Source organism: Periophthalmus magnuspinnatus, chromosome 21, assembly GCF_009829125.3.
Source record: "Periophthalmus magnuspinnatus isolate fPerMag1 chromosome 21, fPerMag1.2.pri, whole genome shotgun sequence".
In the NCBI taxonomy this organism is placed as follows: Eukaryota; Metazoa; Chordata; class Actinopteri; order Gobiiformes; family Gobiidae; genus Periophthalmus; species Periophthalmus magnuspinnatus.
In genome coordinates this window covers 19,941,611-20,085,789 of record NC_047146.1, presented here as the reverse complement: position 1 = coordinate 20,085,789, position 144,179 = coordinate 19,941,611, and the positions used below count along the sequence as shown (strand labels likewise).

Here is a 144,179-nt window from a genome sequence, read left to right as displayed (position 1 = left end):
AGAGGTCTCACTCTGCATTTATTATAGTGAACTGTAAAGATCCTTAAAAGCACAGAACTCTCACTCTGACTAGTTTTTGAAGCCAATATTAATTTCACAGCTTTTTGTTAATTAATCTCAAATAAGATACAAATTAATTCAGTTTTAACTTAAATTCCTAATGTTATTTCATCAATTAAAGAACTTTGAAGCATAGCCAGTGTAGTAAAGAGAATAAATTGTACATCTAAGTCAAAGTATCCATTAAGTTATTTATTTATCCCTTATTTTTGAAGCAGGTTAAGAGCAATATATTACTTTGGCTTAAACAGCCACTGGGTTTTGTTGCGCCCAACTCATATTCTGGTGCACTGAAATGAAAATCTTAGGCTCGCTCATGTCCTGCTTATGTACACGGACTCCACGCTGACTGCGATGCAAGCCTGTATGAATAAATGCATGATCGAGTGAGTGATAAATAAATGAACCTTCTTCTTTTGAAATTCTCTTTGAACAGAGATCTATTCATTTCATACATCTATTCCCTATTCTGTAAAAGAGAAATAAATACATGAATAAATAAAGTACCATCGCAGCACAAATAAATGCATTAATTAATTCTCTCTCTTTCTCTCACGCTCCTTCAACAACCATGTTCTTTCTCTCCCTCTATCTCCCCGCTCTCCATCTTCCCTCACTCTCCTCTCTCCTCTCCTTTCCTCTCCTCTTTCTTTGTCCTCTCTCTCCTTTTTTCTCTCCTCTGCTCTCTCTGTCTTCTCTCTTCCCCCTCTCTCCTCTTACCCTCTCTTCTTTCTCTCCTCCACTTCCTTTCTCTCTCTCTTCTTCCTCTACCTGTCTTGCTCTTCTCACCCCCTCCACTTCCTTTCTCCCTTCTCTCCCACCGCTCTCTATCTTCCGCTCCCTCCATCCCACACCTGTCACCTTCTCTCCTTTCTGTCCCTGTATTCCCCTCTCTCTGCCTCTTTCTTTTCCTCTCCCCTCTCTCCTTTTCTCTCTCCTCTCTCTTTCTCCAACTCTCTCCTCTCACCATTTCTCGCTTCTCTCTCTTCCACTCTCTCTCCTCTCACACTCTCCTTTCTCTCTCTCTGTCTCTTTGCTTTTCATTCTCCTCTCACCCCATCCACTTCCTCTCTCCCTTCTCTCCATCTTTCTCTCTCTCCAGCCTCTTCTCTCCACACCTGTCACCTTCCGTCCTCTTTTTCTCTCTCTTTCCTCCTCGCCTTTCTTTCGCCTCTCACCCATCCACTTCCTCTCTCCCTTTTCTCCTTCTCTCTCCATCTTCTTCTCGCTCCTTCTCTCTCCTTCTCTCCACACCTGCCACCTCTCTCCCCCCTCTCCTATCCCTCTTTCCTCTGACACATACATACATCTCCCCCCTGCTCGCTTGTCCATCTTCTTAAAGTGTCTTACACGTGCGCTGGGTTCTTAGCGCCGATTACTCTCTTTTTCTCTCTCCATTCATTCTGCACCCCTCCTCTCCTCTGCTTCTCACCCTCCGACACTCTCGTCCTGCTCTCCTCTTTCAATTATCTCCTCACTAAGGCCTGGGCTCGCTAAAATATTCATTGATGCCTTTAAACGTCTTCTTTTCATGGTCCTCTCCACCTATGGCACACGGAGCACATGGGTGGGGGTAGGGGTGTGTGTGGGGCGGCTGGGGGGAGCAAACATTAGCATAATTACTTCGTATTGAGCCCAATGCCTGTGTAAGTAATGTCATTGGTAATGTTACGCAGTGGACATATATAAGGCACTTAAGGTCCTATATTATGCAAAATTGTGTGAGCTTTAAATAGTGTTAGAATATAGTTACCTCCTCAAAAACGTACCTGGAGTTGTGTTTTATCTCATTCACACGTTTGAGTAACCCTTTATTACACTACCCGGCCAAAAAAAAAAGTCGCCACCTGGATTTAACTAAGCAAATAGGTTGGGGTTGCTGCAGTTGGTCAGGTCTAGGTTCAGCAACAGTCTGTGCTGAAAGAATGAGGTCAGCTGACACCTGAATATACTGAATGACCAGGTTATTCCATCAATGGATTTTTTCTTCCCTGATGGCACGGGCATATTCCAAGATGACAATGCCAGGATTCATCGGGCTCAAACGGTGAAAGAGTGGTTCAGGAGCATGAGACATCATTTTCAGACATGGATTGTCCACCACAGAGTCCAGACCTTAACCCCATTGAGAATCTTTGGTATGTGTTGGAGAAGGCTTTGTGCAGCGGTCACACTCTACCATCATTAATGGAACATCTTGGTGAAAAATCAATGCAACACTGGGTGAAAATAAATCTTGTGACATTGCAGAAGTGAAATCGAAGCAATGCCACAGTGAATGCATCTCGTAATCAAAGCTAAACGTGGTCCAACGAAGTATTAGATTGTGTAAACATTTCCCTTTTGTTCAGTAAAAATTGGCAATTCCAGGGCTGAAATTATCCAAATTATTCTAATGAAGGTGTATGAAATTTAAAACACAGTGTAGCACTTCCTGTATTGTCACATGACATCACAAGGTGGAACAGTGTTTTCTGTTTGAGAGAAAAACTATAATCTGCAGAATTTGTGTGTTAAACATGTGCGAATGAAACAAAGCATAACTCCAGATACAGGTGAAAAGTTTACATACACTATATAAAAAGACATACACTTTTTTTTGGTCACTGTCTGACATGAAATCAGACTAAACGTTTCCTGTTTTAGGTCAATTAGGATTACCCATATTATTTTTATTTGCTAAATGCCAGAATAATGAGTTAAGAATTTTTAAAGATAGAGTCAGTAGTTTACATACATTTTATTAGTATTTGGTACCATTTTCTTTAAACTGTATGACTTGGGTCAAAGGTTTTGAATATCCTTCCACAAGCTTCTCACAATAGTTGGCCAGAATTTTGGCCCATTCCTCCTGACAGAACTGGTGTAACTGGGCTGGGTTTGTAGGCAGCCTTGCTCGCACATGTCTTTCAGGTCTGTCCATAAATTTTCAATAGAACTGAGATCAGGGCTTTGTGACGGCCACTGAAAAAATATTGACTTTGTACTTTGACTTAAGCCACTTTGTAACCAGTTTGGCAGCATGCTTTGGGTCATTGTCCATTTCGAAAACCCATTTCTGCCCAAGCTTTAACTTCCTGGCTGATGTCTGGATATGTTGCTTCAGTATTCCCACATAATTTCACCACCAATTCACCACATAACTCCCATTCTGAAATCTCTACATTGGCTACCTGTTCAGTTTCGTATTGATTTTAAGATTCTTTTATTTGTTTTTAATTGTCTGCATGGCCTGGTCCCACAGTATCTGTCTGACCTGCTGGTGCCTTACACGCCCTCCTGCTCCCTCAGGTCTGCAGGTCGGGTTCTCCTTGTGGTCCCCAGGCCAAAAAGGAAACACAGGGGTGATCGGGCTTTTTCAGTGACTGCACCTAAACTCTGGAATGCACTTCCACTGAATGTTAGAATGGCCGATTCACTTCCTGTTTTTAAATCTCTTCTTAAAACTCATTTTTTTTAGCTTGGCTTTTAACTCAGTGTAAAGACTTGACATTTATCATGTTCTGTTTTTAATGTTATTCAATCTCATGTTTTGTGTTTTAACTTGTGTACAGCACTTTGGGCGACTGTATTGTTTTTAAAGTGCTTTATAAATAAAGTTGGATTGGATTGGATTGGATAATGATCTTTCCTCTTTCCTCATGATGCCATCTATTTTATAAAGTCCCCTCTTGCAGCAAAACAACCCTACAACATGATCTTGCTGTCCAGTTTAACAGTTTAACATCTCCAGTCAAGCTCTTCAATGGTTTACATCGTATCTGTCCTACAGGAAACAGTATGTGGTAGTTGATGGTGTAAAATCTCTGTGCTTAGATTGTGATGTTGGTGTCCCGCAGGGGTCAATCCATGGGCCAGTTTTATTCTCCCTCTTTTAACTTACCAAATGCTTGTCCAAATGTATTCTCACAGATGTATGCGCATAATGTAATCATCCACACTCAAGCCTAAAACTTTCAGCAAGCTGATAATGACCTCCCAGTTGCCGTATCATCTGTCCATAATTGACTTAAGGACACGTGCCTCTTGTTAAAAACCACAAAAATGGTCTGTATGTACTTCTCAAAACATCATACTGAACTAAAGCAATTAAATGTCCTTCTTAACGGAATATAACTTGATCTGGCCCCAGAATTTAAATACCTTGGAGTTATCCTTGACCCAACATTGTCCTTTAAAAGTCACATAAAAAGTGTCCCAGATAATTCAATTCAATAATCAGAATTTTTGTCACATTCGAAATAACTTAAACATGAGTGCTGCTAAAACCTATTTCTACTCAATGATTATCTCTCACATAGACTATTGTTTAACGACTTGGTCTCTTGCCCTACAACACTTAAAACCATTGAAAACCTCTATAAAAGAGGCATATAAATACTTGATAAATAACCCATTTCCCACCACCACTGTCACGTTCTGAAAAAGCATAGACTATTAGACTTTAACAACATGTTCAACCTTAAAAGAGCTTCCCTAATTTATAAGGTCCTACACTCCCTCGCACCACCACCGCTAAAGGAGTACATTAAATATAAAGACAATTTAGCAAGGACCACACGAATCACTGCCAGAGGTGACCTGCTGATCCCCCACAGACGGAGCACCTTTGGTCAGAATGTATTATCTGTCCAAGGTGGGAACCTGTGGAATAATCTCCTAGTAACCCTGAATGTCCCATGTACAGGTCTGGTTATGGTCAAACCAAACATGCACTAATCTACAGTGACAATGATTTTAGCTTTTCACATAGACATATTTTGCATGTATGGGCAAATATGAAGGGGGTGGGTATAAAATGTAATTGTCCTGAATGGACCAAACTGACTGAAATAATGAGGACTGTCCAATAAGTGCAATGTGCAATCAAGAGAATTTTGCAAAGAGTGGTATGTGCAATAAGTGGAATGTGCAATGAGTGTAGTGTGGAATTTTAATTTTGACCCTTTTGTGACCCCAACCCTTGGGACAATGGATGGAAATTAGTCTTTGCTTATAATTCGGTGTGTTTACGTTCATGTTGAATCACGCCTTTTTATTAAAATGCTTTGAATCCAAATCAAATAAATGAATATAAAAAATGATGCTGCCACCCCTGTACTTCACAGTCGGGATGGTGTTGTCAGACTTGCCGTTCAGCCCATGTCGGTACAGTACTCATTTCACTGTTCCTCTGTTTTTTCCCAAAATGTTTAAAGGCAAAGTACATTTATTGTGTGTAAACATCTGGCTTTGAAGAAAGTAATGAAAAATTGTTTTTAAAAAATCCTTCTCTCATTATTCTGACATTTAGTAAAAAGAAATAATTTTGGTAATCCTAACTGACCTAAAACAGGAAAAGTTTAGTCTGATTTCATGTCAGACAGTGAAGAAAAAAAAAGTGTATGTGTTTTTTATATAGTGTATATAAACTTCTGGTTACAACTGCATGTTTTTGATGAGGAAACAATTATAACATGGATCAGAAAATAGCATAATATAGGCCCTTTAAGACCAAGCGAACATGTATTTTGAGGGTGAATGTGAGTGAATGGGAGAGAAATTAGATATTCATTTGAGCAGGTATCGATACTGCAAAAATATTTGACCTTTCCTGAACAGTTTTAGTGTCATTTGAGCTTAATCAGAACAACTTGAAAATTGCATTATATTACTCAAAAAATAACATGTTTTATTTTCATTTTGATATTGTAAACAGTATTGAGTATTGAGTCAGTTCCTTAGTATTGAAATCGAGTTTGAAATATTTGTATGGTAACAACACTAAATCAGACTATAGACCACTGTGTCTGACTGTCCACACTATTCTCTACTTAGTGAAGTAAATAGAGGTCATGCCATTTTGAGTGCTGTCAAAATGTCCAGTGAGTGAAAAAGTAGTGCACTCAAAATTTCCCACAATGCACTCTGAAAGGTCAAAAGGCAAGGCAAGTTTATTTGTATAGCACAATTTGAACACAAAGTAATTCAAAGCTCTTCACAGAATAAGACAAATCATAATACAACCACATCAAAACATAAATAATCATCATAAAATTAACATTAAAAGAGGAGAGTCCAGAATAAAAAGCTTTCAGTCATATTCACAGCTAAACAGAACCGTTTTGAACCTGGATTTAAAATGATCAAAGTAGAAGTCTGTATCACACCTTCAGGAAGACTGTTCCACGTTTCAGCTGCATAAAACTGAAACGCTGATTCCCCATGTTTAGTCCTGACCCTCCTCAGAGTGTGAGATGGTTCATATGGCACTAACATTTCAGAGATGTACTTTGGTGTTAGGCCATGGAGAGACTTTTAAATCTATTCTCTGAGCCACAGGAGCCAGAGCAGAGACCTGAGCACAGGACTTATGTGCTCGTACTTCCTGGCTCTAGTCAGAACCCTCAGCAGCGTTCTGGATGTACTGCAGCTGTCTTAACGCTCGTTTTCAGAGGCCAGTGAGCAGGCCATTACAGTAGTCTAACCTACTGGAGACAAAAGCATGGATAAGTCTCTCTAAGTCTGGTTTTGACAGTATACGGTACCTTTGATTTGTGCAATGTTTTTAAATGGTAAATAGCTGCAGATGTTATTGATTGATGCCCACCCAGTCCTCTAGTCTCTGTAAGAAGATCCCATGATTGACAGTGTCAAAAGCAGCACTCAGATCTAACAAGATCAAGACTGAGATTTTTCCTGCATCAGTGTTCAGCCGGATGTCATTTATCACCTTGATAAGAGCAGTCTCAGTGCTGTGGTGGGGTCTAAAACCTGACTGGAAAATATCAAAGGAGTTGTTCATTTAGAGAAAGTTAATAAGCTGTTGGTGAACAAAACAGATCACAGTGCATTGTCAGAAAAACAGTGAATCATTAGGATGCTCAGATTACATAAAGTAAATGAGGAATAACTTTGGAGAACTGCAAACCATTTAAAATGAACTAGTTCTGTTTTTTTTCTTCACATTTTTAGATCTGGTTTAGCAATTTAAATAAACAGTTACAGTGTAAAGTTGCTCACGTGAGGCATCTATCTTAGCTTGAGCTGCTGAAGACCTTGTTCCAGATTTTTTCCCCATGTTTTTGTGCAAAATGTGTCTTGATCTGTATAGACAGGTATATTGTATGAACAATATAGTGGACTTATTTTGACCTCATTTTGATGAGGTCAAAATAAGTCCACTGTGTACTGTCTAATACATGTCTAGTATACCTAATTATGCACTGCTAGCATACTAATAACATCTGTGATAGAAGCAGAAAGCTAGCTTGCTCACTGTGTCTCACAGCTAATGCTAATTTTTATTAGTAGCATAAAATAATTTAAAGTAAAAACTACCCGATTGTATATGTATATTATTTCATTTATGGCATTGTTTCAGTATTTATTATACCTCAAGGTTAGCATTAGCATTAGCATTAAGACACAAAGTATTTACCTCATTTGTTTAGTCTTTAACATGTTGTCAGTAACATCTACCCAAAACTCCCTGTCCAATACATTACCAGCAACTAGCATGTTAACAGTGAACTTCCTGATACTCAGAAAATAAAACACTTTATAATTAGATGAGGACAGCACAAATCTGACTTATTTTGACCTCAGGAGCTACTTGCTCATATACATGGGAAAAATACGGAGCTTTTAAAACTACCCCGTAGAACACATTCAAACCCTTAAACAAGTAGATTTGGCATATTTTGTCTCTTTAAAACATGACTGTTTGCTGAGCTGTCGTCCCAGACGGCTCTCGTCAGAGCAGAATCAGCAGAAAGAGACTAGGAGCGCCACCTGTGGAAGACATGAAATATTCATCTGAGCTGGATTCTTCGCTCCTCGCCGTACACCTCCTCTCTTCTAAAAATGTGTTTGTTTATCGGGCGCATCGATAGCTGGCCCCCAGAGACTCTCTTGCGGCAAGAACTAAAGCAGCATTTTACACGTCTCGGGAACTGGTGGAGGTGGTTGGTTCACGCAACATAGCTTTGCAAAAAGACTGCTCCTGGTGATCTGGGGTATAGGTCCAGCTAAACGCTTCTGACCAAGACCAGACTTGAGGAACCTTCTAGCTATAAGACAACAGCTCTACCACCTGAGTCATGGTAGCAGATGGTTTAGGTAGGCTCTCTTGACCATAATCCTGGCTTAGAAGTGTACTATGGTCTATGAACTCCTGACCAAGATCTTGACTCAGATATGGAGAAGGGTTTAACCAGGTACTCCTGACCAAGGTCCTGTCTCAGATCTAGAGAACTTTCTACTTATAAGGTAACAGCTCTACCACCTGAGCCACTGTGGTAGAGGTTTGTGGCAGGTCCTCGTGATCATAATCTTGGCTCAGAACTGTTTTTTGGTCCATGTACTCCTGACCAACATCCTGCCTCAGATCTATAGAGCAGTCCCTGGGCATGAATTTATTTTTGGCAGTATACCAGGAGAAGGTCTCTGATTGGCTTATTCATGACTGACAGTGTCTTTGCTGATGGCCGGCTAACCCAACCCATTTCCCTAACCTTAACCATTTCCAGCCAACGCCTAACTTTAACCCGGCACAGGCCTACAGCAAGGCAGAAACATCGCAGCCAATCAGACGCCCTGTCAAAAATAAATTGGCTCCCTGGGCACAGCTGCCAAGACTCAATCTTTCTTATGTTATACGGTGTTAATCTTGTTTCAGATTGACTTCACACTGCACTGCTAATGCTACCGCTAAGACCTAGAGCAGCTTGAACATTGACAGTATAATCTCAGTTCAAACATGCATTTTTACTTTTAGAGAGCATTCAAAACTCAATCAAAACAGCAAAAGTGAGAGATAGTCATAAAAAATGATTATTATATCTTTCTATTCAGGTGATATTATGTTAATCCAGTATGTTTCTAAATGAATTAGAGATCGAAGTATTTGAATTCACTGTGTAATTACTCGCAAAAGTGCAGAAATATCTCTTTATACCACCCAGTTTCATTTTTAATCTTTTTTATTTCAATTTTTTTTCTATCCCCTGTCCACCTCTAGCCAGAAAGTTCCTGGTTGACGCTGTGTTCTTGGGCAAGACACTTCACCCACCTTGGCTAAGTTACATTGAGAGTGATTGGTTAATGCAACTTTCTCGGGTCTGAAAAAAAAAAAAAACGCTTTTCGAATTTGATGAATTAGTTTGTATTTGGTTTGAATTGAATTAGAACCAAAAAATACATTGGACCTATTCGACATTCTACTACAGACGTTCTTAAAAGTTATTCAGGACAGTGGAAGATAAATAAGAGGCTGTTAAAATGACCCGGGCTCACACTTGTCTGCTGCATCAGACTAATGAGAGGGTTCTGGTGAAAGCTGTTATTATCTTGTATATAAATGTCAGAGAAAAACTTCATCAGCAGCCCACAGGATAAACCAAGTCAAGAGGAGTCATATTCAGGTACCGGCTTGTATTCTGCTCCTGTGTCTGTGGGCAATGCACTTCACCCATATGCCTTCAGTGTCTATGGGACTATTAATGCAACTGATAAGACTAATGACAACGGCAGTGAATAGTTTATTGAAGACACATTGAAGCATAGATCTTGATTTGTTGGCGGTTCGAATCCTACTCCTGGCATGAACGTTTCTGGTAGATCACAGCTTGACAGTTTCATCCCAGCTGCCACAGATGTTTCCTTCAGCAAAACAATTAACCTGCAACGGCCCCCAGTGTCTGTGTAAACTGGTGTATGAAAGGGTTCCTTGATGCAATGTGCTTTGACAGATAGATAGAAAAGCGCTATAAAAGATGACCGTTTACCATTTAATTTCCCATTTAATGCAAATCTTAACTAAATACATTTGTAAACTAATGTCTGTGTAATCCCTCAGTCGTCCAGGTCTGATCCATAGCAAAAGACGAAGGACAAATCGTTCTAAGAGTGAAGACGTTTCGCTGTTCGTCCAAGCTGCTTATTCAGAACTCACTTTGTAAAGTAATCCACGACAGTATTGTGAAACTAAAGATACCGCAAGACTTTAGTTACATCCCTAATTGAACAGTGTTTTCATAATAATATTTCACTGGACCAATAAGAACGGACGTCTTTATGCCACGTACTGTAAAGAACCTGTCACATATGAATGATCCTTTTGCATGTGTCCTTGGATTTTTCTGTTTGGAGACCCGCCGTCCTGCAGAGCCACCCACATGAGTCGGGTCAGTACTCCCTCATTCATGCCTCAAGCTAGGCACAAACATGACCGTTCAATCAGATTTGTTTATTTCAGTGACGCATGTGAAAAAAGGTCCTCACTGGTCACCCATCATATTGAACAAAATATTTCTCTCACCTCAGATTAACAATACTTTTCAGTCTCCTGTGATGTTTTTTTCTTTTCTTTCTTTTTTCCTTGCAAGCAGCCATATTTGTTTTGGTACAGACAGACCATGCGTGACCCTGAACTCGGGGAGTGACTCACATCTTTAAGTATTGAAGAAGTGTGTATTCTGGATCTCAGTGCAGGTTAAGCCACGTTCACTCAATAAATATTTGAAAATTGTTCTCAATCAATTTAAAGATCCAATATTTGAACCATGTTTACGTTCAGCATCCCGACATACTGTTACATTAAAGATGCAGTATATAACTTTTCTGGTGGGGAATCTGCTACCTGCTCGTCTCCACGGATATGTTATTGCTATGGCTGGAACGTCCCACAGCATGGCATTAACCCTATCCATCTTGCGTGTATCTGACCTATAATTTAGCCTGGATAAGTCGCTTACTTTTGGAGAAAGACAGGCTTAATGCCATATTGGGGATTCCAAGCAAAGTGTTAACAACTCCATGGAGGCAAGAGGGTACAGACAATCCACCAAAGAAGTTATTGTCTCTTTCTTAGGCAATCAAAACGTTACACAGCATCATGTCATTTGGTGATATTCCGAGACTGAGACTGCTAACCACTCTGCCACTCTATTGTAACGTCACTTCACTTCATTCTACACTTTGACAACCTTCTCACAATGATTTCCCCCCCCCCCCCCCCCCTCATTTCAAATTTGCCATGAAATGAGTCTGTTGAGATTAGGTCAAGTTCACCGGCATTAATAATATGCCTCTACGCACCATTCAAACCAGACAAAACAAAACATCCAATCTGACCCTGGCTAATCCCCTGGGGACAGAGGCAGGGGTTAGAGGTCAAACATGAGAGTGATCAGAAGGAGCAGAAGGGTCGTTTTCTCATTACCACTGAACTGTAGCACCACTCCAGGAAACACAGGCTAATGACGGAGGGAGAGGGGGATAATGGAGGGGGGCTGGAGAGGGGGCAGGGGGCACTCCGGGAGGGTAAGAGCACTCCAGCATATTTCATTTGTTTCATTTAACTTTATTTATACACCGAGAGGCCCAATAAGAGCACCACTCTCTTTTTCATGAGCGCCCTTTTAAAAAATAGTGCCATGCAAATAAAAACAAACAAAACAAATAACTGAATAGGCCCATTTCAAACATTAAAAACAGGTGCAGGTGCGATTATAAATGTTTATTACCAGATTATTAAAGTGCATTAGCGGGCTTGAAATGTATTCCATTTTTAGGAAGCAAAACAACCAAAAGCTTTTTTTTTCTTCATTATTTCAGTTCTAGAGTGGCCAGTTTTAGATGTAGATAATGATGAGATCTTATATCAAAAGTTCCTGTATCAAACAAGTGAGATATTCAGACAGTTTATCAAATATTCCCTTATAAATACATTTTACACAGTGTTGTTCAGTGTTGATAATGATGTCTAACCTACTTTTTCATAGAGGGCGCAGTGATGGGTTTTAAATTCATCACCTGTTATAAAACAAAGAGCTCTCTGTGTCTCAAACTAAGATGTGATATTATGGCCTCTTCTATACAACAAACTGTCAGGGTTCTGTAAGTCACTGCCTTATGTCGATCTGGGTGGAGGCGCTAACTAGTGAAAGTAACACACTCTGGTTGTTTAGAGTAAGTTCTGAAACTAGATACTCATTTGTGCAGGTATCAATACTAAAAAAGTCACATTCATATGACAGAAAATGAATAGGTTTAGAATGAACAAGTATACGAGCACATAGACTAGTATACACCCATGAACCGCTGTGGAGTGTATCATGACGACAGATGTAAGACCACATGGGAATATAAAAGAAAATACTGTTATTTAATGTTAAAAATCATTCTTTTCTGTCTGAATGAAGGAGGTAACTACAGTGAAAGCAACACACCCTAGTTGTTTACAGTAAGAAGTATCTGTTATTACATATATCTGAACTGTCACCTTCACATTTTAAACTGGAGTGAGGTGGAGTCATATTTTTCATACTTGTCCCTGCCTTTATTAAGTCATATTGGTACTATTAGCATCCTCTGGTTAGTCTTGTTTTTCTTGGTTTCTGTTCTGTATTATCTTTCCTGACAAATACACCCTCTTTGACGCCTCTCTCAAACCACCTCTTCACATCACTTTAAGTTAAGGCTGAGGGTAGTTACTCCTCTGCATTTGACCCATCTTACTATGCCTCTGGAGCAACTTGTCAGGGGCAATGTGCACCCAGCGACCCATTTCCAGATCTTGAGCTCGTCTACTACCTTAGCTGGTGGATTTTACTTATGGTGCATGTTTTGGGTTGAAAGCGGAGTGCCCGGACTACATTTTATTGATACTGCTTTTTAAAATGTGAAAATTATGTATGAACTCTCCTCTGGTTGGAAAAACGGCTCTAGTAACTGGGCTACTGTTGCTCACAAAAAGAGACATTCTGGACTGAGTATATTTCCCCAGTGTACTGTTATTATACGCGGTTATCAATGAATTCCATATGGCTGCACACTGCACTGTTCATTTAGCTAAGTGCAGAGAGCCTCTTCTTTTAGCGCTAATGCTCATTTGTACAAAAACATAGCTTGCCTTGATATTACTCACCCCTCACAAAAAAACAAAAAAAAAAACACTCTTCCACTTGGATCATTGAAAAACTGTGAGCACTCAGAAACATGGATACCACTTATGTGCAAAAACACTCTCTGAGGTGCAGAAATGGTAAAGTGAGACGGAGGTGTGGAGGGAGGGTGTGCAGGGTTCACCCGGAGAGCACGGTGTCATCCGGGGATGCCAGGTTGTGAGGGATAATTAAAATCCAGCGCAATTGCCGTAACATTTAGCGACGCCAAGACAAAATATGATATCTTTTGAATGGTCCTCAAAATGCCAGCTGTATACGGAAGCTGAAACCTGTGAATATGTATGAAAGTAGGGTGTGAAATGTGTACATCCAGCCATGACTCCGTAAAGCTAATCGACTTTGAGATGACCCCACTCTCATCGGGTTGATTCCAGACAGCGATGAAGTTTGCTAAAGATGGAAGGTGGACCCGGCGCAGTGGCAACAACCTGGAGCTCAACGCCAAGAAGACAGTGGAGATGATAGTGGAGTTCAGGAACACCCAGATGACTATTTGAAGCTAACACCTCACTCAGACCGCACCTGATCTACCTGTGATTCCACCTGTAACTCCACCGCCTTTGGAGCTGCAAGAAACACACTCAACAAAATGAACCCGGACCACTGCGGGCCACACCTTTGCCAAACTGTACAGTGTGCGGTCTGAGTCCAAGATGAGTGTAACAACAGCGGAAGAAGCTGAGAAAACACGAATATCTTTCCCCGTTCACAACTGCACAAACTGGTGGCTTGGGCCCATTCACAACAACGAGAGCCTGGCCAGATGGATCACTCTTACACATTCTTACTGGCCAGGATAACACCTTGGACATGGACTATTTGAGCCAAAGCACTCATGCAGGAACAGTTTCTTCTTCTCTGCCCTTGTCATTAGACCTGTCATGGTAAATAACTCTGCTGATAGCTGGTTGTTCAGTCCATATTGTACATTTAGATGTATTTTACTGTGAATGTCTATTATTATGTATTTTTTTAATCATTACTCATTATTATGTTAGCTCCAAAGCTAGTCTGTGCAGGTTGTTAAGATAATTCTGATGCAGATATTGTGCCTTAGGGTTCAACCTACTGCAGTATCCGCTGGAGAGTCTGGTGTGTACTGGAGTGCGGGGTCATCCGGAAAGCCTAGTGTGTGACTGGAGTGCGGGGTTCACCTGGAGAGACTGGTGTGATGTCAGATGGAGATTGTGATGTCTGCCGTTGCTGCGAGATCAGAGGAATGGAAAGTAGTGAGCGGTGCTGCGGCAGGCTGTGCTGACGTGACAAGTGTGCCCAAACAGGCCTCTGCAGCCCTGCACATTAGCATTGGCTCACACACTCTCGCGGAGGGGGGGGGGGGGGGACGCATATCAATACCAATGAATGGAGCAAAAGCAGGCAGCGGCGGCCACTCGCACAACCACGGGGGGAGGTGAAAGCTTAGAAGGAGAAGGAGCTAGAGTTAAGAAAGATATATACATACTTTTGTCTGCTTTAGAGTCGTATGACACATGCAGGTATTTTTTATACTTTGGACATTTTAAATTGAAGTATTGATCTAGAATGACTTAATAGAAGGAATCAGAAGTCAAGAATTCTGATTGAAAACTGTAGCGTTTACTGCTCCTTTACTGTACGTCGCAGTAAATGTTATCACAACAGGCGACCTATGATTAAACATTTTGTCGCAACGTGCTGTTTTTATAATATTCTGTTTGGGGAAAAACACAACATTTAATCATTTGCAAGAAAAAAAAACTGGCTTAAATCTAATCTAGTCATAACTACTCAAATCCCAAATAGGTAGAAAGGCAGACTTTATTAATCTTAAAGTGTCGTAGTGGCCAGCTGCTTCCATAAATAAAAGTAATAATAATGGTATTCTGAATTCAGCTCATTTGAACTAAGACGAGATATTGATTTTGCAGTGTCCTGGGGGAGTGGATTACACAAGAGTACCTTGTTGTACCTCTTTGATCCAGAGAGCACCATGTTCTTCTCAGGTTGTGAACAGGACTTTGGAGCTGTCACGTCCGGATGTCTGCTCAGCTCAGCGGGACCAGAGGGACACTGTGGTTATTCTGGTCACAGGACGGGCAGGTGGGCAGCTGCCAGGACAAAGATACTTCTAGAGCGGGTTTAATACTCTTTAGGTCTGGCTCAGTGTGGGGCCGTTTCCGTAGAATTAATGCAAACTTCATGAGTCACACTGTCGCCGTGGATATATGTTGATTTGTTCTGGAGTATGTTAAAAAGGGGTTATTATGCAAAATAGAGGCTTCATTTGAGCTTCCTACCACGGTATTATAGTTATAGTATAAAGTGATTCTTCATAAAAATCTACTTAGAGTTGTGTTTTATTGCATTCATGAATGTGTGTGTGTCTTCAGTGTTTTTACCTTCTGTTCCTATCCCCTCCCATGCCATTTATTTAGTTAAAGACAGGGTATTTTACTTTTACTATGGGGTATTAACTGCTAAAACATAACATATTTAGATTACCATGTTACAGAAAACAATATATTAACATGTGAGAGCCGGGGTGGCATAGGTTTGTGAGCTGAGCATTGAACAGAATCTTACAGTTAACAGTAAGGAGGGTTCGAGTAAGCCTAGGAGAGATCACTAAATTACTCAAACTTGCATGGATGACATCTAAAACTTCTTCAGGCATGCTTTTGATGCTGAAATATCATCAAAACGTGGGAGAAAGATAAAAAAAAAAAGATTTTGCATAGTGCCCCTTTAAAAACAGCGTACTCCAACCTACTACACCCTCTTCAGGAATTTGACTTTTTTTTTTTTTTTTCCAGATGGTCAGATAATTCTTATAAGGTTGTTACTTTTCCAGTGGAGGGTCCATCACCTGCTGGTTTATATGGAAATGTTATAACTTTTTTTTAAAACATATTTTCAAAGATGCTGTAACCAATTTTTTTACTGTCTTGACATGAACGTGAGAAACAGAACTTGTTTATTTAAACGGTTTGCACAGGTCCAAAGTTATTCCTCACTTTCCTGACACATCCATAGAACCCTAAATATTCACCACAATGAGTTTATAAGCGCTTTTCACAACTTTCAGAGGCCAGAGTGGAGTTTTACCGTCGCGATATTGCTAACAACTAGCAACTAGCATGCTAACGATGCACTTCCTGCTTCTTGGTCGGCTTATAAAATGCAGAGAGCACACAGTGGTTTTATTTCTACCGTAAGACCTGCCTTTGCAATATATCTGTACTAATGCAACACACATTTTGTACTGCACAAATACTGTACTTCCACGTTAATTTGGTGAATGGAAACAACCTTAATCAATTATATGAAGATTTTTATGTGTTACGTTTTGCAGAATCATCCTAAAGAGCAAATGTAGCCGTGCACAAAGTGGGTGAGAATGGTGAGGTGCACACTGGGACCGCATACTGTATGTATCCTTACAGTGTGTACACTCTATCAGCCATCTGCTCAGATACATAATGCAGATCACACAGCCTACTTCATATGACCTCCCAGTACACGAGTGCATATAACGCAGTCCACATGGAGATGAGGGGACGCGTTCACATGCTCTTCAGTCAAAACCGTCCTCATCATTTATCTGTGCGAGTGCTACAGGAAGCTAAGGTCAGAGGCAGGTAGAGCGGTTAAAAGTGTACTCAAGTGAAGTAATAGTAGTAGTAAAGTACAAGTATTGGTCAAAAAAGTGACTAAAGTAAGAGTAAAAACATATTTGGGGAGCTACAAGGCTTACTCAAGTAAAAGTAACGGTAGGAGTGATGCTCAGGACGTAATATCTGATTTATAATTGAGTTAATGCAATGTAATGTAATGGGCAGGATTGTTACGTCATAGATAAAACTCATAGATAAAACAGACCTATTATGCAAAATCAACTTTTCAGGGTTTTTAACCATTCCCTTCTCATTTACCCTCTTGAAGGTTGGTGTTTTCGCCACCACTGGTACACGGCCACTGCTCAGTACTTTGTTCACCAACTATTTTCTTGATCGATGATGCATGTAGGATTCAGGTCACATAATGAGTTTTGGTCCTCATTTTTAAAAACCTGCTACTTGCTAGTGTGATGTGCAGCTATCCTTAGGAGGGTCTGACAGCTACACGGCTCTTTGTTGTGATGATGTTTACAGCTTTCATGGGGGATAGGGACTTAATTTGTTTACGTTCTCATTGTTCATTCCCTTTGCTGACAGCAGAGGGAGCTCCAGTGCATAAATGCCTCATTAGAAACAGAGGTGTAGTTTATAAAGCACATTTTCCATATGCAAACATTATTTTAAGTTAGAAAATCTGAATAACTTTTCCCAAGGTGACCAAAAGCATGTTTAAAAGAGAATTAAAGCCACAAGAATGCATCATGTGTGGTGTTTAAAGGTTTAGAAAGTTTAGACTCTGTTGTGTAGTGTTGTGCATTTGTTCAAACGCCTGCATTTGTGAAAATACCAACAGGTTAGCCAAACTGAAGCCTGGCATACTGACATTTAGCCAGCCCAATCAATCTTTTGTCTTTTTAACAAAGGCTAAACGCGGCGCCGTCACATGAATGCTCCATTAGCTGCGCTCACTTAATTCTCTGATGCAGTTTCACTTCACAAAATAAAAAATTGCTCCTTGTCAATCGCGTTAGTGATTGAGAACAAGTGACACTTTGAAGAACAGCCTTGACCAACATCCCTTCAGGTTTTATTGCATTGTGTCAAAGTTGCATTTTGTAACTTTTCTTTTGGACGGTACACTGCCTGCTTGTCTCCGTGGAGATGTTATTGCTTTGCCTAGAATGTTCCACAGTAGAGCATAAACGTATCTGTCTCCATAAAGGTCTGTTTGGGATTGTGTCAGGCAGTTGTTTCCATTAATTCATAACAACAATGCGTCTGATGAACAAAAAAAGTAGCGACGGGACTTTCGGCTCTTTTATGGGATCCGGTTCTTTTTGATCTAATCGTTTCAAAGAGCCGTTCAAAAGACTGTCTCTTTATATGTGACAGAAGCCAAGAACTCATTTTACCTACAAACTAATCACAGAGAAATGATAAAGGCTCATATCTGTTTAAAATGGTTCAAACTGAGAGTGAGAGTATGTTTGCCCTTCGAATTTATGCATCATCTAAATAAAATGTTACAACTTATTACTGTTATTATCACGCTAAATATGTTTTTTGTGCATAAAGCTCTCACTCATGTCGCTTGCTCTGCTTCTGTGCTGCTTGTTGTGTTGGTTCGGCGTTAATCAGGATAAAAATGCATAAAAATTAGAAAGAAAAAGATTCAGTTCTGTTAAAAAATCTGTTCAATAGAGCCGTCACATCGCTAAAAAGAAAGGTGACCCTGCAAGTATCTTCTGTTTGAGTTATTACCTGAGACAATGCCATATACAATGAATAGTTTATACTTTTTGTTACCTCATTTTTTTCTTTTACTGTACAAAACATGATGTAACGGGCATCAATCTTGGCAAAAATGCATTAAAAATCAGGTGCAGACCCTTTAAGTTTGAAGTACACTATATTGTCCTATGGGGAAATTTGAGCGATACGTTTGAGTCATCTTTCAATCTTTCTGTCTTGGGACCCGTTTCCAGATCTAAGCCAGGATACTGCTCCAAAGCACGGTCCAGATCATTAGCCTTCTGTGATTGATTAGGTCTATGTTTTGGAGGCGTCACCGTGCTGGAATCAAGGATCTTCTGGCTCTAAGGTGACAGCCAAATCTCCACTATGTCACTGTTAAAGGTCATATATTACCCAACGTTAACTCTTTTTGAGCTTTAAGCCGTGTTAAAATGTTGTTATGTCATCAAAAACATACTCGGAGTTGTGTTTTGTTTCATTCACATGTTTGAGTATCACTTTATTATTAGTCTGTCTTCATCTCCAAAGCTCAAAATGCTCTGTTCCGCCTTGCGTGTGAAGCCGCGGTGAGGGACAGAGTGGATCCTGGGTTTGTAGCTCTGTGGGAGATTATGACAAACAAATACGCTGAGATCCAACATGCGGTGATTTATTGCCAAAAGCACAGAGTTATCAGCAGCGCAGCAGAGAGAATGGACACAGCAGGGTATGGTAAGATGGGTAAATGGAGGTGAAACTGGCGGTCGACAAAAATTTACAGTAGTTTTCAAGTTAACAGTGAAGCTTTTCCTGTATTACCCCATGACGTCACAACATGAAACAAAACACAACTCCCGGTTTGTTTTTGATGAGAAAATAGTGTAATTTAGACCCTTTAAACGGAATGAGAATGCAACATTTCTGTCTATGGAAATATAATTGTTTCACCTGAAATGTTCCGCAGTATTGCATTAAACATATCTATATTTTATTCATTCAATTACTAACAAAAGACTGAACACATATGCTTAAAAAGTTACATGCTTAGTGTGAGTGGGGGTCACCTCTCCACAGATCTGACCTCTACCTTTGCCTGGTCTCGCCATCTGTTTGTCTACATGGAAATGCGTAAGTTTAAAGTCATATTGTGGGACATTCCAGGCAAAACTATAACATCTCAGCAGAGACAAGCAGGAAAAGTTACATAATGCACTTTTAAAACGCCTGTACACAATTTTCAACTATGAATGAAAAGCATGTTTCAGAATATTAGTATTAGCTCCGCCCACTTAGGCATTTGTCTGATGTCTGATGTTGAACCGCCGCCGAGAAACAACCGCCTGGTTTTGTCACAGGCAGCTCCTCATGGTTCTCATCCAACAGCGTCTTTGATTGGATAAAACTGTGTTCCTAGTAATTGCTTCCCTATGGTTCTCATCGAATAAAACCACTATAAACAATCATTCAATCTAAATCATGGCACAAAGAGCTGCTTTTACTAATAGACTAGTTTTGTCATTTTAACATCGCTGTAACGTAGCAGATTATTTTTCCATGCCCCAATACAGATATTTAGTATTGTATAAGCAGCTTATACTCCAAGAATTAGGAAGTGTGTGGTTAGCAGGCTAGTTGTTAGTATTAGTATTATTCTGGTGTCTGTGAAAAGCACTTATAAACTCATCATGGTGAATAATTAGGCTGCTCAGAATGCATGAGGTAAATGAGGAATAACTTTGGACCACTGCACACCGTCTAAAATGAACTAGTTCAGTCTGGCACTTTCTTGAATACTAGTAGTCAGGGAAGTAGCCTACTTATAGCAACAGCCTGTCGGACGCCACCACCAGAAAAGTTACATAATGCACCTTTTATCTGCATTTTACAAAGGAGTTTTTTTTATAAGCTTAAAGGATCCATATTAAACTATTATCTGATTGATGCTTTAATGCTGTTTCCTGATCACAAATATACCTGGAGTTGTGTTTTGTTTCTAAATTATGGCACAAAGAGCTGTTAGTATTAATAGACTAGTTTTGTCATGATACTAAAATTTCAAACTCAATACCGATGCTGATATCACTATGAAAATACAAAAAAACTCCAAAACAAAACATTCTTTATTTAGACAATTGAATGCCATTTTGAACATTACATCATAGTACTGGTTGGGCATTCGACCGTGTCCCTCGTGGTGTCCTTTGGGGGGTGCTCTGGGAGTATGGGGTCCGGGGCTCTTTGCTAAGGGCTGTCCGGTCCATGTATGACCGGAGCAGGAGCTGTGTTCATTGCCGGCAGTAAGTCAGACCTGTTCCCGGTGCATGTTGGACTCCGCCAGGGCTGCCCTTTGTCACCGGTTCTGTTCATTATATTTATGGACAGAATTTCTAGGTGCAGCCAGGGGCCGGAGGGGGTCTGGTTCGGGAACCACAGGATTTCATCTCTGCTGTTTGCAGATGATGTTGTCCTGATGGCTTCATCGAGCCAGGACCTGCAGCAGGCACTGGGGCGGTTTGCAGCCGAGTGTGAAGCGGCTGGGATGAGAATCAGCTCCTCCAAATCCGAGGCCATGGTTCTCGACCGGAAAAAGGTGGTTTGCTCTCTTCGGGTGGGTGGTGAGTCTCTGCCCCAAGTGGAGGAGTTCAAGTATCTCGGGGTCTTGTTCACGAGTGAGGAAAGGATGGAGCGTGAGATTGACAGGCGGATCGGTGCAGCGTCTGCAGTGATGGGGTCGCTGTATCGGTCCGTTGTGGTAAAGAAGGAGCTGAGCCGGAAGGCAAAGCTCTCGATTTACCGGTCAATCTACGTTCCTACCCTCACCTATGGTCATGAGCTCTGGGTAATGACCGAAAGGACAATGCCGCGGATACAAGCGGCTGAAATGGGCTTCCTCCGCAGGGTGGCCGGGCGCACCCTTTGGGATAGGGTGAGGAGCTCGGTCACACGGGAGGAGCTCAGAGTAGAGCTGCTGCTCCTACACGTTGAGAGGAACCAGCTGAGGTGGCTCGGGCATCTGCTCAGGATGCCTCCTGGACGCCTCCCTAGGGAGGTGTTCTGGGCATGTCCCACCGGGAGGAGGCCCCGGGGAAGACCCAGGACACGCTGGAGGGACTATGTCTCTCAGCTGGCCTGGGAACGCCTTGGGATCCCACCGGAGGAGCTGGAGGACGTGTCTGGGGTGAGGGAAGTTTGGGAGTCTCTGCTTAGACTGCTGCCCCCGCGACCCAGCCCCGGATAAGCGGAAGAAAATGGATGGATGGATGGACATCATAGTACTTTATCTTATATTACCATGTGGCCTTATATCTGTATAATCCCTCACGTTCCATAGTGGTCCATGGGCGTTTTCTAGTCTATGTGTCTTATACTTGTTCTGACACAGCTCAAAATCATCTAAATCTATTCAGGAAAGGTTCATTTTTTAGTATTGATACCAGTTCAAATGAATATCTAGTTCCAATACTAGTTTTCGCATCGATTAGTATCTGATTTCCGATAATCCTGACAACCCTACAATAGACTATATGGAGCGTGTCAAGTGTATTCCCTCTAATATAAGTTGTTTATTGTCACATGTTAGAGGAGGTCACACATAGAACGCCTTAATTAGAATAATGGACGAGTAATTAATACAAAGTTAATGAGGTGTTGAGCGCTGACTGACAGGTGTGTGATTGACAGCTCCTGCTCTGCCTGTTTTAATAAAGTGTATCATTTATACTGCCTGGATACAGACATAAACATGCAGAGGCGACATGTTCCATTTGACTATGTTTTATTATCTCTATATTCAAACCGCAATCCACTGATAATGCTTCCGGGACAACATGATATCTGGAGTCGGTTTGGCTGTCAGGGCTTGAAAAAGTTAGTGCAAAAGAATATATACTCTGTTTTTTTATAATCTTAAAGGGCCCATATTACATTGTTTCTTCTGATTGATGTTATAATGTTGTTTCCTCATGACAAACAGACCTGGAGTTGTGTTTTGTTTCATTCACAAGTTTAACACACAAACCCTGCATATTTAGGCTGAGTTCTTCTCTAGAAAGGAAAACACTCTACGTTGTGATGTCATTAAGTGGTAATACAGGAAGTGCTCCACTGTGTATTTAAACTCCATACACCTTCACTAGAATCATTTGGGTCATTTCATCCCTAGAACTGTCTCTCTGTACTGAACAAAGGGTAAAAAGTAGCTGTTAACATGAAAACGACCGCTTCATGACATCACAAGGTGGAACAGAGCATTTTGAGCTTTAGAGATGTAGACCGACTAATAATAAAGGATTACTGAAACATTAATGAAACAAAACACAACTCCAGGTATGTTTTTGAGGAGGTAACAACATTATAACATGGCTTAAAGCTCATAAGAGTCAATTTTGTGTAATATAGGACCTTTAATGTCTCTATACATTGTCCCTTCAAATAACGGCGAAACTAAACTGATACATCTTAGAGCAGTTATTATTATGTCTATTGTTTCACTAAAAAACTTACATACAGTGGCTTTAAAAGTGCAGTGTGTAACTTTTGTGCTAGAGGGTCCATCCTGTTGGTCTTCACGGGGATTATACTGTATTGCTTTGCTGTGAGTGTTCCACAGTATGGCATTAAACACATCTAATTTGCATTCATTCCATTACAAGTGTTATTATCGCTCAAAAGTACCACAGAAAGCATGCATTTTCAGTGTGAGCAGGTCCGCCTTTCCACTGATGCGACCTGTAACTTTACCTGACGGAATAGAAACATTTAACGCCATACTGTGGAACATGCCAGGCAAAGCAAGGTGCAGTGCGCAACTTTCTGATTCCACGTAAATACAAAAGTTTGAACCATATGTCAGAACATTCTCCATGGAGATAGATACATTGTATGCCATACTGTGGAATATTATGACCAAAGGGACAATTTTTCCATGGAAACAAGCAGGAGGAGGACCCTAGAGAAGGACACATGTTTTTTTTGTTTATATAAAGTTGCATTACATACTGTGGCTTTAACTTTTTTGGGGTAAGCTTTGTTTAAAAAGTGAACCTCAAATGCAAGTTTTAGGACTATGCTTGAATTTGAACTTATTTTTCTCCTGCTTTCTCTGTATTTCTCTTTATAAACTGAGTACTACTTTTCCACTGCAGGCTGGATCCACACCACCACTACAGCTCCAGTCCCACACAGTCAGAGAAACTTCCGTGTGTGTGGGAGTCTTACTTGCGCGCCTCACGTCCCTCTGAGCCCGGGTGTATTTTTATCCACGTCGTCCACTTCTTTCTACCTTTCTCTTCTACAGGTGAGTGTGTGTGTGAGTGTGTGTGTGTGTGTGTATGCGCGCTTTGCCTCCGCTTGTGTGTGTCCCTGCACCGGCCCTCCTCTCCTCTCTCCCCTCTCTCTTGCTCCATCACTCACTCCTCTCCTCCTCTCTCTTCTCCATCCTCCACTCGGCGCACGGGAGCTGTAGGTGCGTATCATTGGATCATAGCTGCTGCCTGCCACACTGTCCAATCGCATCTCGGGAGAAAACGGGAAGAGATAGCGAAAGGAAAGACGACAAGAGCAAACGAGAGAAAGAGAGAGAGAGAAAGAGAGAGCGGGAACGAGCGATGGGGGAGGGAGGAGCGGACAGCAAGAAGACGCGGACAAATTGATCATACACAAACGTCCTGGGCCTGCTTCGTTTGGTTCAAGATCGTAAAAAAAAAAAAAAAAAAAGGACAAAACAAGTCGTGCGTAATAGTCATTTTGACGCTGCGTTTTTTTATTTTTTATTTTTGGATAGGCTCTTTTTTTTGTTTTTTACAAAGGCATCTCTTGGCACGCGTTCAAGGGACTATAGCGTTTTCTGACAGCGGCGCGATTTGGAGGCAGCAGCAGCAGCAGCGGTGGAATACATCCATCTACCCGGTTATACCTCCATCCCCATCCCGCCCGGGGACGCACGTCGTATTCTCAGCTGCAGTAGCGACGAAAACACGGAAAGCTGCGGTTTTGGGGAATATGCTCGGAGGGATTTCACCAAAACGGTAAACTCCAGCTATACTTATCGCTTTTTTGCTGCAGAGAGGAGGTTGCAGGTTTTTGCCCCAGTCAGCTCGATCTATAAGATATTTTCACGTAAGCGTCCGTCTCTCTCAGGAGTTAGATGGAATAGGGCGATGGAATATATGGTGCATACATACGGGCAAATGTGTTCCGTTTCAGGGCATAGCAGGAGGGGGACGCTGGCAGCTTGCGTGATAAATGGCTCGTTCTTCATCAGTTGTGCGCGATCACCAGCGGAATGTTAACTAGCACCTTGGTCAGAGCACTCAGATCAGGGCCGGACTGGAGCTCTAGGACGCACGAGGTTTATAGCGGTTTTAGTCCTAGTCTAGACCCGGTTTCGACCTGGTTTGGACCTGATTTAGCCCTACTTATTTTATCCGGACTAAGTCCTTGGTTTGTGTGTGTTCAGGTGCATGTTAGTTCAGGTTTAGTCTCTGTGTAGATCTGGCTTAGACCTTGGTTGGACCTGGTTTAGACCTGGTTCAGACATGGTTTAGACCTGCTTTGGACCTGGTTTAGTCCTGGTTAAGACCTTGTTTACTTATTTTTCCCTGACTCAGTCCTAGTTTCATACAGGTATGTAGGATGTGTTTAGGTGATTGCTAGTCCTGGTTTATTCCTTGTGTAGATCTGGTTGTACGGACCTTGTTTAAATCTGGTTTGGATCTGGTTTGGATGTGTTTTTAGTCTGGGTTAAGACTTTGTTCACTAATTCTTTCCTGACTCATTCCCAGTGTAATCTTGGATTGTATGTGTGTTTGTGTACTTGTTAGTCCTGGTTTAGTCTTGGCTCAGTCTTGGTACAGACCTGATTTAGTCCTAGTAGACTTGGTTATGTCAGGCCAGGTTTTGGTTTAGACCTGATTTAGTCCTGCTATAGTCCTGCTCTAGTCCTAGACTAGACTTGGTTTAGACCTCGTTTAAAACAACTTTTGGGTGCGTGCACTTGCACACAATACAGATTTCAATTAAGCTGAGACTAATCCAGGACCAGACAAAGACCAAACCAACTGGACCAAACTAGTTTTGCTTTGAAAAGCATCTATAGTTCTGGTTTAGCCTTGATTTGGATCATCATTTAGCCCCCATGTAGTCCTGGTTAAGGCCTGGGGTAGTACTGGTTTCTTCCTGATTCGGTCCTGGTTTAGCCTTGATTTAGGACCTGGTTTAGTCCTCATGTATTCTCGATACAATCCAGGTTATCCCAGTCCTTGTTTAGTCCTGGTGAAATTCTAGGTTCATTCTTGAGTTTAGCCCTGGTTTAATCCCTGTAGCAGGTCCTGGTTTAGTCCTCACATAGTCTCTTGGTTTAGGTCTGGTGCCCTGATCTACACAGTCCTGATTTAACCCTGGTTTAGCCTGGGTTCACTTCTGGATTCAGGCCCAGATTTCATCCTGGTTTTGTCCTTATACTTCGAGCATAGACTCTCCAATACAAACTAAAATGAGAGAAGCAACTGAAAAATCCCCAGAAGTAGGACTGGGCGATATGTATAAAACAAAGAAAACAAAATAAAATAAAATAAAACATCAATGAGTGCCATTAATGAGCCCCACGGTAGCCTTGCCAGGAAGAGGAATTTTCATGATTTCCATAATCCGTCTTGATCAGCTCCCACATGTGCATGACAGGTCCGGTGCAGAAACTAACCAATCACAGGGCAGCACTGTGGTTTGTGTGGAAAACAGCACTGAACGAAACAAAACAAACATGGCAATGCTGACAGCCGCACTTCAGCACATTTTAGTAAACATATGTGCAGAGGGAAACACTTTGTGCATTTGTGGACAGGGAAGATGTGTGTGCTTTTCTCTCAACTGGATTTAACTAAAGTTTGATTTTCCGGGTTGCTCTGCTGTGACGGCGCGATTGTTTCAGTGAGAGATGTGTAGAACTCAGTTCAGAGGGCTACATGTATCTATCTGCCAAGAGCCAGGTTAATTTAAAGGTGCGCTATGTAACTGTTCTGATGGAGGGTGCACCACCTATTTGTCACCACGGAGATGTGCTTTGCTGCCTGGATTATCACACAGTGTGGCATTAAACTTTGTTATTTCCATGGAGTCAAGCAGGTGGTCAATAGTCCAAGTTACAGGTTAGATCTGTGACCTCACAGAATGCATGATTTTCAAGGTAATTCTGACAATAAAAACACTTGTGATCAAATGCTCAATACATAACACTACAGAACCTCACTCACTGAGCTGCAGAGGCTGCACTAGCACTGATTCATTATTATCTGATTGGATAGTTGTCTTGAGAACCAAAACACCAATTATAACATAAACAGCTTGGCCATCCTGCCCAATGTTCTCGTATTAATAAGAATAAATCAGCATTACAATTGTTACCAGTGAAAGCTGTATTTGATTTGAACACGTCATATCTGGGGACACAGATGTTTATGGAATTTCAAATCTAAATCTTAATCTAAATTTTACATACAGATTCTAAAATCAGATTTCATCCTGTAAAGTTTGAACTCTTCTCCAAATCACACAGTTTTACTGACAGAAGATTGTTACAGACGTCTCCATCAAAAATCTAAGTCTCCTTTCAAATTCGACTATTGTACAGCCCTATACCTAAAAATCTGTGTCTTTCTCCCTGCACCAGCACTCAGGAGCCCCTCTCCCTGAATGCTTGTACAGGGTAACGCTCTGCCCCCCCCCAGCCCCGCGAGACAGCAGCTTTGACATGGGAGCAGCTGTGTGCAGAGATATATATTAAAAAGCACGTTTGGGGACATGGAAAAAAGCCAGTGCGAATGTAAGAGCCTGCTTTAATGCATGTGCACTGCTCAGGGCATCTGGTACAGAAGGTATTTGTTGAAGGATATGAGAAATGCCCTGTCTAAAAGAAAAATATGAATTCATACATTCATGAATTACAATAAGTCTGCTTTTAGACTAGTGTTATCAAACTCAGACTCGATAGTCTGATTCCGATTAGAGACGTACCAATATGGGCGATATAGCAAAATGACTTCCATATGGTCGTGGTCTCTTTTCAGTATTAAATGGTATGTATTTCAGCGCAAAATAATAGTTTTGAGTCTGTGTCAGCAGGAAAAAACTAAGATGACTACGTATACCATGATCCTTTGCACTGCGTTATCCGTCAGATCCGCTATTTGAGCCAATAGGATCGCACGCTGCTCGCATTAACAACACAGCGACATGCGGATGGCGGCGTTTGCGAAGAAGGGACAATGGATAGATGCATTTTGCGGGGTGCGACTCTGAGCAGCTCGGTCATATCGTAACACAAAACATCACCACGGCAACAAAGCCAATAAAACTGAAGGAGTGACGGACACATTCACTCAGGAAATAGCGTAAATAATTTAAAAACAGCTTAATTACTCACCTCTCGTACAGCTGTAAACTTAAACTGCCGCATTCTCATCCATATTATCCACTAAAATGACACCTAGTCCACAAAACAGCGGTGTTAATCCAGTTTGAAGCGCTCTTTAAAAAGTAAAAAGCCGGGAGTAGATCCTCACATGTGTCTGTTTACATAAATCCACGCGGCGAGGATCAGGGTGAAGCTGCTGCTACAGGAAACACGACTCTACTTCCTGTGTAATTTATGACCAGACTTCTGTGCATTAAAAGCGTTTATCTGAACTATTGCACCACATTTCGCAAATAATAACAACACAGTGTGGACTTGCATTTAAAGTAGAAGTATGGGCTTAACTCACTCCCTAACTTCTCCTTTCTGCTGTTGTCCCGTGTAAATCCTTATCATCTAAATAAAATGCGGAGTCAACTGACATTTTGAGCGAAACTGACCGAATAATGTCATACCTTTACATTGTACAGTTTATATGTTTTTGAATAGCACCAGTTGGTCTCCACGGTGGTGGCGCAGATGTGGCAGAATCTAAACAATTGCGTGTTTCATTGATTACAAATTTACCACTCACTGAGCATCGGGCAAGTCACACAACCATGAACCGCTGATTGTTAATGCTGAGAAAATACACTATTTAACTGTCCTATATTGTGCAAAGATGACTCATGTGAGCGTTTAGCCGTGTTATAACGTTGCTAGCATGTCAGAAACATACCCGGAGTTGTGTTTTGTTTCATTCACATGTTTGAATAATCCTGGATTATTTGGCTGTCTGCATCCCCAAACCTCAAAATGCTCTGTTCCACCTTGTGATGTCATTTAGTGGTAGATTCATGGTTAATAGCTGTTTGTAGCCTCAACTGCTTTACTCTTCAATACTTTAAAATACGCTTAAATAGTTGAATATTTTTGTTTGACCTTTTGTACAGTTGAGATTGTCAATAGAAAGTCTTAAATATCTGCTGGTGCAATGAGGAGTGAAGCAGCAGTTTCAATTAGGCTAAAACAATAGCTTTCCAGGGCTGAAATGATCCAAATGATTCTATTGAAGGTGCATGGAGTTTAAAAACATAGTGGAGCACTTCCTGTATTACCACTTAATGACATCACAAGGAGTGTTTTCAGTTTGAGAAAAGAACACAGCCTTAATATGCACGTGTGAATGAAACTAAACACTAAACTTGTGCAATATAGGCCCTTAAAATACAGTTATTTTGATTGACATTGAGAAATATAAGTTAAATGGCCCATATTACACTATTTTCTGATCTATGTTATAATGTAGTTTCCTCATATGTTTAACACAGAAACGCTGCATGTTTAGGCTGATTTATTCTCTCAAGCAGAAAAAACACACTGCGATGTCATTAAGTGGTAATACAGGAAGTGCTCCACTGTGTTTTTAAATTCCCTACAACTTCACTAGAATCATCTGGATGATTTCAGCCTTGGAATTGTGAATCGCTACTGAACAAAGGTAAAAGGTATCAGTTAACTACCACCTCATGACATCACAAGGTGGAACGGAGCATGTTGAGCTTTGGAGATGTAGACAGACCGATGATAATTAATAATAATTGATCAAACATGTGTTAATAAAACAAAACACAACTCCAGGTTTGTTTTTGAGGAGATAACAACATTCTAACATGGCTTAAAGTTCAGAAGAGTAAATTTTGTGAAATATTGAACCTTTAAACTGCAGACATTACCAAGGGAGATAAAAGCTATGTATAATTCAGGTTTCTCGAATGCCTTTGTATGGAAGATAATTAATTTGATCACATATTGATTGCATTTTAAATGGTGATGAATTGTCAATTTGGAATTTTCTACCCTTGAAAAACATGTTTGAGTTATTTTTTCTTTTGAATTTCACTTTTAAGATTTTTCGGTAAACATTTCAATGTGTTTTTCTTCACCTCTTAAATATTTAACACATATTTTCAAAGGCAAAAAGTTTAAAAGTCAAAATTCTGTGTAAAATTTGCAGTGAAAACGTTGGAAGTAGAGATCCAAGATGTCATGAGATGAAGACGGTTGAATTTGAGGGCTTGGATATATGTTTAATATTTAAAAGTTGAGTTTTTCATTTAGACTTTTTAAACAGAGAAAAAAGACAAACTACAAAACTCAGCATTATTTAAAATTCCAAATCTGACGTAGCAAATGATCCGTGTAACGTTTGACCTGGTGACGCCTCCATGTCCTTGTCTCTACGGAGAAGTTATTGCTTTGCCAAGTATGTTCCACAGTATGGCATTAAACAGAGCAATAAAAACATCTAATTGAATAAATGAAAGAAAAATATGTTTAATGTAGTGATGTGACGTCTGTGGCTCTCGGAACTGGATCTCATTTTTAAAAAGGACCAAATCTTTTTCCTTCTAATTTTTGTGGATTTTTATTAAACTGATTAATGCTGAACCAACACAACAACCAGCACAGAAGCAGAGGAGGCGACACGAGTGAGAGCTTCGTGCGTGTATTTGTGAATACCAGTTTGTTAATACCAGTTAGTTATATTATTGTAGTGCAACATTTGACTTAGATTTTCATAATTCCCAAGAGCAAACACACTCCCACTGTCAGAATGAACCATTTTAAACAGATCTGAGCCTTGGTCGTTTCTCTCTGTGATTAGTTTGTTGAAATAAGTTCTCACATTGGCTTCTGTCATATAAATAAATAGTAAAAGAGTCAGCCTTTTGAATTACTTTTTGAACAGAACGGATCCAGAAGATTCCAGGTAAATCAATAGCATCTCCACAGAGGCAAGTTACATAGTGTAGCTTTAGTATTGCTGTGGTAACTATATTAAAAAAAATAAATAAAAAGCTAATATCTAGGGTAAAGCCTTGGCCTGTCACAATAATACATTTTGAAGTTTGATATATTGATAAAGAAAATATAGACGATAAACGATAATATTGAAAATAAATTATGCCACTGTCACCCATTGATTGCTGGGTTAAAAAAAACAAGCGGCAATCAATAAATACCACAACAAAACACTTTAGTATTAATGCGTATCTATAAAAAGTCATAGAAGCTATTTATTCAACACTCAGATCTAAATGTAAAACAGGAAAAATAACAAAAAGATTTCGCCCAATATGAAGAAAAAGTACCCATTATAAACACTGACCCCCTAAACGTTTTGTTCCATCTAACATATACTGAACGATAACTCCATATAGTATTTATCGTGACAGCCCTAGTACAGCCTCAGTAAAACATTAGGAAATATTATGTTGCATATTTCACATTCATCAGATCGGACATGCCGTGTAGGAAAAATTCCATTCGGCTGGGTTTTTCAGAACAAACTGTCAGTATCAAAGATATATTTAAAGACTGGACTGAGACGTGATCATTTGGATTCATTTAAGTCAATTTAGTGAGTGGATTTGATCAGTAACACGTCTGGGCGGAAGGAATTTTCATGGGAACGTTTCCTAGAATACAAGACTCATCACAAATGTACCACATTTTTTTCCGTGTATTTGAGGAATTTTGTTACAGTTGTATTGTATAAGCAGCTCTTGAGGTCAAAATAAGTCCACTGTGTACTGTCTGCATCTAATTGTAAAGCACTATATTGTTTGAGAATCAGGAAGTGTGCGTTAACATGCTAGTTGTTCTTAGCTTTTCTGTGACTGTGTTGGAAAAGCATAAGGTAAGTGAGGAATGACTTTGGACCACTGCAAACTGTTTAAAATGAACTAGTTCTGTTTTTCACGTTTTTAAGACAGAGGTACGTCAGTTTTAGGATAGAATTTGTAAAATATAAAAGTGCTGCGACTGTAGTGAAAAAATACAATAAAGTATTAATCAGAATAAACTTGATGTTTATAAAAAAAAATACAATAAATAAATAAATAAATAAAGGCTGTGTATCTAGTTCATTTTAAACAGTTTACAGTGGTCCAGTGTTATTCCTCATTAACCTCATGCATTCTGAGCATCCTCATGATTCACAGTGATGAGTTTCTAAGCACTTTTCATAAGTTTTCAGCCATGACAGTAATGCTAACAACAACTAACATGCTAACCTGACGTTCCTGATTATCGGACAATAAAACACAGATGTAAACTACATGACTTACTTTGCCCTCAAGAGTCACATTTTGCACAAATACATGAGACAAAATAGGGTACAGGGCATTTAAGGTTTCATATTCCAAGAAGACGTGCTCTGATTGGCTGAAGAATTATGGCTGACATGGATGTTATGAGAAAGAAGTCAATGGCATGATATCTCAATATGCTAAGACGCAAGATATGATGACAAATTTGAACATTATTCCGTAGAAACTTATTGTCCTCCGGGGTTGGATTCTCCATGTTTCAAGTAATTTTCAATTGAGATGTTTTTACAGATCTCAACATGTATAGCTTAATGTCATAATCTCAGATGGAGCGCAGGTTCTTATTAGGGCTCGGGATAAGGATTTATATGGGACAACAGCAGAAAGCAGCTGAGAATTTGGTATTTTTTCTTTTGTAAAAATAGACGTTAAACTCATGATTCACAAGTTTAATCTGTTTTTGTATAAATACGGTGTTTCTTTGTACGTTTTTCCCGCATAAATAGTTGTTTTAGCATGAACTCCCGTGCAGATGTGGTCTTGTGAGTGCAGTTTGGGTCAGATACACAGAGATATGTAATAGTTTTGAGAGCTTTTGCCACACCCCCTTTTTAATTGATTGGCAGGACATGTCTTTAGTCAATCAAGAATTTCTTTAGCCCTGGTTCAAATGATTCAAATAAAACATCCAAACAAACAAACTGCTGACGTTGATCTATATTATCCATGTTAATCTTATGGCTTAAATTCCTTTCAACTGACAACAATCGCGTCTTTGAGTTTGAGTAATGACACCACTTTCTGAAGCTACTCTGAAAGTATAATTCCTCTTTTGTTTTTTTTATACTGACAGAGAAGATGTTGAACTTTGTGCCAGTTTTTGTTTCATGTGGATAGCCTCAGTAATTACAGAGATATTAACCGTAATCTGCAATCTGACCTGTCTCCAACTCAGTTTAATCCATGGTGAGTTCAAGTCACGTGAACCTAACCCATTTTCCTACTGAGAACTTGACAGCTTTTCCGAACTCCTAGCTACAAAACCCAACATCGCTGTGAAGACGAAATGATTTGATTTCTATAATAAAGGTTTTAATAAGACTCATGCACACTGTCTCACTGTAGGTTCACTTTTATTAGTACAGCGTTTCCGTCCCTCTGACCTTCCTCGGGATTTCCATAATACTAATTAGTGCTGTGCCAAAAATCGAAAGATTGATAGATTAAGATCAAAACTTTGGTCGATCTCGATGATGAGGAAGAGTCACCGCTCACTTCTGCAGGTGGAAGCTCTGAGTCAGTCACAGCACGTCTCTTTCCGTCTGCTCAAGTCTCCTCGCGTCTTGACTTAAATCTGCACAATTTGACTAAAAGCGTAGTCTCTCTTCTTCTTCTTCTTCTTCTTCTTCTTCCCTGTTCTGTCTGACCCGCTCTCTCTCTTTCTCTTTCCGATCCAGCGGCATCTCCTCACCTTTGCTCCTCTCCGTCTCTCCTCTGGTGCTTCTTATCATTACAATCCGAGTTAGGGAAAGTAAACAACTATTTCCTCCCCGTTTATGAGTGAAACTTCTCAAAACCTAATTTAGCGCCCTGACATCGCATGTGTTTTTGTGCGATAGCGGTAATGCGCGTGTTTTAGGCTTGATATATTGTACAAACTCATTCCGAACTTTAAATGTGGATTTCCGTGGGATTATTCGTCATATCAACACAAAATAAAACATGTAGTGATCCTGACATCCTAATAAGTTTTTTGCTTATTTTCTTCACTTCAGAACGTGTTTGTAGAGGTCTAAACTACAGGGTTAGCTGCTTTTATGATAAGACCACAGGGACCAGCAGACAGAATATTGTATAGAAAGTAACTAATGTATTTTATTACATGGATAACTGCAGACTTTGCGATATGTGAACTGGTACCACTGTAATTTCAATCTGATTTAACAGGCAACATACATGTTTAATGATGAATTACATTTGATGATGGATGGTTGTAAAATGCAAGATGTTACTTATTATGTAAATCAAGAAATCATATGTGAAGGAATAGGAGACAGTACAAACACATATAATCCAATTCTACTATAGATTTGATTGTAAATGTGACCCTACATATAAAGTTTTCCTCTTAAAACGTGCGCTATGTAACTTTTCTGGTAATGCGTGCCTGTTTGTGTCCGTAGAACTTGAGTTTTCTTTGTGTATGTTCCGCAGTATGGCATTAAACATGTCTATCTGGCTTTTTATTCGATAACAGGTGGTTGTATGGTTTAAAAAGTACTTTGAAAAACATGTCTTCTTACTGTGCCTCTCCACAGATCTGACCTCAGACATTGACGGAACCAATTTGCGTGAGTTCCCGCATCGTAGTTGGAACACGCCGGCTAGCAGGCTAACTATGTCTGCTTATATAGGCTATACAGTTTATGGGTGGGGGCAGGGAGGAACCAGGAAGAAACACATGTAGTGATCCTTATTAAATGTAATCTACAGGTTTATATTGACGAAAATCATAGACGATGTAAAGAAATATACTAACGGAGTGTGACGTCACCCATAGCGTTCGGCTCCAGTCAAATGAAGCTCAGTGAGGCTAACAGTTATAGAGGCCAATTTGGAGCCGATTTCCATATTAGGAATTTCAACCGCGAGTATCATAGTACCAAAGAGCCAATTTAGAGCGAAGCTGTTGAAGCTAACGCCCCTTCCAGGCTAACGGTGCGCGCTTACCAATGCTGTCAATCAAACGTGTTGCTAACTGTAGCGAGATCATCCTTGGGGAAAGAAGGCAGCAGATTTGTCTCTTATTAATGTTCATATTTTGAGTTAACCCTATAGTGGTGAATGCTATTGTCGGTTGCGGACATTCCATTACCGTAACTCCTCATATAAATTCAAATGTCGTCTCAAAGCAGAGTCATGGGGCTCTTTAAATATTTTACTGTCATTACGGTAATCTGCTTACGTTGTCTCTCGAAGATGACGAATGAGAGCCCAGGCGCCGCGGGGATTTTCCCAGTCAGTTATTCAATGCGTCAAAGAAAAAATATGGATGGATATGTAAAATAGAGGTAGTTGTGTGAAAAAATGCAGTACAGTGCAGTATGATTTTTATGGCTAAGAATAAAAGTAGGCGAGCTGTACTGGTCTATATTGCGCTCAGTCGTTAAAGGGTTAAGGACACAGTAGCAAAAAAGATACAAGAATCAGGTAGGGTGTGTCAATACGAACATTTTAAGACCAAAATGACGAGCCTGGTCGCAGCAGTTACAGAGAGAGGGGCAACAGTTTTCTAACGTAAAATTAATTTGAGCCAGAGTCGATGGAGCCGGAAGCGCGCACATGATCACTTCCTTCCTTGCGCCTACTGGGACAATTTACGTTTGATTCTTGGCCAGAAATATGTATTAATTTCACAATGCAACTCAGTATTGGCTATTAGAAACCAGCTCTCCACCTTTTCAATTTAATCTCACATTCGGATGTGTTTGCCAACGCGATAAGCTAGTTTCATTACTCAAGACATTGCATCGAATTGAATGCTCGTCCATTTTGCGGCGAGCACACCAGTAATTACACCCACATTGTTTACAATAGGATGTGATTGGTTGATTGTAGGTTGGTGGGAAGACAAGACTTTACTAAGGGAAACTCAATTTTACCAGATCTATATCGCGGTCATTGAACGTGCCACACTGCTGCATTTGGCCTATTATTATAATCAGCTGTGAAACTATTGGATTTGATTATTATGTCGGTGATGGATGGGTTATGAAATGTTGAAATGTATTGAATGTATAGATTTACTCAGTGAGCCATGATATAGTTAGCCTTACGTGTTAGTAAAGAGCGCCTTGGTCCATTCACAACTCAATATAACAAAATAGATGGGTAAGCCAATGCTATTGACTGATGTTTAATGCCGTAACACTGAAATAAATCGTATTATTGTACAGTGAATGCAACAGGATCTATTTCACTGTGTTACCATTTGGGATAAAATGTACCTGATTTTTACTGCTTTAAAAACATAACTAGTTAATTTTAAATAGTTTGCAGTGATCCAAAGCTACTCCTCGCTTACTTTATGCATTCAGAACATCCTAATTACTCACCGTGATGAGTTTATAAGCTTTTTTTTTTCCCCATTTCAAGTGGCCAGAGCAAAGTTTTGACACATTTTGCTCAAATACATGGAAAAACATGGCCTTTAAGTGGCTGTATGTGCCATAGTGCCTCGAAAGAATGAAGGAGTGTGGTTTGGGAAGGACAAATGTAGTGTAGAAACAGTAAAATATCAATACATATTTATCCCTGTTTTTATTGTTCGTGTATCAGTTGTATATAAATATGATATAACTTGTCTAACACTGTCAAAGGTACTGAAAAATACAGAAAAAAGCACGTGCGGCTAAAAGTACTTGCAAATTGTAGGCCTGTCACGATCATTTTGAAACACGATATAAAGTTACAAAGATATACTGCGATAAACGATAATACTGAAACTACTTTACGCCACTGGCACAAGTAACAGTAGCAGTATATCTAAAAATACGTTCTCATTAAAAGGCCTGAGCAACAAATAAGTAGCAGAATGAGCTCAGTTGGTAGATCGTTCGTCCACTGATCCAAAGGTCTCAACCTAAAACATCATTGGTTGAGCTATTCCAGCACCCACAGATGAATACTGTCATTGTCATTGTGTCCTTGGGCAAGACACATAACCCACCTCATCCCCAGTGTCTGTGTACACTGGTGTATGAATGGGTGAGTGCTTTGAAGGTGGAAAAGCGCTATATAAAAATGTGACCACTCACCATAGTAGCTTTTTTGTATTGCCTACAGCTCAAATCTTACATTATTACATGAAAATGGCGAAAATGTCCACGTTATTGCAAAGAAATTGTACACATGAAAAATACTGAGCCCAAAATATGTTGCTTCAGCTTTCATATACTGAACAATAAGTTGATATAGTAGTGTAATTACTGTGACAGGCCAACGTTCTGAGGGTATAATGGAGATGTAAGAATGTAAGTTTTTCAATTCATTTTATTTTTTTTTTCAAATCTGTAATTGAATAATGTAACATAAATAAGTTATCTATTGTATATTTATTTCTTAAACCTGTAATATCTATGCCAAAACACAATGAATATGAGAGGTTGAAGTAACAGGTGGACAATATGGTGCAAAAAATCTAATTGTGATCTTTTTTCATGGTCTGATATTTTGATAAAATCGCCATATCGTGATTCGCTAATTATCTTTTGACTGCAGCACTATGCTCAAACAAAGATACTTTTTGACAGGTGGATTTAACCAATTGCAATGAAGTGTAAAGCCTTAGCAGAAGCAGTTTCATATGACTGTAAGTGAATCATGTGGCTCCAGTGATCGTGAGATTCATTTTTTGGCAAATCGCCCTCCCCTGCTGACCCCTCTTCTACACACACTAGACTATTATTACTTGAAAAGGCATTGGAGACAGTATTTTGCCCAGTTACACCGCGGCAGTACACAGTCAGGTGAGGCCTGAACCTTGGGGTACTGTTGTATTACAGTTTATTGTGAGTTAAGACTAATTAAACTGGGGTAAGTAGCATTGTCACGATTCAGACAATAGAATTTCATGTATTTTCTTTTATATTACCATTTGGTCTAATATCTGTGTAATCCCTCACTCGTCCAGGTAGTTTCCATAGTGGTCCATGTGTGTATACTAGTCTTATGTGGTCTTATACACACTACGCTCCTATAATTCTTAAGTTATACTCACCAAATTTTAGCAGCAGGTAAACTGAACCTTAAGAGATTTTTGGCAATATATATGGTTATAATTGTTCACTTACATTTGAACTTATCCCTACTTAAACTAGGGGAAGTAAAAATGATCAAATTTTTAAAAAATAATGTTTTTTAAGTGTCCATTATTTTCGATTTCACCCTGAATAGTCCGATCCAACAGACTTTGCAGAACATTTGAAAGCATTTCCGGGCTTATGTCTCTTATTTGATCCTCGAAATTACGTCATTGCCTGAGGTTTATTCACAAACACCTTTTCTTTAAGATCGCCCCACAGGAAGAAATCGGGACTAGTCAGGTCTGTGGAGATCACATACTGCCCCCTGTCTTTGAAAACGACTTATTATTCCTTTAATGCCGTTTACGCTCGGGGCATCTCTGGTATTAAAATGTCGACGTGACACCGCTGGGTTTGAGAATTTGACCCATGTGACTCAAAGTACCACTGTACAATGAGGGTTTGTTCCTCGTTGCTGTATTTACTCATATTAATGTCAGAAGGGAAGTTCTAAATGCTTTGAAAAAATAAAGGAAAAATATTTAGAAACAAAAGAGTTATGAATTTTTTTTCTGTACTTATTCTGATCCAGCGCAAGATTATTCTAAAGCTATTCACGAAAGGTTCATTTCTGTCCTGTGAATGTGACTTTTTTCCAGCCATTAGAATTACCAATGATGACATTTTATTTTAAACGACTGCAGTTCAATCCAAACTGTTTTTGTAATGAACCCAGTTACCTTGAAAGCATGACCTCCAGCACTGGGCATTTTCCCAATAATGAAACCGACGCCACGCACAATCACCTCACCGGGGTCTCATTGATCCAGGACAGCACAACTCTTCATTCATCCATTTGGCCATACTCCTTGATTGTTATAGTTTACCAATGTACGGTACACCCCAAACGCGCTCAGGGGGAACCATTATTATGCATGCACCCAATCTCCGTGATGTCCTTGCACTCCTTCTCCCTACCTTCCGCCGCGATGTGTGTTGGCGGTTTAATTAAGCGTGTGACTGCCAACCCACCCAACCTCCCCCACCCTCTACCCCCACCGTCCTCCTCTTTCCACTGGCCCCTCCCCCCTCCGCTCTGCACAGCTGTGGCAATAGACGACATATGCTCCCGCTAGCAAACGCGCGCGGATTCCATATTTACGCCAAAACAGCTAGCCGTGACGTGCTGACATCCGAGTTAAGTTGAGCGGACAACACTGCACATTGTATACTATTTATAATCCCACGTTTGTGCGTATGTGCGTCTGCGGGGAGGAGGCTTATTGAGCGAGCAGCAGGCATCCACTTGTCATGAGCAAGCTAGATATTGATTAGCGCACTAATTTTAAACACAGAGCGATCATTGCCTGGTTGTAGTTAAGATCAAGAGGCATGACTGGAGTCTAGACTTGGAAAGACGTGCACAGACATTATGTAATAACACATCACCATGTAATAATAATCCAATGTGTAATAACAGTGTCATTTCGTTATGTAATAAACTACATTTTGCGAGTGTGTAATAGAGAAAGTGGCTTTACTTTACTAACAGTGACAGTGGCTATGTTCACGTGCACACTCAAAATGATCTGATTTCTGGACTTTTAAGATGATTTAACTGACATGAAAACTGCAAAGTGATGTAAGAATTACTATTATCAGAAAGAAATGTGATGAATTTGTTGTTTACATGTCATTTTAATAATCTTATAATTCCAAAATCCCAATAATAATCTGATTTTGAGTATGCATGCAACCCTGGCCATTGACTAGTTAACAATGATAGCATAAGCTAAGGATGGGACAAAAAAAATAAAAATTGCCAAGATTGTGTAGACACAGGAAAAATTATTATTAGATTTTCTATAACACAGATTTCTAGAAAATACCAGCGTTTTGGGTTACTGGGATAGGGCTAGTTTTAGAATTCATCATAATGCCAGAAAATAAGCCTTGCTCTGTCTGTCTTCTGTGCATATAAACATTCGGACATTATAGTCTTGACTAGGATCAAACTCTAAACCTCTGGGTTATGGGGCACATGCAACAAAAACAAATGCTCACTTTTTTGTAATAACTTGTCTAACTTGTCTTGTTTATTACAAGTTGTTACAAGTACAAAATGTATTATTATTATGCTACACGATGAAGTGACATTTCGGAGGTGAAGACGGAGCGATGATGGGCAGAGGAGGAGGACATGTGGACAGACGTAGCCTGAGATGTTCCATGTAATGGCATTAATCAAAGCGTCACTAGGGGTGAGCGGTGACATATGTAGAAGGAGTGATGGAGTGGCTATCAGGGCACTGGAGAAAAATGTAATGAAGAGTTAATGGGACGTATTAAGCTGCACTGTGGTGTTAGCAAAACACTTATAGCACTGGTATTTCACCTTAGTGAACCTATGTAAAAACTGAGCTGTCATTTTCACAGAGAACACTTGGATTAGGGGGTCAGTTTCCCATAGTGGAAAGCGAAATAGAAGGAAGTAGCTGAATGGTTGTAGTCAACATGATGCTAACATATAGTGTACTGAAGCAAATGTGAATGCCAGATTTGAAACCATCAGACTGAGGTCAGTAAAGGTGCTTGGTCTAACTTTTCTGGTGGAGAGTCATGGAGACAAGCAGGTGGCACATTTATGCCAAGTCACATCTATGGGCAGGCAAGCCTGTTTTTACAGGCAGTTTCACAACCGGGATACTGCTTATCCATAGTAATGAAATCAGGATAGTGTATACACACACAATCAGGATACTTAAAAACCTGATCATAACTGGGATAATTGTGTGGATATAAACACACTCTGTGATTGGTTAATTCCATCTGTTACTCAGTTGGAGCAATAGAAGAAGGGGGCGGCGTAAAGTGTCTTTGTATGAGTTACATTAAAGCCACAGTGTGTAGTTTTTAGCAAAAAAGCTAACAAAAATAAAACACGTTAGTTCATTTTGTTTATTCATTCCACTGAAACACATATAAAAACATGCATTTTTACTGTGAGCTTATATTTTATTTTATAGTTTCCATGGAAATGTTGGTCCTTATTTTTCCACAGTATTGCATAAAGTGAATCTATCTTCATGAAAAATGTATCAAGATATAGTTTTAACTTTCTATCTCTGTGGAATCACGCAGGTGGACCAACACAAAACATGTACAATAGGTCAAATCCTCCTCCGCTGTACGGCAGTAGTTTACTGCTCCTGTCAGGGTGCCCCAGCAGCACTCGGTTAAAGTATACCTTAACCTTAACAATTCATTGTAGACTTAGTATCTTTATATTGCCATGAATAAAGTCATCTTCTTGTTGTGAGAGTTCATTCCACCTGTCACTCACTTGGAGCCGTAGGGAGGTTGATCAATAGGTAGAGTGGGTGGGGAAATGTCACTGTTTGTGCATAGATCTGTGTCCCCAAATACGAGATAAACAAATCAAATACAGCTTTTACTGATAATGACGATGATAGTCATGCTGATTTATTCTTAATCATACCATTATTCTTCACAGTAGCTAAGTTGTTGATGTTATAATTTGGTGTTTTGTTTCTCAAGACGACCTAAACCCCAGCAACTTGGTCAACCCAAACACAGTAGACCAGTCCTGACCAGTGCACCACCAGGGCCCGTGCAGACGTCAGTACACAGACTCCATTAGACCAGTTTATATAAACAGCCTCCAGCTCCAGCACTGCGAGGTTATGTGCTTTACATGATTAAGAGTGATTCAGACAGCTCCAAGAGGGATGGGCTTCATTAAAGGAGACATATTATGCTAATTGATTGGTTTCGTTTTTAGTTGAATTCATGCATGTTAAAGTAATATCATTTGGTGTCTATATCAAAGGGGACATATGTAAAATTGTCGTTTATGAGCTTTCCCTCAGTATTAACTTAAATTGCTGCTTTCCACAGTGAATATTACTTTGAAGAGGCGGGGCATATCAGTTCTGCAGCTTTGAACAGGAACTCAAGTAAATCGGTCGCTGTTATTAAGCTGCTTTAGATCAATATTACAATCTACAATGAATACAATGTAATATAATAAGAATATTATTAATATTACATGAAAAAAGAATTACATTTCATTGTAACAAGCAGCAAATTTTGATGTTTTTGAGCATTTTAAAACCCTACATATATGACCTGCAGTCTACATTTAAAAAAATAAAATAAATAAAAATGCAAGTAAGTACAGAGCAGTAGGCAGGGATAGGGGATAGGTGAAAACAGGAATTTTCAGAGCACTCTCCAGCCTGTCCTGACTGTCTTCTCAATCTGTAGAGCAGTTTAAAACCAGACTAAAACCCCACATCTAGACAGTATATCTTGGTGTTTTATTATTTTATTGCCTATGTGTTGTATTTTTTGTATATCTATTTTTATTTAATGTTTGTGTGAAGCACTTTGGGCAGCTCAAGTTTTTTTTTTTTAATTTGCTATATAAATAAAGTTGAATTAAACTGAAAAACGCTGGATAATATAGGATCAGTCAAACAGGCATGACTAAAACAAACCCCAGTAAGTTAATGATGAGAGAAAATCATTGTAAATTAAAGATCGACAGCTCCAGGGCAACAGCGTCTTCCGATGTAATTTACCACCAATAAATGAATAGTGAAAGAAACGACTTTCTTGTGAACGTAAAGAAACACCCTTTATAACACTTCAGACATCGCCATAACACAAGGCCATTGTGTTGGAAATAGCCATTCTACTAATTTGTTCTTTAGAAACGGCTTCATTCTCCACTTCGAGGACATTCTGAACAGAGTGTGCACTGAAAATTAAAGGTGCACAATGGAACTTTTCTGGTGCAGAGTATCACCAGCTTTTCTGCATGAATCATTTTGCCTGAAATGTTTCATAGTATCAAAATGAACTTATCGATTATATCAGAATCAGACGTTTATTGCCATTGTCAGTGAACACAACTCACAAACTAGGAACTTTCTTCGGTGATAAAGTGCAACGACCAAATCACCAGGGCGACCGTACGTGACGCCATCTTTGACCGATCAATGTCAATGTCAATATCTGGGGATTTACAATTTCAAAAGCTTGTAATTGAAAAAATATAATATAGTACAACGCCATGCAGCAGAACATTCTAGACAAAGCAATAACATCTCCATGGAGACAAGCAGGTGGCAAACCCCAACTAGAAAAGTTACATTGCGAACCTTTAAAGGAGACATATTGTGCTTTCGTTGGTGGTGAAAATGGAGGTAGATCGAAGCAATGACGTCTCGAATAGAAGAATAAAGATTACTCAAACATGCACAAGTCTAAAAACAACTTCAAGAAGGTAAGTGAGAAAGGGAAACTAGATAGAAATAGATCTTAAAATTATAACTATGAATGCAAAAGTAGTCAAAAATGTTTCAGTGCAGCATGAAAAGATGACTGTTATTGTTTCCAGTTAAAGTTATAATTGGACCATCCTTTAGCAGACAAACGTAAGGCAGACTGTGGCTAATCCAACAGGTACACAGCATATGGAGCCCAGATGGCAGCCGGTGCCTCCAGACTTAACACTAACTTTACTGTACTTTTCTGTTTTGGGTTTTTCGTATGTAAAAGACAATATCCCTTTCATATTTTCATCAAAGTGGACATCTGCTTCCAAAATCATATGCTGGAAATCGTTTCTCGTGAGTTGAGTTGAACATAATAACCAACGGGGCTGTCTAATATGGGAAAAATATCCGCATTGTATCCGACCAGCACTGCAACAGCGATTACATTTGTGATGTATGTTTTAATAATAGGATTCTGTTCAATGTTCATGTTTTAAACGCGTCCACACAAACTGACGCAAATTGACCAACTAATACAAGAATGACATTTCAGAACATGTTTACGCAGATCTAAACTACAGGGTTAGCAGTTTTTATGCAGAATAAGATGGGATATTTTGTTGTTCTTGGAGGAAATCATGGTACTTCACAAAATTGCAGCCTTTGCGATTTGCTAATTGTGTCCAGTCAAATTGGAAACTCAGAAGCTTGTTGGTATTTCACTTTTATTCAGCAGAGCGGGGTTACTCAAGTGAAGCTGGTAGTGGTAGTGGTGGTACTTGAACAGCTCTTCGGCTTGTGGGATTACCTAATTTAAAGTTCATTTTGTCCTACTTTGGAATATTTCTTGTTTAGAACTACAGCAACAATGATATAGTGCATGCTCATACCTGGTTTAGCCTTAGATTAGACCTGGAAAAGTCCGATTATAGACCTAGTTTAGATCTGGTGGAAGGCCAGTGCAATTTTTTTGGTGTGAAAAGTTTGGGCAGATAAAATGAATACTGTTAAAATGCAGGTTTTCCTTTTGTTTGTTGTATCCTGAGTTCCGGGGTTTAGAAAGGATCTGATTCAGTATTTGTGAATTTACCTTTTGGATATGTCTAGTAAAAATACCATGCAACCAAATGGGAAAATGTGTCTCTTGCCCCCATCTGGCAATATCATCACCGCCTATGATGGATATCACTGATTGCTGATAACGTTCTCTTATCATACTTATATTAGAATTATTATTATGATGTATGATGATGTATGTCTTGCTTTATTATTCTTTACAATACCCGTGGCTCATATATTTAGAGTGCTTGGTTACAGTCTGTTTCCACCCAATTGTTGTTGTGTCCCTGTGCAAGACACCACCTTTTCCATGTATGAACGTGGTGTGTGTGTGTGTGTGGGTGTGTGTGTGTGAATGGTTGTTGGAGGTTGGAAGGGCTGATGGCACAGACTAGGAGCCACATTTCCATCAGGCTGCCCCATAGCATCTGTGGCTACAAAAGTAACTATCCATCAATACAAGTGTAAAGCATTATTGCGTGGTAATACCATGTACCATAATATTTGAATATGACCATCCACGGGCTTCAGAATGATGAAAAATTAGGGCTGTTTCCTTAAAGATTGACAATTTAAATAAATATTATAAATTTTGAATGGGAAAAAGGCCTAAAAATGTTGCATATAACTGGATGGAAACCCAAGAACAGAGTTTTATAGCACCCAGTTAAATTTATTCAGTTACATTTAATTGACAATATGAAATTATTTGAATGTTTGTGTTTCTTGCATTGCTCTTTTTTGTGTCCATCATTTGAAAACAGCAGATTTGTTTTATGTATTATTCAATGATTTATCCTTCCAATTACATCAACGTAAAATTATACAAATGTTTCGTCCTGACAGGTACTCTTTTCCCAAATACTTTTTTACTCTTACTTGAATAATTTCTTAGACCACTCCTTTCTACTTTTACTTGAGTACATTTATTTTGAAGTAACATTACTCTTGTTTAAGTAAAATGTTTGAATTTTCTACCCACCTCTACCTCTAAATCCGAAATTTTCACAGACTGTAGCATAACGTCTTTGTCATGCCAACCCTTTCCTCCCTCGCTGTTCCTCCGTCTGTCTGTGTGCGTTGACATTTTGATCATTCACACTGCGCCTCCTTTAATAACAGTGTCTCTTTGGTGTTTGTGTGTTGCAGGAGCAGCGTGGGCCATTGGCTGGGGTGACCACAGAGCCAGTGATGCTCCGGTTTACATAAGCATGGCTACGCTCGCTCAGCCGTACATGCTCCACTGAAGGGACTGACTCACCAGCACACGCCCCCCTCCCAGGCACGCGCCACTGAGTCACCCACACCCCCGCGGAGACGGCGCAAAGGTTGTCCACAAGAGCTAAGACCAGACATTTTCTAATTTTTTTTTTTTGTCTGCACCGAGTCTAAGCTGAATCTGGGACACAACGAACTGATTCAACAGCTGCACGCTACTTGCTAACTAGCTAATGTGAGCTAAGTCTAGGCATTTTCTGTTAAAAAAAAAAAGTCTCTGAACCTCGGATACTACTAACGGATTCAACAGTTGCTCAACAAATAGTGATCTGTAACAAAAAATAAATGTTTAGCTTTGTGTAGCATTTTCTTGAAAACAGTGTCTTCAGTAGTTAGTTTTATTATAATGCTATTTCTGTTTTCTTCCAGCTCCTGAATGGGAACATTTTGCAACAAATGTCAACGGACTAGCAGTTACGGAATACAAATTAGCAACTCTTTGTTTTGCTTGTTTCAAAGAACCTGCACTGTTTGCACCATGCTTTGGACAACACTACTTCCCAACTTTTCTTGGAATTTTAGACTTCTACTTTTTTACTACTTTTTCTTTTTGCAAGTGCTTTTGTCAAACGCGCAACAGACCATACCGGTTATCTCCACAGCACAAGGCCGAATCCGTGGCATTCTGACCCCCCTGCCCTCTGACCTTTTGGGGCCGGTGGTGCAGTACCTGGGAGTACCTTACGCAAGACCCCCCATCGGAGAGCGACGTTTCCAACCCCCCGAGCCTGCTTTACCGTGGCCGGGGATACGTAACGCGACCCAGTTTGCTCCGGTGTGCCCGCAGTCGTTGGATGAGAGGAACATGCTAACGGACATGATGCCCTCGTGGCTAACGGCTAACCTGAACATAGCAGACACGTACCTGACGCAGCAGAGCGAGGACTGCCTCTACCTCAACATCTACGTGCCCACGGAGGAAGGTGAGTGCAGCCGGACACAGCAGCTGGGAGGGTTTGTGAGGAATTGGTAGATCTGAATATATTTACTACACTGGTTATCAAAGCTGAAGGCCCTGTGCACAATTTATTTTCATGTTATGGGGTAAAATCATATTCCCCCGGTAGCCAAAATTTTGATGACTTGAGACGTGACTTGAAAAAATTGACTCAGTTTTGGGACCTGATTTGTTCCACACCACCTCAATTTCTGACTGGGACCGGGACCGGGATTTTATGCTAAATTGACTTTTAGGAGCTTTATACCATGTTATAATGTTGTTTCCTTATCAAAAACATGCCTGAAACGGTTTTGTCACCCATACACATTTGAGTAATCTTGCGATCGATCTCTCCCAGACACTATTTGAACCCTACTTACGGTTAGCAGTACAATCCTGTCCATACCCCACATGGCCATTTTGCAAAAATATAAAAAAGCAGGATTCAAAACAATAAACTACAACTTCACAAACCTGATGCAATGTTCAGTAGTTTCCTTAGCGGAATGTGCACTGATTGTGTTGTGATGGCGCTCTGAAGGGGGAGCGACTTAGCGTGAAGAGCAACGGTAGGGGAAATTCAGAGTGTCAAAAATGTAACTGAAACTTTTTACCATTTTTATACATTGTTTTTGGTGAATACAGCATTTTTAAAACAATAAATGTAACATGGTGGTGTAAATATGTTATGTGTTAGCTAGTAAAATACCCCATAGAAGTGGGCTATTAATGGTGTTAATGGAAATGGTCCCTCTTTAACAAGGACCACTTCTTAAAAGGATGCTAACAGCTCGGGCTACACAATATATTGCAATTTACATTTGAGTTGGCACAATTATCAAATCGCAAAGACTGCAATTATTTAGAATGTTCTTTGCAAAGTGCGCAATATACTCTTAATACCGAAAAATGTTGTACCTGACGTTTAGACCTCTGTAAACATGTTCTGAAATGCATGTGATTTTTGTATTAGCTTATCAGTTCATATTTCAGTCTTCTCTCAAATCTTAATGCTCCTGCAGTTGTTTTCAATGTGCACTCTGAACAGATCCTACTTTTTAAATATGTATGGAAAATGACTGATAGGGCCGAAAGATATATCTGTATTGAATCTGACAGGCATTGCATTTGCGATTAGATTTAATCTTTTAATAATAGCATTCTGTTCAAAGTTCATATTTTAAAAACGTCCAGAAGAATTGACAAAGAGATTGAAATATGAAATGACAAACTAAAGTTGGAATTTCAATATGATTGCAAGATCCGTTCGATTGTATCTTGCAGCCCTATTGGACTTTGCACTGTCGGAGCCTTGATTCAAACTAGTAATAGTAAATTGGACTCAGACACAAACAGTGAAGATTTGAGCATGAGTTGAACTAAGAAAAATGAATTCAATATAACTGTTGTGTGGGTTTCTCTAGAAAAGTGTGTCCTAGATGTGGGCCAGGGGAAAAGCTTTTGTTGGAGGTGCTACTCCATGTGCCCAAACATGTCACTGTAATGCGCTAACAGCTCTCACACCTATTGTTTTTAACTAATAGACCTAATGACTCTTCTGAATTCAAAGCCCAGCACATACAAACTCCCATCCATTTTCTCACAACTGTATGAACATGTGATAAAACTGTTATTGTTTGCTAAAGGAACAGTATGTAGCCAGTATTCTTACTATTTTATACAATCTCAACTGAACCTGTGGTGCCAGAGCCTTAACCTGCAGATAGACGACACATGCAAGTTTGTCTCATTGTCAGTATTTAGACAGGCCGGGCCTCATGTGAAAGCTCAGAACCTCCAGAATTCAGTTCAGTCAGTACAACTACTGTTTAAAAAAAAACAAAATTGTGAATAAAACTTGATTTGTGAACTGGCTTTGACTGCAAGGGGCAGTGGTGAAAGACAAATGGAGCAAGTTCAAGACCAAGAAACTGGTTGAAATGGATACTAACGAAACTCAAGCTAGCGAAGATGACAGGCTAGCAATGGAGAAGAAGTGGACAGTGATGATAGCATTGATTTGAAAATGATTTTTAAGGAAATTAAAAAAGGACTTCAGAAAGGACAACACTCAGCAATTCAAAGAAGTGAAAGATCAGACAAAGAGGACCAACGTAAATATGGAACAACTTGAGGGCCATGTTTTGGACTCGAAGGAGCCGATCCAAACCATGGAAGAAATCTTTAGGGAACTGTTAAAACTACAGTCCAAACTTGAATCTCAGATCATTGAACAAGAATGCTGCTCATGGCGAAGCAACATGTGGATATATGGTATGATTGAAGAAGAGAAGAGTGCTCTGATTGTGATAGTCTTTGTTGAAAGATTTCTGAAAGAAAATCTAGAGCTTTTCCTGACACTGGGGGGCCCATCAAGCAACAACTGCGATTTTCTGAATTACAAACCAAAGAAGTGCACCATTCCCCCAACTACTTATCACTATGTTTTAATGAATTTCATAAATCGACAAATTGGAGACTAAGTTGTAATAGTCTGAATAACCCCAAAATCAAGGAGCAATTTAAGGAAGAAATTAATCTATATTTTCAGGAAAATGCCAATGGAGAAATATTGCCATGCATATTTTGGGATGCCATTATTCAGGGCAAATGTATTACCTGTACTTCAATATTTAAAGATCCTATATTGTACAAAATGGATTCTTGTGAGTTTTAAACATACCCAGAGTTGTGTATTGTTTCATTCACACGTGCTGAGCAATCCTGGATTATGACACTGTAGACTTTCAGTGTCTACACCGTCAGTGCTAAACTTGACCCCATCTTTCACTTCTGGAGTTTGAAGAAGGAGCATCTCGTATGGCCGCCATTTTTCTGCTCGCTTCGGTAAGGTCTGCTTTTTCACATTTTATATTTTAGATCGATATAACCCTAAAATGTCAGTATTAAATGAGCTAGCTACATGGTCTCTGCATTAAATGACAGGAAACGTTTGATTTGTTAACTATTTTTTAATGATTATCGTAATTATTGCTCACCATTTAGTATCATGTCTGCACCATAGACTGTACAGAAAAAAAAAAGGTCTTTTATACTGAGCACGGAGATAGACGACATTCCCGAGGTAAACACTACTAGCACATGTGGCATAGTCTAAAGCAGGGGTGACCAAACTATGGCCTGGGTGCCAAATGCGGCCCTCAGACTTGCGCCAGTTCAGTTGAAGACTGAACTGGCGCAATTGATCATAATCAGTACTTTTTACGTCAAATTTGAGTATTCCTACCAATATAACCTAAACAACATCACATTGCATTGTCATACAGACCTAATAATAATATTTCAAGCCTTATTTAAACTATGTTAAATGCACCGTCTGAATTATCCGCTGTATTGACCACTGGTCTGTGGCCGTCCGTGTCGAATATTTTCAAGATATAGCCCTCGGTGAAAAGAGTTTGGGCACCCCTGGTCTAAAGCCTGATTAGCTCAGTTAGGCTAAAGCTGGGGCTGTGTTGATCTCTGTGTGGCGCATGCTAATTAAAGCTAATGAACTGGGCGACTTCAACAGTGTTTTACATCAATCTTTGACCTCTGTTTTTCTGTTCTTGTCTGTAAGAGGTAAATTCTGAAATATGTTGAAGACGAAAGAAACCCACAATTGCACAGGATTTTCAGCAGCATTATTATTAGCATTGGTAAATATGTGTGCTTTTATGCTTCTTTATTAACCAGTTCCAGTTATTATAAAGTGCATGTGTTAACAGAGTTTTGGTGGTGTTCCAAAGTTCAGTTGCCATCTATATATAATGTATTGTGTACATTACTGCAGGTGTGGACACTGATGTAATGTTATTGCTGGTGCCTGTCAACACCATGAAAGTAAAGCATGGAAAAAAGAAATTTATTTTGACCTTTTTTCTTAATGGACTATAATGTATTGGTGAATGAATCACAGTTAATTAAAGTCATTATATGTTTATTCTTTATCATTTGCAAGGGCTTTTTCAGGCGTACCCTATAAGGCATTGATCTTTTGCCATTTTAATCCACCCAGACGATCTACATACAGCAAATGGAAGGGCAATTAGGGAGCATAATGACAAATGTAAGTGGTTTTATGTAATTGAAGTCTCCCCTTGCCTATTACTGCTTATTATAATTATGATGTTTTAAGTTGGACTCTTTGCATTTTAAAGCAGGTGGTGATTAAACCTAAGGGATATTCTGTAGTACAAGAGGAAAGTGAACACTTTGGAAGAGATTTGAGGGTAAGTGAAGAGGCACTTACAACGTGTGTGTGTGTGTGTGTGTGTGAAGTGTGAAAAACATTTTATTTTGATTATTTTTACAGGAGGTACCCCTCAAAACGACTCAGGTGAAGTACATAACTGTAGTCTTTGCTTTTCAAAATGTTTGTTACTCATGGAATCTTTACTTATTGTTGTTACAAAGGATGGAGAGCTTCTTCAAAGACGGTGGCCTTGTTCAACCCTACTCCACATCAATGCGAAAAAGGGCATTTCTACAACACCTGCAACAACATTTGCTGTTAAACCCAGAGCAGAGGTGCTGTCTTCAGTGAACTTGTCAAGATTGGACTGTGAGGAACTTGAAGAGGATCACTATGGCTCTTGGAAGAAATGTCAAGATTAGTGGGACACTCGTTTTGAGAACTTGGTTTCTGTTTCTTTTTTCTGTTTTGAGAGAAGAACTCATCCTAAATATGCTGGGTGTGTGTTAAACATGTGTGAATTAAGCAAAACAAAACTCCAAGGATGTTTTTGATGCGGAAATAACAGATCACACAATAATTTGCAAAAAATGAGAAACTTGTGAATCTCCAGATGGAGTTGAAAGAATTACAAAGATAACAGTACCTTTGGTAATGACAGAAAACTTTCAATAAAATTACAAAAGATTACAAAATGAAATAGCTGCAGTATACTTTGACAAAAGCGCTGAACAAATTTGTTTTTTACAACACTATTATCAAGACAGTACAATCAATTTACCACAGTCCAAGAGATAAAAATTAATGAAAGTCTGTCAAAGTCTTTTACACTGGAACGTTCATGTCGACAGGGCTGTTTCCTGTCGCCAAGTCTGTTTGCCTTGTTTATAGAACCTCTTAGCCAGTGCATAAGGCAAACTAATCTAATTAAAAAGATCAATACTCAGGGTGATATCAAAGAAATTATCCCTTTCTGCTGATGATATTTTGGTTTATTTAGGTGAACCAAATGAATCACTTCCAAGATGGATGACAACATTAGATGACTATGAATCATTGTCAGGTTACAATTTAAATGTTATAAAACTCAAATTATTACATTTAATTATGAACTTTCAAATATAAAGAGAAATAAATACTGTCTTAAATGGGATCAGGTGATTCTGTGTAGAAGCCAATCATCTCCAAAATTAAATCACACCTGTCAAGATGGTGTCATTCCAACTCTTGGGTTAATCAAAATAGATCTATATCTCACTGGCAGCAGGTGAATATGGACCAGTGGATTCACTCTGACACTGCATCCAACAGATCAGTGTGTGGATGCAAAACAACTTTCTCCAGCTAAACTCAGACAAGACTGAAGTCATCATCTTTGGCCCACGGAAACATAGAGAAAGTGTTAGCAGTCACCTCCAGTTTCTCTCTCTAAAACCTTCAAATCAGGCTAGAAATCTAGGGGTAACAATGGACTCAGACTTGAACTTTAACAGCCACATCAAATCAATAACATCTGCAGCTTTTTACCACCTAAAAACATTGCAAAAATCAAAGGTATACTGTCAAAGTCAGACTTAGAGAGACTTATCCATGCATTTGTCTCCAGTAGGTTAGACTACTGTAACGTCCTGCTCACTGGCCTCTCCAAACGAGCCTTAAGACAGCTGCAGTACATCCAGAACGCTGCTGCTCGGGTCCTGACTAGAACCAGGAAGTACGAGCACATAAGTCCTGTGCTCAGGTCTCTGCACTGGCTTCCTGTAGCTCAAAGAACAGACTTTAAAGCAGCTCTGCTTGTGTATAAGTCTCTTCATGGCCTAGGTCCAAAGTACATCTCCGACATGCTAGTGCCATATGAACCATCTCGCAATTTGAGGACTTCAGGGACCGGCCTCCTGCTGGTGCTCAGAGTCAGGACTAAACATGGAGAATCAGAGTTTCAGTTTTATGCAGCTAAAACTTGGAACAGTCTTCCTGAAGATGTGAGACAGGCCTCTACTTTGACAATGTTTAAATCCAGGCTCAAAACGCTTCTGTTTAGCTGTGCATATGACTGAAAGGTTTTTATTCTGCAGTCTTCTCCTTTAATGGTAATTTTATGATGACAAAAGAAACATGGACTGACGGACTTTTATTAGACATAGAAAAGTGACAGGAAAGTATTTGAAAAGTGACAGGAAAGTTTTGTAAAGTAATGGGAAAGTTCTTAAACTATGCAAGACACTGTTTAAAGAGTGCGAGAGAGAGTTTTTAAAGGGTGCAAACGAGTGGATGAGAGAGTTGCAGATTGGGTGATTATTTATGTTTTGATTTGTGTAATTTTAATGTCTTTCTTATTCTGTAAAGCACTGTGAATTACCTTGTGTACGAATTGTGCTATACAAATAAAGTTGCCTTGCCTTAATCTGTAAAAAATCTGCAGTCTCCCACGTTTGCTCTGTCTTTCTCAAACCCTTCCCATGCAGTCTCAAAACACCAATTTGCTGAGTGAAATAAACTGACTTTGCGCTATATGTGGTTGGGGAAAAAACAACATTACAGCTATCAAAAGACAAGGGTGGTCTATCCTTCGATATATATAGGAGTTTTGAGACCTGACTTTGTTTAAAGCATTGTTTTCCGGAGAGGAAGTAAGGAGAAGGAGACAAGGCGAGGCTTTTCAGATTTGTTTCCACTTGACCTTTTTTTTTGTTTCCTGTTTATTTGTTGTCTCTTGTATTATAGAGAGAAAAGTATAATTTAGTGCATCTGTGTATTGTACATTCTATGCGCCAGATCAAGAGTTTAATGATTGAATTTAATGAATGTCCGGATGGCAAACTGGAGTAATTTGTACATACGAATGTGCTCCCAATGTAAATAAATTGTGCAAGTGTTTTAATTAAAGAAAAAAAAAAGAAAGAAAACTGGCAACGCAAACTTATGTGAGAGTTTGGGTTGCCATTTGAGAACCACAAAGCCAATTGTAACTAAAAATAAATCATAATTGCTATCAGTAAATGCTATATTTGATTTGAACATATCCGGCTCATATCTGGGGACACAGTTAGGTCATGTTTAGACAATTTCCTTTTAAAAGCATTTCGACACACCCTTTTAAATCTAAATCATTGCTGCACGCTGCTATTTCAGGACATCTAAGATATTGCATTGCATTTCCACAATGCAATCTTCCCCAATAAACATGTGCGTGCCCACAGTGAAGGCGCAGGCGGCCAGACGCAGCTAAGAATAACTAGGCGGGCTAGCTAGCAGGGTTTGGGCTAATGGGCTGATTTGAATACGCCTGCAGGAGGGACATTTACGAGCACACACTAAAATAGCTGCACACAGAGGGAAGAAAGATGGCTGAACACTCCCTTATCCCTGTAGACTCGGAGAAGAGAATGCAGTGCCATGCATTTGGACCAGAATAATTCTTAATAAGATGTGGTTGTTATTTTGGTCACAGAAAACAGAGATGAATGAGCTGATGGGACATGGGGAGAATTTCCAGGAATGAAATGACCCTGGAATTGTCTTACGCAGCGAGCTAACCAATCTGTGATGCTTTTAATTACAGAGGGGGTATTTTACTTCTATGGGGCATTAACTGGTAACACATAACATATTGGGATCGCCATGTTGCCTTTTATTGTTCTGAAAATGCTAATTCGCCGATAACAACGTATTGACACGTTTTATTAGATTTACTTTGATTTTTGACGCTCTGAAACTCCCCTCCCTTTGCTCTCCGTGTTAAGTCACTCTGCCTTCAGAGCACTGTCACAACACAAACAGTGTGCATCCCGCTAATGAAACTACTGCACATCACATCAGGTTTGTGAAGTTGTTGTATATTGTTTTGTATCATGTTTTTGTATATTTATGGAGAAAAGCCCGTAGAAGAATTTTGGGCTGTAGTCATTTTATTTAAATTATAAGGATTTATATGGGACAACAGCGTAAAGGAGAAATGAGGAATTGGTGTTTGGTAGCCTATTTTTTTTGGTATTCATATGTAAAAAAGCTGATTAAACTCGTGCTTCACAAGTTTAATCTCTCTTTCTACAAATACATTGCTTCCTTGTACTTTTTCCTGCATAAATAGTTGTTTTTGCATGAAACCCCATGCAGGTGTAGTCTTGTGAGTGCAGTTTAGGTCAGATACATAGAGATAAGTATTTGTTTTGAGAGCTTTTGCCACGCCCCCTTTTTAGTCGGTCGGCAAGACATGTCTTTGGTCGACCAAGGATTTCTTTAGTTGAATACAGCCCCAGAAGAATTAGGTCTATGAATAAATAAACAGTTTCGTAGGATCAGTAGGATATGCAAGTCCATTCATCAGTCTTTGTTCACTGTAGGAGTCAATACTACTTCCACAGTCAGTTAAAGGGATACAGATATTTGGTTGTCAATTTTATCTGACATTTCTTTCACTTTTTGTATTGCATTAATGGACACAGACAAAGTTTTATATTTGAAACCCATAGAATTTAGTTTTATTTCTGTGTTCACTGTAAACGACAGAACAAATTTAGTATTACTACGTGAATTCTCTGGCTGTCATATATTCACTCTGCTTCTCTGTCCATGTCACTGGATTGTCTCTGGATACTCTGACATATCGCCACTATTCAAATGAATGCAGAGCCCAGAGTGAGTGAATATGAGAGTGATAGGTAGTGTTACTCTAACCTGACACTGCCACACTCCTCGCTGTATCAAGTGCGAACCAATTTGGGCGCACATGGTCGTGGTGTTTGGTGCCCAGCTCTACGTGAACGCATGAGGCTCTATCAGGCGCGCTTATTCTGCCTCTAAAACTCTGCACAGAACATACAAATCCAGGATACTTAACTAGGTTACTTACTCGGATCAGGTCTGGCTTCATGTTCATTAAGAGCTGAGACTATCGAGAGATGAAATGTAGGCTTTTAAAGTAAAACACCCTGGCTCAGAGACCTTAGTGAGTGCAAATGTGCTCTTTCAATATGGTGTTACCAGAAGAGAGGGGGCGTGTGTGTATGCTGGGGGGAGATTGCAGGTCGCCAGCAGCCTAAAATTGCGTGTTTGAAAAGTTGGGAAACCCTGGTGTAGCGTATGAATTGTATGTCCAGGTGAAAGTTATTTATTCAGTCCTTACTGTTGAGGAAATTTAAGGACAATATATTACTGTGGCTTAAATAAGCAGTGGGTTTTGGTGCACTCAAATGAAAATCTTTGGCTCACCGGTGCACCCAAGTCAAATTGTTAGTCTGGAGCCCTGGTATCAGTGACTGACAATAGAACAAATCAGGAAGTCCTTTTGCATAAATATGAAGTTGTTTTCTTTTGCACACTCAAACAGCAGAGAATAAGATAGATGGATGGATAGATAGATAGATAGATAGATAGATACTACATTTACACAATGCATGAACAAAGACAGAAACAGACACTGGACACAACACGAGGGACTCTGCTACAGATTCATTGTAACATCAGTGCACAGAAATATCGTTTTTTAGTATTCCACAGTTTCTGACAAAGTGCTTGTTATAAAATGTACTGCTGCGGGTATAAAAGAGTTTTTGAGGCGTTCAGTAGAACACCGGGGCAAGAAAGAATGAATGGTTTCACTTTTTACTTCTGAATGTTTTTTTCTTTGGCTGTGTTCGCACATCCTCGGTCCTAAGTCCTAGTTATAACACTTGTTTAAACCAACGCAGGATTGATTTCTGCTCTTACCAAGTTTTGTAGTTGTGTCCTCAGGCGAGATACTTCACCCACATTGCCTAGAATGAATGTGAAGTGTGAGTATTAGTGGTGGCCAAAGAGCTTTACAAGTGGAGTGTACAGGTTTAGTTCTGGTGCAGTCTAGGTTTGTAAAAAGTATCGAAAGTAAAATACTAATCAATACTGAAACTGGTGTTAAAAGTGCATACTCATTTGAGTCTGTATCAATGCTAAAAAGTCACAATCACAGGACAGAAATGAACCTGAATGAACAGGATTAACATGATCTTGAGCTTTATCAGAACAAGTATAAGACACATAAACTAGAATACGCTCATGAACCTACCTGAACGAGAAAAGAAAGTACTATGATTTAATGTTGAAAATGACGTTCTATTGTCTAGAATGAACTTTTTTTTTCTTTTCACTGTGGTATCAGAAGTACAGTCCCAGTTTAGTCTCAGTTTGGACGATGTGTGTTCATGTATAAACGGAGTCTTTGTGTGTATTATCCGGTTAGCCCGCAGTATAGCACTAGGCCACACATCTGACCTTGTTAAATATAAACCAGAGCAGTGCTAAGGCCACCCTCTCTGCCCCACACCTGCGCCAGTGCTGCGGGGGCCCGTGGGTGCTTGTGGGTGCTCGCGGGTGCCCTGTTTTGTGGGTGGGAGCGGTCATGCATACTGATGGGTTCATCCACATGCACACGAGCCCTCTGCTGTTAGCTCCACCCGCTGGCTCTGGCGCGGGACTATTCATGAGGAGACAGGGGCAGCACAGCCACGCTCTGCTCCTGTCGCGCTGAAACTCAGTGTAGTGTGTGTGATTCCATCTAAAGGCAAGAGGTACGCTTTAGATACACACACAAACAAGGACGACGCCCCGAGCTCATTTTCAACAATACACTCTGTGCCAAATTCTATCTCCTGATGTTTAATAATAGGAGCGGAGCAGCGGGGAAACCAATGCATGTTATTTGCACACTTAAACACATGGGGAGCTGATGGAGTCGGCGAGATATAGAGCATTTTAGAGAATGGGGAAAAATAACAAGAAAAACACTTTCATTGACTTCACGGAGATGTGTTCTGCATTCTAGTTCCAGCTCATATAGCTCATTATGACCTACTCTAAACTTACCTGTGGTGCATGTTTGCAGTTTTACAAGAACGTGCTAGAGTCTTAGGCCTTCTTCATTAGACTTTGTTTGAACTGTGTGGAGGATAAAGGACCTATATGTAGCCTGTGCGATTACAGTTTAAAAAAAGTACTACAATTACAAGTAAACCTGGGTTGCCAGTGTCTTAACCTCTCAGTATTTTTACTCATTCTCAGTGTATTTAAGCATTGAAACTGGCAACCCAAATGCAAGGTTCACTCTGCTTTCTGACTGGATAATCGTCTTGAGAACAAAAAGTGAATAAATGGGGTGTCATGTCCAATGTTTTTGTAATTAAGAATACATCAGCATTACAATTGTTATCAGTAAAAACAATGTCATTTCAGTATGTTTGGGGACAAAAATAGGTCATATTTGTGAAATTTAAAATCAAAATCGTACATACCGTGCCATACTGTCTATTCCAAATCCAGAGATGCAACATTATGTGGTTAACAGAGAGCAGTATATAATTTACCCAATGCTATTCCAATCAATTGCTTTTTGGTTGTAATAGTCCTGTTTCACTATGCGTAATTTCTGACTAAAAAAATAAATACAGACAGTACACAACTGACATATTTTTACCTCAAGAGCTGCTTATACAATATACTGTACTGGGACAAGACACATTTTACTCACATACATGAAAAAAATCAGGTACAGGGCCTTTAAGATCAGTATTGACCAAAACTGTTATTGACCAAAGCAGCAACACAAATATCAGATAGCAATATTGGCTTTTTCTTCTCTTTTCACTTCTAAGATTTTATTTTTGAAACTATAACAGCACTTATTTTTACCCGCTGTAAAAGCTAACCAGAGTAACATGCACCCGATGAGACATGGGCGTTGAACCAGCAACCTCTTCTTTACTGAGAGGCCTGTTCCGCCTGGTTTTATAAGACTCACTCTCAATTATTTTTGGCTCCTGTGCCTGAACAAAACCATGGCTGTGCGCACTAAGCTAACCGCAGCATCCCTCTCCGTGCCTGCCGAATCCTTGTTAGAGTAAAACAGCAGTTTGTATGCAGCTATTCATGCGTTACTCAAAGACTGGGACTGGAATTGTGTTATTTATTTTTACCTCATTCTAAAACAATTTAACCAACGCCATGCTTTATTTAGCATAACTGTATAATTCATCATTTGTCTAGAAGAAGCACGTGGAGGTCAGGAGAGTGCTGGAGGATATGGCTAAAATGAATAGCGCAACTTGGACATTTACTTTTTTTGGGGGTGGGGGGTCATTTTAGATGTTTTTATTGCGCTGAAAAACATGAGTCCTTATTCTGAGCAGGCTCTCCACAAACCTCCTCATCCTTCTTTCCATGGAAATGTTCTTCCTTTGGCTATAATGTTCCACAGTATGGCATAAAACTCATTTATCTCCATAGTGAGTGTTCTAAAGTATGGTTTTAACTTTCTGTTTCCATGGAATCAGTTCACCTCCATAAAGTTACATGGTGTTGCTTTAATAATGGCAATGTATTAATCCCCCTTTGCATAGCCTTTTCCAGAGGCTGAAGTAATTTTAGAATTGTGTGCATTATTCATTCATTCTTCACTCTGCCCTGGGGCAGACTGACAGAAGCAAGGCTGCCAATCTGACCTTGACCAATCACTCACACACACATTCATACAAGGCAATGTGGTGAAGTGTTTTGTCTAAGGACACAACAGCAGTATGCACTGGTGCGGGTTCTAACTACTGACCCTCTGAATCAAATTCAATTTATGTGATTGGGGGCTTAGTCAATAAAAATACAGTTGTTTGTATTTTTAAACAACGCTGCAATCATGCAATCAACAATTTTGTCAATATTTTTGAAACTACCAATTGACACATAGTCAGTTCAACTTTAATTTTAGTAATTATAATTAGGCCTGAGCTGAGGACAAAGTCCCAGCGAGGGACTAATTAAAACTGTGTTCGGAGCCAAGAAAATCGCAAATATCAAGTAGTAAACAAGTCAGAACATGTTGGTGACAAGTATCAAAAATCAGTTCATATAGGGCCAATGGGGGGCCAATCTGTAAAAACACCTAAAAAATATGAATTTAAGGATTAACCAAAAAGCACAATTAAAGAGTGAAAATGGGGTTCTCTTTTGTAAAATCATACTTTTCATACTTTTATTATCTCCAAATTGGATTTGTTTTTCAAAAGGCTTAAAAATCAAAATAACCAAAACTCATGTGAAATTAGACTATAGTTTAGATGTTTGACAAATTGTAAAATGTAGGCGTGTACATTTCTAAAAACATAAAAATATATGTATTTCTCAGAGATTATATTGAATTGAGGACACTCCATTGTGCATTGATGACCTCAATGCAACAATCTAAAATATATATAAGTATGACATAAAACCGCTCTACAGTGAAAAATTTGAATGGGACCAAAAATTTTGTTTGTTGTAGACGATTGAAATTTGGCAGAGATATGACACATCCTTCTTGCCATACTGAAAAAAAAAGTCAACGAGTACCTTTGTACTTGTACCTTGTAGTAATAAATGCTTTCTGTTCTTTCTCCACAGACATCCACGAGGAGGGGGGTCAGCGGCCGGTCATGGTGTACGTGCACGGGGCGTCCTACACGGATGGCACGGGAAACATGATGGATGGCAGTGTATTAGCCAGCTACGGCAACGTCATCGTCATCACGCTCAACTACAGGCTCGGGGTGCTAGGTAACTGCACACTTTTGAAGGAGACATATTATGTTACATCAAAGTGGAACTAAAAACTAAATCCATTTTCCACGACTAAACTGTGTATCTGGTGTTCTAAAATCATTTTCTACCTTTCCTAGTAATTTTCTAGAAACATTTGCACAAACTACACTACCAATCAAACGTTTGAACACACCCTTTCATTTAATGTTTACTACTTTCTTCATTTTAGATACATATGAAATACATCAAATATATGAAGCAAGATATATGGAATTATGTAGTACAGAAAAAAGTTAAATAACTCAACTACATATTTTTTTATTATTTTATATTGAAATTCTCAGATTATCCACCCTTTGCTTTGATGACAGCGCTGCAAACCTTTGGCCTTGTCTCCTGAAATGGTTTTTACTTCACAGCTGTGCCCTGTCAGATAAAACAAATGCCAAAGTGCAAACCAGGGTCAAAGCAAAGGCTCACTATTTTTTATTATTTCTAATATAAAACCAGTTATTTTGGGTCTATTTTTTGGTTGCTACATTCCATATTTGTCCATTTATAGTTTTGATGCCTTCAGTGAGAATCTACAATGTAAATAATCCTGAATAATCCAAAGTGTGTCCAAACGTTTGACTGCTAGTGTAAGTCAATACGCAGCTTTCTGCTTTCAGTGGCCACTGCAGTTTCAAGTACCATGTGACGTCACACATGACTGTCCTGATTACGGTCAGGTGTTTCTGATTACAAGGGCATTGAAGTGTGTTAGATCAGTCACACACCTGTCTCTCCTTTCTCTTCCTCTGCCCGTCTCTTCTTGTGGTTTAGGCCTGAATTAAACTTGGTTCTATTGTAACTCAGATCTGGTTTTGACTTCATTTTGACCAGTTTTTTCAGGTTTCAGATTTCATACTTGTGTTGCGCTCTCTCCTCCTTCTCTTCTCCCTTCACTCTTTCCCTCTCTCTCCTGCACCCCCTCTCCACTTTCTCCTCTCTATCTTTCTTCCCCATCCCTCACTCTCCTCCTGTGTCCTTGTGAGCTAAATATGTGACATGAATGATGCAACATGATGCGTGATGACTGTGTTGACCCCTTCTGTCCCCCTCTCCTCTCTTACCCTTCCTCTCCCCTGTCTCTCTTTCTCTAACTCTCTCTTGTTCTTACTCTCCCCTGTCACTCTTGCGCTCTCTCTCTCTCCTTTCTCTTTTCTTTTTATGTTAATGTGTTAGTCCAACCCAGCCACTGTTGTTAGCAGTTTTATTTTATCTGAGTAAAAATGTCCAATGGTGAATGCCCCTGATTAAAATGTACAGAACACAAATACCACTGCACCGGTCTGTTCGTCCATGTTTTTGGTACAGCTACACCCCTGGTATGGTCTACTGCAGGACAGTTTGAGTGGGCAGCAGCATTTGCCACCAGCATCAGTCTCAGCTCAAACATGTGCATTCTCTCATTGAGCCTCTGGGCAAGACATTTTGAGAAGCTGTGCAACTACTTTAATGCACAGTATTACATCCCGAGTTGAGATTTCTAACCCCAATTGTGCTTACATTTAAAGGTGCACTATGTAAGCTTTTTAGAAGGGGGTCACCCACCATGTGATGTTATTGCTTTCAGTAGGATGTTCCTCCGGTGGTAGCGTCACCCATGGAAAATAGGACCTAGGTGACTAAGACTAAGAGTGGTTCAGAAGAGTCACCGGGGCCCCACCCTGGAGCCAGGCCTGGAGTTGGTGCTTGATGATGAACGTCTGGTGGTTGGGCCTTTCCCCACAGGGTTGCACTAGGCACAGCCTGAAAGAGGCTATGTGAGGCCATCCTCCTGTGGACCCACCACCTGCAGGAGAGAAGAGGTAAGGGGCCGGTGATGAGAGATCTGGCTGGCAATCCTTCATGACTCGATCTCTGGACACAGAAACTGGCTCTGGGCACATGGAACGTAACCTTTGTGTGGGAGGTTGAGCGTTACCAACTACATATAGTCGGCCTCTCATCCATGTGCAGATTGGGCTCTGGAACCAAACTCCTTGAGAGGCGTTGGACTCTCCACTTGCCCTCTCCAGGTGTGTGGAGAGTTCATGCCATAAGATGTGTGATACAGTTTCTGTATAAGACCTGTATCAAACCTCTTGGTTTACCATGAATCTACGTTTCTATCCTCACCTATGATCATGAGCGGTTGAAATTTGTTTCCTTTGTAGGGTGGTTGGGTACTCCCTTAGAGAAGCCCTGTCACAGGAGAGGAGTAGAGCTGCTGCCAGCTGAGGTGGCTCGGGCATCTGTTCCACATGCCTCCTGGACTCCTCCCTGGGGAAGGATACCCCAGGGAAGACCCAGGACACGCTGGAGGGACTATGTCTCTCAGTTGGCCTGGGAATGCCTGGGAGCTAGAGGTAGTGTCTGGGATGAGGGAAGTCTGGCAGTCCCTGCTGTCACATGCTTTCTTACTGTGAGCGAGATCACTGTTCCACAGATCTGACCTGTCTTGGTGGTGTATCCTGCTTGTCTCCATGGATATAGATATGCTTAAAGTCATACTGTGGGACATTCTAGGCACAATAAATCGTCTCCGTTGAAACAAGCAGGTGGTTACAGTTACATAGTGCACCTTTTTCCAGATTTTGTACTATGAGGAACACGGCTCAGTTTTGTACAACTGACATTAGTCCACTGCATTTGACCCGTCCTTCGGTGCTGCTGTGTTAGACCTGTCAGTAGAGTTTCCATTATAGTAACTTGATTTCAGTACAAAGGAACAGACTCGAAACTGGATACTCAATACTGATTTCAATACCACGATGATAGTTAAAAGACTTAAGATAATAGAATGTGATTTTCAACATTAAACTGTAGTATTTTCTTTTATATTACCACATGGTCTCTGTGTAATCCCACAGTCGTCCCTGTAGGTTCCAGGTGGTCCATGGACATATATTACTCTATTACTCTATCCTATACTCGTTTTGATACAGTTCTATTAAGGAAAAGGTTCATTTCTGTCCTGTGAAGGTGACTTTTTTAGTATCGATACCTGCTCATGAGTACCTAGTTTCAATATTAGTTTTAGTTTCGATAAGTATATAATTAAGTATTTTTAATATTTTGACAACCCTAATCAGGAGCAATAGGACCCGTCTCCAGATCTTGAGCTAGTCTTGGCCAGAACTGGAGGAAATCACACCCAGACACAGAGAGAACATGCAAACTCCACACAGAAAGGCCCTAGTCCCTTTTCTCAGTCTCACACTGCACCACGATCAAGCAACAACTAACATTGTGACTTTACGGTTCCGACAACGCTTCCGTATAATACACAATGATCCACCTCTGCAAAGCTGTTGTTTTTATTACATTTGTGACATGTTTTAAACCTAGCATCAGTGTATTCCCTCCCCGCATTAGCCATCTGCACGGTTAAACCCTTCAGTGGTCCGCGCCGCTGTTAGCATCTCTGCGCGTGTACCGCCTTTTGTTTTTAGCATCCCCAGCGCACGCTAACCCCTCAGGCTATTTCTTTTCAGCTTCGACTCCAGTCTGATCCCTGCACCTCCGCCTCTCTGCACCCTCCAAACAAAGGAAAAAAAAAATACTCCCGAACCGAAATCCCAGCTAATTTTATCCCGCGTTACAAAGCTTAGGGGCTAAGTTAAACGCATACATTGAAATCCGGTTCTAATTACGCGGCGGCGGTCACGTGGGATATTTAAACATAAGATGGTATTTACAGAACTGAACGCTATATCATGTCTTTTTAATTCAGCCGGGATCTCAAAGGATTTGCCGCATGTTTAATAATTCATTTGAAGAAATTAATTAAAAAGTGGCAGCAGCAGGTTAGCGCGCAAGCTAGTTTTTAATGAGTTTTTCAAGCTAATCCCGGAATGGTCAGGAATGGTCAGGGGGACTTAGCCTGTATGACACCCGAAGATAGTTTTGAAGTGAAATGCCTATTTTTGGAAGGATACTTTTGTTGGAAATGTAATTTAAAAAGATGAATTAAATGGGTCAATGTGATTTATTATTCGCTTTTATGGGTTGTTATGTAACTGTGGGAGTGCGAGGGGCTTGTGGTGCTCCAACCAATTTGCCTTAATTATGATTTGCACAGAAAGTACATGGAAAGTTGAAAATGGAGACGTTATTAAATATAGATAAAGACTTCTAACGACGACTTGGCTGTTTAAAATTTGAAATTGTGACCAAAAATTGTATGAAATTCTGAAACGGGCAAAACATGGATATTATAGTTCTGTTAATGTAATGTTTTTGGTATTAAAAGTATATGATGAAAGGTGCACTATGCCAAGCTGAGTTATATCCATGGAATTCACAGTAACAATTTATGTTAGACCTTGCTGTAGTAGTAGTAGGAGGCTACAAGTAGTAATGGTGGTAGTAGTAAAGAGTTGTAGCTAGCTTGTAGTTAGCAGTGGTAGTAGTAGTTGCAGTGGTAGTAGTTGTTGCAGTAGGAGTAGTTGTTGCAGTAGTAGTTGTAGTAGCTGCTGCAGTGGTAGTAGTAGTTGTTGCAGTGGTAGTAGTTGTTGCAGTAGGAGTAGTTGTTGCAGTAGTAGTTGTAGTAGTTGTTGCAGTGGTAGTAGTAGTTGCTGTGTTGGTAGTAGTAACTGTTGCAATGGTAGTAGTAGTTGCTGAGGTGGTAGTGGCAGTTGCTGCAGTGGCAGTAGTAGTTGTTGTAGTAGTAGTTGTTGTTGTTGTTGCAGTGGTAGTAGTTGTTGTTGCAGTAGTAGTAGTTGTTGCAGTAGTAGTTGTAGCAGTGGTAGTAGTAGTTGTTGCAGTGGTAATAGTAGTTGTTTCAGTGGTAGTAGTAGTTGCTGTGGTGGTAATAGTAAATGCTGCAGTGGTAGTCGTAGTTGTTGTAGTGGTAGTAGTAGTTGTTGCAGTGGTAGTAGTTACTGCAGTGGTAGTAGTAGTAGTGGTATGTAGAAGTAGGCCTAGTAGGTATTAGTAATAATTATAGACCTACTAGTTGTAGTAGTGATAGTACTAGTTTGCAGTATCATCTGAAACACTAACTCATTTCCAAGTAGACATGCTTACTACTAAGAACAACACAGAAATGACCTCATTATATTGTTACTTTTGCATGGTTCATTAATTCAGAATACATTCTCTATAAATATCCCTCTATCCATTCCAGTTTTCCAAAGGCGGAGTTGTTAGAGATCAAATTCCAGTTCTTTCCCATAGACTACAAATATTCCAGAGTGAGGCTATCATCAGTGGCTCTCGTCTTTATCAGGCTCCTCTTAGGCGGCGTACATTATTCAGCACTCATTTGAATACAGCGCTAATCAGCTGTGGGAAAGTTCAGATGTGCAGGGGTCATGGGAGTCCGGCTAGAATTTAACAAAAATCACTTTAGTGTTTTTAGAAGTCTGAATATCTTGAGTTCTTTGCTGGGTTTTAGATCTGTGTGTAGTGTTTAAATGGGGAGGAGGTGCAAAAATGGTGATTATTAATAAGAAGATTGTGGTGAAACTGCATAGGCTATAGGTTGGGTTCATGTTTTTGAATGCCATTTGCTACATTCATACAGCAAGTGTTTTCAATTGCCAATAATCACATTTTTATTTCAATAATTCACTTCTACATCGGCGAGTATATAGCGCTATAGTCTCAGCTAATTGGTACAACTACAGTGATGTTATAGAGCCTAATATCGCTCAGATACACAACTGATCCCACATGTCCCTCATTATTTTTCTTTTGTTTGTTTATTTTGTATTTTTATTACACTTTTGTTTTCGAGCGAAGCCAAAGTCATAGTCATTAAAATATTATAATATCTTATAACCAAGTAAATGACCCTACTAATGTGAAATTCTCTAGCGTTGCGTTGTCTCCGCTCTGGTCTGTGTAAGACATTAGATATGAAACTGTTAACATGAACAATAACGTACAATGATTAAAAGCGGACCTATTCTGCAAAATCGACTTTTCAGAGCTTGTTATAGTTTTTTCCCCTGAGCATTTACACTCTCAAAGTTGTATTTGGAGTGATTCGTGCAAATCTGAGGAACCTTTAATCGCTTATTTTGACGACTTCTTCTCTTTTAACGTTTGTTTTTATGATGATTATTTGTGATTATTCATGTTTTGATTTGTTATATTGGGATTTGAATGTCTTTCTTGTTCTTTAAAGCACTTTGTTGCCATATTGCCGATCACCTCCCATTTCCGCCGTCCCCCGTATATGCCCATTTCTCTGTTACTTTACCATATAACACAGCACATTACCGTCTGAAAACTACCATCAAAATGCCTCCATTCACAAGCATCATGTCTTCATTGTCCATAAGTCATGTATGTGTCTGTGTCATCTTCATCAGCAGAGTCCATGTCCACGCTCCTCATCCTCACCTGCCCGAACGTCGTCCCCTCATGTCTCCCGCCCGCTCCGCACGTGCACGAGGTAAGCAGCGCCATCCACGTACCGTACAGCATCATCTGTTTTCATTACATCTTTGCATTTTTTTTTTTTTATAACCTTGCAGAATTCATATATTTGTTTCATTGAAAGACTATTGCTGGGTTTAAGACAGCATCGCAACATCCTGTAGGTCAATAATATTTCATCTGGATGGGGGTCAACTACATTAATTCATATAGTTAAAATGCAGCTTTTTTGTAAAACATTGAGTCTATCAGCCCAGATAGAAATGGTCAGGTACAACATTTATGAATTTACCTTTTATATGTCTGTGTGACCCCTCAGTTGTCAAGGTAGTTTCCATCAGGAGGGTTACCTTTTAGATATTACACGGCAAAGTACAATATAATCGATAGAATACAGGGAGCATTCTAGTATCTGAAAAACGTCTATACTTGCACTTTTACCCTGCACCTGATTTTGTCCCATGTATTTGAGCAAAATGTGTCTTGCCCCAGTACAGATATATTGTATAAGCAGCTCTTGGGGTCAAAATAAATCCGCTGTGTACCGTCTGCATCTAATTGTCCGATAATCAGGAAGTACGTCTTAGCATGCTAGTTGTTGTTAGCTTTACCGTGATGGCAAAACTCCTTTTCTGAAAGTTGTGAAAGGTGCTTATAAACTCTGTGCTGTGGATAATTGGGATGATCAGAATGCATAAGGTAATAGAGGAATAACTTTGGACCGAACACTGCAAACCTTTTAAAATGGACTAGTTCTGTTTTTCACGTTTTTAGAACAATATAAACGAGGTACAGCTCCTTTAATGCTGGTCAACAATAATTGATTAAATGTAATACGTGACAAAATAATTGCTAATCAACATTCTAGTGTAATTAAGTTTGGTTTATGAAAGAAAGGAGGGTGAAAAAATAAGGAAGAGATGGTTAGGGTTGGGGAAAGAATGAGAAGACAGAGGTGGAGAGAGAGAAAGAGGACAGGGAGGGAGGGAGAGAGACATTGAGTGTGGAAAGAGTGAGAGAGAGACAGCCAGTAAGGAGAGAAGAGAGAAAGAGAGAGACATAGTGAGGAGAGAGGAGAGAAAGAGCCAGACAATGAGGAGAGAGGAGAGAGACAGATAGCGAGGAGAGAGAGTGAGAGAGAGGGAAGGTGGAAGATGGAAAGGGATAGAAAGAGAGGGGAGGAGACAGGGGCAAAGAGAGGGAAGAGAGAAAGAGAGAGACAGATAGTGAGGAGAGAGAGTGAGAGAGAGAAGATGAAAAGGGGTAGAAAGAGATCGGGGGAGAGAAAGAAGAGGATCCAAGAGAGAGAGAGATGAAGACAGATAGAGAGAGAGAGGGAGTAATAGTGTGAGAGATAGGCCAGTAAATGGGCCCTCAGTCTGCAAAGCACTGCAGCTCATTCAATAAAAGGACTCAACCTGGGCCTTAAAGGGACAGTGCACCACAAATGGGACGTTAGCACATACTTATGAACCACTGCTGTGTGCTGTGTGTGGAGGAGCAGGCAGGAGCTAGCAACATGAAATAATAGTGTCGTTTTTGGAAAATTTATTTTGAAAGCAGAGCTATTCTGCAAAATTGGCTTTTTAGACTTTTAACAATATTACAGTTGTTTCCCTCACTGTTTGCTCACACGATGTTGCATTTGGAGTGATTTGTACGTGTTTGAGGAATCTCTAATCCTTTATTTTCAAGACGCCATATTGCCGATTAACCCCCATTTTCACTGCCACTGGTGCATGTCCACTGCTTTTTACTTAGTGTGTTCTCCAATTTTATTTTCTTAATTGGTGATATGCGCAGGATTCTGCAGCATCACATAGACATTTTGTACAAATGAAAAAAATCTGTGGCTCGCTAGCTTAATCTTCAGCTATCCATTGGAGGGGCTGACAGCTACGTGGCTCTTCTTTGTGATGACTTTTACGGCGATGTCAGCTCCCATTGGGCACTGCAGTTTTCTAACACAGAAGTCAGTGGACTTGTTTCTTTTATTAAGACATTTTAGATTGATATTGTGATTTAAAATGTCCAAATTCTGACATAAGGATCCATGGGTGTCAAACATTATAACTATAGCAGACACAAGCACAGTAGGTCTTCTTTAATAGATTTGAATCATGTAATTGTTTCCATTCTTTTACATTTCTTTACATGCATGTTTGAGTAACATTTATTCTCTCGCACTCAAGATGCTCCAAAGGTTCCTCATTTCCTTCCGCACCTCACATGCGCACTCAGCTCTGTACTGTACAGACTCCTAAAGCATAATGTGTCTTCTTTAAAATCAGGATTTGAAATAGTTATTTTAATAGTTTTTTCAGTTGTGGTTAAGAAAGAGCTGAGTCAAAAGGCAAAACTGTCTATTCATTGCTAATGTAGAAGGAATTTGGAGTAGAACCCCTGCTCCTCCACGTTGAGAGGATTTCTGGATGCCTTCCTGGGGAGCTGTTCATGTTCCACCGGGATGAGGCCCCGGGGAAGACCCAGGACACGCTGGAGGGACTATGCATCTCGGCCAGATTGGGAACACCTTGGGGTCCCCTGGAGGAGATGGAGGAAGTGTCTGGGGTGAGGGAAGTCTGTGAGTCCCTGCTTAGTATGATTTTAATTTTTTTTTGCATATAGGCTTGCTTTTCAGTTTTGTTTTTTTCCACTTCATAGCGTTCCAGTCACTGGAAATAATGCAGAAAATTAAAAGTCGCTCAAGTGAAAACTAATGTCAGAACACTTTCCATGTACATTAATGGATGAGTCATTTTCAAAAACAACATGAGCTACTCAAATGGCATTATCCCATATCATGCCACAGTAAAGACACTAGTACATGCAACGGCTGAGGTGTACTGTACTGGTGCTGGTGGTGTGTTCAGGGCCCTCTCCAGGCTCGGTGAAATGCAGCTCCAACAGTAATGAGATGTCAGGCAGGAGAGCAGTGTCTGTGCACTGTCTCTCCTCAGGGATTATACGGAGAGGAGCACAGCACAACAGGGACTTGTCCATCCACACAGTAGCTGGGTTTATGTGCCATGATTTAAACTGTAATAGTGTTGTATTTCTACTTATGACTTGGTTTGGTACTTTTGGTAAATATTTATCATAGTTTTGCATCAATTACGTGTCAGTTTGTGAAGACTTTGTTGAATGAAACAGTTGAAAATTACAGAAAGTAGAGCAGTAAGCCTGTTTCTATTATTAATGGGCCTATATTACACTATTTTCTCTGTCATAATGTTGTTTGCTCACCACAAACAGACCTGGAGTTGCATTTTGTTTCATTCACACATGTTAAACACACAAATCCTGCATATTTAGGCTGAGTTCTTCTCTCAAAAAGAAAAGACTGTTTCCACCTTATGATGTCATGTGTTAATACAGGAAGTGCTCCACTTTGTTTTCAAGCTCCATACACCTTCACTAGAATTTGGATCATTAGATGATGTTAGCCCTGGATGAGTTTATAAGCACTTTACACAACTCTCAGAGGCCAGAGTGATCATGGTAAAGCTAACAACAATGTGCAACAATGCATGCTAATAGTGCACTGGTCTCTCTTCCTGGTTCTTGGACCATAAAATTAAATCATTAAATGCAGACAGCACATAGTGGTTTCATTTTAACCCTAAGAGCTGCTTATACTATATATCTGTACTGGTACAAGACAAGTTTTGCTCAAATACATGGAAAATAATGGGGTACATCCAGTTTAATTGCATAATGTATAATAATAATTGTATTTCTTCCGCTCAGAGATAAACACATAATCAGTCTGTATTAATATTGTCACATTGTAATGGGAAAAATTATTATGGATATGACAAACATTTCCCCAGAGGCACAGAGTCTCATTCACAGAGCTGCACATGCTCTTTAGTGCAAAATGATGATGCACAGAAAAACATAAAAAATGAGTCTACATCTGGACTACACAGGCCTGGTCTGTGGCATAGGCAGTACAGGGCATACGGTGATGGGAACGGCACCAGCCTCTGCTCTGTGAGCCACACACAGTGACATATAATGCACCTGAGTCATTAACATCATATAGCGGCAAATCAAAGGCTCTGGAAACAGTTTGGAATCCAAAAAGATGTTCTACATCCCACAAGCTTTTAGCCAGTCTTTATTTTTGGTCATTCAGTCAGTAACTGCTCAGTGCTGGAGAGCAGAGGCGGACCCAGGGAGGGACTGGGGCTCCACTGAATCATCTTCATTTACGGATCAACACCCACAAAGGTCTTGGCAAAATGTATGGGCAAGAGGTGTCATCCAAAATTTAGCCAGGTGTGCCAAAAAAGCTAGGACAAGCACGGGAACTAAACAAGGACTAGAACAGGGCCAAATTAAGTGTATTTAAAGAGAGCTTTGATGTGGTGTTTGTGCAAGTGTAAACACACTCTAAATATTCAGACGACACTTTGACCCACATTGAACCTTTCCTAAAAGAAGCCATAACTTGATATTACCTGTAACATGTCTCCTCTGTTTCTGTGCAGGGTTCCTGAGCACCGGGGACCAAGCGGCCAAAGGGAACTATGGCCTGTTGGACCAGATCCAGGCCCTGCGCTGGGTCAAAGAGAACATTGCAGCCTTCGGAGGAGACCCAAACCGGGTGACTGTGTTTGGGTCAGGGGCTGGAGCGTCTTGTGTCAGCCTGCTCACACTGTCACACTACTCTGAGGGTCAGTACCATACCAGTTTTATTTAGAAAGGACTTTAAAGCTGCCCTGCACACACAAGATTTACATTAGAGCTTTAAGGTGCTGTACCTGATTTGTCCTGTCTTCAAAAAGTTCATTTTAAACTGATTATTCACCACAATGAGGCCAGAACAGAATTTTGCCGTCACAGTCACGTTAACAAACACTAGCGTACTAACAGCGCACTTCCTGATTCTCACATTATCATTAGATGCATACAGTAAACAGTTGTCTCATTTTGACCCTTAGAGCTTTTACAATATATCTGTACTGCACCAAGACCAATTTTTGCTTAAACACATTTACTTCAGTGGAGCTCAACAGTCCTGGGACCAAACATTGTCAGACTAGTTTCAAGGTATTTCCCGGCTGATCTCTAAATGTCATCACATTTTTAAACAATATATTCTGTCAGGGTCAGAAATGAGTTGGCTTACTTTAAATATCACCCCACTGGCACATAATATAGCTTGAAATAAGAATTAAATAAGTAAAAATCATGTCTATAGGCGACATGCTAACTGAATGAATGCACTTTGATCCAAACGATTCAAAAGTTTAAAATGAATAGTCTTAAATATAATTAAAACAGATACCCTGAATGAAACCTGAGCATTTTTTTCTGTTGTAGAAGACCAATTATTTGCGAGTACAGGTAAAAAGTGACTAATTATGCAGCGTGTACGTGTTACTGTTGTGTTAGTAGTAGAAGTAGTAGTAGTAGTAGTAGTAGTAGTAGTAGTAGTAGTAGTAGTAGTAGTAGTAGTAGTAGTAGTAGTAGACTGCATGGGCTGCTCCGATTGGCCAGAGCACTGAGAAAATGCTAAACAGTTTCATTCAGCTTTTAATGGTTTGATTACACAAGTTAAAAGATTGATGTCAATTTCTCCTAAAGCTGTTTTAAAAGTAACTCTAGTAGCCCTACTCCTTTTTCATGTATTTCTTACTTCAAAGGTACAATAAGCAACTATGTAGATGTGCACATCACCTGCGTAGAAATAGAAGTACAACATTTTCATAGATACAAGCAGGAGGAGGAGAGTTAGGTTTGTGAAACAGCAAGCCCACTCAGAGTAAGGACATGTGTTTTTGTGAAAAGACTAACTTATAATTGAGTATTTTAAAACATGTTACTCTACTTTTACTTAAGAACACATTTTCAGTCCTCTTTACACCACTGTTTACTGGTCTAGTCTTTGCACATGTGCATATTGCACACCTCAGCAGTTACGGTAAAGTAGATTAGATTTAAGCATGTGTGAATCCTCCATCTTGGCCCAGTTATGGTGACCTTTTGCGCTGACCGATGCACACCCAGCTTTCCCATTGAACGCATGTGTACATCTGCAAGCTAACGTTTGCCGCTCTTTAAGCTGATGTGTGGGGATGCTAGCGTGCTCCGTGCTTCACAGCTTTAGCGTGTTAGCTCCTCCGCTCCCTGCCTCCTGACCCGCGGTGTCTTGAATAATGCAGAGACACAGTGCGCTGGCTTCGGGAGCTGCGGATCTGTTTATGCGTGCTAAATGTGTGTTGTGTAAGGAAATGAGTGTGCAGCCAAGCTCAGATTTATGCTAAACACAGAGGAGGATGTGGGACTGGCTACATGCTAACGGCAACTAGTTAGCCCATTAAATCAAAGGTGTTTATATAGGTACCTTTTCACTGTAGGGGTGAGGAAATGTTTTAGGGCAGACTTTTAGAGGTATTTCCTTTTAAAGGCCCTGTACCTGATTTTCCCCATGTATTAGAGCAAACTTTTCTTGCCCCAGTACAGATCAGAGTTGTTCAAATCATTTCATATAGTCAACAGAAATCTTGTTTCACTTGCAGACTTACTCATTGTGAGAAGAGTAACCCAAACCTTTAGTCAAAATAATAGTACTGTTACTTCAATAAAAAATACTCAAGTGGGAGTAAAAGTATGCTGCTAGAAAAGTACTTTATAATGTATAATTTTTATAAGTACTGCCCACATCTGGTACAGATATATTGTATACGCAGCTATTGTCTATGGTATATAGTATAAAGCATTTTATTGTCCGATAATCAGGAAGTGTGCATTAGCATGTGCACTGTAGCTATCTTCACCATGATGACAAAACTACGATCTGGAGAAAGTTGTGAAAAGCTCTTATAAAGTCATCATGGTGAATAACTAGGATGGTGGTAATATATAAAGTAAATGAGAAATAACTTTGAACCACTGCACACCGCTCAAAATGTTCAAGTTCTGTTTTTCACGTTTTTAAGGCAGCAGGTGCAGCACTTTTAACACCAAGTTGAATAATTTGCTAATAATGTGCTAATTTGTCTTTTCACCCCATAAAGGAGAATTTTTTAGAGAGAAATTACTGAGCAGTGAAGAAGGGATTGTTTTTGAAGTGTTGAACTTTTGTAGTAAGTTTACAGTGTGAGTTCAGAGCAGATACACAACAGGCCCACAGGCAGCAGAGGTAGTGCTTATTTAAAATTGAAAATGCTGATGAAAGATTTCAGGTTGAGTAGGCTGTACGTGCTGCAATTATGTGCTCAGGAATGTCTAACCAGATACTCCAACCATGAAATTTTAAAGGAACTGTATGTATGTTCATGCAGTTTTAAAGTTACTACGAACATAGTTGAACCTGTGTTGCCAGTGCCATTTTCAACATATGGAATAAATATGGAAATGAAAGCTCAGAACCTCCAGAATTCACTCTGAGCTGCAGAGGCTGCACTGGCCGCAGGTGCTGGGGTTTAGGCAGTGACCATTCAGATCAGAGAGATTTGGGGTTAGCTGGTGGTTAGCCAAAGCCCCCCATGTCTTCACATTGCTGTCCCAAATGGGTTTCTGTGTTAAACAGGAGAACACATGTTTTTGATGAGAAAATTGCATTATGACTAGGACTACAAGATTAATCACAATCAAATCGAAATTGCCATTTTAAGTTAAGCAAACAGCAAATCTCAAAGGCTGCAATTCTTCCACATAAAATAAATATTATTGTTTTACATTTAAATGATTATGATCCTAATTATAACAGCTAAAAATATGTAAAAACATAACAGACAACAATAATATCCAATCATAATATCCATTAACGTGAAACAATATAAAATAGTGTATGCATTAACACTTCTGTCACTTACGTTCTCCAGACCTGTTCCAGCGTGCCATCATCCAGAGCGGTAGTGCGCTGGCCAGCTGGGCGGTCAACTACCAGCCGTACAAGTACACCCGTCAGCTGGGCGAGAAGGTGGGCTGCGTGCTGGAGGACAGCTCGGCCCTGGTGGAGTGCCTGAGGGGCCGGAGCTACCGCGAGCTGGTGGAGCAGAACATCGTCCCGGCCAAGTACCACACGGCCTTCGCCCCTGTCATAGATGGAGACGTGATCCCGGATGACCCCCAGATCCTCATGGAGCAGGGGGAGTTCCTCAACTACGACGTGATGCTGGGGGTCAACCAGGGAGAGGGGGTGAAGTTCGTGGAGGGCATTGTGGACTCGGAGGACGGGGTTTCGGCGGAGGACTTTGACTTCAGCGTGTCGGACTTTGTGGACAGTCTGTACGGGTATCCAGAGGGCAGAGACACGCTCAGGGAGAGCATCAGGTGAGGAGATAAAGACATGATATGAGGGTCTACTGGGGGCACAAGGGTAGAAATAATAAGTCATTTATTTGCTTAAGTACCATAATAACAAAAAAGGGCAAGATTACTAAATTAAAAGTACTTAAATATTTTACTGGGATTCTGACTACTCCTGTAATGCACTGGATTTATATAGTACCTCTCAACAAAGCCAAAACACTTTACATTGCATTATTCATTCACTCCACACTGGTGGTTGTAAGGTACTATTGTAGCCACAGCTGCCCTAGTGAAGTGAGGCTGCTACTCTATACCATCAACCCCTCCAACCACCACCAACACTCACTCACACACCACATGCATGCTAGGCAATGGAGGTGAGGTGTCTTGCTTAAGGACACAACAAGAGTTCAGCCACTGGTGTTTCACTGTGGTATCTGATATTCCCAGCAAATATGATCAGGTCATGAGTGACTGAATCTGCACCTAGTGCTTATGTATATTCTGGGGTTCTGCCACCTGCTTGTATCCATAGAGATATTATTGCTTTGTCTGAAATATACTGTAGTATAGCAATAAACCTATGTATGTTTACAACCTATTCCTCCAGAATACTATGAAAAACATGCATTCTTACTCTTCACAGATCTAACCCATCACTTGGCCTAGTAGCATCACTTGCTTGTCTTTATGGAGATAGACCGTTTAATTTAATAAAAACTTTCTGGGCAAATCACTTATTTTTTATAAGATTCATTATTATTATTAAATATAGCCCTAATGTCTCCCTCCAGGTTCATGTACACGGACTGGGCAGACAGAGACAACACAGAGACCCGCAGGAAAACCCTGGTGGCGCTGTTCACAGATCACCAGTGGGTGGCACCAGCAGTGGCCACAGCCGACCTGCACGCCCAGTACGGCTCGCCCACGTACTTCTACTCCTTCTACCACCACTGCCAGAGTGACGCTACTCCCCCCTGGGCCGACTCAGCTCACGGAGACGAGGTAATACAACCAGACCGGGCTAAGCCAAAATGATGCTTTATGCCTTTGACAGTGGCATAATTTTCTCTTGAAAAACATATGTCCGATTGGTGAGGTTGACTCTACCACAAGAGACAAAAATACCACATTTCTCGGTCCTCTGTGCTTTTAAAGTCCACATACCTTCATGTTGCTTCTCTTTTGGCTGTTTAATTTACCTTCCTTAACATAATCTGTTAGTCTTGTTTATATAGTTAGTGGTGTTGCTTAATCAATGAATCAATTCATAAATGAAATCAAACAGAAAGTTAATGAAAAATGATTACATATTTAGTTCATTGTTTTGAAGATACTTTCTCTGGAAGGTGGTACAATTATTATGTTTTATTTTTTCTAATACATGGTTTAAAAGTGCCATGGTACCCTGGTAGAATCCTGGTGGTGTCCTGGTTCTGCACTTGTTGTGTCCTGGTTTTGCTCTGATTTTGCTCTGCTTGTGTCCTGGTTGTGTCCTAGTTTTGCTCTGGTTGTTTCCTGGTTGTGTTCTGGTTGTGTCCTGCTTTTGCTCTGATTGTTTCCTGGTTGTTTCCTGGTTGTGTCCTGGTTGTGTTCTGGTTGTGTCCCGGTTGTATCCTGGCTGTGTCCTAGTTTTGCTCTGGTTGTGTCCTGGCTGTGTCCTGGTTTTGCTCTGGTTGTTCCCTGGTTGTGTCCTGGTTGTGTCCTGGATTTATCCTGATTGGACCCTGGACATACCCTAGTTGTGTCCTAGTTGTGTCCTGGTTGTGTCGTGGTTATGTCCGAGTTAGGTCCTGGTCTTGCCCTGGCTGGGTCCTGTTTGCTCCCTGTTTTTTCCCTGGTTGTGTCCTGGTTGTTCCATGGTTGTGTCCTAGTTGTGTTCTGGTCATTTCTTGGTAGTGTCCTGATTGTATCTTCATTGTTTCATGGTTGCGTTGTGATTGTTCCCTGGATTTATCCTGGTTGTGTTCTGGTTGTGTCCTGGTCATTTCCTGGTTGTGTCCTGGCGGTGTCCTCATCGTTTCCTGGTTGTGTTGTGGTTGTTCCCTAGATTTATCCTGGTTTTGTCCTGGTTGTGTCTTGAGTGTGTCCTGATCGTTTCCTGGATTAGTTCTGGTTGTGTCCTGGTTCTTCCTGGTTTTGTTCAGGTTGTTTTGGATGTGCCTTTGCTCCTCCAGCCTAGTTTCTGACCCTGGCACAAACACTGGAGCGTGACTAAAGCCCTTTGGGAGCAGGCTCAGTCTACGGTCAGTTATGTCATACCACAGCACTCACTTCTGCTGGGCATGAAAACAATAAGGACAAATGTTTGTGTTTGCAAATGCTATACCCCCTACGTGTATCTACGTGTAAATTATGCATTATTCTGGTGTTTGGAACTACTATTTCACAGCTTACAATTTTGTAATGCAGCCCTGATTTCTGAGCAAAAACAGCAATGTTGTCAGAAGATAGCTCGAGGGGAGCAGAGTGCTCCAGGGATTACAGTCTTATGATTTTGAATGTGTTATACCATGGGTGAAAGCTCCTAAAAGGTGATTCAGCAAAACAATAGCACCTATGAAAAGTATGGAATGGCTCTGTTTTCTCCTTTCTTAAAGAGGGGGTATTACAGAAAACACATAAAACATATTAATAGGCCCCTCTCAGTATTCATGTAGTCATGTCATGTATTAAAAAGAAAACAACAAACAAACCTCAGTGTCAATGAATAATAATGATGATGTTTTTTATAATCAGCGTCTTTCAGGATTCTAAAAATGCTTTGCATTATTCATGTGCTTAGTGGTGGCAAGCTACAGGTGCCCTGGGGCTGACTGACAGGAGCAGGCTGCCAACCTGTGGACCAGTACCAAAACTCACACACACAAAGCAATGTGTGTGAAGTGTCTTGCCCAAGGACACAAAGTATGCACACGTCTGAAGAGTGTTTGAATGGCCAACCTGGGTGTTGGTAAAAAAGCGCTAACTACTGAGTCACTGCTACTCCAAAACCTTCATCAGGAGAATCTACGAAAGCTTCTTTAATAATAGTGTCCATTTTCCAGCTATATCCAACCACAGCACAGAGTCAGCACAGACAGTAATATTTAGCTCCCTATCTCCAATAAATGTTACAGCTGGATGTTTTGCTGTCACCTGAATACCTGTTTATATATGTGCATTGTTCAAAATCCTTATTCTTTTCAGCGTGGGAAAACTGGCTGTATCCAAGAGTGAAAACCTACGAGGGCGTATGCTAGCATAACATGTTTACAAAATCCTGCATAGAAAATTTTGCTGACGTCCTGCTAAAAGCGCTGAGTCATGCTTAGGCGCAGACTGGTCCAACTTTCTCATCTGTATAATCAAGCAGAGAGGAATTTACGATATTGAAAGTTTCAGTGTGAACTCTTATGAGGATATGAATTTATGGCCAAATTTGTCGTCAGCTTATGAAAGTGCGTTTATTGGGACCGCGGTGCGTGTGGGCTTGTAGTGGAGGGAAGGGCGAGGAGGAGGGAAGGAGGGAGGCAGTGTGGGCAGGTATTCATAACATAGTGGGGACTAGAATTTGTATACGATGTCAATAAATAGGGACCATTTGCTCTGTGGGGGCCAAAACGTTTTCCATGAAATTAATCATTCAATATTAGAGGTTGACAGATCATAAAAAATAGATAATATTGTGAATGTTGTTTTAAAGATATACAAACTTTGAATAGGTAGGTTTAGGTGAAAATAGACTACAATAAAAGCATGGTTTTGTGGGTGTGGGTGTTTATTGCACTGAAAAACTTAAGAAAAACATCCATCCTTACTGTGAGCAATCTTGCACCTCCACAAACTTGACTGTTATTAGGCCCGGAGGAGAGCCTACTCCTGTTTGTTTCCATGGAAATGTCGTTCTTTTGCCTATAGTCTTCCATAGCGTGGCACAACTTATCTAAAGGTAAAGGTGAACGAATACATTTACATTACCTGTGTTGCCAGTGCCTTACCTGTAGATAGAAGACACATACAAGTCTGTCTCATTCGCTGTATATGGACAAGCCTCATGTGAAAGCTCAGAACCTCCAGAATTCACTCATTGAGCTGCAGATGCTGCACTAGCACTAATTCATGAGTGGCTGCAGGTGCTGGGGTTTAGATAATGACCATTCAGATCAGAGAGAGTCCTTTTAGGTTTAAACTGGATTCTGCGACCAAGCATGGCATTAAATTTCCGCATGAAGGCAAACAGATGACTCCATCTGTTACAGGTTATATCTGATGAGAGGCTCACTGTAAAAAAAGAGGCCCACTAGAAAAAAAAAAAATAAATAAATAAATAAATAAATAAATAAATATATATATATATATATATATATATATATATATATATATATATATATATATATATATATATATATATATATATATATATATATATATATATATATATATATATATATATATATATATAACAGCACCTGTAATTGAATACATTCATGCATGATAGAGTAATCCTGCATCCCCCCCCCCCCCCAATTAATAAAAAAATGAAAATCTGTGGAAAGCTTCTATGAGGGGGCGGGGCCTCCCAATATTGCAGTTTACAAATAACAACATGTAAAATGATTGATTTACATATCTTACAGTTTAAAGCTGTACTTAATATTTTTTTCCATTTATTTGAGCAAAATGTGTCTTGTCCCAGTGCAGATATATTGTGTAAGCAGCTCTTCAAAATTAGTCTACTGCATTCTGTCTGCATCTAATTATAAAGCATTTTAATGTTCAATGGTCAGGAAGTGTGCGTTAGCATACTAGTTGTTGTTAGCTTTACCATCACAATAAAATTCTGCTCTGATTATAAAAGTTGTGAAAGCACTTATAAACTCATCACGGTGAATAATGAGGGTGTTTGGAATACATAAGGTAAGTGAGGAATAGCTTTGGACCACTGCAACCCATTTAAAATGAGCTAGTTCTGTTTTTCACATTTTTATGATAGTAAAAATCAGGTACAACACCTTTAATATACAATACAAGCATGCCAGTCTATCTGGTTAGGATCAGTCTCCTGGAAATGGCTGTACGTGAATGTAATGTCCTCACAAAGCATGGCAAAGCTCTTGTGTGCGTGTATATAGTGTTTGATTGGGGTCCAGGGGGAGTGGGACTTGAGTGGATTCTGCAGCTGTGGTTTGGAGACATTACAAAAAGCACATGTGTTTCCAGAGATGTGTCTAGACCAGTGTCAGTGTCTATTGTGGGAGGGGAAGGGGGAGGGAGGGGTCACGGGACGTAAGGGAAAGGGGCTGTATGCAGGTCATAGAATTGTCAGAAAGTCATTTGCTAAGCTCAGTAGGACCCTTTTTCTGTAGTTGCATTTTTTTTATTGTCAGAATTGAGTTGGCACAGACTCTCAAAAAACTAACACAGTACATTGTGTGTTAAGAGTTAAAGTCATAGTATGTAAATTTCTGGGGGTGGAATGTCACCTGGATACGTTTTATGCCATACTGTGGAATATCATAGCAAAAGGAACATTTCCGTGGAAACAAGCAGGAGGAGGGTTTGGAGTGTTTGGCTGTTCTGGCAGTGACCCCTCATCTGACTCCAGAGTACACAGCTCCATGTGAGAGCGAGCTGTGAACTGTGGGCTAGATCTGATCAGCAAACACTGCTCAGGACATTGTCAAGCACACAACACTGACAGTTCTCTCTCTTTCTCCTCTGCTCTCTCCTCTTCTGACCCTCTCTATTACTCCCCTCTCCCTTCTCTCTGTTCCTTTTCCCTTTTCTCTCTTTCTCTCTCTCTCTGTCTCTCTGACACTCTTTTCTCTCCTCATCCTTATCTCTCTTTCTTTGCTTCTCTCTCCCTTCCTCCCTCTCTGTTCCTTTACCTCTCTCCTCCATCTCCCCCTCCCTGTCTGTCTCTTTAACCTCCCCTCCACTCTCTCTCTCACTGCCTCTCCCTCTCGCTCCCTCTGTCTCTTTTCCCCACTGACCACTCCCTCCTCCTCCTCTCTCTCTTCCTTCGTCTCTCCTCTTCTCCACTGTCTCCCTCCCTCTCTCCCTCTTTCTCTGTATCTCTTTACGCTCCCCACCACTTTCTCTCCCTCTCTCTGTCTCTTTACGCCTCCTCTCCACTCTATCCCTCCCTCTCCCTGTCTCTTTACCCTCCACTCCCTCTCTCTTTGTCTCTTTACCCCCCTCTCCATTCTCTCACTCCCTCTCTCTGTCTCTTTATGCCTCCTCTCCACTCTATCCCTCCCTCTCCCTGTCTCTTTACCCTCCACGCCCTCTCTCTTTGTCTCTTTACCCTCCTCTCCACTCTTTCACTTCCTCTCTCTGTCTCTTTACCCCCCTCTCCCTCCTTCCCTCCCTCCCTCAGGTGCCGTACGTGTTTGGCGTGCCCATGGTCGGACCCACTGACCTGTTCAACTGTAACTTCTCCAAGAACGACGTGATGCTGAGCGCCGTGGTCATGACCTACTGGACCAACTTCGCCAAGACCGGGTAAGCTCCTCCTCCTCTGACGACAGACCAACCCACAGATCAGTCGTAAAACTTGTTATGCTACTGACCATGTTCCTGAAATTGCCACAGGCGCTGCCATTATTATTCCAGATTTAGCATCAGGCTGTTGATCTCTTTATTTATTTATTTAGCAGGGACAATGCAGACAAATATACACGAAACAAAGCTAGTGGCTGATGTAGGGCTGAGCGATATGGGATAAAAACGAATCAATTTTTTCCCCCATGTTGACCAATTGCAATTATCAATTTGATCTTATTGAAAACATAGACTTCAGGCATAGAGAGCAGGTGTCAGGATCACTACAGTTTATATTTTCTAGTTTATTAGTATTAGTATTGATTAGTATCTGAATTTTGATACTTTTGACAACCCTAGACTAGAACTACCCTCCTCTACACACACTCCTCTCTCTGTGCCGGTGTTTCTAAAAGTGCTGTAGCTCCGGGCAGTAAATGCAGAGCGAGCTATCCGATGGTCTCCCGGGACAATAGCGTGGGATAACAGGGTCAGAAACGGCAGGAGCAGAGCTGAGCGCAGTTTTCATCTTCAGGAGCTGCACCAAAAAGGACTTTCTCATCGCATCTCTGTGGTTCAGCGAGCAAACACTACACAGCACAAAACAGCAAAAAGAAACAAGGCTATACTTTTGAGTGTTAAGCGGAGGGGAACACACTATGGGCTTGTATCGATTGAAGTTGGACTGGTTCCTCTAGCTCTAAAGCGATGTTTGCAGCAATACACAATCAGTAGTACTGTTGTTAAAGGGGGCATAATATATAAAACGAACTTTTATGATTTATTTTAATACATTTTCCAGACCAATGTTTAGTTTGTTGGTCTGGACTCAGTGGCGGTCTTCCTCAGAGTGGTCACGCGACATTTAAACTGGGACGAGGGAGCCTTTTTACTCTCACGCACCTGGGATACGGTCCTGGAGAAGCTGGACTACAGATGGCGCTGTTTAAATCACGTGATCACTCTGAGGAAGACCGATAATAGTATTCCTTCATCATTTAAGTGGCTGTACCTAATATTTGTTCATGTATTTTAAAATAAGTCTTGCCCCAGTATGGATGTATTGTAGAAGCGGCTGTTGGGTCAAAATGAGACCGCTGTGTACTGTCTTATTATAAAACATTTATTGTCAGTAAACCAGGAATTGCGCTGAGCATGCTAGTTGTTGTTAGCTTTACCGTGATGGCAAAACTCTGCTCTGGCCTGTGAAAGTTGTGAAAAGTGCTAAAATTGTGAGGAATAACTTTGAACTATATGCAAACCATTTAAAATTAACTAGTGTTTTTCATGCTTTTAGACATTGAAAATCAGATACAGCGCCTTTAAGTTACACAGAGTTGTATTTTAAGCATTTAGATTTATTTTGATTCATTTAAAATCTACATATACATTTTTCACTGCTTAGTCTTTATCACGTCCATCTGCCATCATCTGGTTCCATGAAATTAAGAAGTAGATATGTAATCTGTAAGCGGTGGTTCTAACCTTTTCCTAGCTCTCAAAAAGCCTTTGCACATTGCTAATTTTCACATGCATGTATTCCTTAGACATGTGCACCACTTTAGAACAACTATTTCAGACAGCAAAGCACCTAAGCTCAGCCAACACACACGCAGCATAGAAACGTATCCCACTCTATGTTCCAGGTTTGAATAGTTTCCCTGAATGCGCTGATAAATATTTTTTTTGGCAGTGGTTCTTGTGAATATAAACATGGCGCTGCTATAGCTGATGTTCAAGGTTCAAGGTTTCTTTATTAGTACCAGAGTGTACTATGTTTGCAGAAGGGATCACAGCAGTCCAATAAGATAAAAACTACACAAAATTACACAGATTTATTTATTTATTCATTCAATATTTTACCAGGTAAGTCACTTGAGAACACCTTTTCATTTGCCATGACGACCTGGCCAAGACGGAGCATAATACAGCACAAGCAGAACATAGTGGGTGAGTGGGGTCCATAGTGATAGACCTGGCCTCCTGCAGTAGCTGAGTGGAGTACACCCACCAGTCCACTTGCTCCTTCACCACCTGCTGCAGGGGGTTCCTCTCTTTCAAAATCAGCTTAACATACAAGGCCACAATCACAAAGGACAACAAAAGGCTCAATAAATGCTCTGTAGAAGAGAGTCAGCATGGTGCCATCAATAATAGAGCCTCCCAGCTTCCTTAGACAACCTCACTTTTGTCCTTAAAACTCAAGTTAGTCCGTGATTGTTCCCAGATATTTATAATTGTCCACAGACTCTACAGGCTGTCCTTTGATAATAGTAGGATCCTGCGGCGGTGCCTGTTTCCTGAAATCGACACACATTTTTGGTCTTAGAAACATTTAAAAACAGAAAAGATTCCTCGGTGTATCTGTTCTCATATTTGGTCTGATGTTCGATAGACAGACTGTGCTGACCTCCACTGGCTAAATATGTGTCATCAAGGCTAATATCATCACAGCTCTGGTCGGCTCACATATTTTCATACAAGAACAAGAAGAAAAGGCTGAGCTGTGTGATCATCTTTCAAATACCTTTATAAATATGTTCATAAATTGGGTGATTATCTGATTGGCTCTGTCCATGGGTTTGAGAATGATGAGAAATTAGGACCTTTGGCAGAGCAATTGACAATTTAAATTATTTTGATTAAATCTAAATTGGGAAAAGACTGCAACAATTGAAACTGATGAATACCCCCTCCTGCAAACAGAAAGGAGAAGCCTCACAATCACTCACTCACTTTAAGGAAAATTACCGTAAATTGCCTTCAATAAGACTGTTAGCAACATGATGCTAAAAGTTGTGCTATGAGTCATTTCCCAGTGAGGTTCCTTTGGTTTTCCGATTCTTTTTTCAGGCAAAAGTTTTGTTTCTTTTCATACCTGACAGTTTTGGCTGGTCACTAGCGGTCACTAGAGGCAATCAAAGTACAGAAACCTGCCCACGGGACTATAAACCGGGATGAGGGAGCTTTTTTACTCTCACACAACTGGGATACTTTCCAGAAGAAGGCAAACTGCAGATGACGCTGTCGTCCTGCCTCCTCCGGTATGAAGACAGTGCCAAAACCTTTAAAATGTAAATTAGCTGACTGGACACGTCACAGGAAAATTACGTAACCACCCTGAGAAAGACCGCTAGTGAACAGTCCAAATTGTCAGGTATGAAACCAAACTAAACTTTGGTCTGAAAAAAGAGTCTATTAAAACAGAACATTCCAGGTGAAAGCATGTGTAAAATTAATATTTTCTAGTGATCACCATTGTGGACAAATAGTGATTTCACAGCACAGTGTGTCCTGTCCTCACTGCACCTGTAGAGGTAAAGTTCTTGGACCTCTGCTGGCAACTGTGGCTTTATACAACATGAAATACAGACAAAATGTGTACAAAAGAACTTATGAAGGCTTAAAGGTACCCTATGTAACATTGTGGTGGAGGGTCTGCCAATTGCTTGTCTTCATGGAAATCTTATTGCTTTGTCTTGAATGTGTCACAGTATGGCATTAAACTTATCTATTTCCATGGAGACAAACTCACTTTGTGTTATATATTTATAGGATGTTGTTCATTACATAAGCTTTTTGTCTATTGGTCAATTTGAGGATCTGCAGCGACACATTTCTATACAAAACAAGTCAAGGGCCCTTGATTAATGCACTAGGTACCATCAGAACTCTTTCTTACAGCACTGAAGGAGGTATGCCCGACATCGTGTCTAGCATAACATTAGATTTAAGAGATGTTTATTGCATGGTGCTAATAGCTACATAAGTTGACCTTTCCAGGAGTGACATGTTTAGAGTTGCTGTGCACACAGCCTGATACTGATTTATACTTTCTATTCCATTCATTTTAATGAGGCAGCACAAAAACATACATGTCGTTGTTTGTAGACAGCGCAGGCAAATGATTGTTTTATTTGTTTATTTGCCATCAAGTAACAAAGTCAATATGTAACTTTCAGCTCCATTCCCTATAGTTCACTAACATGCAGCATTTGTGAGGCCTGATGAAATAAAAGCTCAATAAAATTGTCAAACCTTTCTTGCCCACTATATTTTTTATTCTATTAACACAGCTATCAGTATATTCATTGCATGGTCATTAGCTCTTGTGCTAATTTCAGGACTAATTACTACGTCAATAAAGTAACCTAAAGACTTCCACAGCAATGTTCCCTCTAATTTTTCACGAGTCTGAGCAAACACACAAACTCCCTGAGCGGTCCCATGGACGACTGTGAGCGACATCAGACGTGCGCACTGTGGTCATGCTGCATCACATCCATCCAAGTTAAATGGTTTATTAAAAGAATCAAATTACCGCATTTACATTTCTGTTATAAGACTTTTAATTAAGTGCTTTAGCCACTTATACAATGAAAATGACAAAAATCTTGCTCATGACCTGTGTAGTATGTTAATGCTATTGGAAGTATAAATATTTCATTTTAACTATGGAAAAACATGAGCTTCCAACCAAACCAAGACAACTGTAAACTCCAATGTTGAAAACACACTTAACATTTTTATGATAAAGCTCTGACTTGTATTATGAGTATAAGCCATTGTGTGAAGCTTTTGCTTGATTTTTACAACTCATAAACTAGTGACAGTATCAATGACCAATACACACTGAGAGGAATCTGTATCTGCACAGCTGCTCTATTACTGTACTTTTACATATCATATCAAAACACAATATATAATGTGTATTTGTATATAAAATATATTCAAAACAAGTGGTATGGGTCAAAATTAATATATATTTACAAACCACACACTGCAAACAGTGAATAAACACACACACACTTCAAAATGTAAACAAACACACACTGGAAACTAAAAATACACTGTACATGTGACAGTGTGAGTCATTCTGTGACAGAGGTTGGAGGATCATGTCTCGCTTGGACCAACTTCTGTCATTGTGTCCTTAGGAAAGACAATTCGCCCAAGTGGTGTGTGTGTGTGTGTGTGTGTGATGATTGGTGGTGGTCGGGGGAGCGCAGATTGGCATTAGCTAATGCTAATAATTACACATAATACACATTTGACCCACAATTAAGTCAATAGCAGAATAAACCACACTTACCGACCAGGAACAGCATCCAGTCCATCAGCACATAAGGTCCTCTGCTCCTGAGTCCATCATGAGATCTTCACTCGGTTCCACGAACCGCTCCGGGTCCGAGATGCCTCTAGTTTAACTTGTACAAACATCCACAGTGTCCTCGGTCGCGTACTTCCCTTGTTTTGTCCGTTTCGTTATGTTTAAAACGCAAAACTGCTACAAAACAGTGCGTAAAATTGCGCAATTACGCGCGCATAATTTTACGCGCGGATCTTTGCCCAAGGGCGGGCCGTCGGAACGTTAAGAGGTTAAACATTAGAATCATGAGCGACTCTTCACTCCACATCGGCCACATCGGCTAAAACACTGATAGCGGCGCATGAGGAGCCTGTCAATGACGTGGATAAGCTGCGCAAATACGTATGTGTCGTAACGGGTGAGTGTAGCGGACCAAAGGATGCAGACTCTGGGAATATTTACAGGATTTATTGTAAGGATAGGACAAGTACAAACAGCGGGTGATCCGGAGGTGAGCAGGTGAGCAGGAACACAGGAAATACAGGGACCGAGGACATGAAGGGACGACAGGAAGACAGGCAGACCAGATGGGCATAGGGCAGAGCGGGCAGGAGACATCCAGGGCCGGAGCACGACAGGAACACAGGGACGACAGGAATGTAGCGACACGACGATGATCTCGCACTGAGTCTCTTCTCCCAGCTCCTTTTATGCACAGCAGGTGTGTTGATTGCGCTGATGGGCTGCAGGTGCGGGCAGGAGGAGCCAGGAGCCCAGCCCAGATCTGGCAGGTGAGGGAGGGAAGGAGCAGGACAGGAGTAAAACCAGGAGCGGACAGAGCGGATCATGACAGTATGTGAATCACATAATTGGCTGGAGCAGCTCGTCCCCGGTCACACTCACTGACTTACACTGAAAAATAGTGCAGAATGAATTGTTGTGTGTTTATTTTATTTTCAACTCTGGTTTTTGTGCGCAGCGCAGATTTTATGTGCGCGGAGACCGTGTCAGCAGTGCGCAATTGCGCACGCTCGCAGCTTAGAGGGAACAGTGTTCCACAGTGATAATGTTTCCTGATGTTCTGCTGCCCTGACGTTACTCACATGAGGTCAGGTGTCAAAGCAGCCCTTGTTCACTATAAAGGCTTAGTGACTTATAGAGCTGCATAATATATTGCAAAAATATAGCTATTTCAATATTGACTGATATAATAATTGGTATTGCAAAAAAATAAAATAAAAATTTAAAATAATTTTAATTTTATAGAAATGTACTGGTTTAAATACAATGGACAAAAAGGCTTGCCTGGTCAATCCAGAATGACATCTATCAATATTTTTACACAGAGGGACATCCCCACGTCCCCCAAAGGTGATCATACAATCAGATTCGCTTTTTCAGTGACACTTGTGAATTGAAGGCGCTCATTGTTCACCTGTCCCACCTGTCAATCAAACCCATCTGAAAACAGGGAGAATCACAGGTGACCAGACTCATATCTTTGTAGAGTATTGAAGAACAAATAGGTGGATTTTAGTCATGATTTTACTTATTAGAATTGGGTTGGTCTTGGTCAGTCATTTATTTGTTCCCGAGGGGCAGTTTAAGCACAAGTCTGTAGCATTTCAGAGCTAGCTCATTAGCATAACTAGCTCCATACAGGGTTGCCATGGATACAAGAAAAACAAACTGCTCACACGATCCAATAATCCTTAACTTCTGTCCTTCTGAACTGCACATGCTGCACTTCTTAGTTGGTCAAAAATGTAAAAAGTTTAAAAAGTGCTCAATGTGCCAGCCAGTCAGCCACAAGTCCATGGCAGCCATGGAAGTGTACTGTTTTTGGAAAGTTAAATGGCAGGTTGGAATTATTAGGTCAGATATTAGACTTGGGTTTCGTCTCTTAGGTTATTTTGACACAGTTTGATTAGTAAATGAAAGCATGTACATTTTTGTCTTATTTTAACTGAACTTATTGTGTATTACGTATTTAAACTATTACAATAATTATCATTATCACAGTACAAAAATGTTCTCATATTAAGCAGCTCTACTGGCTAACGCTAACTCCCCCTTTGAAAATGCATTAGTGCTCCAGGTACCAGCCTTTTTCAAATCCTGATCCTCATAGAAATGAGTAGAATCCAGCATGTGCGCGGCAATACAGTAGCCCAATTGTCCAACGAGACACGACGTAAGCTAGGAAACATGACTAAGGTATTGCACAATGTACTGTCACTACCTTTTATTACAAATCCTATAAATCTTTAGACCTACAAAGAAACTTTAGTTAGCTTTGATTGCCTCTCCATCCTGTACAGATGTATTCCTCTCTCCTCTGTAAAGCTAATCTCTGCCCGTCCCTGTAACATATATCCACAATACCCACATGCGGCGCCCTTAATCCCATTTCCACATGTGAAAGGAGCAGGGAGCGCTTGATTCACGGTACGGGGACGTCTCACATTCTCACTGCAGACAGCTCACTCGGGTTTTAAAGCACGTAGGGCTCTTCCAAGAGGCTGAAATATAGACCCTGCGCTGGAGCCGAGTGGACTTTATGGGACGCCTGTGAAAGTTGTGATGAATTGTGGGGGATGTAGTTTCAGGACAAGGAGCAGATGGGTGTGGAAAATACTAGAGAGCGCAGATTTGTGCTGGACAGAGCGGTTATTGGGGCAAAGTAGTCCCGAACATAACTACAATCAAATATAGAAGAATGTTGGTGTCTCTTCCTGTTACCTTCTGTCTTATCAGCCAATCACAGGCCGCTACCTTTAGCTCTCAACCAATCATCTCTCAAGCCATTCAGCTCCAACCGTTTTCTGCTCCATATACACCTTACAAATGATAATTCCCTCCCTTTACAACAAAAACAGTCTGATTCTCAGGCATACCCATTCAAATTTGTTTCCATGGTGACCAACACAGCTGTCCTCCGTCACCCCACTCTCTGACAGCTCCGTCCCTCTTGGAGAAAAGCACAGTCTCCTTGAGCCCAGTTAATGTCCTCACTGCAGAACGAACGACCCGCCCTGCCTGAGTAATACTGGCACCTGGCTCTCCACTGCAGCCCGGGGATCCTTCAAGTCAGTGTGCCCCCGTCAAGGTTTCACAAGTGATGGATTTTTACAAAGCTGCCCGAAGATGTAACTTTGTGTGACTTTTGTAACCTCAGCGATCACACTACCATGGTAAAAAAGGAAATTAAAGGAAATGTGATTTTTGTGACAGCTTTGCAACTCTGCGCACTTCAGGACAAAAATGTAGTCTTGGCTGGCCAGACAAATCAAATGGACACTTTTTGTATTGATTACATAAATATATTTTTCAGTTTTTTAAAATAATTCATTGTCTTAAGTTTTGTTTCTGGCTACAGCTTGATGTACAATGCATTAAACCATTTTTACATGGATTTACCACGAACAAGTCTCTGAAATGACAGGTCAGCGCTGAGCAGTGAGAGAGGGACATGAGGGAGAGACTTATTCTAAGTGTGTACAATGGAATACGTGCAGTCAGTATGAGATTGGAGGAAATTCACCTGTGTGCTCAGAGACTACATGTGATTGGGGCCTGGCGTGTGTGCGGAGAGGAGGAGGTGTCGTGTGTGTGTGTCCGGCTGTTATGCCTGTTATTCTTACAAACAGACACAAGGATTCTGAGTCACTGTCCCACATAGACAGCTGGAACGCAGATCCATATACGCTCCTTTATTAGTTATCTACGCAGTTTGACTGACTAGGCCTGGGACTGTATATGATTTTTGGTATGGCTAGAACCAGATATAAAGCAAATTTACAGAAGGGATTTTCCTATCTTGGATATTGACTCAAAGGTTTCGCCAGGAGAGTCTCACTTTAAAGAGGTGGTATTACGCAAAATCGACTTGTTCTCTCATCAAAAACATGCTTGAAGTAGTTTTAGATGTCATCCGTGCAGTCTCTCCCAGGCCCTATTTACTTATTAGTTCGAGCTTATCCAAAGCTTTGGGTAGTAGACCTGTTTTAAAATGCACATAAACATGCAGAAATTATTTTACTTTTTACTTGCAAGTGGTCATTGGGACCCTCTCCTGGCTATTGTGGAGAGTGAAGCATTTTAAAAAGACAAAATAGCAGCATGGCATTTAGCAGGTGATACATAACATGTCAAGTGGCTTAGGGATATATCACTGTTGCTGTGTCCTAAGCCAAGTCGCTTATCCCTGCTTGCTTTTTTGTATGAATGTAATAGGAATGGTATGGTAGATGTTATATGAAGCCAAAGCATTGTTATTCTTATAGACGCTTCTCTGGGAGATAACTATATTCTGATGTAACTGCATGAAACAAGACCATTTTCTTCAGTAATGGCTGCAGCTTGTTTTAGATTAATTAACCCAAAAGTTGGTTCAATCCCTTGCCACTGTCGTTATTGTGTCCTTAGGCAAGATGCTTATGTTTCTAGGTGTGTGATCAAATTGTAAAGAGTGTTTAGACTAATTCATTATCATATAGTTTACTCAAGGCAAATCACATTTCTATTCTATTGTGCATTTAGAGAAAATAAAAGGGTTTGCAAGGATCTTTCTGAAGACATTTATAGCTTACATTCTAGCTCAAGTGAGTCGTATATTGCACCAGTACATACATTTTTCATTAAATTTACACTTGGTAGTATAAGCTGCCATTATCCAATCAGAAAACAGAATAAGCTGCATTTGGGTTACCAGTTTCAACGCTGAAATCCAGTTGGTTTAAACCTAAAAAGACTCTCTGTGATCTGAATAATCGCTACTTAAACCCAGCCCCTCAATAGATCTCAATATTTCACTTGAAAAAAGGGTATTATAGACCCTTCACTATGTTACAAAAAACTGACATAATGCAGCATTAATGTTAGACAAATGCAGATCATTTTACCATTTCTTGCGTTTCCAAAAAAAATGCAACTAACCTAAATTTGGGTTCAGACCAGGCACGCTTAGAGTGTCTGAAGCTGTTTTGGTGCCTACTCTGCATATAACTCAAACATCATTGGAAGCCTCTGCACACTTCACTCTTCCCATTTCTGCTCACAACTGTCACAATTAATCTTCAATAAACGTGTGTGCCAGCGGTGAAATCTGCGTTTGAGAGCCAATTTATTCTGTTCAAAGCGAAGAAAAAAAGTGCCATGGAAAATAGAGTTGTTGAAGACGTGATGAGAGCCACTTTTATCTCACATTCTGACATTAGGGATGAAATTTGGAGGGAAATGTGTAATTGCAATTTTTTTTGACCGATATTTTCAGTCAATGTCCAGGAACTAATGAAGTTGGAGAGATGACTGAAATATGAATAAGAATCCCATGCATTTCAAAACATGTTTGTAGTCAGCTGGACTTCAGACTTAGTAGGTTTTATGCAGAATAAGACCCCATGGAGACACAGGGAGGGCATCTGACACTCAGGGATATTTCAAAACATGTTTGTAGACAGTTTTATGCTGAATAAAATCAATAAATATTACTTTTGTCAGTTTACTTACGAACACATCATAAGTATTATTCTAAATCAGATTTAATTATCTGTGAAAATGTGTAATATTGGAATTAACGGTATGATGGAATTGAAAAGTCCGGGATTTCTACCTATGATGTAACAATCCTGGGGAAATTTAAACTGAAATGAAAACGTGATTTCTGAGGCTCAGACAAGACGACCTTGTAAACAGGCTTAAAGAAACATGTGAATGAAGCTGAAAACTACTCCAAATATGTTTTTGATAGAACAGTATTACAACATGGTTAAAAAAAAATCCATTTTGCATAATGTGTGTCAGTTAACAACCAGAGGATCACATGTTCAGATCGTTTTCGAGTACTTCATGCTACAATGTCTCTAAGTTAAACAATTAAATACAACTGATTTTGAAAATAGGTCATTTGAATTCAAGAATCCCATACATTTCAGAACATGTTTGTAGAGGTCTAAACTACAGGGTTAGCAGCTTTTACATTGAATTAGACCAAGACTCTGCAGAGGAGATAATATTACCTAAATAATTGTGTGTCTCTAATTGTGACCATCATCATCACCATGATCAATTTGTATGTTCCTGGTTTACATAAAAATACAGACTATTTGCCTTGCAGCTGTTTCACTAGGATACATGCGTTGCTGTTGTGTAGAAAGAACTCTCCACTATGGCTGCTCCTCTGTAATTAGCAGTATAATGAACCCAATTGCACCCAGTCCGTAGAGACGCTGGTACAGACATCTGCAGTCTAGACCTACAGCTACATCAGCATCAACACTTTCTTGGTAAAAAATCACATCACGCTGCATATTTTTGTTTATACCTCGAACAGAAAAAAAAAAAATCATATTTAATTTTGCTACAAGGAACAACTCGGAGGTAAGCAGGTAATTACAAAACGCTGCCTGTCAACTGGATATTGCGTGATTAATTAGAATTTAATCAAAACGAAATTGGCTGGTGGCATGTTTACCAAAACGCAAAGACTGAAATTATTTATGTTTGAGAGCTGAATGTCCCTGTGTGTCACATATCCTCCCTGGGTCTCCATGGGGGTTTATTCTGTGTAAAAGTTGCGAACTCTGTGGTTTAAACAAACATGTTCTGAAATGTCCATGTGTGGCGGTATTTTAGATCTGGACAGACATGCTCTGAAATGCATGGGATTCTTGTAACTGAATAAATGCAATTCTTGTAGTTTAAGAAATGCTGGATAAATGAGTTTCATGCCTTAGTGTGGAACATTCCTGGCAACCCTAACCCAGGCAAAGTGATAATATGCAATAGTGTACCCTCAACTAGAAAAGTTGCACAGCACACTTTTAAGAATTATTCAGGCTTAGTAAGGCTCTGGGTACGTTGTACATTGGTTCTCCACTCGTTATTCCATATGTACATGGAAACTCTTTAAGACACACCAGGTGGACTGGGCACGCCCCTGGTGCTGCCTATACATCACATGTGCTGTATGTAGCCAGTGACAGTTTGATCAGAACGCAACTACGAGTGTCTCAGAGCTTGGAGAGATAGTCTCTTCACTCTAGTGTTCTCAAGTGTTCTCTGTCATCTCCAGTGTTCTCAAGTGTTCTCTATCATCTCTAGACTATCTCTCCACTCTGTTACATATTACATAAATACGGGGAAAAGCTACTCCCAAAAGTTCTCCAGCGTCCCAAAACACCAAAGTGATAAATGAACTTTGTACAAATGTGCAATATTTACACATCTTACCAGAACGAGACCACACAAGACGTAAAGGTATGCCCCACCCCCCTATAGGACTATAAACCCCGGCCCTCCATAGGCCCATAAACCCGACAAGACACAAGGGAAAAGGGACAACAGAACAAAGAGAATGGCAGGATATGGCCCTGCAGGACGCCAAAGCCTTGTCATCGACCAAAAAGCAAATTTAGTCCGCAGTGCACCAAACGCGGACAGCAAGACTAGAAAAAAACTAGACTCATCCACAGAAAAGGTACAGCATTCAGCATGAACCAAAAGGGCGTCAAGTTCCCCAACCCTCCTGGTGGAAGTTATGGCATCCAGAAATGACACCTTGAGGGAGAGCCAATTCAACTCTGCCAAATCCAAGTGTTGCTATGGATGCTGCTCCAGGGCCCGAAGTACCACATCAAGAACAACATGAGCTTCAGTGGCAATGGGTGAAACTGTGTCCCATGCTCCCGTGGTACACTGTCCAGGAAGAGAGGTATGAACGAAAACCACGTCATGTGAGGCCACAGTGGGGCGACCAAGATGAGGAGTGACTGCAAGAGTACATACAGCAGACCCATCAGGATGTGCCAGAGCATCCATCCCAGAGTTGTCGTTCATGAGGGAGAAGAACGGGGAACAATGTCTCAACTCCCTAGTGGCAAACAGGTTAATCCTCTCCAGACAACAGCTAGAGGGTGAAGGCCCCACTTGCCCGGTTCTGGACTGCCCCTCTGGTCTTCTGAGTCCTCTGGTAGCTACACCATGAGGAAGTTTTATTTTTAGAAGTGTGCACTAAGAAATCTGGCAACAACACAGGACTTAGCAGGGTTAACCTACTGCCACGATGTACACTGGAGTATCCAGCACCAGCAGATTTTTAGCTTAAACCAGTGCATTAGCCCATGAAACACAGACAATACACCAGTCTGGGAGCTGAGCTACCCACCAATGCTTGAATCCATGTGGAGGTAGATAATACACTAGAGAAGGGTAGGCTACTACCACAAACACGTTAGCCCATGAAACCACAGGGAGTACGCTGTGTGTGTAGTGCGTTGGCCCATAGAACCACGAGCAATATGCTGATCTTAAAACCAAGAGAAGAAAGGAGCCAGTGGAGAGATCCAGGAAGATGCTGCAGGGACAGACGCCCAAAGAAACAAGTGGGTGGATAAACACACACTGCTTGACTTTCTCTCTCAAAATACAAGTTTAGATTGAAGAATAGAATATGTAACAGAGTGGACAGATCATTTTGAAATGATAGAGAACTATGTAATTAAGGGTTCATCGAGAATTATGTCTTTGTTCATGTTTTATTAAGACTAGGATTAAAATTGTACTTATTATAAAGTGTAACCATTACTAGTATAGTGTCTTTAATCATAAGATCTTTTACTATTTCTGCTTTAGATCAAAATCACTCTAAAACTATTCAGAAATGAACCAATTGTTTTAGATTTTTTCTTCAGTTTAAATATTGATATGCTACTAGTTTTTGTATCAATTAGAATTTTGGTATTACTTTTTTTGACAGCCCTAGTTCCTGGACATTGCACTGCACTTGCGCACAGGTTACTGGTGTAACCCCAATAGAAGCACAAGACAAATACAGAGAACAAATTTCCCTGCAGAGACAATCAAATACCTTACCTTAGCAGCACCTCTGCATATTTATGTTTACGCCGCTGCACACTAGACATATCCAATGCTGATACAATAAAGCTCTCCCAGGCTCGCAGGTAATTACTATACCCAATGCACAGAGGAGCCATGCATGCGGGGATCTAAGTTCCCTTTCAATTGTCTGTGGACTCGCTCTGCAGTGCTCCGCGACAGCTCAATTTACCCCGCGCTCCGTGATTGTGCACAGAGGAGACGTGTGCGCGGGCTGTCTGATCGCGGCGCGTGTTTTCAGAAGTGTACAAAGAGATGATTGACAAGGGAGCTGAAGGCGGCCGGAAGAGGCACCAATGCTACGGCGCTGCTGGTGACAGAAAACTGAAGAAAACAGAGGAATACATGTGTCTGTCTGTGGCTAAAAGGATCAGTGAATGTAGTAACACGGTATGACACTAGACATCATGTGGGATGGTGATATATGCTACATTTGACACTAAAGCCTGAGAGACAGATTCTATTGTTGGGGTTTTGGTTCTGGTTATTGTCTTGCTTCGTCATTGTTTAGATCTCTTTAGGTCTGTTTAGTCCTGCTTTAGGCCGGCTAGACCTAGTCACACGCTATGACAGACGTTACAGGTAGATATGCCAAAATAATAATACAAATAATATTAAGTTCACAACCATGTTTTTAAATAGAATTAATTTAGTCTTATTAAAATCAAAGAAAAATATATTTCAATAGTAATTTCCTGAACATAAATAATATATACATTTTAGTATTTGCCATTAATTCCTCTAAAGTCTGAACTTTGTCCTGAAATTTCCTTTTGCCCTGTTTTCCCCAGACCTGATTTAGACCATGTTTAGATGATGATTGACAAGTGAGCTGAAGGCGGCGGGAAGATGCTCTGATGCCACGGCACTGCTGGTGACAGAAAACTAAAGAAACGGGAATAAACGTACCTGTGTGTGGCTCAAAGAATTGGAGGATGTAGTAACACAGTGCTGTTGTATATATTTTCTACCTATAACCCTTTTTTAACTTTGTGCATGCCCTTATTTGTATTTGTATTTATTCAGTGTGTTTTATGTTGCACTTTATCACCGAAGTAAGTTCCTAGTTTGTGAACTGTGTTAACAAGCGATGGCAATAAAAGTCTTCTGATTCTGATTCTGACGAGTATGACACAAGGGATCATGTGTAAGGTATCACACATTTGACTGCTCTGAGCTAGAGTGACATATTCTACAGTTTTACATGTTTGGTTTTCTGGTTTTGAGTTAGTCCTTTGATTTGATATAGTCTTGCATTAGACTAGATTTATACCACAATTGATACATGTTTTAGACCTGCATTAGACCTCATGGTACACAGTTAGACACCAGGCATCATATAGAGTGGTTACAAGTATACACACATTTGACACCAGTGCTGGAGTGGCACTTTCCATCGTTCTCCATGACCATAACTGGTTTGGTCCATTTTTGTTGTCTGGGCCCTCATTCAACACTATAAACCTGTTAAAACCTGGACTTTACCCTGTTTAGTCCTGGTAGCATCCTCTCATTTATTAAGTCCTGATTTATATCTGTTAAAGTTTTGGTTTGGTCCCTGTTTAGTCTTCTTTACACCTGATTTCGATTTCGATGATGATTGACAGGTGAGCTGAAGGCGGCGGGAAGAGGCTCTTAATGCCACAGCGCCATGGGTGACAGAAAACTGAAGAAAACAGGAGAATAAATGTGTCTGCGTGTAACACGGTATGACACCAGATGTCATGTGGGATGGTGATATATGCCACATTTGACACCAGAGCTGGAGAGGCATATTCTATTGTTTACATGCCGTGGTCCTGGTTCTGAGTTAGTCCCATAGTCTGTATATATAAATGGACAAAGCTAACGTGCTGTCTGCTGTGTTTCAAATTGGAAGTGATCATGGCCATGCTTCTGGCTTCATTGACTCTGGCTCCATTTCACTTTACATTGAAAATTGGCAGCCCTCTCTCCGTAACTGCTGCAGTGAGCCTCGTCATTTTGGTCTTAAAATGTTCCTGTTAACCCACTCAACATGATCCTGTTTTTTTTTATTTCACTTTCGTGTCCATAACTCAAGATATGAACATTACTAACAGACAAATAAGGCGCCTTCTTTCCCTGAGGTTGCTCCTTCTAGCATTAGTGACAGGTTTGATTGACCGTGTTTCTAAGTGCCCACTCCCTACTAAACAAGGGATGCAGGCGGGAAGGGGCTGTACCTTCATCAGCCTCGCATTGGATTGTCCCTTTGGTTGCTATGAGACTCTCGGTCGGAATTTCAAATATGGAATTCGGCTCTAAATCGGCCCTGATAACTGCTAGCCTCGACGAGCTTCATTTCACTGGAGCTGAACACTATGAGCAACGTTACACTCCCTTATTCAGCTTCTTCATACACGATATAGTCTCCTAACTTAGTATTGGTTTGTTTCTAGGTTAAATCTGGTTTAGTCCTGTAAGACCTAGTCACATGTTATGACACTCAACGTTAGGTTTGGGTGACAGAAAACTGAAGAAACAGGAGAATAAATATAACTGTGTGTGGCTAAGAGGACTGAACGATGTAGTAACACAGTATGACACCAGACCTCATGTAGACTGGGGACGTATGCATTCACATTTGACACCAGGGCTGAAGTGGCATATCATAGATTTATTGCCACGGAGGAATATCTTCTGTGTAGTACATTTGATACTCACTGTGTAGATTTCAATCAGTTATATTATCTATAGAGCCCTTTACAATACTCACAGTGCTTTCCAATAAAATCAATGCAACAGAAAAGGATAAAACCATGATACAATACAATACAGTAGTTCTTCTCTCAAACAGAAAACACTCTATTCCACCTTCTGATGTCATGTGGTAATACAGGAAGTGCTCCATGGTGTTTTAAACTCCATACACCTTTACTAGAATCATTTCAGCCCTGGAATTGTCAATCTCAACAAAAGGTAAAAAAAAAGTTGCTAACTTGAAAGCTACCGCTTCACAAGGTGGACCAGTTTAGTTTAGTTTGCAAAATTGATTGGAGGATGTCGTAACGCGGTATGACAGTGAACGTTGCGGACAGATGACATGTGCTCACAGTCAACTGCTCCCAATACGTTTGACACCAGCGTTACAGTGGCAGATTCCATTATTTTCAATAAGATCTACACATTTTTTTTTCTAATCGCAAGCGTAGTACTTGTAGTCATCAATATGGCCGTGCTTGTGGTGTAATACAAACATGTGTAGCTAACACTGTGCTGATGTATGTGGAGCGTCTGATTTAGCCAGTGGCAAGGTAAACATGCTGCTAATCAAAACAAAGTACTCCCACTGTGGAATATTTATGGATTTTGAGCAGCAGTAGCTGAGATGATGGAGATGTTGGCCCATTAAACCAATGGTTGAGAGTATGGTTCCTGATATAGACATGCATTTGCTGTTATGCCACTGGGCAAGACACTTTGCTGTGTAAATGTAATCAGTGGTCAAAAATTTGCAACCAGCCAGCTTCGATTCATCGGTGCCTGTAGATACAACATAACATTACGAAGCTGTCCTAACAACATTATAAAGTATTGGAAAATTTAGCTTTTAAAGCAGACCTATGCAAAATCACCTTTTTAGAGATTTTCCCCTCAACATTTAATCACCTGATGTTGTATTTGGAGTTATTTGTGCATGTTTGAGCAGTCTTCAATTTCCTTATTTTCCCTATTTTAAATCGCAATATTCGCACATATTGCGATTTAAAATGTTCAAATTATAAAATAATGATCCACAGGTGTCATAGATACGACACGTCTTTTTTAATCATGGTATCTTTATTCCTTCATCAAAAACCAGGAGCTGTATTTTGCTTCAATTATGAATATATATTTCATCAATACTATTTACTAGGTCCCCTTAGCAGTTTAATCAATTTCAAATTTCCCCTTAAAGTCTCCTACACAGTTTTCAAATCCATAAGTCATCATAAGACTTTTCTGCACTTAAACTGCATTAGAAATAAACCCAAAGTTTACAGTATCAGGAGCCACAGTGGGGCGCAAGTGTCAAAACTGTTGCTGTTGCAAGACACTTCACTCACACTGCATAGTTTGAATGTAGTGTGTGTGTGAGTGTTGGTTAGAGGTGCTGATGGCACAGATTGGTTGCCTTGCTTTTGTCAGTCTGTCCCAGGGCAGCTGTGGCTACAATAGTAGTTTACCACCACCAAGTATGGAGTGAATGAATCTTATGTACTGTATATTGAAAAGCTTAAAATAAGATTATTGGCATTATTATTGAATTGTGTTTTCCAACCATAGGCAAAATTGTAAGCGAGAAAAGATGAAAACTAATGTCAAGGGTACTAGATGAGAAAGGGAAATGTTTTTTTTAAATTTTTATTATGAATGCAATAATATTCTAAAAGAGCAGAATGTCTGTGTGTAAAAGTGCTCCTGACTGAAGAACTCATTTTTGTGAAGTAGAATTTTTCTCCTAATGCTTCATGCACAAAGCCCATTGAGCCCCCAAGCCTCACAGGACAATGCAGGATTATTAAAACTAAAATGGTTAAAAACTTGATACCCAGATACTAATGGCTACTAAACTGATCCAAAAGATACACATTTAAACAAGTTTCGGTACTGAAAAAGAAAATACATGAATAGAAAAAAGTTACATATCTACATAGTTTTAGTTTTATAATGGTGTTCATCTATATCTGAACTAGTTTAAGTCCACATGGTAATATTAAAGAAACTATTATTTCTTCCTGCCTAAAGAGATTTTTTGTTTTTTATCATCTTTGTCAAAACTGTTATCCTGTAGACCGCCTTTTCTTTAGTATCAAATTTGAGTTAAAGATTTGTGACAGCACTAACTGAGTATATTGGAAAATACTGTAAACTAATGATGAGAGAAAACACTAAATGGTCCTTTTTTTTCCACCTTCAAGACACTCAAAGTACTTTACATCAAGGAACCACTCACCCATTCACACACACATTCATACAGGGTGCAAAGAAACTACAGTGTCTTGCCCAAGGACACAACAACAGCATTCATCTGTGAGAGCTGGAATCACACCTCCCACCTGTGGGTCAGTGGATCTGACAGCTGTACCAGTGATGTTTGTGTCGTGAGCAGGATTGAAACTGCCAACCTTCTGGCCAGTGGACACTCTTCATACTTGATAAACAATACTGATTCTGAAACATTAAATCGTAGTCCTTTCTTTTGTATTCCCATGTGTCTTATATCTGTGTAATCCTTAAGTCGTCCAGTATGTTCCATAGTGGTCCATGGGTGTGTACTAGTCTATGTGCCTTATACTTGTTCTGATACAGCTCAAGATCATTCTAAATCTACTCAGGAAAGGTTCATTTCTGTTCTGTGAATGTGACTTTTTAAATATCAATACCTGTTCCAATGAATATCGAATTGCGATATCAGTTTTAGTATTGATTAGTATCTGATTTTCGATACTATTGACCATTTGCCGGAGTAAACAGCCTTTTCTTTAGTATCAAAATTGAGTTCAAAATTTGAGTACTGTGGCAGCACTAACTCAAAACATGCAAGAGTCAGTCGGACATATGTAAACTAATGATAAGAGAAAACAATATTATTAACAATTATACAAGTTGATTTTGCATAACAAGTGTTCCTTTAACTAGTGTTGTCATGATACTAAAATTCCAATCTCGATTTTGATACTAAGGAATAGACTCGATACTCAACACCAATCAAACGATGATAATGAAAAACACTCTTCTTTAGACGATAGAATGTCATTTTCAAACCAGTGTGACGAAACCTCATAAAAGTCAATTTTGCATAACAAGCCCCTTTAAGTGAAGTATTCTTTTAACTCTTGATCAGTATATTATTGATGCAGTTGTGTACCCGTTAGTCCTCTGGTGTCATTACGATCATGCTTTGCTAATTAGCGCCGCAGTAATTAAATCCAGCTCTCAGAAGTGACTGTGTGATTAGACTGTGCCTTTGTTTGGCCGTCTGCGGCGTCCCCAGCCGCGTGCCGTTTCATTAGGATCTGTGATTTCTGTTGTCGGAATTTCAAAGCGGGGTCTGGCGCTCCGCTCGTCTGCTCTAATGGCCAGGGAAACACTGGAGGAATATGGAGAAAATTCAACTCACGTTCAGATAAATGAGCACGATGATGATGGCACATGCAAGAGGGGGAAGAGGAGCGTCGGCCGAGTGAAGTAATTGTAATTCTGAAACATTAAATCGTAGTACTTTATTTTATATTACCGTGTGATCTTATATCTGTGTCATCCCTCAGTCGTCCACGTAGGTTCCATAGTGGTCCATGGGCGTGTACTAGTCTATGTGTCTTATACTTGTTCTCTTCTAAAGTTAATCACGAAAGGTCCATTTCTGTTCTGTGAATGTGACTTTTAGTATCGATACCTTCTCTAATGAGTATCTAGTTTCAATACCAGTTTGATAATTGATAATGATCAAAGACAAACCAGTGTTACATGGACTCCTGTTTCCTTGTTTCTCTGTTTTCCTATTTTCATGTTTATTATTTATTATTTATTATTAGAATCCCCATTAGGTGATCGTAACAGCGAGCTACTCTCTGCGGGGTTCTTCTTTGAAATACAAAACACAAAATATTACATATATTTGTGTGACAGAATCATACAACAGACACACAAACATATCAAACATTCTATTCAATACATACGATACATACAAAAAGCAAGAATATTGTTTCAGTCATTTCAGTCTACACAGATAAGCGGATTGCATTTCATGTACATAAAAGTTATACCTAAGAAACTCTTCAATTGAGTTAATTAAAGTGGAGAAGCATGTACACTCATGAGAATCTAAATTGTTTTCAAACTGACTGTGTAACTGGAGGGTTTTTAGGTGAACTCTTTGTCCAAGTTGAGAAAAGTAAAGAGGCTACAACCCGATCTTGAACTTGTAGCCAGCCCAGATGAGAGTGCATAATATAGTGAGTATAATATATATAGTATCATTTGTGGTATTCTGTTGTTGTATCATGCGGATTACTCACTCACCTCTTTTATTGCACTTTTGGACTTTGCCTAAATGGATTTCCTCAGTAGTTCAACAGTATTTACACCGATAAAAACTACATTGGAAAACATGCGTTTCTTGCTCTGCGCAAGATCTCCTCACCACAGATCTGATCTATAACTTGGCCTGGTGGCGTCATGCTTGTCTCCATTGAGGTAGAAATGAATAATTACACACTGTAGCACACTGTCTCCCTGGAGACAAGCAGGTGGTGAGGCAAAACCTTCACCTGAAAAATTACACATTGGACCTTTAAGGCGTGAAAATCAGCATTCACACCATTTACAACTGTGCAGGGGCGAATTCACCTAGAGGGGCATAGTACTCACTTACATTTACTCTCTTATATTTACTTGAGTAACTTAAATAAATTGTACTTTTCAGAGTACTTTTCTAGCAGCATAATTCAATTCCTACTTGAGTAATATTTTTATTGAAGTAACAGTACTCCTACTTGAGTAAATGTTTTGGTCTCTTCCCACTGTGAGTCTACAAGTGACAAAAGCTGTTGACAATATGAAACGATTTAAACATTTGTGTTTCTTGCACTGCTCCTTCAGATATGATTTAGTTTGTCTCATTTTTGTGTCTGTCCTTTGAAAATACCAGATTTTGTGTCCTGCAAATTACCTTAAGTTACTCTTTAAGTTACTCTAACATGAGTAGAAATACTTTTCAGATACTTTTTTACTCTTTCTTGAGTATTTTCTTGAACCAATACTACGCGTTTCAAATTGTGTACAAATTGCGCTATACAAATAAACTTTCCTTACCTTGTTAAATTTTGGCTACCTGCCTTTGCACACACCTCTTCAAAAGTGGAACTAATCTCTAAACTAGACCTGACCTAGACCAGGACTAAAAGTTCCAAACCACGCAGTATCTCTTTTTTCTGTTCTGTTGTGGAAGTCAGTTTAGATCATATTTCCTCCATTCCCACAACAGTTCACCTCAGAAGTCTCCTTGTAGTGTACTGTTTTTGCCTACGCACTTAGCGGAGATTGCGCTGGTGCCCTGGTGTTTTAGTGCCAGTCTGAAAAGTGGACTTGTTCCTTCTTGAGAATCTTTAACCTGTATGAAAGATGCACACAGGCTGGAGCTCTTCTGCACTCAGACCCACATCCATTAATAACCAGAGCGCTAAGAGATACGCGTGGTGTCCATAAATGAGTAATGCCCTCTTTTGGAGCTTTTTTACCTGTGTCCCGCTGCCATGGATCCTCATAAATACTACACAAGAGCTAACTTACTCAACTGAAATACACTGTTGTGAAGTTAAAGTGGATGATGTTGCTCATATTTGGGAAACTGGATTGCATCAGTGTCATAATGAAGTGCGATTGCGGTTGTGGTTCGTCATCACAAACATACCTCAAGTTGTGTTTTTTTTCATTCACACATGTTTAACACACAAACCCTGCATATTGAAAACACTCTGTTCCACCTTGTGATGTCATGGGGTAAAACAGGAAGTGCTCAGCTGTGTTTTTAAACTCCTCACACCTTCATTGGAATTATTTTGAGCTTTGGAGATATAGACAGACTTATTATAAGAACAGATTACACAAACATCTGCAAAAAACAAAAACAAAACACAACTCCAGGTTTGTTTTTGAGGAGGTAACAACATTCTAACATGGCTTAAAGCTCACAAGAGTCCGTTTTGTGTAATATAGGACCTTTAATGTGAACTTTTAGAATAAGTGTTCATTCACATTAGAGCAGTGCAATTAATCAAAATGGAATCTAGATCGAGATTCAGTCATTTTCGTAAAAGCATGTGTTGTATTTATAAGACATGTTTTTAATTCCCAAAGTTAAGGATCTAAACTTTGTGAGCATTAGGTTATTGACAAAGAGAGAAAGTGCTTGAATTAGGCAGCTTAAGTCAAAATTGAAGCATTATTATTATTATGTCTTATTATTATGTCTAGCCAAGTTAAAATTGCTTGAATTAAGAACATTTTATTAGGGTGACCAGACATCCCAGTTTACCTGGGACAGTCCCAGTTTGGTTTTGAAGCCTGTCTCCCCTGTCCCTAGAAATTAATCCAAAACTAGTGATTTGTCTCAGTTTTATACAAGAAATGTCCCAGGTGACTCTATTTTTGACCAATTTGATACCCGGCAATAGTAAAGACAAGAATATATTGTTATTTGTTTAGACAAAATACAGTAAAAATGTGCGTGAAAATGATCAGGACACAAACATATGTACTCAATTGTACTGACTAAAGTCTCTCTAAACATTATAGTGACTCACAAGATGAATAAACCACAACTGGACCAAGTGTATAATAATATTCTTAATTTCATGCTCTTTCCCCAGTTTTATTATTACCAAACACTCCAACCAGGCGGTGTGCCAGTTTTTGATTTTTAAGTCTGGTCACCCTGATCTTGATTTGACAAAATTTCTCTTGGCAAGTAAAATGATCACACTTAGCATAAGAAACAGCATCTCTTACTACTTAAAACAAGAAATAAAATGTTACGTTGCTTAAATTGTAAGAAAAAAAAACTAAGCAAAAAGGACTTATTCAATTGATAGATCACTTTATTTGTCAAGATGAATCTCTTCAAATCCAGCAAAATGTTCTTAATTTGTGTAAATTTGACTAGAGATTGACCAATGAGGTTTTTTTTTTTTTCATGGCCAATGCCGATTATTTAGAAACCAGAGCAGGCGATGGCCGATAAGCTCTGCCGACATTTTTGCGCCAATATGTTGGACCGATTTTTATTATTTTTCCCAAATTATATAATTTTAATTCACTACAAATTCACCCCAAGGTCTTTTTTTTTTTTTTTACCACAACCCTATAAGAGAGCTGTGCAGTCATGTTTTGTACAGCTATCTCTTCATATTAAAGTTTTAAAATAAAGCTTTGTGTGTAACTAAATCTCGGCCTATGCTGGAGATTTAAGGCCGATAAAAAGTCCAAGTCCAAATATCACCCCATTATCGCAGCCAAATGATGTATAAGTCTATCTTTAATTTTGACTTACCTACAGATTACTTTTTGCAGTGTCCACATCTGATAAGAAGGAACTATCAAGCCTCTTGTCAAATGAACTATCTGGAGAGAATCAGACCCACAAATTAAAAAAAGATGTATTTGGCGTTTTTAGAAGCATTCTGTCTGGACTTTTAAAACTTTATAACAAGCCTCTAAATCTCATTGTTAGTGAAATGTATTTTGTTCGTGCTCAGAAACCGCTTCAGTTTTAATTTCAGGAAATTTTAATCATAAGACATTACCACTAGTGATGTGACGTTTGTGAAAGAGTCAGCTCTTTTTGTTTCTAAATGTGAACGGTTGGATCTAGAGCTCATTTTTAAACGAGCCAAATCTTTTTCTTTCTAATTTGTATGTATTTCTGTATTGTTGTTTAAATCAGTTCTCACATTGGCTTGTGTCATATGAATAAATGGCAAAAGAACCGGTCTTTTGAACGACTCCCATCACTAATTATCCTTACGTCTGCATGATTTGTAAAAAAAAAATATCGAAATGCGCTTTTTCTGACAAGCATTGCGATTAGATTTGTGAGATCGTTAAACACATCCATGAGAATTGACAAAAAGACTGAAATATAAACTGACAAACCAAGAATCACATTTCAGAACTTGTTAGTACAGATCTAAACTACAGGGTTAGCACTTTTTTATGCAGAATAAGACACTGTTTAAGACATCTTTGTTGTCAACATTATTTCCTTGCATCTTGTTTCTGTGTTGTCATATTTTATAGTAGTTCATTGCTGCTAATTTGGAACAGGACTCAAGTGCCATTGTGGTCCTGTTCAGTGGGTTTAGATAAGGCACTGGAGCTGCTGGCATTTCACTTAATCTGAAGTCTGCAGTTTTCTTTGTGGATTCTGCAGTGATTTTTACCACATTGATAAAAAAAAAAGCACAAAAAACACCTGTCTGGTTGTTTCTATAGCCTCAGAAGCTCTAAGGAGAGTGAAGAGTGAATTGGAGGAGCAGTGAATAGACCTGACCCAGTTGGTTGCCGGTGGAAACGGTTGGGGAAGTGTGGTGATGTGGACATTTAAAGTGGGACCATAGACTGTATACTGTATATAAATGGACGTAGCTAACCTGCTAGATGCCACGTTCCGGCTCCTTCGACTCACTTTACATTAGAAAACTGTCACCTCTCTCTCTGTAACTGCCGCTGTCAGGCTTGTCATTTTGGGCTTCTGTCAACTGGCGAGAAACTTCAAAATAGTATCTTAAGATCTTGAGAGGGATCCTTGGTCCACTGCATCACTGACAACCTTACTGAAGGATGGCTCAATGCAAACAACAAATGAATTAAAAAAACAAAAAACCTTAATTAGATTATATTGAATTATAGATTATATTGAAGAAGCAGATATAAGTTGGCAATGACGCAATTGACTTCTACAGACAAAATGTTACTCTCTCTGTAACTGCTGCTGTCAGACTCGTCATTTTGGTTTTAAAATGTTAATTTGAACCCACTCTGTGTTTATATTTCACAATTTTGTCCGTAAAATGAAATATGAGCTTTTATAACAGGCCAATCCGGTGCTTTCTTTCTTCTCCCTGTGCGTTAGCAACAGGTTTAATTGGCCACTATTGCCCTCGTTGCACTGCTGGTTTAGCAGGGGGCGTAAGGGAAGTGTGAATACCTTTAACACCCTGACTCTTGATTGGCTCTTTGGTTGCTATGATACTTACACTCGGATTTCTTATCCCGGTTGCAGATTCGCCACTATAACTGCTAGCCTTGATCGGTTTCATTTGGCGGGAGCTAAATGTTATAGGCGATGTCACACTCACTCAGTCCACTTCTATTATTATGTCTGTGTTCTCTAGGCATGTTCCTCAAGCTAGATACAGTTTCTAAGCTCAAATCTTTTTCTATTTAATAAGAAATGACTGAATTACACACACAGTTCTGACAAAACCGTCTTTCATTCTGTTTGTGTGCAGGGATCCAAACCAGCCCGTTCCCCAGGACACTAAGTTCATCCACACCAAACCCAACCGATTTGAGGAGGTGGCCTGGTCCAAGTACACACCCAAGGAGCAGCTGTACCTGCACATTGGCCTGAAGCCTCGTGTGAGGGACCACTACAGGGCCACCAAGATCTCCTTCTGGCTTCAGCTCGTCCCACACCTCCACCACGTCAACGAACTGCTACAGTCTGTCTCCTCCTTCACCCACAGCCCCTCCCTCCCGGACGAGACCCCCTATTCCTACACCCGCCGCCTGTCCAAGGTGTGGCCCCCGAGCAGCACCAAGCACCCAGGGGTCCCTCCTGGCACCCCGCAGCCCCCTGAGTCTGCGCTGGGACAGGGGGGAGGAGAGGAGGGAGTGCGGAGCCCCCCGCCCGAGGACTACTCCACTGAGCTCTCCGTCACTATTGCCGTAGGGGCATCTCTGCTGTTTCTCAACATACTGGCGTTCGCTGCACTGCTCTACAAGAAAGACAAGAGACGACTGGAGCACCGCAGGCCCCGCCCACTTCCACCACCACGCCGTGACATCACAGCGGCGGATGTGGCCGCGCACCTGCAGGGGGAGGGGCTAATGTCGCTACAGGTGAGACATGAATGTGAATTCGTCTGTATAATATTGATATTTCACAGTGACATCACGCTGAGGGTGTTCTGCATGCATGTCTATGGAAGAATGCAGTTACCATGGTGATGCAATGCACACTGCCTGAGAAGTTTTAAGATTTAAGTATTAAATACAAAATGGATTTAAATACCATATTTTCAGGTGCTTGTGATCTTTACAGGCATTCATGGTGCTGTTTAGGTGTTTGACTTCCAAAAGAAAAGGTGAGAATAACAGAAAAAACTGGCTAATGGCTGATGCTAGCTAGCTTGTGACTGTACTGTTATTTGAGAGGGACTTTAACAGCACAAATCAGATCACCTGTTGTAGTTCAAAGTCAGTTCTTTATGGTCAGATTGTGTTAAAACAACTTGAGCAACAGAGCTTCAGACAGAGCAGTGCCTCAAGTTATCGTCACCCCTATAATGGGTGAAGATAAATGGCATGATTTTGACAAGTGGAACTTTGTGTATGCATTTTGCATGTTCTGCTCATGTCTGCATAGCTTTTCTCTGGGAGCTCTGGTTTCTTCTATCTACTGAACCATATACAATAGGGCCCAGGAGAATTTAAGAAATTAAAAATAGATTCTGATGTGGTACTGGTGGTACGAGGTGATTATTGAGATGCATTCAAGACTTGGCTGGTTAGTGGTTTGATCCCATTGTGATCTCATTGCTGTGTCCTTGGGCAAGTCATGTCACTTACCTTACCTAAAAACCTTAAGTTTAAAGATAGAGTATGTAGTCTACAATCTTGCTGTTTGAAAAAAAACCTACAATCACAACTGAAAATGGGTTGCCAGTACTTCAACCTGCAGATAGAAGACACGTACAAGCTTTTCTCTTTCTCAATATATGGACAGGCCGTGCCTCATAGAGCTGGAAGATATGGGGGAAAAAATGGATTGATTTTGATTTTCAATCTTCTTCCATCTTATTGAAAACATAGACTGGTGGACTTAAGACACAGAGAGCAGGGTGTCAGGATCACAGTTTTTATTTTGTGTTGATAGGACCAATAATTCTAAATTTAAAGTTTGAAATTAATTTGTACTCTATAGGCAGAAACAAATGTGTTGCCCTTGCACTAAATTAGGTCTTAAGTTTCACTCATAGTGAGAAAATAGTAGTTTACTTTCTGTAACTTGGAGAGGGAAGAAAACACTGGACTTCTAGTCAAATTGTGCAGATTTAAGTCAAAACTTGTGAAATGTGAGGACACGTGAGGAGACATACAGAGATGTGCTGTGACAAACAAGAGAGAGGTGACTCCTCTTCAGCATCACACACTCTCACTGCCACAGGCAGTCGTTTAAAATGCTCTTGCCTTATCATGAGCCTTCACTCACTGAGCTGCAGAGGCTGCACTAGCACTGATTCATGTTTGGCTTCAGATGCTGGGGTTTAGGTCGTGATAAAACACATCAGAGAGAGTCCTTTCCTTGGAGTTTAGCCTTTGAACATTTGGATTTCTGTTATCTGTTATGGGACACGGTATAATATCTGGGGACAGCGATAGGTCAAGTTTATGACATTTAAAACTTTTACTTGCAATTCCTTAAATTTCTTCATCTTCTTCATCGCCTAGCCATGTGAGTGATTAGCAGTAGTTGGAAGGGCTGATGGCTCAGTTTGGCAGCCTCCCCAGTTTCAGTCAGATTTGCTCTCCCTGGTTTAATATAAAATAAGATGCCCACACCAAGTATTACTGCCTGATGTGTTTTATGAGATATATTCAGGACACATTCACACATATTACATTTCCACAGACATGAGTTTGCCTAAAGCTTCACTTGGTGCATTAAGCTCATTCAGAACCTTCTTACCAATGCTTTTCACCCTGAAGTTGAGAGGAAATTCTCGTATGGCTTGTGAATGGAGAGGATTATATTGGACTATCCCTTAGCCGCTGATGGAAGCACAGATTTTCACACATTTGTCTTGAAGCTCTGTTTCTTTATCAGCAGAAAGTTCAAAGAAATAATCTCACATTATAAATCCTGTGTATGTAAACCACATCAGCGAATCAGCGGTTGTCAGCAAAATATAGCCAACACGGATATATTGCAAATACACTTTCAAAAATGATTATTGAGTTAGAAAACCCCATATAGCTATAGTACTTTTTTTCCGCAAAATGGGTTTAGTTTAGTGGATTGTCTAACTTTTCTAGCCAGCCTGTCCAACCATAGAGAGTACAAATGGAAGATATATCAGCTTCAGTATCGCTATCGCCGATATTGATACAGTTTCATCTATATTGTATATCAATCTGGTACCGATATTCAGCACCGATATTGCTGGTGCTGCCCATTTTTCATGTGTCCTTTTCAAACAGACTACTCAAAATGGAAATAAAAAAGTGTCATATGGCTGTACGCTTACACTAACATCTCACAAATTATTTTATTTTCCAGATAAACACGTTTTGTTATTATTTTTACACGCAGGTGACACTACAAGGTCAAGTTACAGGTCAGATTTATGGAGAGGCTACCCTTCGCACAGTAAGAATGGATGTTTTTGGAAGTCGTTTTTAAGCAGTAAAAACATCCGTACTGATATAAATGCTGGATGGGTATGTTTAATGCCTTGCTGTGGGACATTCCAGACAGAACAATAACGCTTGAGCAGAACCACCAGCCTCCTCAGCCTCTCCATCTCCTGCTTGGTCGAATGAATCTAATACAGTATAAAACACTGGTGCGTTGTTCACATGTACTGCATTTATTTGCCTGCTTCCTGTGGGTGGCTGGTGCGCCGTCCTGGTTGGTGTTTCGGTGAAATCACTCCCCAGGGGCACGGGTTTGTTTTATTAGTTCCACTGGGTAAACAGAGCAGTGGGGAGGTGCTTGTGGGAGGCTGGTGCTGGGCTTGTGCACTGGAGATATGGAGATAATGTTAGACTGTGGGCGTGTTATTACTGTCAGCCGAATTGTCTTGTAAGATATTATTGAGATTTAAGTCCTCATTTCACACTCTTCTAAATATATTTTCGCTTTTGGAGCTTTTAACCGCGTTTTTGAAGTATCTCTTTAACCTAAAAAAAATGCATGCTTTTACCTAATGGCGGCATCTACTTTTCTTCATGGAGGTAAACAAAAAAAAACTGAATATCATACTGTGAAATGTATACAATGCATTATCCATGGAAACAAGCAAGTGGTGTAGCCTGCTCATTAAAAGTTACACAGTGAACCATTAAATAAGACATTTTGTGGTTGTGTCTGCTGTATAGTTATGATCTATGACACCAGTGGATTATTATGTTCTAATTTGGACATTTTTGAGCTAAAACGACTTCATAAAAGAAACGAGTCTGCTAACTGATGCCTTAGAAAACCGAGGTGCCCAATGGGAGCTGACGTCGCCATAAACGATGGGGGTGGATCGGAACATTGATGTCTCGAATACAGGAGAATAGATATTACTCAAACATGCATGAGTCACTTTAAATACAACTTGGAGAGGGTAAATGAGAAGGGAAACAACTATACCATAGTTAAAAGCTCTAAAAAGTCAATTTTGCACCATAGCTCCTCTTTAATATAAAACAACCAGTCAATTAACTTTGTTCAAAACTGCAAAACTAGTAGGTGCCCCGTTTTAAATAGATTTTACTTTACTAGTTTATAATTAACAAACAGTTTATTGATTCAAACTTAGCAACTATGTATATAATCCCCTAACTCCTAACCTTAACCTATAAACACATCGCAGTGGATAATTAGCTCAGAATGCATAAAGTAAGTCAGGTATAACTTTGAACCACTGCAAACTATTTCTCTTTTTCACATTTGTAAAACAGTAAAAATCATGTACAGCGTCTTTAAAACTATTTTAATCTTCCACCAAAACTCGACTCCAGACTCTGCTTTATACAGCACCTACTAATGAAGAGAGTGGAGTGATCGCACCATAATGATTGTATCCAGTGACCTCCACGTATTGTCAGAGTCCCTGCCCTTTACTAAAGCTCTTGTTCAGGTCTCAGGAGGGAAATACCATCTGCATCGTGAGGTTATTAATGATCGGGTGTAAATAAAGAGATTCCAGGCTGGAGGATTAAACAGAGTTGCTGTGGATAGTTTATATTCTGGGGGAATCGTCTTTCCCCAGGGTCTAAACAACAGTAAAGTGAAGACAGTAAAGCATGTTTGAAGAGAATGCAGTTGTGTTTTAATAAATCAATAAAGTGTCTCTACATTATTCTGAAATTCAGCATGAATGCTGTGCTCACAAAATAGGGTTGTCAGAAGTATCAAAAAGTTGATACTAATTGATACCTGAAACTAGATACTCATTTGAGCAGGTACTGATACTAAAAAAGTCACGTTCACATGACATAAATTAACCTTATATTGAAAAATACCACAATGATAATTAAAAACACTCTTTATTTAGACAGTGGAATGTGTAAATCATAGTACTTTCTTTTATATTACCATGTGAGCTTATGTCTGTGTAATCGCTCAGGTAGGTTCCACACGGGAGTTACCTGTACTCTACTTCAAGTGGTGCCCACAAACACAGAGGAGAAAGTGAAGGAGGAACAACATGTGGAGAAAGCCCTCTCTGCTTGTGGTTATCCAAAATGGACCTTCAGTTGATCTAAGAGAGTTAAAAAACAGGACAACAGGGAATCTGAACCTAGAAGGAAATTCCTTACACAGCTGGTGTGTCTGAAAAGCTTTAGAGAATTTTCAGACAGTTTGAAATTCCAGTCTATTTCACACCCACAAACACTTTAAGACAGAAACTGGTTCACCCAAAGGATAAAACCCCGAGCCACAAAGTCATGTGGTCTACTCCATTCAGTGTAGTGGAGAGTGCAGTGAGAGTTACAATGGAGAAACTAAACAGCCACTCCATAAGAGAATGTACCAACACGTCACAAGAGCTCGTCTGGACCCCAGTCTGCCGTACATCTCCATCTCAAAGACACTAACCACTCCTTTGAAGACAGTGAAGTTCAGATCTTGGCCAAAGAAAAGAAATGGTTTGAGAGGGGAGTTAAAGAAGCCATTTTTGTTAGGAAAGACAATCCTTCCTTGAACAGGTATGGGCGTCTGAGACATAATTTATCTCCGATTTATAACTCCATCCTGAGACCCAAAGCAAACAAAGAGCACAAAGAAAACAAAAGAGCATTTTTGTCCAGTTGATACATTTAACTTAGGCTTTTACTATGGATCAGACCTGGACGACTGAAGGGTTACACAGACATAGTTTCAATAGTAGTTTTTATATCGATTAGTATCTGATTTTCAATAGTTCTGACAACCCCATCATGGATAATTAAATGCCAGACTGTAGAACATTTTAAGCAGAGCATTAGCATCTCCATGGTGACAAGCAGATGGCAGATACAAATTTACACTGTGCATCTTTAAAATAACTACATGTTGTGAACACTTTGAGCCTGTAGTGAATGAAACAAAGAACTGTAAAAAAAATAATAAGGCACATTAAAGTGTTCCTGGAGAAGGATGACACCACCTCATGACATCAGCATGTGAAACAGTTTTTGAGTTTTAGAATATGAAATGAATGTGTAGAACTAGTATTATCACAATCTTAAAACTGCTAAATTGTAAATACTGGATCTGAAGTTAGGTCTGTAATATATTAGTATAAACCAAGATAATTCTAAAACGTTTCAGGAAAGATTCATTTTCGTCCTCATTATGAAGTGTGGTTTTCTTGTCAATACTACAAATAATCTTGTTTTATTTCAATTAGTATCAGAGTATCTTTTGACAACCCTCTGCAGGATTACACATACATGCACCAATCCACCAAAACACAACTCCCTGCATGTTTTTTGGTGACGAAACCAAATAATAAGACAACTAAAACTTAAATCCTGAAACATAACTTGGCTTTTCATGTGCCCTTTGAGCTGAGAGTTATCTGAGGTCAGACTTTATAGCGACTGAGCCCAGCAGCTGCCCGTGGAGTCTATTCCATCATCTCTCTTCACGACAGGCACAATGTTCAGGAGAACCAAATTACCTCCTTTTCAGCCTCACCACCGCTCCCTCAGATCCCTACGCCCGAGTTTCCCCTATACGCCGGGCTAAACGTGACGCGCATCTCCACTCTGACAAATGCCTCTAATGAGCTATTGAGACTAATAAGGCTTTTAAATCGTTCCATGCTCTTCTCTGAGAATAACCGCCTATAAGAGCATCTGAATGTGATCTTACTTTAGTGTTGAATGGCACAATGGGTGTATATCTGAGGCTTTTGTAGGATAGTGTAAATTGATAAAACGGCTTTATGATGGTGTGAAAAGTACAGGATATTAAAGTTACAATGAATGACGGGAGCTGCCTGCTGTCGTAGTTAAGTCTGATTAAAAAGTCTGAAGTTGGAGCTAACTTTAAAGGTGAAGTAAAATTGACTTTTCAAAGTTTTTTACCATGTTATGTTGCAGTCCCTTTATCAGAAACATACCTGGAGTTGTATTTTTGCTTCATGTTTGTTTCATTAAGCTGTTCGTCCAAAGTCACCTTCTCTGAGCACTCCTGAAGAGGTTGAGAATGATCTTGAGCTGTATCAGAACAAGTATAAGACACATAGACTAGTAAACACCCATGGACATTACACAGATATAAGGACACATCGTAATATAAAAGAAAGTACTATGATATAATGCTGAAAATCCCATTGATTGTCTGAAGAAAGAGTGTTTTAATCATCATTGTGGCATCAAGATTTGTATTGATTATAGAGTCTGTTCCTTAGTATCAAAATGAAGTTTGAAATTGTAATATCGTGACAGCTTTTATCCCAAGGCGACCATAAGCATGTTTAAACGAGAATTAAAGCCACACGAATGCATCATATGTGTTCTTTAAAGGAGACATATTGTGCGAAATCTACTTTTATGAGCTTTTAACCAGCTTAAAATGGATTACCCTCGTCATCAGCTGTAACAGAACTGTATTTTGATTGATTCATGCGTGTTTAGGTAATCTCTTATTATGCTACTTTAATTTTTTGGGTGCTCAAAGAGTTTCAGTTTTCACCTATTTCTTCTCTCCGCCTCCTACTCAGGGAATAGGTTTTACATGTGCTATCAGAAAAAAAAATAAAAATAAACTTGCAGATGGTAGCTTTAACCTTCTACACCCCTATACAGCCTCCTCCTCCTGCTACAACAGTGGGTCAGGCACAGAGGTTAGTACTTTTGCCTGATAACAAGAAGGTTCCCAGACTGAGTGAGGACTTTCTGTGAGAAGTTTGCATGTTCTCCAGATTTCTATGTTTCCTTTGGGTGCTTTTACTACCACTATCAGTTAAACACGTGCAGGTGGAGGGTCTGCCATCGACTTGTCTCCATGGAGATGTTGTTGCGTAGCTAAAACTTTTCTCCTTGCCAAAACGTGGGCCCTATGTGCTGGTGCTTATTTCCCAGTAAAAGTAAAAAGGCAGCACAGGTACTGCTGAGCTGAGAGGTCAACTCATCAGGCGAGTTAAAATGGACCATCATCACCTTTTTGTGATGTTCTGTGGCTAATGCTAACTTGTGTGTTGAAATCCTAGGCATTTAAGTAGTACATGTGGCGTTCAGTGCTCATTTTATCACCCACTTAGCAACTTGGCTAGTCCAGGAAGATTTTGGAACACAACAGCCAGCTTTTTTGCTATAGCCATTAGCATTAGCTCTCCAAAACTGTAAATTATGAGATATCAAGTGTAGGCTGATACCAACCCATGGAGCACATTTACGGAAGGTTAAAGTCTCGATAAAAGTCACTGTTGAGTGTGTAAATCTTCTGATGTTTAAACTGGTATCTGAGCTAACAGCTAACCAAGTTTAATTTGCATTTATCTGGTAAACATCTAGTGAGCATTAAACATCATCTCTCCACACATTCATTTGTTTGTGAGGGAGCGTTCGGTTTGACATAACGCCTAGTAGCATGGGCAAGCCAAGTGATCGTGTTGTTGTAACTGCCAGAGACACAGAATTTGGTTAAAATCACATTATGTTCCAGTTCATTTCTGCTTCCAGTTGTCTCTATTGTCTCCATTTAGATTGTATTTGTTCAGATACTTTTAGAGGGTTTATACCACATGTGTCAAACTCAAGACCCATGAGTCAAATGTGGCCCTCCACATAATTTTATGTGGCCCTCGACAGAGTAAATTAAAAGGTATGATGGTCTTAAAATCTCAATTTATCATCAGATGGGCAGTTACACAGTCATATTTTTACATCTAGGCAAATGCATATGCAATAATTGTAACTTGAATAAGTAATAAATACAGAAAAAGTTAATTAATAAGTTATAAAATTTGTTAGATTTATTTTACATTTGGCCCTTTGAGAGTAGCCATTTTGCTGATGTGGCCCTCGGTGAAAATGTGTTTGACACCCCTGGTTTATACAGTATACTTCTTTGACTACCTCTTTGTGTGTTTGCAGGTGAAGCAGCTGGACTGTGACACAGCCTCAGCAGATGAGCGCAATAACGCCCTGCATCACCACACGCTCGACACGCTGGACGCCCTGGATGGTTTAGACACCCAGGACATCTACAGCACCCTGGACACGGTGCGCCTGACCTGCCCGCCCGACTACACCCTGACGCTACGCCGGTCCCCGGACGACGTGCCCCTCATGACCTCCCTGAACCCCGGATCTCTGCCCGTCACTCCAGGCTCCCACCCGGTTACCCCGGCCACACCCATGACGCCCATGACCCCGGCGTCTGTGGTGGGCATGAGGCACCCCCCTCACCAAGGCTACTCCCACCACAGCCCCTACAGCAACACGCACCTGCCGCACACGCACATCTCCACGCACACACACTCCACCACACGCGTATAACCATGGCAACACACGCGCCTAGACATGTATGGGGCGACATTTGTGCCGAAAAGAACCAAAATAAAAGTTTTTGTTCAGCTTTGAATATAGTAAAATATTAGTTAATATAGTCTGAAATTCAGGATATTCATCTTGTTTTAAGTCGTACTACTTAAGATTTATTTGGCTAGAAGGTTTTCATTTTGAAGGAGACATATTATGCAAAATCACCTTTTGGGAGCTTTTAACCATGTTATAATTGTTTTCCCTTCTCATTTCACCACTTGGTTTAGAGCAGGGCTGTCCAAACTACGGCCCAAGGGCCTATTGTGGCCCTCAGACCAATTTTTGTTGACCCTCAGGGGCCCTGCTGAATTGGCTCAAATGATGATAGGCAGCACTTTTTACATCAAATTTAAGTATTTAAGTAGTGCCTCTAGAATGTCAGTAACATCTTATGGTTTTGTGATACTGACTTCAAGTTTGTGAAAAATGTTTGGACTCTGTAGATTCCCATTTTCCCAAGCCCCCCTACATGCCCACTGTGATGTACCGTAAAGAGGCAGGCAGAAATCTGACCTTGAATGCTGCATTCAGTTTTTAAGTTGTTTTAGATCAACTATGTGATTTTAACTCTATTGTAACTATACAGCAGATATGAGCACGGTATGTCTTCTTTAAAATAATGTTTTTTCTTTTTTCAAGTAAAAATATTAACCAGTAGAGAAAGGATTTTTACTTATCAAGTATTTACTACTCTGGTCAATGTTTTTGCTTGTAAGAAAAGATACTTTGGGCCGACTTCAAACATAAAGAATATACAGACCCATTAACTAGATAAATTCTCACTTATTCAAACTACTCAAATAGTTTGTCTGAATTCAGGGCATTTTAAGTAATAGAAATTCTTGTTATGCTGAGTAAGTGCGAGGATTTATTTGGATTCATTTATCTTTGCAACAGGACAGAACCAATGTGAATAAGGAGATTTATCATATACTTTGTAGCATTGTAATACAAAACTTAAAGCTATACCATTTTTGCTAAAGATTAAGGGCTTTACATTCCATTATGATTATGAATAACTTTAATATAAATGTCCGTATCCCTTAAGTCCTGCTCTTGTCAAATTTCGTCTGACACAGGTGATGGCAGATTAGGTGCTTGTTGTCCTCCCGTAACATTAATCCCATTTATGATTTTTGACCTTCAGACTTTCGCTGTGTTCTCATTGTAAGGTCTGCTCTGGCTGACTTTCTTTTGTTTCGGTGAAAAATTATACCTGCACAAGCATGGCAATCCTCCAACAAATCGATTTTTGTAGGATTGAAGTTAGCAATATGGTAGCGCATTTCAAAACACAGAATTGATCCTAGAAACTTCAAGACTCATCATAAGCCCCATTCAGAACATTCCCGGGTCTGCTTTGTTCACACATAGCAGAACAAATAATCATAAGAACTAAAAAGTAATAATCGTGACAATTTTAGTACCAAAAATATATAATCAGTTCATTGTGTCCTCCAAAAATGTAAATCTATAAATTGCTTTTTACAAGGCTGTTCACGTACTTTTTTTATTTGTTCATGGTGTCAGTTATCACGAACAATCTTAAAATCATGGTGTTTCCTTTCACGAAAATTAAAACACTAAAATACACTCCAGCTATGTTGCTTAGGATCCAGAATACACACTTCTTCGATATTTTACGAAGATGTGAGTCTGGCCATTGGTGAATCTCGCCTTTTTCTCATGGATGCGATTGACAGATGGATTAGCCAATCAGGGGGGAAAAAATATCACTGGGGACTGAAAATCATGGTGGATTTCTGCAGAATCAATGAACGATGCACTAAACTCTGTTTTATTTTTAAATGAAATTTTATTTCTAAATGACAGGTGACCAATGAGCTCGTCTGTTTCACATGTCGTGCTGAAAAAAAAAACGTATCTGATTGCACGATCATGTTTGACCAGGTCTGAGACGCAGCGGAAGGCGTGGAGACCAGATTGATATCAATGCGTAGAGAAAATACAGAGATTTTATTCTGGCTTTGCCCGGCGACCAACTATGGGGACTCTTAACAAACAGTGAGGATTTAGAGACATCAACGATAGCGACACGATTGACCTAAACCTGAGAAACGACTCGTAACATCGTGAGAGGCTAAGAACAGTAATAAGCTAGTATAAACGAGAAATTGCATTTGACAAGCTTCATTCTTGCTATTTTTGCAGCACTTTGTTTAGCTGCTACTTCACATGGCAACAAATATTTTTCCAACTCAAACTGAGCCACCAAAGCACCTAGCTAAAAAGCTAAGCTCAAATGTGAATCCATCAACATCCACAGCACTGAAATGAGCTGAAGTTTAGTATTTACCAACTTTTAGCAGTTATAGATAGCTAATACCTTATTTAATGATGACTTCTTTTCTACTTTCTTTAAATAGTTTGTTTGGTATTTTTTGGCACGAATGTCGCTCCATAGCCACAATACAGACACATGACACAAGAGACTTAAATACCTCTACTAATTACCCTGCAGGATTGTTACCGAGCGAACGAGTAAGAGACTTTTTAACTGTAGCAGACTGGAGAAGCTGTCAGCTGTGTGTTGCATGATGGGAAACGGAGTCCAAAGTGGCAGATGCAGTTTTATGCATCGTTCAGACATCCAACTTTGGTTAAAAAAACACTGGATTTCTGCTTTTTCTACACCGAGAGAGAAAGAGAATAATTGCGGTTAATTTGGTAACATTTGGAGAGCGCCGTAGAGGAGACGTGCCGAGCAGTGAAGACACACAGACTGCTGAATTCGACTTGAACAACCTGTGAAATGTGAATGTAGCAATTTCTTTTTATTTCCATTCAAAAAGATCAAAACGGCCGCAATCTGCCAAGGATCAACCTGAGCTGAGGAGACGGAAATTCAGTTGCGGAAGGAGACGTCTGAACAGGCAGAGAGCGGAGAGGGGATTAGCTAACAACATTAGCGGTGGGAAAAGTTAGCAAAGCCGGTCCAATAAAAGAGGGATTAAAGTCAAAAAACGATTGGGCGATACGGAATACAAAGTGTGCCAAAAGAGTCAGGAGGTAGCTTGACGGGCCGCTTAACGTCTCAACCGATCGTGTATAACCAGCTCCCCTGTTCAACTCTTGTAAATAGAATGGAAAGATACAGATGAAATATTATATGGTTTATAGCATTTACCTTGCTCTTGCATTAAAAAAATACATGACTTATTTAACCACATTATTGCTTTCATTTCAAATATTAATATATTCTTGTATAGATGTCCGAAAAGCGTGGCTGGTAGTTTTCGATCTCGCCCACTGTAGTATGTACACAGTACCTTTTGTTTTCATTGAGGAAGGCTATATTTGCTATGCACAGCCATTCTACTGTATGTAAGCAATTGTTTAATATAGGATTTCTTTCTACCATCGTGTCCATTCATTTGATTATTCTGAGCTAGTACTGTGTAGATAATGCAATTTAGGTTCGATGATTGAACACCAGCCAGACTCCATCTTCCCCCCTCCCCCATGTCCTATCCCTATCTTCCCTGTTCCCAAAAGTTAGCCTGAAGAATTGAAAAATATAGTTTCTTAATTTGGGAAGTGTCTAGAGAGGCAGGCGTATGACTCAAAAATAATGGAACGGTCCAGAAGAGTGCTTGAGGGTGCTATTGTGAAAGTGAACGTGGGGAACCAATAGCAAAGAGGTCACATTTCGAAACAGTGCCAAGCGGAGACTGTCTGTTGTTGAACTCATAACAGTATTATAGTCGTGCTTATGTCAATGGGTCTAAATGGTTCTATGGTATCGTTGTAACAGAGTCCTTCGCCGCAGCTGTGCCCAAAACAAACATCGAAGGAGACGGCTTCTTTAGTTTTGTCCACATGAATGCATTTCGGATTTTACATATCGTTTCTACACTGTTTAATCGTTTTACTAAGACAGAAAGGTAGTGAACAAACTTGGCTAACTTAGAACGAACTGAACTAATAACAGATGCTCCATACTGTAAAGAATTTGGATGACGATAAAACTTGACAGTATTCAGTTTTCTTTCGCGATAGAACCTACTTGGACGATACAATGCTGTGTTCTAGATCTGGCTTTTGTAGGTTTATATCCTGTTTATACCCAGTTTAGACCTAGTTTGCTTCAGTTTTAGGCCCATTATAGCGCTTCTTGGGACCGTTTTTAGTGTAGACAAACATACATATGAGGTTAGATGGTGTGCAAAGTTTGAGAACCAATGTTTTAGACCAATAGGATGCTTAAAACCAGATTAAATATAGACATGTTCTGGTTGTATCCTAATTTTTCAACACCGAATGTGACAATTTTGTGAAGAAAAACTGAAACCAAACTGTAAAGACATTTTTTATCACTATAAAACAACAATGCCTTATGAAATACTTTATTCATAATGGCCTTAGTTTGTCGTAGATTACGGTCTTAGTCTTGGTTTTGCCCTGGTTTATACTTAGTCCTAGCAGTTCTTGGACAGTCATAGCCTATTTTATGAGACAATACAGTTAAGAACATTTTTGAGAAACACTCCCAAGACATTTTTACCCAAAATATATTGCAGAAGAACATGGATTTCTGTCACCTGGACTATTTTGTGGATTCTTCTTCTTCTGCAAGTCGCTGCCTTATATCTGTTTGAGGGGAGGAGTTAAATACGCTAAAACTAACACACCCTAGTTGTTTACAGTGAGGATTATCTGTCATTAGTCCACTGAACTATCCTAAGGTGTGAACTGTCACCTGAAACATATTTTGCATACTCTTCCTGCCCCTAATGGGTGATCTAACTTCTTTTGGCATGATGCTAATGTAGTTAGAGCTCTCATTTAAAGCAGCTACTCAGAATTGGCTACAGAATTGGCGAAACGTATCACGCCTGGACCTGGACGACTAAGGGATTACAAAGACAACAAAAGTAGCCTATGGAAGCTTAGTAGATCCACTTTGGTATAAATCTTATTCAGGAGATACTACAGTAAGTATTATATTCGCTCTGTAAGGGAAGACAAAATGCATCAAGTATTAATAAGGACACGACATGCATTCTACAGATTTGTCTCCAAACATAACCGCATTAGCGTGGACCCGCCCCACGTTCCACTGTCCTCCATTTGGCTGAGGCGGAAAAACTTTGAGAATAAATTACCCTCTCATATTTAACTCAAACAATATTAAAATAAAACTGCTACACAGGCAGATTTTTAATGGTCAAAAGCAGCATTTGGTGATTCGGAGAAAGCCGAAATGTGCTGACCCGTATGAAGCCACCGCCCCGGCCTTTCCATTTTATCATAATGAATTTCACCAGATCAATCCCAGGCCGATCCATACGCAGAAGTCATGTATCCGAGATGGAGCACATTTGGGTCTGTCAGGGGAGATGACTGATGCTGTCTGCGGCGGATTCAGTTACAGCGATCATACCATCCCTGTGTGCGAAAAAAGATGGAAGAGATACTTAGCCGAAAAGAGCTGTGTTTCCATATTGTGTGTCAGCATGTACATTCGGTGCTATAGACCCTTCCAATTAGGGCTGCACAGTATATCATAATTGAATCGAAATTGCAATTTGAGTTGCTGCAAAATTAAATCGCAAAGACCGAAATGATTTAGATGATAGAATGTCCTCTGCAAAGGTTTGAGAAAATCTTGTACCTGTCGTTTAAACTTCAGCGTAGGAATCTTGTATTTGTTCAAGGCAACGCAAAGCAAGGCAAGTTTATTTGTATAGCGCAATTCGTACACAAAGTAATAAGAAAGACATTAAAATCATAATGCGACAAATCAAATCATAAATAATCATAAAAAATGGACATTAAAAGAGAAGAGTGCAGAATTAAACCTTTCAGTCATACGCACAGATAAACCAAACTGTTTTGAGCCTGGATTTAAACATTGTCAAAGTAGAAGCCTGTCTCAAATCTTCAGGGAGACTGTTCCAGGTTTTAGCTGCATAAAACTGAAATGCTGATTCTTCATGCTTAGTCCTGACTCTGGCACCAGCAGGAGGCCGGTCCCTGAAGTCCTCAGAGTGCGAGATGGATCAGATGGCGCGTTGTACTTTGGTGCTAAGCCATGGAGAGATTTGTTCACAAGTAGAGTTTATTCTCTGAGCCACAGGAGCCAGTGCAGAGACCTGAGCACAGGACTTATGTGATCGTACTTCCTGGTTCTACTTTATCACCATGTTTAAGTCTTCTCCTGGAGTTGTTTACAATGTGCACTCTGAACAGAAACCTACTTTTTCAAATATCGCAATGACTTTTTCTTTCTGTCTTTCTTTCTTTCTTTTGTTTTTAAATCAGCCCGGGCTTTCAGTGTGTGCAACAGAACAGCTACATTCCTAAAGTTGCTACAAGGCGATAACATTGGCTCTAATGTATCTTCAATGGGGAATGTTAGATGTTATGATAAAAAACCAGGGCTCACAATCCTTCAACCACACGTAACATCAGCAGCGTCAGAAAACATTACTCTGTACAAGTCTTTAGCTTAGATTTTGACCTAGCAATTAACGCCAAAATTATTTCTTAAATTTAATGTGATACTGAACAAATCACGCCAATTATAGTTTGACTTTTTTTCATCAAGCGGCAAAAATAGACCTGTCACTATAACAAAGTTTAAAGCACGATATAAGGCTACGGAGAAATATTGCGATAAAAGATAACACTGAAACTACTTCAATTATTCTAATTACAATTTAAATAATGCAAAATAATCTCAGTAAATAATTTTTAAATAGACTATCTCATTAAAAGACATGAGCTGCAACTCATAAATAACAGAATGTAACAATAATTAGTGATAAAAAGGGCTTATTCACCACTCCACAGCTTAAATCTTATCATATTACAGGAAAAATACCTCAAATCTCTCCACTTTTGCAAAGAAAAAGTACCCAAAATGTATTGTTCCAGATTTCATATACCGGTATTGAACGATTAGTCAGTATAGTAATTATCGTGACACAAATGTACACAAATTTGTCAACTTGGCGGTAACATATTGACACCAAATACCAGTGGTTTAGGGTCCAAAAACTTTTTATTTTGTTTTGCCCGGAGTGTTCCACAGTGATCTCCATGACTCCAACAAACTAAAGTATTCTTGGCAATAAAAATGCATGTAATTGAATCAGTAAAAGATATGTTTAAAACCATACTGTGGAACATTCCAGGCAGACAATTGACGGACACTGCACCAGAAAACTTGCAGAGTGTAGCCTTTGTTTAAAAGTAGATGGTGCAAGAAGTACAAGGTACAACTCATTACTTACTGTAGTATTAATCAGTTAGGCTTGAAAGGTAAAACAACCCCTCGGATGATCAGTTACAGTAAAAAATGTGAAATAGTTGGAAAGTGCTGACGCCACAGAGCTCAGAGTTCTCCGTGCCCAGGCTTCGAGCGCAGGAGACACTCTCGTTAAGACGGGTCTCAAATATTCGTTCATCTTTTTTTGCCAAACTGTAAATGTGTTGTATATTTTATGAAAACACAGCTCTGGTCCCTCCTCCCCCCCTCCCCCTAGCCCCGCCCCCCTCGCTCCAGGCTCATCTGTGTGTCTGTATCTGAGCTCTATGTAACCTCCACGTCCTCTGTAACTCCACCTGACATTTTTGTTCGTCTACTGAATACAGAAAAGAAAGCTGAAAAAAATGCGGATGGCAAAGAACTTTTTTCAAAATGATATAAAAATAATATTTAGAGGAATTTTGATTTGAATAGTTTTTTCATATGGGTTTATGACTCAGCGGGTGGCTGGATTGTGTCAAGCATAAAACATTTCTGCTGCATTTTTGAAAATAAAATATCAGTATTTTACAAGTTATGAGCTTTCAGTGTGTCTTTTCTGTGTGTGCTTTATTGTAACGAGCAGTACCTTTAATCTCACACATGAAAATGTTTGAATCAGCTCGAACAGAATTCATTCATGATATTCACGCTGACTTAAGCTGTTAGTTAAAGGTGTCACTTTTTGGTGTGGGGGGTCTGCCACTTTCACGTCTCCATGGAGAAATTGATTACCCAGAATGTTGGCAGGAAAGTGTTTTTGTTGCTCAAAAATACCATGAAAATCATACATTCTTACTGTCAGCAGACACAGATTTAACCTATAACTGACTGGTTGCATTAACTAGTACTACTACTACTACTACTACTACTGCTACTGTTACTGTTCCTGCTACTGCTGGTGCTGCTACTACTACTACTACTACTACTACTACTACTACTACTGCTACTACTACTACTACTGCTACTACTGCTACTACTATTGCTACTGCTACTGCTACTGCTACTCCTACTACTGCTACTACTGCTACTACTGCTGCTACTGCTACTACTACTACGACTACTGCTACTACTACTACTACTACTACTGCTACTACTGCTACTACTGCTACTACTATTGCTCCTGCTACTCCTACTACTGCTACTACTGCTACTATTGCTACTGCTGGTGCTGCTGCTACGACTACTACTGCTGCTACTACTACTGCTACTACTACTACTACTACTACTACTACTGCTACTACTGCTACTACTATTGCTACTGCTACTGCTACTGCTACTCCTACTACTGCTACTACTGCTGCTACTGCTACTACTACTACTACTACTACTGCTACTACTGCTACTACTATTGCTCCTGCTACTGCTACTACTGCTACTATTGCTACTACTACTACTACTGCTACTACTATTGCTACTGCTACTACTGCTGCTACTGCTACTACTACTACGACTACTGCTACGACTGCTACTGCTATAACTACCACTGCTACTACTACTACTACTGCTACTACTACTTCTAATAATAATAATAATAATGCATATATAGAGCACTTTTGGACATTCAAGCTACGACTGAATCACGTCATCGCCAATCTGCTCCATCGACCCACCACCAACACTCACCCACCAACACTCGCACCAGGAGAGTGAAGTGTCTTGCCTAAAGACACGGCGACAGCAGAGCCACCAGCACCCCACTGTGACGCTCAGTATTCCCATCGTTCTCCCATCCAAGTACTCACCAGGTTCAACATCTGACTTGGTCTCTGTAGAGATTAGGCAAAGCAATAATATCTCCATGGCAACACAAAGATGGTGGACCCTCAGACAGAAAAGTTATATTGTGCATCTCAAAATTTCCAACCAAATCCATTGTTATGAATCGGCTTAGGAACGCTGATGTGACTCGACAGCGACCTTCTCTTCAAGCCCTACTTCATTTCTAATCCATCAAACACGAGTGAGCTGGTGTCACAGATAACCTCTCCACGTCTGAGGTCACGGCTCATACAGGATGTGCATTTTAACTCACATTTACCTCAAACGCCCCGACTGACACGTCTCCTCACACAACCAGAGCATCACTTATACAGAGAGTACATCCTTTTGACACATAACATGCAAAATACTTTTTAAATCTTTTTTTTTTAAAATCAGGTTTTTACTTTAGTTATTTTTTTTATTAGCGTTATCACTTAAAGTCACTCTACCTGATTTGTTCGGTCTTAAAAACATGAAAAGTTATCCAAAAAGTCTACAGTTATTCCTCTCTTACCTTATCCGTTCCGAGCGTTCTAATTTATTTATGAGCTTATAAGCGTTTTTCACAACTCTCGGAAATCGGATGTAGAGTTTTAACGTGATGGTAAAGCTAACAACAACAACTAGCATGCCAACACACACTTCCTGATAGTCAGACAATAAAATGCTTTTTAATTAAATGCAGACGGCACACAGTGGACTTATTTTAGCCACAAGAGCTGCTTATGTAAGTGTCAAGATGCAGTCAAATAACAGTTAGAGTTTACTTTTAAAGCTAGAATACCCCATTTTCAAACCGTATAAAAGAACGTTAAGTAACCCTTTGGCACATCACTAGTATTCACATGCATACAGCTACGTTCTCGCTACAGTAATTTATTTATTTATTTATTTGTTTGTTTTTTGCCCAATTGTGGCCTGGATCTGATGTTTTCGTGTCAATGTGAACAAGCTGAATTTGTTTTTTTCAAAGGCGACCCAGGGCTCTCTCATATGTGGAAATAAATCAGTTTGAAATCTCATCTTTAGCAGAGAGAACTTCAAATCACATTTCACTGACTTCTATAGCTCTGAAATTGCCTGAGATCCAGAATACACACTTCTTAAATGCTTCAGGAAAATGTGAATCTGGTCACTGGTGAATCTCCCCATTTTCAGATGAGTGTGATTGACAGGTGGATTGTCCAATAGGGGCACATATGGTTTGTCGGTATCACAAAAAATATCAGTGGACTGAAAAACTTCACGTATTTCTGTAGAATCAAAGAACAAAGGGCTGAACTGTTAATCTGAGGTGAGATAAATTTGATTTTATTTGTAAATGATAGGTGACCAGTGAGCGCCTTCATTTCACGTGTGTCACTAAAAAAAATAATCTGACTGCACAATCACATTTTGTTGAGACGCAATAGAAGGAGGGAGGACCAGACTGATATCAATCTGTATAAAAACACAGAGATTCATTCTGGATTTGCCAGTCAAACATTCACACTGCAGGTAAAATATGTTTTTTGCCCAAATATGACCAGAAAATAATGTTTTTGAATGTGACCCAGGCCTTTTTCATATGCACAAATAAAGGTTCAAATCTGATCTTTAGCAGTGTGAACACGAAGTCACATCTGACCTCTACAGCTCTGAAATGTTACATTTTTTTCCACTGAAAAGGCAGAATTGAAACACAATTAAACATTCATTGTCTGTCAGACAGTAATGGAGTGAGATTTTAAAGTGATATTTTGGAAAAGAAAGTGGGTCACAGATGCAGTGTCTTCAAATTCAGCCTATTTAGATTAAGGATAATGACATACTCATTTTAAATAATTAGATACTATAAAAATATACAGATTTCACCATCTGACTCAAGAAAAGTCACAATCACAGAACAGAAATGAACCTATTCTGAACAGCTCTAGGATGATCTTGAGCTGTAGCAGAACAAGTATAAGACTAGTTGATATCATGAGTTTCTGGTTGCTGTATAAGAAAAGAGTCAAAGGTCACAGAATGCTTTTCTGCAGGTTTAATAAAGAATACAAAGCTCCACAGACAGAGCTCCACAAGCAGAGCTCCGGCTTTTCTGCTCCCATGCCACAACAGAGAGAATGAATCACAGTGGCTGGTACATTTTATACAAACTGGTAAACTGGTATACAAACTGGTGGAAAAGGCTAAAGCGAAATACAATACACGTCTGGAGCAGCAATTCTCCACCAACGACTCTGCTTCTGTTTGGAGTGGGCTTAGGCAAATCACCAACTACAGGCCCAAAGCCCCTCCCGCCGTGGACAACAAACAACTAGCAGAAAAGTTAAACGGCTTTTATGCGAGGTTTGAAGTTTCACACCCCTCCCCCTCCTCCCCCACCATCATGGACATTACCTCCAAACCCACCTGGGACCCCCCCTCCTCCCCCACTGCCCTCACAGTTGTGGAGCAGGACGTGACTAAGCTTTTCAGGAAGCAGAATCCCCGTAAGGCCGCGGGCCCAGACGGTGTCTCTCCTTCCACCCTTAGACACTGTGCTGAGGAACTGGCTCCTGTCTTCACGGACATTTTTAACACCTCCCTGGAGTCATGTCATGTCCCAGCCTGCTTCAAGCTGTCCACCATTGTCCCCGTCCCCAAGAAGCCCAGGATCACTGGACTTAATGACTACAGACCTGTGGCGCTGACGTCTGTAGTCATGAAGTCATTTGAGCGCCTGGTCCTGCACCACCTCAAGTCCTTCACCTCCCCCCTCCTGGACCCTCTGCAGTTTGCCTACAGAGCCAATCGGTCTGTGGACGATGCCATTAACCTGGCCCTTCACTTCATCCTCCAGCATCTGGACTCCCCGGGAACCTACGCCAGGATCCTGTTTGTGGACTTCAGCTCTGCATTCAACACCATCCTCCCTGCTCTGCTCCAGGACAAGCTCGCTCAGCTCAACGTGCCTGACTCCACCTGCAGGTGGATCACTGACTTCCTGACAGACAGGAGACAGCGCGTGCGGCTGGGGAAGAATGTCTCGGACACTCGGACTATCAGCACAGGAGCTCCACAGGGCTGTGTACTTTCTCCCCTGCTCTTCTCCCTGTACACCAACTGCTGCACCTCCAGCCACGACTCCGTCAAACTGGTTAAGTTTGCGGATGACACCACCCTCATCGGACTCATCTCGGACAGCGATGAGTCTGCCTACAGGAGGGAGGTGGACCGGCTGGTGTCCTGGTGCAGCAGCAACAACCTGGAGCTCAACGCCCAGAAGACAGTGGAGATGATCGTGGACTTCAGGAAAGTCACAGCCCCCCTGCCTCCCCTCACCCTGACGGACTCCCCCATCACCACTGTGGACTCTTTCCGCTTCCTGGGCACCTGCATCACCCAGGATCTCAAGTGGGAGCCGACCATCAGCTCCCTCATCAAGAAAGCCCAGCAGAGGATGTTCCACCTGCGGCAGCTGAGGAAACGCAAGCTGCCAGTCCAGATGATGGTGCAGTTTTACACGGCCATCATTGAGTCCATCCTCACCTCCTCCATCACTGTGTGGTTTGCTGGGGCCACTGCCAGGGACAGACAGAGACTGCAGCGCATTGTGCGCTCTGCTGAGAAGGTGATTGGCTGCAGCCTTCCATCTATACAGGACCTGTACGTCTCCAGGACTCGGGGGCGAGCAGGCCGTATAGCAGCTGACACCTCTCACCCTGGACATGGACTATTTGAGCCACTTCCCTCTGGCAGGAGGCTACGGTCCATTGGGACCAGAACCTCTCGCCATAAGAACAGTTTCTTCCCCTCTGCTGTTTGTCTCATGAACACTCTATAATATCTGCACTAAACTGGACACTTTATAACACCGGTCACTTTAATAAGCCACTTTGCACTGTTGTTCTGATGCTGCTATTGTACATATTTTTTCCCTTTAAGTATTTCATTTGATTTTTTTAAGCATATCTTTTTAACTTTGTGCATGCTCTTATTTGTATTTGTATTTATTCAGTGTGTTTATGTTGCACTTTTTCACCGTATCAAGTTCCTAGTTTGTGAACTGTGTTCACAGACTATGGCAATAAAAGTCTTCTGATTCTGATTCTGATTCTGAAACAAGGTGTGGTCTAAGGTAACAAAAGACACATGATACAAAGGGCACAAATGGATGATGACGCATGATCACTCAATTAACATCATGAGGGTTCAAACAAAAGAGGTCTATAGGTAGGTAGCATTCAGTCCATCAGGAGACCCATCAAAACCACAATTAAAACAACAAGAACAACAAAATACTAGGATGCTCCCATGAACCTCTATGGAACCTACCTGGACGACCGAGGTATTGAACAGTTAAGGCTGCATGATAATATAAAAGAAAGTACTACAATTTAATATTAAAAATCATATTCTATTATAATAAATAATAGTGTTTTTTATTATCGTCATGGTTAGAGTTTTTTTTTACATTATATCTGTACTGGGCAAAAAATCTGTCCCCCACAGATGCCCTGCCCTGAGCACTAGAGCTGTCTCCATTGTCCCACAGAAGACACCTGGTGAGGTTAGCGCTAGCTAACATGCCGCTGCCTCAGAATCACATTAAGCGGAGACTTGAGCGAGGACACAATGGAGCAGACATCAATCTGCTCTGGACGGCAGCCACCCATCAGTGCGGCGCGGGGTCTCCGGGGCCAGCTGGCAGTCGGGTCCGGGGCAGTGATTTACATGGGTGTCCTCACATTGTGCTGCAGTAGTGACTTCACTAATGGTTCATCATGAGGCGCCGGGAGCCAAGCTAAAAACGAGCCAGCCACAGTGTCCATATATTAGAGCAGGATGGAGGCATTTTTCAGGCAAAATCTCAACAAAAGCTTTATGTGCATGTGACAGGTTTTTGTGTTTTTCTAATTATGACTTGGTTTGGTGGGATAGTACCTGTGGTAAATATTTCTCATTGTTTTACATTGGTTAAGCGGCAGTTTGTGGGAAAAACATTGAAAATAAAAGTACAAAAATACAATCAGTTCTAACATGAAATACCTCTATTTGAATTTTACAGGCAAGGAACACAATTTTCTGAAAGACCTTTAAATTAAACTTTCATTTAAGAAAAATAGTGACGTTGTCTTTTATTTTTATTTGTCTAATCATAACTAATGTGCAGTTTTAAAAAGTCAGGTAGGTAACAATTATGGAATCACCTCCACTTGTGTCTGCTCCCTGTGTCCAACTACGACCTTTTTTTTTGTGTAAAATAATAAATTTTATTTTTTTTAAAAAGAAAAATAATAAAATCAAAAATAGAATTATGTTTACCATGTTTTTGTGGGAAGAGCAGTCTAACCTGTCATATGCACTTTCATCACTCCCACCTCTCTGGAGTCTGGATAAAACAAGTCATCTGGCCACACAGATCGACAGAGGCTGTAAAAATGTTTTAATATTGTCACTTGTTACAAACTAACTCATGCATTGTTAATATAAAACTACAACTATTTTTAAAGAAATCTCAATAAAACATCACATAACAAGATCAGCCCAGCTCATTGTTATGCACATAAACAGCTCCATTCACACCTTTGGTTGTTTTTTTTGTCCAGTCTGAGTTAATTAAAGCAGAGCCTTATTACAGCAGGCTCCTCTACATCAGGACCCAAAATAACTTCAACAAAACATATTCTGAACTTTCATAATTGTGGCCATGCAAACTCATCACAACCTGATCTCAGCAGCTCTCAGAAGCTAAACAAGGCTGGGCCTGGTTAGTATTTGGATGGGAGACTGCTGGGAATACCAGGTGCCACAGTGGGACAACAGTGGCTAAAACTGTTGCTGTGTCCTTAGACAAGACACTTGCCTTAGGACACTTGCCTTACACACGGTGTATATTTGCAGCCTACAATAGTAACTTACCACCACCGAGTGTGGAGTGAATGAATAATGCAATGTTAAGCACTTTTTGTCACCAGGTGGCACGAGTGTGAGAGAACACTGAGCAAAGTGTATTTAAATACTAATGCTCACTTACTGGCCAATCAGACCCTTGTGCTGCCCCTGGGGACCACAGAAGTATAATAAGATCTGGATGATGAACCAATGATAGCCTTGTGTTATTGTTGTCAAGTCCCAAAATATATTTTTTCCTGCACATTATTACCTTAATACAGGCTAGCACCTCCCACCCACCTGTGACATCAGAAACAAGCTCCATGAGATCAGTTCTGGCCAATCAGAGTCGTAGCTGCTACTAAATCATAGTACTTTCTTTTATATTACCTTGTGGCCTGTGTAATCCTTCACTCGTGAAGGTATGTTCCATAGTGGACTATGGCGTGTACAAGTCTGTGTCTTATACTGATACAGCTCAAGGTCATTCTAAAGATATTCAGGAAAGGTTCATTTCTGTCTTGAGAATGTAACATGCTCTAATTAGTATGTTGTTTCAGTACTAGTTTTAGTATTGATTAGTCTGACCTGACTTGATATTTTTGACAACCCTAACACAGACTTCAGCAGAATAAATGTGTGAGGCTCTACATCTTGTTAATCTGAGGTTAGAAGTGAGAACTTATTTTTTTTCCTCTCTGAATTACATCTGTCTTCTGTTATTGAGACACGTATTTGGATCGGAGTTAAGAAAAGTTGAGAAAGTTGAGAAATGATTTGCTGTGGCTACTGAGACCTGGTTGGGCTCTGCTCCTGTGTGCAGTTCATTTCTACCATCTCTCTGTGATGGAGCACTTCTATTTTAGAAAGTATATTAGAGCCATAATTACTCACAGGGTTGTGTTATGTAATATCTTATAATGTTAAGCCGTCAGCACATTCTCCATCACTGCACTGGTCTGAGCTGCAGCAGGCCACAGAAACACAGTACAACCAGCGCTGGTGCTAAACGAGGAAGGTGCTCAATATTTAAGGCGTCATCCATCCATTTTCTTCTACTTATGCAGGCCCGGGTCGCAGGGGCAGCAGTCTGATCAGGGACTCCCAGACTTCCCTTACTCCAGACACTTCCTCCAGCTCCTCCGGTGGGACCCCAAGTCGTTCCCAGGCCAGCTGAGAGACATAGTCCCTGCAGCGTCCTCTCAACATGGAGGAGCAGCAGCTCTAGTCAAAGCTCCTCCTGTGTGACAATGCTCCTCACCCTATCTCTAAGAGAGCGCCCAGCCATCCTGTGGAGAAACACTTGTATGTACGATCTTGTCCTTTCAGTCCTTACCCAAACCTCATGACCATAGACGAGGGCAAAAACGTAGATTGATCTGTAAATTGAGAGCTTTGCCTTTCAACTCAGCTCCTTCTTATTTAAGGAACCTCAAGTGCCTCAAGTGGAGGAGTTCAAATATTTAAGGAATCACTTCATATTTTTTCTTCTCTAACTTTCAGCCTTCTGGAGTGTCATTTTTTAAATTACACTACCAATATAGATTTAGAAGAAAAGTGTTTTAAAAGAAGGAAATTTGGATTTAATTTAGGGATGTACTGATCCAGTTTTTTCTGTCCTGATACCGATGTCGATACTTTGGCTTATCTGCTGATACCTGATAGAAAACAATACCAGTGCAAAAACTGAAGATATAATTGATTCCCTTTAAACACAATGTTATGTATTATTTAAAGTAACTACAGAACATCTTTGAAAATATACAGTATTACAAAGAGTTTTGGGGTAAGATTGGCCAGACATCACAACATTCTATAGGCTCATAATATTTAATACAGATGGGAGCTGGTAAAATTAACATTGTTAAAATGCAGATATTTGTTGTAATACAATGAGATTTTGGGTCTAGTCACTTATAAAAACGATCAGGTTCAAGATTTATGAATTTGCCTTCATGCCAAAGTACAATGTAATCAGTGGGAAAATCTGTCTCTGGCCCATCTGAGAGTATGACATCACATCTACCATCTGAAAACCACCAACAGACTGATGGGACAATGGAATATGAACTGAACCGATATCCAAGCCATCAAAATGTACAATATCGGAGTCGATATCAGTAACTCATTAAAAGCTATATTTTATTTATTTATTTTTATTTATACAGGGGGACATAATGAGAGTACTTGGGCTCTCTTTTTTATGGATGCCAAGTTTAAAATAAATGCAAGCAGAAAAAACAAATGAAACAAACATGTATACAAGTCCATATAAAACATTAAAAACAGGTGCAGGTGTGTGTATAAAAGTTCATTGCCAGATTATTAAATAGCAATTGTGTCACCAACATATCCAGTTTTGCTTTTCCTTGGAGTGTATTCCATTTTTGTGAAGCAAAACAGCTAAAAGTCCTTGTTCCCGTCTCAGTTTTGCTGCAGCTAGTCCTTGAGTCACGTGATCTGGTATTAAATGTTCCAGTATCAATGATTAACAGGCAGGTGAGGTATTCTGGCAGTTTTTGAAGTAGTCCCTTATAGATACATTTCATACAGTGCTGTTCTCTTCTAACAGACAGTGATGGCCAACCCACTTTTCCATAAAGAATACAGTGAAGGGTTTTAAATTAATCACCTGTAATAAAACGAAGGGCAGAGTGAAAAAGTGGATCCAATGGTTTCAAAGCGGCTGAAGTCTGCATGTATATCACATCTCCATAATCCAGTACAGAGAGAACAGTTGCTTGCGCTATTTCTTTTCTGTAATTTATTGGGATACAGTATTTGTTCCTGTAATAAAATGATGATTTAGATTTAGATTTAGACATTTGAACATGTTTACCTCATATCTGGAGACACAGGACAGACGGGACATGTTTATGGACTTTACATATAGCTTATAATTGGACAAAAGTATCACCAGTACATCGTTTTAGTTATATACATACCTGGAAACAAAAGCCCAATCAATCCCAGTCCTCTTAAGCTTGTAAAGATGAAAAAATACAATATATAAACAAAAAAACAACAACATAGGCATTGCAACGGCAGCAGAAAAAGGAGCAAACTAAAAAAGCAAAACAAAAAAATCCAAAACTAATCCAGACTTGAGGCGAGACAAGAAGATTAGCAGCTCTCTATTCAACACTATGATAATCTTTCAACCTCATTATTTTATTTCCCAAGTAGTTTTATGCAGATTATAACAACTTTTAGGACACACACTTATTAATTCAAACAATACCACGCAGAAGATTTATGGTAATCAAACCGCACACAGGCTACGTGGAGCCGTTAGCCATGTATGCTAACCTCTGCCACCGCGCTGCACTGGTTGTTCCGCAGCGCTGAGTGAGATCGCTCGAAGCATAAACAGCAGTCACGTTCGATTGTGAATGGACCGTTAGACACATGCACTTTTCGTACAGCCAGGAAAGGACACGCATCATTCATGATCCGGCGTGTCATTGGTTGTGAGGAGCTAGCAAGCGAGACAGCAGAGAACAATTAGCATAACGGGTTGTAAGCAGGGCCATCGAAAGAAAAAAAAAACAGAGGTTTGTTGTGTTGTGGCAAGGTCAGAAGTGCCCAGAAATGAAGCAAATACAAACAGTGACCAGTCGTGGAAGGTAATGAAGTACAAATAGTAAAATGCCATACTTAAGTAAAATTTGTAGCTATCTGTACTTTTCCACTACATTTTTAAACTTTTAATGTGATTTCGGGGGTTATTTTTACCATGTTTTTGATAAAATCCTGACTAAAGATTTGAGTTCAAGGTTCGGCTTTTAGCAAACTAAAATAAATACACAAAATTCTTAAGAAAAGTTAAGAAATTGATTGGCATTGCTGTTGACCAAAATATGTAGAATTTTTACTATATTTAACACAAATTAACAACACTATCAAAATCTGTGTGAAATACTTTCACTTTTTACTCTTAGTAAGTGAGTACATTTTTAAACAGGTACTTAAATACTTTTAGTTAAGTAGATTTTTTCATGTCATGCTTTTTATCTTCTACTTTACCTCTGTATCTGTACTTTTACTTAACCCTGGAGAACCCAAGAACCTTTTTCTTCTTTGGAAAATTATGAACAATGCATTAAATTACTGCTATAAGTTCACTGAAAACTGAAATGTCCACTTTTTGAATTTTAACCCTTTATTCCCTAATTTATGATAAGGGCCAAATTTGACCCATTGACCTCGCTACTTTATCCAAAAAGAATATAAAACGTACTTCTAGACATTCTGCAAGCCATTACTTAAACAAAAAAAACACAATTTTGCCAACCACTGGTTTGCTGAGAAGTTAGAAGTTAGAAGTTTGGGTTGTTTTCCAGCTCAACCAAACACCATGTGGTCAGCCATCTTGTCACTACCACTTTGTCTCATTTTAGTTCAATATTCATCCACTAGGTGTCTCTATGAAGGGGCCAGAAGTGGCACTAACCCTTTTGAGGTTTAATTTGACATATTTTTTGTTTGTTCATTTTGAGTAGCAGCAATTAACTGCGGCCAAATTTGACCCCATGGGTTCTCCAGGGTTAAGTAACAAAACTGAGTACTTCATCCACCACAGACAGTGACATGGTGGACAAGTTTTAAGTGCTACTGCTATTAAAAAAAAAAAAAAAAAGTCTTAAATTAAAATGTATGCAAAATGTACTTTTTCCCTTGTCACGGCTTTACTCAAAAGTTCCATTCACACATGCAGCCTGACCCAGGAATTTACCTGCATTTGTCCAGAACACGGTCATGTGTGAACAAAGCAAGAACTGATTTCCCTGCATTTTTGATCTGGCAATTTGCCCAGTAAATTACCAGGAATATTATTGTTGTTATAACATTTTCCCCACATCCTACAAGTACCTGGAGTTGTATTTTGCTCCATTCATGTTTTTTTTGATGAATCTTGTCCTAGGAATTTTCCCAGGAGTGCTGAATCACAGGTAAAAGCCATGTGTCCATAACTCACGAAGGGACTTGTTTGAAGTCTTTTTGCTGTCAAATGTGTTTCTTACTACTGTGTACTTGTCGGGGCATGTTTCTTTGCTAATGTTTGTTTTACTGTGGTAATTCACGCTGCAGCCAGTAGATGGAGCCGTACATCAGACCACAGTATGGGGAGCGCCCAAGATGACAACTTACGTCTGGTTCTTTACAAAGGCATTATTTTATGTTTTAGAAGCAACTGTTACAGGTCAAACATTATGACGTAAAGTAGTTCTGACCAAAATGAAAGTTAAGTCCCGAGGCTGTTTAAATTAACTGAAGTAGGCCTAAACAGTGATGTGATGTCCAATATCAACCTCGTAAGGACAATGAGAGGTTATATATTTGTCATTCAATAAGCACTCATGAACATATGCAAACAGAGCAGAGAAGTAGATATCTCAACTCAATTAAGCCATTTTAAGTGACAATTTGACAAACTTAAGACAATGGCTAAAGGAAACAACTTCAAATCAGGCACCAGTGGACCAAGGAGTGTACACCAAACCATAGGCGGAGGGATGGTCCTTTCCCGAACAAACTGGATTGGACCACCTCCCATTCTGAAACCCAGGAGCCAAATCTCAACAGATATGGAAACAGAAGGTGGTATTCATGACCTAACTGGAATAACCAATCTGATGGAAAGTGTCAAGGTGTAGATCAGAGTGGAAAGGTCTATCCCAGCAGATCTCATCCTCAAGGTCTCAACCAACAAGAGACGTCCTGAAGTCTTCAAACCTGGGGCCCAAATGACATAAGAGGTGGACGAACAACACTGCACACAAGGATTGAGGTCAATGCTAGTAGACCCCACCATCAAAAATACTACAATCAGGAGACTTATCAATCTACTAAGAACTGGAAGCAACATGAAAGACGGGATGGTAACCAAAGATTCCATTCTAGACCAGTTATGGAGGAACCAGCTGCCAGCAACCAGTACCATGTGGACACAAGGGCTGGATTCAATGATGGTAGACCTTCCTATCAAAGGTACAAGAGACCTATCAAGCTCCTAGGAACTGGAACCAACATGACAGAAGGGGTGGCAACCAAAGATTCACTTCCAAACCAGCCAGGGTTGAACAAGCAGTTGATAGGCTTTTACATGTTCAACTATCAACAGCACACCTTGAGCTAGTGGTGGTGGGAGAACCTTTTAACCAACCAATCAGGAATGAAACTTATGACAGTGGTACATCAGGTGTCACTGCTGAGACAAATTGCCCTCAAAGCCAGCCCCAAACTCCCAAGAAAAAGAATCAAAACCGGGCAAAGAAACAAAGTCTGAGGTTGCAGTCCCACCTGATGCAACTCCATGGTGATAAACTGAGCTTTGACAATGATGAGGACTCAAATGATGAAATCTAGTCCAGGCTCACCAACAATAGAGTAGCAACTAACCCTGACTCAATGGAGGTGAACAGACCTTCAAATGTCTCTTCTGAAACAACTTGCCCTCAAAATGAGACTGAAACTCCATAGAAAAGCTCAAATAGACTAACATCTAACCGAGCAAGTGCAAGTTATTGGATCTTCAAATGTACCAATCCCAAAAGGTCAAAACAGTAACATCAGGCGCATTGAGGACAGTACACCAGCTCAGGGTGCAGAGACAACTTGACCTCAGAATGAGACCCAAACTCTCAAGAGAAAGAATCGAAACCTGGGCAAAGAAACAAAGCCTGAGATTGCTGTCCCACCTGATGCAACTCCGTGGTGATAAACTGAACTTTGACAATGACAAGGACTCGGATGACGAAATCGATATGTCCATACTCACCTATACTTCTAGTGATCATGGCTTGTCCCAAAGAGAAGAACCTTAGTCACCAAAAGTGTCAATCCAAACCAAAATGGGCAACCGGCAAAGAACCAACACCAATAGATCTAGACCTCACGGAAAACCAAGAAATTACAACTAGATGGAAGAGAGAATCCCAATATTCCTGAGCCAAAAAAACAACGTGACTACAACCTTTTCCCCCACAACTAGGCAATGGAATAAACATATCTGAGATCAGTTTCCACTAGAAGGCAGTCTGCAGTAGATGGAGGACACTAGAGTAGGAGAAAGAACCACTGCAGACTCATTTGAATTATTTTGCAAACACAAAAACGCAATATTTGTCATTTGAACTTTCACTTAAGAATTTCTCTCAGCTCTTACTGGCATGCCGAGTTGCCCCTTAAGAATTGGTCTCTAATCAACACAAATGGCATATGGCATATATATATTGCTGAATAACGAAAATTTGATTAATTAAATGCCTAATTTTGTGCACCAACAAATGGATAATGGTTTATGTTTTATAAGCATCTAACTCCTACCTAAGGCTTGCAGTGGCTTTTATATATACTCAGTTTCTTGTGACCACTAAAATTAGTAGCTCTGTGAGATTTTCACGTTGTAAAGGCCCACTGGAGAAAAAAGGTCGGAGATCCATAAGGCCATCCTTTATAAAACAATTCACTGCTGTATGTAAAAAAAAAAATTAAAAATCCAAATTGTATTTTAGGCAACAAACCCAGGTAAGCTAGGCAAATTATTTTAAAATGCAAAAAATACACAATATTTTTTTCCCTGGCACTCCCATCCATCATGGGGAACACGTAGAGGCATCTCAGAAGGAAAAAAATAAAAAATAAACAGAGAGAGATAACATTGAAGAAAGGGTGAAGGCAATACTGGAGTGGCTCTGCGAGAGGAGGACGTCCGATGAATGATAATGGTGCAGTGTGTGTACATGTTTACCAAGCCATGTGGGGACTCAACCAAGACCAGACAGATACTTATGGGGACCTGGTGTTCCTTGGTGCATCTACAACATCAATCATATATTTACAAGGTTAGCCATGGGTGAAATATGGTAAAGGTTGGGGTTAGGGCAGTAGTATGTCTTGTTAAGGGTTAAGATCTTATATGAGGTTACTAAGGCCTCTGAGATACACTGCCTTTAGCATTTCAATTTGACATTTTTTTTAAGGCTGCCTATGTGTATTTAACCAAGATGTTAAAATCAGGCTAAAAATAGTAGCTGTTACAATCAGAATTGGTTGGCTGCATTGTGAAGTTATTTTAGCTAAAAAATGATAGTAATGTATGTGGTGAAGATGAATGGACTTTAAAAACACAGAGGAGAGCTTCTCTTAAGATGATGAAAAAAAGAAAACATGTACTGTATACATACACAACTAAGCCTAACCATGGGTAAAGTGTACATTTCAGAAGAAACAGTTAGCACTTCTCTCACTTTGATGTAGAACCATGACAGAGAAGCAGCTGTCGGTCAGGCAGTTGTTTCCACAGGGCTCTCATCTACACCTCTGATTGGATAAGATAAACTTAAGGCTCACTTTACTGTCCCCTTTGGAAAACATGTCCTCTGTATTTGACCCATGCTTCAATGTCTCTGGGGCAACCTGTCAGGAGCAGTGGGCACAACAGTGAAGCACCTGGGGACCCATCTCTGTGATTTTGTTGCCAGGCTGGTCATGACCATCTTAACTGGAGGATTTGGTGGATGTTTTGGGTTGAAGAGGGTCTGTCCTTGTCCCTGGCAGTTGCTTTCTTATGGTTTGCATTCAACAAATCTTTGTGTGTGGTTATATGTGTGTTACTTTTACAAGATATATCTATATAGGCCCTTTAAAGGTGTAGTATGTAACTTTTCTGGTGAAAGTTCAGCCACCTGCTTGTCCCCATGGAGATGCTAGAGTTTTGACTGGAATGAGTACGGCATTAAACCTATCTATCTACAAGCAGGTATGGGAACAAGGCCAGGTTACAGGTCAGATCTGTGCAGACTAGGTGGCCCTGCTCACAGTTTGTGAATTTTGGGGCTATAAAAACATGTAATTGAATTAATAATTGATAAATAATAAATAATATTGACAAGTTTAATGCCGTTCTGTGGAACATCACGCCAAGCAATAACAATGTCCACAGAGACAAACGAGTGGCGGACTCCCAACCAGAAGTTTCAGCATCTTTAAGTTTATTGTAAAGCCTGTACAAAAGTGTTGATAAAGTTGCTGAAGGTATGGAAGAGTCAGCTGGTTTGGACCTGACTGTAAAGTATAAATCACAGCTCCTTAGACTGGTAAGACTCACTGGTAGCATCATGGGTGTGTTTAATGTGACTGAACCACAGACCATCTTTGAACAGTCAGGCTCTGAAGATCATCAGAGATCCCTCTCATGTGCTCAACACACAGTATGAGCTCCTGCAGTCTGGGAGCAGATACAGGGTTCATCTATGTAAAAATAACAGGTATAAAAACTTGTTCATGCCCCAGTCCATAAAATTGATTGACAACATGGACTGATTGTGCAGGTGTGTGTAGCTTGAGTGATTGTATATTGTGCAGTTCTTTGTTTTGTGTTATATGACGTCATGTCTGTATGTCAGTGCTACTGATCCCTGCTCCATGTCAAATTTATCCATGAGGAGACAGAAATAAATTAAACTTGAAGCTTGATAATGATATTATTCAAAATGTACTTGTTTGAGCTTTGAACCATGTTCTAGTGTTGTTCCCTCATCAAAACCATACCTGGAATTATATTTTGCTTCATTCGTGCTCATTTAAATAATCCACAAAATCCAAAGTCGTCTTTCGTTTGCATTTTGCCTGGATTGTTGCAATTTGAAATGATTTTCCGAAGATGACCATAAGCAAGGGCCTATAGCCCGATAGAGGAAATTGTGTCTTACCCCTGTAATGATATATAGTATAAGCAGCTCCTGAGGTCAAAATAAATCTGCAGTGTACTGTCTGCAACTAATAAGAAAATGTTTTATTGTCCGATAATAAGGAACGGCACGTTAGCATTCTAAGTTGTTAGCTTTACTGACACAGCAAAACATCACACTGGTCTCTGTCTGAAAGTTGTGAAAAGCTCTTATAAACTCATTGTGGTGAATAATTAGGATGTTGGGAATGCATAAGGTAAATGAGGAATAACGTTGGACGGCTGCAAACTGTTTAAACTTGCCTAGTTCTGTTTTTTGCATTTTTAAGACAATAAAAATCAAGTACGGCACCTTTCAAGTTGGAATTAAACCCCGAAAAATGCATAATATTTGTTCTTTAGAATTACAAAATGAATGCCATGTAAGTCTATGTAAAGTCCCCACACCCCACATGAACTCTCCTGTGTGTGTGGGGTGTTAGGAGGCGGAGGCAGATAAGGGTCTCATTAGCTTAACACAATGCCAGCTGCTCCTGTTTATATCTGCGCTATTGTCCAGGGTCGCTCGGCATGTCCTCACAGAGGTATGGCGTTATACATATTCATAAAGTCATACTTTCATATTCATACACAGTGTTATCAGGGCACAGGTGGTGTTAACAATGGAGCCGTGAGTGTCTGAAGGCTGGGGTGCGGGGTCTGGCTGCATTTAAGATAGCATTTTTCTATTTACATTAGCAAGCAGTAAGTTATCGCAGCCTTTTGAAATATTAAATTGATTTTTATTGCAATGGTGATGGTGTTTTCTACATAACATTTTGTTGTGTACACTTGACCTATCCTCACATGCAACAAGGGTGTCATCAGGAGCACTGGTTAAAGGTGCTGTTGGTTACCGTGTTTTTACTGTCTTAAAGCAAACCCGCGATAATTGTGATGTGTAATCTTTTTATTTTTGTATTTGTAAATTATTTGGTAAAACACATCATTAGATATATCAGGAAAGTGTCACAAAACAGCTAAAAAATGATGAATGTTCATAAAGCTGCTGGCCCTGGTTCTATCTGTTCTGTCCAGCTCAGTGGAGTGTTCATCAGACTTTTCCACATGTGTTTGGACAGCGGGCACATCCCCAAAACACGGAAAACACTCACCGTTATTCCTTTCCCCAAATCCAAAAGGCCAAAAGAATGAAATGAGTTTGGGCATATAGCACTCACCTCTCCTGCCATGAAGAACTTTGAGAGAATTTTACATTATCCTTAGTCTTGTTTATGGTGAATTTGATCCTGTCCATCTGCATATTAGACTGGGAAAGTTAGTAATGCCAAAATTGATCTTAGACTAACTTCATGAAGCCTGGAGAAACCAAAGTCCTATGCGAGAATCTTATTTGCAATTTTTTCCTCTGCTTTTAATAAGATACAACCTGAGAATTTCATTGAACGTCTTGCTTCTTATTTGAAACTTCCTGATCAGATTTCCTTGTTGCTCTAAAACTTTTTAACCAACAGAGAAGGTTTTAGATTTAAATGGACAATTTCTGACAGTGTCTTTTCCAGCACTGGTTCTCTGCAGGGTTGTGTCCTAACTCCGATTCTCTATATAATGTACACAGACATCTGTAGGAGCAGTCAGGAGGGCAGCTAACTCATTAAGTTTTCAGATGACACTGTTCTGCTGGCTCTCCTGCAGGGCACAGAAACAGGCCATGGTAGTGCCCTCTCTAATTTTCTCACATAATGTGGAGACTACTTGGATTTGAATTTCTCAAAAACCAGAGGAATGATAGCTGACTTCAGGAGAAAAACATTCAGGCCATAAGGTCAGTGTCAAAATGGAGGAAATGCAGAAATTGTGGACTCGTACAAATACTCTGGCACAGTATTTGATTCAGAACTCAGGTTAGTGCAAAAAAACAGATTGTGTTGCGAAAAGAGGTCCACAGAAAATCTATCTGCTGCTCAAACTCAACTCTTTTAATGTCTCCAAACCAATCCTGTGTGCTAATTCTTTTATTCCCTCTGCTTTTTAACCACTAAACACAGGTGTAATAAGACACAGCCAAGGGTTTTTACATTTTATTTTGTTTTTAATGTTGTTCTGTTTTGTATCTGGTCTTTGCACTTTGTGATACTGTTGCACTTTTTACTTCTTTTGTATTTCTACTCAACTTCTACCCAAACAGCTGACCTGTGTGACCTGCTTTGTGTGTGTGTGTGTATGTGTGCATGTGTGTAGGGGTGTGTGTGTGTGCATGTGTGTAGGGGGGTGTGTGTGCATGTGTGTGGGTGTGTGTGTGTGGGTGTGTGTGTGGGTGTGTGTGTGTGGGTGTGTGTGGGGGGGGGAGGTGTGCGTGTATGCGTGTGCTCTTTTTTATGCTGAGGTCTGTGACTGCAAACACAATTAGCCCCTCAGGTTTGAATAAAGTCTTCTGAACTAAACTAAACTATGTGATTGCCGGTTTCTGCCGGCGACAGCGGCTTATAGAAAATGTAGAAATGACAAATTAGCAGTATAACTATGGTCCATTTGATGTTAACAGATATATGTATGAACTGTAAAATATAGTCCTGCTTCAATAAGACTATACTGCTATATAATTATAATTTATGACACTCCTTTTAAATTTTTGATGTTTAAAATTTAAATTTTAATCTAAAAGGACTCAATAAAAGAGAAAAGTTTGCTGACTTCGCTGACGGGCCTGAGTATGGATAGCTGCAGTTCAGAAAATGTTGAAACGACTGTTTGACGCTGCTGAATCCTGGGTACATCACCAATTATGAAATAATTGCAAAACTTCAATACAGGAGAATAAAGATTACTTAAACATGCATGAATCACTCTCAGTAAACAACTAAAAATATGATTAAAAGCTCTAAAAAATCAA

The 144,179-nt window shown here is 40.1% G+C and overlaps 1 protein-coding gene across 1 annotated transcript; it reads left to right on the top strand.

The window, feature by feature from the left end:
* The first annotated feature begins 38,396 nt into the window (after positions 1-38,396).
* LOC117388836 (neuroligin-4, X-linked-like) lies at positions 38,397-116,651 on the top strand. Its single transcript, XM_033986384.2, has 9 exons — positions 38,397-38,538; positions 45,845-46,210; positions 59,825-59,977; positions 70,873-71,058; positions 74,215-74,665; positions 75,439-75,652; positions 81,009-81,133; positions 107,174-107,786; positions 116,247-116,651. The coding sequence occupies exons 1-9, from the start codon at positions 38,397-38,399 to the stop codon at positions 116,649-116,651; spliced, it is 2,655 nt and encodes an 884-aa protein (XP_033842275.2).
* The last annotated feature ends 27,528 nt before the right edge of the window (positions 116,652-144,179 follow it).

Excerpts from the sequence above, each read along its gene's own strand:
- LOC117388836 (XM_033986384.2), top strand. The coding sequence starts at position 38,397 with ATGACCTCCAGCACTGGGCATTTTCCCAATAATGAAACCGACGCCACG. Across the intron at positions 38,539-45,844 it reads GATTGTTATAGTTTACCAAT|TGCTTTTGTCAAACGCGCAA; the intron begins GTACGGTACACC and ends TCTTTTTGCAAG. Across the intron at positions 46,211-59,824 it reads CTACGTGCCCACGGAGGAAG|ACATCCACGAGGAGGGGGGT; the intron begins GTGAGTGCAGCC and ends CTTTCTCCACAG.